Genomic DNA, 117,748 nt, shown 5'->3' with positions numbered 1-117,748 from the left:
TTTCTCTCTCTCTTTCTCTCTCTCTCTTTCTCTCTCTCTTCTCTCTCTCTCTCTTCTCTCTCTCTCTCTCTCTCTCTCTCTCTGTCACATTTAGAGAAAAGCCTGTTTGGTTCTCTCTGCTTGCAAAATCACATGACCTTCTTAGAATAGCAAACGCATTCAGGCAATTCTTATACTGGGCGCAGAATTTAACATTTATGAATCTTCACCAGCCTTTGGTGCTTAAATGGTTACCGCTCAGTAAGGTTCTTGTCGGTTTTCAGAGAGATTTGTTGCTCGCTGGACACCCACAAACTATTCCTTCGAATTACCCATATCAGCGTCTTGCCGAAGAAACTGGCCCCCACCATGGTTTTCCAGATGATAACCTCTTCCTTTCAGGTCACCACAGAGTTCCTTTTCTCTTTCCCTAATCTCAGGTGAAACATCATACAGCCAGCCCTCTCTTCCTCTCTTGTATGGACTTTGAACTGGCTGAAGTACGAATTCACAACCCATCTCTCTCTCTCTCTCTCTCTCTCTCTCTCTCTCTTCTTTGGTTCTCTCTGCTTGCAAAATCACATCACCGTCTTAGAATAGCAAACTGCATTCAGACAGACTCCAGCACCAGACCCAATCTTCAGAGTCCATTCATCTTTTGCTTTCCAAAACAATTATCCATTACTCCACAGCATGTCAAATTAACACCTACTTGTGAAGTCTCTATTGGCATCCTTCAAAGTTTTTGCAAAGGCACCCAGAGCCTGGACTGTCTGGCTTGAGCCAAGCTCTTGCATTTTAAATGAGATCTGTTTTGAAGTCTTTGTATCTGTGTGTGACTGAAATAAAAACCCCACAATCTATCTTCTCCCAAAAACACATCTATAGACAATATAAAATATAACAATCTGTTATATAACAAAAGTAATACTTGTGTAGTACACAAAAGTGCTGGAGAAACTCAGCAGGTCATGCAGCATCTATGGGAAGTAAAAGGTAGCCAATGTTTTGGGACTGACCCCCTTCCTCAAGGTATGATCAAACAAAGCAGACAGGACTGAAGAAAAAGGTGGGGGGAAGGGGTAAAAGGAGGGAGGAAGAGGTGAGGAGGGGAGTACAGGCTTACCAGGTAGGAGGCCATAAGTCAATATGGGTGAGAGGGTAGAAGAGAAAAAAAAGCTGAGAAATGATGGGGTAGCTCCTTGAATGGAGAACGGAGGAACTGGGGAGCTGGAGGGAAGGAGACAGGGAGATAGAAAAAGAGCGATACTCAGGAGGGGTTTAGTGGAAACTGAAGAAGTTGATATGTGTAAGACACAAGTCTGCAGATAGTGTGGTAGAAGTACACTGCTGGAGAAACTCAGCAGGTGGAACAGTGTCCTTTGTATAGCAAAATAGATAACAAACATTTCAGGCTTCAGCCCTTCATTAAGGTATGGAAAAAAGTTGACAGGCACCCGAAGAAAATGCGGGGAGGGGTAGGAGGAGGAGTACAGTCCCAAAGGTAGGAGGTAATAGGTAGTTACCAAGAAGGGATGGCACACCAGCAAGCAGGGGGAGGAGGGATGGCTCTGTGAATAGAGAGGGATGTTATGCTATCTAGTAAGACAGTGCTCAGATGGAATATTAGATGTTCCTCAAATTTGGTCTTGCAGTGCATGAGGCCACGGATAGACAAATTGGTATGTGGAATTTAAATGGCCACTGGGATATCCTTGCTATTGCAGCAGACAGAGTAAAGGTGCTCAACAAAATGATCTCCAGTCTCATTCTAAAACAGGAGCACCGGATGAAGTAAGATGACCCCTGTAGATTGACAAGTGGTGTTGCTTCACTTCGAAGGACTGTTTAGGTCTCAGAATGGTCATGAGAGTGGAGGTGTGGGTGCAAGTATAGCATTTTTTGCAGTCACAGGGGAAGGACTGGGGGCAAGTAGTCAGCATGGTTTTGTGAAGGAAAGTTGTGCCTCACGAGTCTAATTGAGTTTTTTGAGGAGGTAAAAGAAATTGATGAGGGTAGGGTGGTAGATGTGATCTACATGGATTTTAGCAAGGCATTTGACAAGTCCCCAACAAGTCCGATAACACTCCACTTCCTGGATTTCTGTCTCCATCTCGGTATGCAAGCTTTCCACTGACAAATACTACAACTACCTTGACTACACTTCCTCACAAGGATTCCATCCCCTCTCAATTTCTCTGTCCCTGCCACATTTGTTCCCAAGATGAGGTCTTCCAGCCCAGATCTTCCTAAATGTCTGCCATCTTTCACAAACGTGGCTTCCCCTCCACCACTATCAACTCACCCCTCACCCGCATCTCCTTCATTTCCCGGTCATCTGCCATGGCCCCCTCTGCCCCCCGACACAACAAACATAGAATCCCCCTCATCCTCACCTACCACCCAACTAGCCTCCGCATTCATTATCCGCTGGAATTTCCAGCACTTACTATAGGATCCCACCACCTATCCTCCCAGCACCTTCCCCTGTGGCCGCAGGAGATGCAAGACTTGCGCCCACACTTCCTCCCTCACCTTGTTCCAGGCCCCAAATAGGCCCTTCAAGTGAAGCAACACCTCACCTGTATATCCACAGGACTGATTTACTACATCCAGTAGCATTCTCTACATCGGAGAGACTGGTCGCAGATTGGGAGATCGCTTCGCTGAGCACCTCCTCTCCGTTTCCAACCACAGCGACTTCCCATTATCCAACCATTTCAATTCTAAGTCCCACTCCCAGACTTGCATGTCTTCCTTGGCCTTTTGCACCATCCTACCCTGATCACCCGCAGATTGGAGAAACAGGACCTTATCTTCCGTCTGGGTACTCTCCAGCCAAATGCCATGACAATGATTTCTCTGCCTTGTAAAACTTGCTCGCATTTTATTTCTCCTCCCCTTTTCCTGTCTTTCCACTTCTCCCCTCCCCCCTCCCCCTCATTGCTGCTGTCCCCTCCCTCCCCTATTATCTCTGCCTTTGCCACCCTCCCTTCCCCCCCTACCCTTTACTTTGGATGCCTGCCAGCATGCTCTCATACCTTGATGAAGGGCTCAAGCCCAAAAGGTTGGTTCTGTATTTCTATCTTTGGACACTGTTTGACCAGCTGAGTTTCTCCAGCATTCGGTGTTTTTTTACGACAACTAAAGTGTCTACAGATTGTCATGATCTACTATTGAGTCTAACTAAGAGTTGGGATGTTATGTTGAAGTTATTTAAGACATTGGCGAGGGCAAATTTAGAATATTGCGTGCAGTTCTGGTCACCTAACTACAAGAAGGAATGCAGAGAAGATTTACTAGGATGCTGCCGGGTCTTCAGGAGTTGAGTTACAGGGAAAGATTAAACTGGTTAGGACTTCTTTCCTTGGAGAGAAGAATGAGGGGAGATTTGATAGAGGTTTGCAAGATTATGAGAGGTATAGACAGAGTGGATGCACGTAGGAATTTTCCACTTAGATTGGGGAGATAAATACGGGAGGTCATAGTTTTAAGATGAAAGGGGAAAATTCACTCAGTGAGTGGTGGGAGTGTGGAATGAGCTGCCATCTGATGTGGCGAATGCAGGCTCGATTATGAGTTTTAAGAATAAATTAAATAGATACGTGGATGGGAGAGCTCTGGAGGGTTATGGAATGGGAGCAGGTCAATGGGACTAGTGAAATAATGGTTGGCACAGAATGGAAGGGCCAAATAGCCTGTTTTCTGTGCTGTAGTTGCATGGTTCCATAAACTCCAAAGGCTGTTAATGAGCTTGACTTTATCAGACTTGCTGAAATCTGAGTGAACACTTTCCAAAGTAATTGACTTTTCCTTTGATTCCAGCACCCCACATTATCGCTCTCAAGGACAAATGAATGTCAAACAATAAGCATCATTGCACAATTAATAGTTCAAAGATACTGATTAAAATGTAACAAATTGCAAGTAATAAAAATAAAAATGAGTTACAGATTTCAAGATGATCTTTATGTCATGTTTAATAGTAACTTACTAAAATGAGCTAGACTATGTAGCGTGGTGCACCTTTGAGGGAGGCCATTGACATGGCAAGGGAAAGGAAAGGAAAGAGGAAACAAAGAAATGAGTGAGGGAATGGGACTAATGCTCTGAGCTGGCATAAACCCAATGGGTGGAATGGTCTCTTATTGCAATAATACGAAAAAAGAGAACATAAGAACTAGAAGCAGGCAGTTCCACCCATCGAACCTACTCCACTATTTGATTAGGTAGTGACTGATCTGGCCATGGACCCAGCTCCACCTATTTGTTTATCTCCTATAATTCCTCTACTTCCCAAAAATCTCTGAGTTTTAAGTATATTCGATGAGGTGGCATTCTCTGCAGAGAATTCCACAATTTCCATAAACAAGGTCTTTATTCAAATCCTATCTCCCGGCTCTCAGAAAAATGTGGGGAGCTTTGATAGTATTTTAATTTGAGGGGTATAGACAGTGTAAATGTAGATAGGTGAAATACAAACCAGAGGACATGGGTTAAAGGTGAAAGGGAAAAAGTTTAGGGGGAATGTGTAGTGTGAATAAAAGCTCTCACGACTGGAGAGAGAACAAACGCTTTTATTAGCTTATAACTAAGGGTAGGGTCTCACAGTAGTCTTCAGAAGGGTACTGGGTTTAGGCGGGAAACCATGGTTATAAGTGAGCATTTGGGAGTGGGGCCAGCCATCAGCCATCAGCAGTGAATCCTGGTTCACTGCAGAATGTGAGGGGTAACTTCTTCACACAGAGAGTGGTGGGAGTGTGGAATGAGCTTCCAGCTGAAGTAGTGAACGTGGGCTCAATTTTAACATTTAAGATGAATTTGGACAGGTACATGGATGGGAGAGGTATGGAGGGCTATGGACTGGGTGCAGGTCAGTGGGACGAGGCAAAAAAAAGTGTTCAGCATGGACAAGAAGGGCCAAAGAGTCCTGTTTCTATGCTGTCATGTTCTATGGCCTGTAGACTTGGGTGTTCCGGCATATCACTTGCTTCTTCAAGTAACCTTTGATTGACGTGTCCTCTTGTAATTATTCAATATTGCTCATTGTTGGAGGAGTCATACCAAACAAAGGATCTCGCTGTCCATTCAACTTCATGTGAAAGATTTCTGGACACTTGCTTGAAGAACAGTGGCAGACATTTGCTTCTGATCTCCTCAACCGAAAGCCCAGCAGAAACTAGATGAGTTGGTCACTTTTCTGATTGTGGGGTCTTGCCACACAACAGTCACATTTGCCTAGAAGCTAGTCAATGACCCTCTGAGACTTCCCAAAGCAGCCCAATACTGGATGGCAGCTGCTTCCCAATGGACAGAAATTCCCTGATTAATAGCAATCACTGCATTTCATAACATTCTTATTTAATGTGCTTTGATATGTTTTAATTTCAAAGGGTTTATATTAACCTCAGCTTGGCAATTGCTTCATAAATCTTCCAAATAATTGATGCTCCAGGAGACAGTAAGAAGCTGAAGGAAAGAATCAGGATGTTGTGGGATGTTGATTTTCGATTACTGTTACTTCTGTATCTAATTCGGGAGATATCTGTACTCCACCAATTGTGAACTCATTCCACCAGAGCTGGCTGTCAAGGCCCTAAAATCTGGAGTACTCTTCCTTGATCACTCCACGTCACCACTTCCCCTCTCCTTTGGTTGCTTTTCTCTGATGAAAGACCCAACAGGATGCTTCACTATGTCGTCAATAGCACTATTGTAGGTGAGTCGTGGACCAGACAAAGGAGATGATTGAGGACTTAAGGAGGACCAGCATCAACCACCCTAAACAACATATTAATAGATCGGTAGTGGAAAGATTAGAGAGCACTAAGTTCCTTGGAGTCCACTTAAGTAGTGAGCTATCCTGGGCACACAACTTCTCCTCACTTGTCAGGAAGACACAACAGTGACTGCATTTCCTGAGAAGACCAATGCGGGCAAGGCTACCGTCTACAATCCTGTTAACTTTCTACTGGAACTCTATTGAGAGCTGCCTCACTGGCTGCATCACGGTAAATGTAAACCATTGGATCAGAGATCAATCCACAGGACCATAAGAGCGGCAGAGTGGATCACTGGGCTCTCCCTCCCCCCTATCGATGTGATCTACTGGGATCACTGTCTGGAGGGCTTATAAAATCATTAAGGACCCCTACCACCCCAGACAAAGTCATCTTACAGCTACTCCCATCAGGAAGAGATACAGAAATATCACAGCCAGAACCACCAGGATGAGAAACAGCTTCTTCCCTCGGCCAGTGAGACTGCTGAACTCATGAACTGCCCATACAATCCTTCTGAGACTCTACTGTTTGTTTAACAGTTTTATATATACTGTATATAAATCGATTGTAAATATGTGTGTTACGCCTACATATGTGTTTGTATGTTTTTACACCGAGGTCCAAAGAACGAGTTTCATCCAGTTGTACTTATACAATAGAAGGATAATAAACTTTAACGAGGAAGGTCATTCTTGATATTGAGGGAGTACAGTAAAGGTTCACCAGAATGATTGCTGGAGTGACAAATGAATAAAGGTTAAACAGATGAGAGTTATACTCATTGGAATTTAGAAGGATGATAGATCTCATCGAGACATTCAAAACTCTGGCAGGACTACAAAGGTTAGATGCAGGAAGAATGTTCCCAATATTGGGGAAGTCCAGAACAAGGGATCACGGATTAAAGATCAGGGGGAAGGAATTTAGGACTGAGATTTACACAGAGAGTTGCGCAACTAGCAGTCACAGAAAGATGTTGAGTCCAGTTCATGTTCAAAAGGGAATTGGAAAAAAAAAAGGGAATTGGATGTGGCTCTTGTTAAGGGGCTAAGGAAATTTGGAGAGAAGCAGGAATAGGGGACTAAGGACTCATGAACAGTCACAATCATATTGAATGGTGGTGCAAGCTCCCATTATTGTCTTTAAAAAAAAGTCACCTTTCCTTCCACCCAACTCCATTGCTGTTGTTATACAAATTATGCTCAAGATCATGTTTAAACTGTTCAAACCAAATCTTGGGTAGAACACTGGATTCGGTTCCAGCACATTAGAGCAAGAGTGCCGCAGCTTTGGAGAAGCTACAGAGGAGATTGGCAAAGGGGTTGCAAGATTGGAGGATTCTATGCACAAGAAAAGTTGGTCGGCTGGTTGCAATTATTTTCTCTGGAACAGAGACCAAGAAGGTTTGTAAAATTATGAGGTATGCAGATGGGGTGTACGGTAAACACTTGTTTCACTCATCAGAGGAAATTAGGGGAAATCGACCAGGTTCTAGATAGAAGGACCAGAGAATAGAGAAATATTTTACACAATGAGAAAGGGTGCTAGAGCTGGATATTCCTTCTGAAAACTGTGTGGATGAATATTTGAGAGTAAGGATGTGAACTTAGGTTGGAACCTTCTTTTGGGACCACATGGCTCTAGAAGGGGCCTCAGATGCTGATCATATCAGAGGTTTTGATCTAGTGCTTGGGCTGCCAATGGCTTGAACAGGAGTCTGTGCGGCTGCAGAGTCTGCGGGAGGGCTGGAGCTGAATCCACAGACGCTCAGTGTCTCTGAAGGGACCCTCTTTTGCTTCTCTTTCTTCTATTATTAGGGGCACCGGGTCATGCTCATGGTGACTCTTTGTTTGCCTTATGGCAGGCAACAGTTGAAGCACAACTATATGCAGGTATGCACCACTTAGCGTCTGTTTGGGCCACATCTGACTGCATGTACATCTGTGGTCCCATAATTATTCAGTTACCACAAGTAAGTCCGCAGCAATTTAGAAAAAGAGAGAACTCGCTCCAGGAAATTGTATACTGTATACCCACACTGATCCCACAGCCCTGTGTCAGTCCCAACACTGACCCCACTGTCCTGCTCTCTCCCCACAGTCCCATGTCGGTCTCCACACTGATCCCACTGTCTCAATCTCTCTCCACACCCTCGTGTCGGTCCCCAGACTGATCCCTACTTACAAATAAAAAGTTTACAGGTACTCTACAGTATCCCATATAGCTTTGCTAAGTATATAATAGGGTGTTCGCACAAAGTCCACATCGCATAAAGCCCAATTTCACAGAGCGTATCATGGACATTAAGTGGTGCATTCCCTGTATTATGTGACAATAAAAGGAACTTTTGAATGGTCAGAATTGTCTTATTTTTTGTGGTAAAGTTCTCAGATTCCTTAAGGTTAATGCTGCTGCCAAATATTTTCAAAGTTGTTACTTTTCATGCCCTCCAGTGGATGCCATGTGCATATCTGAATGCCACATGGCTACTGTGTAAGTCAAATTTTGGGGACCAATTTTTAGGATAAAATTTAGAGGGTTGACTATTATACCCGTATTACCTTTGACCATGGTAAGTATCTGCATCATTTGAGGTGTCGGGTGCTCGGATGGGTGGGTGGCCAGGCTCGAGGTGAGAGTCCATGGTCGGGGCATCAGGAGCTCCAGTAGGCAGGCGTACGAGACAAGGATCCGCGGTCAGAGCATTGGGTGCCCCGGTGGCCAGGTGGTGGGGGCCAAAAATGTGGGGGGTGGGGGGTCCGACTTTTACACACGATATATGGAAAATACCAGATTTCTGGACAACTATTAAACGTGTATATAGGGTCATTCAATCAATAACCTGGTTTGGGGAAAAGGCTCACCTGAAGAAAAGAGCTAAATCATGCATTAATCATCGCCATGGTTATCCCTCGAGGTCAAGGATGATGGGCTTCATTCCTATAGGGTCTCGAGTGGCTTATGAGTCCAATCATGGAAAGTGGCCCACTGAGCGAAGATGCCTGTGCATGTATTTGTTTAATGTGTATGTGATGTTGGACTCCAAGAAGCACGCAATTCTTCACAAATCAACCAACTGGGCATGGAAACCATGACGATTGGAGCAGAATGATTTGTTGCAGCCTTCGCAGCCGTTGAGTTCAGAGTAACTTTGTCCACCTGTTCCAGCGTTGAGGTCTTGATTGGATTGTTCTTTGTCAGGGACCTCATCCCCGACCTTACCGCCATAGGTAGCATAGCTCCAGGCGGCATCACTCTCAGGATCTCAGGACCACACACGTTTCTCCACCACGACTAGGTGACCATCCATGGAGAAGTGCATTAATAGATATCAGTTAACAAATATATTAGAAAACTGCTTTTCATGTTCATTTAATTTTGGGTGAGAGAACCTTCCATTTTTCAGTGACCTTTGCAGCATGGTTATATAGGTTACTAAAGATCGTGGGAGATTTTTAATGATTGTTTGGAACTCCATTCTTAGTTGTGGGTTCAAGTTTCACATAATTAATCTAGGAGGGCCCCCAATGTCTGTACACAAGATTCCATGACATTATTTTGAAGAGGATCAGAGGTATCTCTTTTTATTCTTGGGCAACATCCTTAAAATATTATCTGGTCATTTATCTCATTGCTTATTGTAGGCAGAATTAGCTGACTCTTTTCAAATCATCTTTCAAAAGTACTTTACAGGTTGTAAAGTGCAATAAGATATCCTGAGGTTCTTACTTCCTAAATATAAATTAGGAGACAGATGAAATAATTATTACTTGGTAAAGTTTTTTCAATTGTTTTTTCTAGTATTTATAAATCCCCGACTCGCACACTGACATGTTTTCTTCAAGATGGTAACTCCTACTGGGAAGTAATGCGGTAGGTACTAGGTTGCTTGAATTCCGGATACCAGGGTCTAGAGCCTTTCTTGTCCGACAATCTGGAAAACTTTGACTCTAAGCAGTGGCCTAGGACAAAGGCAATTCGGCTAGAGGAACACCATTACTTTTAGATTCCCCTACAAATTGCACTATACCCCAACTCGGAAAAATATTACCTGTCCCTTCATTTTGAATGAGTCTAAATGCAGCATCTCCTTGCCCATTAGGACTATGGAAACAGTTCCACTTGGAAGATTAAAGCCGTTCAAGAAAATCTCTCACCATCATCCTCTCCAGGGGAGTATTTGCATTTGGATATTATTGCTGGCCTTCTCTGTAACACTGAGATCCCAGAAAATGAATGTAAAAATCTAAAAGCTGCAAATACCGTAAATTTGGAATGAAACTAGAAAATGGTGAATGAGGCAACATCTGCAGAAGGAGAAATTGTTCACATTTTGGAAAAATGACGGAGCATTTCCATGCATTGCTTTTGTTATAAATATAGAGAATTCTGGCTGGATTTAATGTTTGCTTGCTTCCCTTCCACATTGCAACCTTGTACAGCTGCACAGATTTTCTTTTGTAGCATGGAGGGTCTGGGGAAGTGAGAGAATGATGGCGTCTATGAACGTTGAATCTGAGGTTTACTAATTGGCACAGCTGGTATGACACTGCCTTCCAAGACCCTATTCTCTTTGTTCAGCCACTCCCACAATAAATAAAGTGCTCGCCACAGTTACTATTTTTTGCCCTATTTTCTCCTGTGACGTTAACTATTTGCTCTTTTTTACCCCGGGCCTAATTTTTTAAAATGATATGGATGAGACTGTTCTGTACAAATGCACCAAAGTTCTTTCTTACTGCAGCCATGCAGGTACTAATATATACATTAGTATATATTAAATTATCACAATATTCCAAGACAGAAAAGCACATAATACAGGTTCAATCTTGGTCACCAGGAAATGTGTACTGAGTCCACAGTTAGTGCACCGCTGTTACAGCACCAGTGATCGGGCCCAGGGTTCGAATCCTGCCCTGTCTATAAGGAGCTGGCACGTTTTTCCTGAGTCTGCGTGGGTTTCCTCCAGTTTCCTCCCACCCTTGTTGGTTAATTGGGTGTAATTGGCCAGCATGGGCTTGTGGGCCGGAAGAGACTGTTACCGTGTTGTATGTCTACATTTAAAATGAAAATTTTTAAATGTAAATGAAAGAAATTGAAATTTAAATGGCAGTGGGCGATGAAGGTTGCGGGTACGTCAGAGATCCGAAGATCAATGAGAGTTTATTGTCACGTACCTAAGTACAATATACAGATGAAATTCTTACTTGCTGAGCCAAACAGGTACGAAAGACAACAACTACAATATTAAAAATTTAAATGACCACAATTGACAGAAAAAAGGTTTATTAAATATCAAAGGACAGATCAATAAATATTCATAGTTTTACTTAGAGCAAGCCTAAATAAATATTAACAGTAATTTAAATGTAGGTTCTTCTTTGCCGATTCCAAGATCTCTGGAGATAGCGTGAGATGAAAGCATCAGACAGTCTTGGAATTCCAAAAGTGACATTTTAAAGCCTGTTTTTGAAGTTCAACAGGCTTCTATGTATCATCAGAAAACAAAAATTACCCAAGAATTTCTGAAGCCATTTCTTTCTTTGGCTTTGCTTCGCGGACGAAGATTTATGGAGGGGGTAAAAAGTCCACGTCAGCTGCAGGCTCGTTTGTGGCTGACAAGTCCGATGCGGGACAGGCAGACACGATTGCAGCGGTTGCAAGGGAAAATTGGTTGGTTGGGGTTGGGTGTTGGGTTTTTCCTCCTTTGCCTTTTGTCAGTGAGGTGGGCTCTGCGGTCTTCTTCAAAGGAGGCTGCTGCCCGCCAAACTGTGAGGCGCCAAGATGCACAGTTTGAGGCGTTATCAGCCCACTGGCGGTGGTCAATGTGGCAGGCACCAAGAGATTTCTTTAGGCAGTCCTTGTACCTTTTCTTTGGTGCACCTCTGTCACGATGGCCAGTGGAGAGCTCGCCATATAATATGATCTTGGGAAGGCGATGGTCCTCCATTCTGGAGACGTGACCCATCCAGCGCAGCTGGATCTTCAGCAGCGTGGACTCGATGCTGTCGACCTCTGCCATCTCGAGTACCTCGACGTTAGGGGTGTAAGCGCTCCAATGGATGTTGAGGATGGAGCGGAGACAACGCTGGTGGAAGCGTTCTAGGAGCCGTAGGTGGTGCCAGTAGAGGACCCATGATTCGGAGCCGAACAGGAGTGTGGGTATGACAACGGCTCTGTATACGCTTATCTTTGTGAGGTTTTTCAGTTGGTTGTTTTTCCACACTCTTTTGTGTAGTCTTCCAAAGGCGCTATTTGCCTTGGCGAGTCTGTTGTCTATCTCATTGTCGATCCTTGCATCTGATGAAATGGTGCAGCCGAGATAGGTAAACTGGTTGACCGTTTTGAGTTTTGTGTGCCCGATGGAGATGTGGGGGGGCTGGTAGTCATGGTGGGGAGCTGGCTGATGGAGGACCTCAGTTTTCTTCAGGCTGACTTCCAGGCCAAACATTTTGGCAGTTTCCGCAAAGCAGGACGTCAAGCGCTGAAGAGCTGGCTCTGAATGGGCAACTAAAGCGGCATCATCTGCAAAGAGTAGTTCACGGACTACTCTTTGAGTAGAACTACTCTTTGAAGCCATTAGCTGACAAAGAATTGACTGTATGGACTTACAAAGGCTTGAATTAAAAATATTTATGTTTTCAAAGCCTCCTTTGGCCTCGCATCTCACCAAATACGTAATGTCCTCAGTGCAACAACACTTTGAGGTCTCCAATTTTGGACTGTGACTTACCTGCAATGCCATTGACAGCGGAATCTTCAGGTTCTGAGGTCCAAAACTCTTGATTCCCTTCCCCCCTTTTAAAACAAAAACCACCTTGAAAATGCTCCTGGAAACCAAAGATTGATAAAGCTCGTGAGTATCACCTTGGGAGGTTTTACCGTGCACTATATAAATGCATTGCTGTTGCCTTTATAATGAAATGATAATGAACAGAAATGCTGGAACCACATGACTACCATTTGTTAATTGAGCTTGTATGTATATTCAACAATTAAAGTACATTTTATTTTTGTCAGTTTAAGGGTAGTTTGTAAATTAACACTTTTTCTTCTCTGAAACACCAAGTCTTCCTGGAGTTATTTTTAGCGCAGGGCGCCCTTCAGGACTGAAGCCAAACAGGCCTTGACCCAAAATATGTACAATATATACAATCATATTTTCAAGTAAATTTCACAGGATAGTTATCAGGAAGATTCTGATCTGTGTCTGTTTATTAACTAGTGGGACAGCGCAGGGCTGTCATGGACCTGCTTCCTCATGGGACCCAGGTGCAATTACTGAGGCAAAGGTGCTGGAAGCACCTTTTAAATTGCTGGGGAATCTACCCATTAAATCGCCAACCCGGCAATTTAAGGGGGATCCCACCCCCTCAATGACATGTCACGCATTCACTGGATGTACCACCGGATGTTCAGATGCTGGCTGCCCGGCGATGCAAGCACGCAAGCACTGACATCACTGGAATAAGCAGGTCAGCCATTTTTTATTTCAAATCACCTGTGGACACAACCTAGGTAAGTTTAACTGGGTTCCCTGACTACCTCTTAGGTAGGTCAGGGACCCGGTTGGAGTCCGATGGGGTTGATCTGGTCAGACCCTTTCTAACTGCCGCCTAACTGGGGTGCTAACTGGGCAAATTGCCCGCTTAACTCCATTTTACGTGGTAGTTTGAAAGAACCTTATGTTTTGGGTACAACCCTGGCCTCTGTGGGAAGTTTGAGATGTTATCTGTGTTGCTGCATTGGCCTCCACTGGATTCTTAAGTGTCCCATATCTCAAAGGTGTGTAGATTGTTAATTGACCATGAGATTGAGAAACTTGTCCCTGTTGTGGGGCTGAGTAGTACAATTTGGAATGTATGTGGAGAGTCTATAACGAGATTATTGTAAATTGATGCTCAGTACCAACGCAGTGGACTATAGAGCCCACTTCCCTGCTGTTTGACCATAACTAGTTTCCTCCACCCCCCCCCCCCCCCCCCACCAGCCAATTTAATTGATACTGATCTAATAAGTGCTGGTAGAAATGTCTTCCAGGCTGAGATCAGCATTGACCAAGAACTGAACTTTAATCTTGCTCTGATGGGCTCAGTTCTATATTAGGCAGTGACTTAGGAATTGATTAAATGAGTAATTAATGTTGACTTATAAGCTACATCTGAACAAGTACTGAGGTCACCATTGATAACAGCTAAATTTCAACTCTTTGTGCAACATTATTATTTCATAATACAGGTTAAAATTAAATACCTGTATACAATCAGGGCCAGAGCTACCATTAAGCCAATGAGGCAGCCGCCTCGCCTAGAGCGCAAATCCCAGGTAGATACTGTTGAAAAGAGATTCCAACAGCTCTGGCCCCTCTGTGATGTGGTTCTGACTGATGCCCTATAAAAACGTGCATTAGTCTGGTAAGGCAGAGCGAGGAAGTGGTATACACATGCTGAACGTCACATCAGGTATTGCACCCCCTGCTCAGCACCGCCCCACCCCTTCCTCCACTGCTCAGCTCGGCAGTATCCCTGCACCCTCCCGCTTCGCCCAGCCTAGGGTGCAATAACAGTCTGGCTTTCTAACTATTCATGGAATCATTGCAGTGTGTTAAGAGACAATTCTCAGTAAAGTCATTTGTCCTGAAATCCCTTCTGGATTTATTTGAAGGATTCTCTATAAATTCAATTGCACGAGGCAACAAAGATTTTGCTTCCTGAACATCTTTGAGCGTATTTTATGGATTTTGGGCTGCCGATCATAAAAATCACCTTAAAACGTTCCTATCACGTAGAATTTTTAAGATATAATCTATATTTGTGATTTCCTGTCATATTTTTAATATGCATCAAGCGTTCAAAACCATGAAATGGAACATCATCGAAAATTCATTTTCTACATTTGCACTTCATCCCTGCTGATCTCCATGCAGTTAGCGATGAACATGGTGAAATGTTTCACCAGAACATTGTGGCTGTGGAAAAACAGTATTAGGGTAACTGGAATCTATCATTGCTGGCCGACTTTGTTGGACGCTGACACAAGAGGCATCGGATGCTGAGTACAAACAAAAATTAGCGGCGAAACATTTTTAGGTTCAGTATCATTGTGCAATTAAACATTCTGAATGCAATAAAAGTTAATGTTTCTCCAACTTCCTGCATGATACAGAAAATACGATATTATCTTTGTGTTCAGCTTGAAGTTGTCTATCATAATCCCAATAGCCCCCTTTATGCTGAATTGCCCTTTGGGTCAAGATTCCAATAATTACAGAACAGCTGAGCTACAATTTTACTTTTACTGGGCGATCTGTTTTAGAGTCCCTGAAATAGAGGAGGATAGAATCAGGTAAAGGAGTTGGACTACTGATTGCAAAGTGTGTATGTGAAGATCTTGATCGAAAGGGAGACCTATCACCCTGATGTTAAAACTTATTAACTGTTATGGAATACAAATGAAAAATGGTCACTTGTAGATGGGCTGAAAGTACTCAAGCAGGGGTAACACCCATCGGGAAGAAAGTTGGTTAACCCATCCCTCCATACATGAGAGGGTCTATTTAAGAACTAGATCCTTCTCGTTCATCTGAAAGCAAAGGAAAATCCTGCTTTATTGTTTCATCCGAAAGACAATAGGACAATAGTGCAGTTCCCTTTGTGCTAAATTTAAACATTATCTTCGACTATGTGTCATTTCTCTGGTATGAGACTGGAACATCCAACCATTTAGCCATTGCACAATGTTTGGATCAAATAACATCTTGGATTCCATCAGAAGAACTGGAACCACATTCCAAAAAGTGGTTAATGTGTTAAAATTCCTATTGAATTGTATGGGTGTTTACTGTTGTGAAAATAATCTTTACACAATTAAGTTTTTTCTATAAGCCTTTGGTCCTCTAAATCTGTAGTGTGGATTGTGGAGGGTCATGTGATCTCTCCATCTGGAGCCTGGTCAGAATGTGGACTGTGGGAGAGCCATGTGACCGTTCCAGCTGGACAGAAGTCACCTCATCTGCCCATCAAAGGTTAGATCTACCCACTTCTGAGGCTGATGCATGATTGGCCTCAGCAGCTGACATGCAATTTGTCCCTCACAGATCACATGGACAGATTTTGCATTGAGTAAGCCGCACATCGAGTTTCACCGTTCCTGCTGCGACCTGGAGACCATCACTGAACTCCAGGCTGCAGGCAACGGGCAGCTCCGGTGGCAGACTGCAATGGGCCCGTCCTGGATCCTGAGCTGTGAGTATTTGTAGCAGTGATTTATTTACAACTGTTGTGGAGTTATTTGTGTATTAGTCCAGGTTAGTCCATGTGAATGTGTGCTTTTTTTCTGAATTAGCCTGTGAGTAAATTAAAGACCACTTGGTCCAGCCTTGCTTCTCTTTGAACTGGTCTAACCCATTCTCAACAGAAGAAACTCATTGATACGATTTTTAAATTTCAGGTAATTCATCCCCTCTCTCTTCATCCACATGCCTTCTGCTCTTCCTACCACTCCCCCACCCCCCACTTTTTGTCTCCCTTACCCAATTTCAACCCCCTTCGCTTTGGTTGCATTTCACCCATCTGGTTCATCAATGACACGAATCCCACCCCCCCCCCCCCCACCACACTTCTTTACCATGGTTCGGTACTATCCTCACTCCTGATGAAGAGTTGGCTCAAAATGTCAACCATTCTTTTTCTCTCACTGCTGATGCTCGAGCTACTGAGTTCCTCCACCAGATTACGTTTGTCCAGAGACTTCAGAATCCTAAAGGCAGCAACTGTTTTAAGCCCCAACCTTGTCGTTCTTGTATGCACATGCCCAATTTCTATAACTGCCATTCAAGATCCAGTTCCTCCATTATAGCAGTCAATCTGGTTACTATGTACTGCCTGCTTTCAAAAGTATAACATGCTCCACAGGCCAGATCCATGCATCATATTTCATGTCAATTACACTCAAGAACAATTTTTTCCCCCAAAAGGATTGCTTCCTGAAAAAAAAATTGGGAATGATAGGCAGCTTCAAGCTGAACAAAAAAGATCATTTCAAATTTGCTGCATCACGTAGGAAGTTGGAGATCCATTAAATTAACTTTTATTGAATTTAACTCGTTTAATTGCATAATGATGCTGACACATTGCGTTAGTTCAACTGACAAAAATATTTTGCTGCCGATTTTCGTTTGTTCTCAGCATCTGATGCCTCTCCAACAGTAGATAGATTGCAGTCGCCCTGATACTTCTTTTTCATGGTCGCAATGTCCAGGTGAATCCTTTCACCGTGTACGTCACTGACTGCACCAAGATCAGCAAGGAAAACGTCCAAGGGCAAATGCAGAAAATGAATTTTCAACGACAAGTTGCCCTTCATTGCTTTGTATGCTTGAGGTAGACACAAAATATGACAGGAAATCACAATAGGTTATATAGGATCTAGAAAAGGTACATGACAGGAAAAATGAAAGATGATTTTTGTGTTAAACAGCCCAAAATCCATAAAATACACCGAAAGTGTTCAGGAACATAGAAAACCTCAGCACAGTACAGGCCCTTGGGCTGTGCCGAACATATATTCTTTAAAAAAATACTAAACTCTCCCTACCCCTGTCACCCTCCATTCTTCTTGCATCCATGTGTCTAAGAGTCTCTTAAATGCCCCTAATTTTTCAGCCTCCATCATCAACCATAGGCAAAGTATTCCAGACACCCAAACGATCTGCATAAAAAAATGTACCCCTGATATCTCCCCAAAACTTCCCTCCCTTTTCTTTGAACATATGTTCTCTGGTGTTTGCTATTTCTACCCTGGTTAAAAAGCACAGGCTATCCACCTTATCTATGCCTCTCATAATTTTGTAGATGTCTATATTGTCTCCTCTCATCCTTCTACAATCAAAAAAAAAGTCCCAGCTTTGCTAACCTTGCCTCATAAGAATTATTTTCCAATCCAGGAAACATCTTGGCAAATCTCCTCTGCACCCTCTCTATAGCTTCCACATCCTTCCTATAATGAGGTGACCAGAACTGAACACAATACTTTAAATGTGCTCTCACCAGAGATTTGTAGAATTGCAACATGACCTCTTGACTCTTGAACTCAATCACCCTATTAATGAAGCCCAGCATTCAATTGGCCTTCTTAATTAATCTATCAACCTGTGCGGCGATCTTGAGAGATGTATGGATTTGGACCTCAAGGTCCCTCTGTTCATCCACACTCTTAACTATTAACCCTGTACTCAGCCTTCTGGTTTGTCTTTCCAAATTGCATCACCTTACACTTATCTGGATTAAACTCCATCTGCCATTTTTCCACCCAACTCTGCACCGTCTACATACTTTTGTAACCTACAACAACCTTCAGCTCCATCCACAACTCCTCCAACCTTCATCTCACCCGCAAACGTTCTGACCCTTCCTTCCACCTCTTCATCTAGGTCATTTATAAAAATCACAAGGAACATGAGTCCCAGAATTAATCACTGACCTCCAAGCAGAATACTTTCCTTCTACTACTACTCTCTGCTTTCTACATTTAATCCATTTTTTTTTATCCACATGGCCAAGGTTCCATGCCCCATGACTTTCTGAGCATCTCTCTCACAGGGACCTTGTCAAATGTAGTCAACATCTACTGCCTTATCTTTATCAATTTCTTTTGTTACCTGCTCAAAAAAAAACTCAATTAAGCCTTGAGGCCCTTCACAATGTTATTTATATCGTGGAAAGATCAGATTTTTTGGCTCCATATTTGACCTTTCACACTTTACATCCCTGTAAATTCCATCTACAAACTGCTCATCCATATGTAAGGCTAATAATGGAATGCTTTCTTCAAAGGGATGTTTGATGTGGTAAATATTGTCGGGTTTTGAATTTATTGGCAAAGAACGGTTACGAGGATTTAAAAGATTTCTGCATTCCTTGCCTACACAGGCTGATTCATCCGGTTTCACAGGCACATACTCATCCTGTCAACACGACCCATCTTGAATCAGATCTTAAAACAAGGGGAAGATGGGAATGAGTAGGTCAATAAAAATATATTTCCAATTCCTAATTTAGGCTCGGCAGAAATAGTGTTGACTGTGGTTCAGTTAACAGTACTCTTCCCTCTGAACCAGAAAACTTCCAAGTCCATGTCCCACTTCATTGCACTACAAAAATACCCTGTGGTGCCCTGTTGAAGGTAGTTTAAACAGTGGTTTTCAAACTGCACCCCTCCTTAGACCCACATTCCACTTTAAGCAATCCCTTTCCCATAAGTTCTCTGTGATTAGTAAAGGATTGCTTAAGGTAATATGTGAGTGGAAAGAAAAAGGTTTGAAAATCACTAATCGCATCTAATTGACTTGTCATTTGCACATTTCGTAATTCCAAAGGAAATGGACCAATGACAATTTTTATCAACCAAAATATTTCAGTAACAATTAGGTCTAGAGCAGTGGTCCTCAACTTTCCCTTCCTACTCACATGCCACCTTTAGCAATCCCTTACTAATCACAGAGCATCGATGGTATAGGGATTACTTAAAATGGTATGTGGGTGGAGAGAAAAAGTTTGAAAACCACTGTTTTAATTGTACCTAATTAACTCGTTATGTGCACGGTTTCACAACTCCAAAGGACATGGGCCAATGACAATTTTTCTCATGCAAAATATTTCATTAACAATTGGGACTAGAGCAGTGATTCTCAACCATCCCTTCCCACTCACATCACCATGAATGGCTTGGATTGGCAAATAAGGATTTAGGAAGGGGACTGTCCATGTTTGCTGCAGGCTTGCTGGTGGCTGACGAGGCCAATGTGGGACAGTCATGCCCTGCTGCAGCGGCTAAAGGGGAACTATGTTCTGAGTTTGGTGCTGCTGTGTCATGGTTCTTCCTCCATCTTCTTTTGTCCTCAAGGCCAGTCCTGCATGCGTTCTTGAAGGAGGAGAGAGACTGGTGAATGGTGAGTTGCCAGGCCATGTGATCAAAGGCTAGAGCAGACACCTGGCAATGGTCAATGTGACAGGCACCAAGGGATTTCTTCAGAGAATCCTTGAAATTTTTTGGACCTCCTCTGTCACGGTGGCCAATGGAGAGTTCGCCATACAGCACAATCTTGGGCAGATGATCATCCATCCTACGTGCCCTTCCCAGTGTAGCTATGTCTTCATCAGTATGGTCTCGATGCTGGTAACCTCCATCAATATTGGCAAAGAAGTCACTCCAATAGATGTTGAGGATGGTGAGGAGCCAGCGTTGGTGGAAGTGCTCAAGGAGTTGTAGGTGGTGACGGTAGGAAACCCACGACTCGGAGCCGTACAGGAGGGTGGTCAGTACAACAGCTCTGTACACACTGATCCTTGTGTCTTTTTTTCAGATGCTTGTTGTTCCATACTCTTCCCGAATGGGCTGTTTCCCTTTTCCAGTCTGTTGTCAATCTCTTTATCAATGTTGGTATCTGATGAGATGGTGCACCCCAGGTAACTGAACTGGTGGACTGTCTTCAGTTCAGTCTCGCCGATGGTAATGTGGGGAGGGTGGTACTCTGCCTGAGGGGCGGGCTGATGGAGAACTTCTGCCTTCTTCCAGTCTTAAGAGCTCACCAGCCTTCACAAAGCAGGATGTTATATGCTGCAAGGTTGTCTCTGTATGGGCAACAAGGGCACCATTGTTGGTGAAGAGTAGCTCTCGAATTAGTTACTCCAATGTCTTGGTGTGGGACTGTAGTTGCCTCAGGTTTGAACAGGCTACGATTGGCGACATATAGGATGTAGACACTATCCCCCTCATCAAGATATTCTGTGGCCTTTTGGAGAGTCAGCGCGAGGACACAACCTTGCTTTACACCATTGTCTATTGAGAAGGGCTCTGGGAGGTCGTCAATGTGTCTGACTTGGCCACGCTGATGTTCCTATGGCTGGATGATCATGCTAATGAACTTTGGGGGGCCAAAGTTCATTCATTCCATAATTTGCCACAAACATTTCCTGCTCACAGTGTTGAACACTTTAGTAAGGTCGACAAACGCCATGTACAGTCCCTTGTTCTGTTCCCTACACTTCTCTTGGAGCTGCCTGAGAACAAATACCATGTCTGTGGTGTTTGCTGTTGGCTCTGAAGCCACACTGACTCTCTGGGAGGTTTTCTTCAGCAATGATGGGCACCAGTCTGTTCAGGAGTACTCTCGCAAGGGTTTTTCCTGCAACGGAGAGCAGTTGGACTTAGAAAACTCCTTACATTGTTCTTGTACTGGGCGATGATGACTGCATCACGGAGGTCCTGTGGTAGTTTGCCTTGTTACCACCAGCAGACAAAGAACTCGTGGAGTTTGTAGTGTAAAGCTGGTCCCCCGTGCTTCCAAACCTCTGGTGGGGTTCCATTGACTCCTGTTGCCGTACCACTTTTCAGCTGCTCTATGGCTTTGACAGTCTCTTCTCGGGTTGGAATCTTGTCCAGTTCTATTTTCTCTGGCTGTTGTGGAATGTCACTGAAGAGAGTCTGGGAATGTTCCGACCAACGGTTCAGGATAGATGTCTAGTATGTGAGGAGTCCCTAGCCGTCTGTGCTGTAGAAGGAACTGTGTACCTGGTGCAAAGGGTCGTACACTGCCCTCAGGGCTTCATAAAACACTAGTAGTCACTGGTGTCTGCACAAAGTGAAGTTCTCTGTAAGGATGGTCCACCACGCGTTCTGAATCTCTCAAAATGTGCGCTGGAGATGCTGCATAGAAGGCAGAAGGCTGCTTTCTTACCAAGACGGTTGGGCAAGGTGCGCCTGGTGGGCGGATCTCTTCTTTGCCAGCAATTCTTGGATCTCCTGGTTGTTTTCATCAAACCAGTCTTTGTGGAAAATTCTAGGTCTTCTTCAGAGGACTGCAGGATGGTCGTTTTTAGGTGTTCCCAAAGCACTTCTGGAGAGGGGTCTGTGGAGAAATCTGGATCCTCCAGCCTCAACTGAAGATTCACCTGGAAGTCAGCTGGAGATTGTCACCTTGGAACTTCTTCCTGGGAGCACTTCCTCTTTTTGGTGACTTCAATGCCAGAGTAAGTGAAGATCTAGAAGCTTGGAAAGGAGTACTTGGCAAACATGGTTTTGGAGGTTGCAACAACGAGTGCCTTCTGTTAAGTTTTGCATGGCGCGGCAATTCACCATCACCATCATTTTTCAGCAGAAGGACAATCTGAAGACAACCTGGATGCATCTTGGTCCATTGGCACCTCCTTGGTGCACCAGAGAGACCTTTGGGACGTCTTACTCACCAGAGTGATGCCCATAGCAGAGTGTCATAATGGACTATTGACTTATCTGGTGCAAGCTCCCAGTTAAGCCATTCCTTACTAATCAGTCCATTTATGGAGTAGGGATGGCTTAAGGTGGAATGTGAGTTTAGGGGGATAGTTTGAAAACCACTGGTTTAAAGCAACCTTATTTTGAATATGGCCTCTATGGGACTCTGCGCAGTTTATGGGCCCCCTTCCTTGTGTTTTTTTAAATTTTTTTATTTTTCACACCATAAACCACATTAACCATGATACATACTTTTTCCTTTTCAAATATATACAGTGCCATTTTCTCCCCCCCCCCCTCCTCCCATCCCACCCTCCCTACCTCCCCCCTCCGGCCCCCTTCCTTGTTGAAGCAGTCAAGTTTTATTAGTTTCTTTCCAAACTTCTCTCCTTCCGAGTACATAGACAATAGTTTATGATTTCCGTCCATGCCCCCACACTTAAGCGGGCTGCGGGCCATTGAGAATGGCTGGTTTATAAAGATTGCAAGCACCATTTCGAAAAGCAGGAGCATTGGAAAATAATGATTCTTCAATCAACTTCATGAGAACACAGCCAAATTAGTCGTCATCACACCACTGAACATGCCTGTAGTGTGCAAGTATTTGCTTCATTATCTGTACAGCTGTTTAGGATGTTGTGCAAAGAGCAACAGAAATGTAGTTTTTTTAGATAATACAGGATTAGGTTGTTTAATCCAAGGGTCCATAATGTGACCTTTATTTACATACTGTATCTATTAGCTTTCACCTGTTTAATCTGCCTCCTCCTTTATCCCCCTCAAATATTTCTCCATGTTAAATCTGATAGTTACATGGTTAATACTGCTGAACTTGCTTTATAATTCCAGATTTCATTAATTTGCTGAATTTCATTCCCTTTTCTTTCATTAGAAATAAGTTCTTTCCCCAACCAGCCAGGCACAATCTGGACTCCCATTTCTCTCAGTTCAGGTTCGGTGGTTTGCTGCTTCCAGTTAAGCAAGAGCCTTTATTAGAGGCCGTGAGTTGGGCTCTGTGGTGCAGTGTCTTTCTAGGAAATTGGAAGCACTAATGATGTTGAATGATTTTTGTGTATGAATTATTAGTGAAGACATCTCATTTCAAACCACACTATCGATGCTGGAAGCAAAATGCAATTAATTAAATTAACCTGGAATTGAAAAGCTGTTAATAATAATATTCACCATACAGATTCCTAATGCCTTTAGAGAAGGAAATCTGCTGCCCTCATCTGGTCTGTCCTTCATACTCTCGAGTCACAGCAACATGGATTTTGAAACGCCACACAAGCAATGAGTCCCACAGGTGGGTCGTAAATGCTGGGCCACAAGATTAAAAGAAAGTAATTCTACCACTTCTATGAGACTTCCTGGGCAATTCTAGACTTTGGGAGCAGAGCATACTCCAGGATTTTCATTTATATTGACCTTTAATATTGATCCATCCCTTGGATAAATATATGGAACTGAACTGAGCACGTCATATTTACAGACTCACTGTCGTCACAGATGCAAACAGAGAAACTAGTTTAATTCATTAGCGAAATGGTCAAGTCAACAACCTTGTTGCTAGGTTGCTATCTGATTTGGAGCAGTAGGACTTGCCCAGTACCCGAATGAAAGGAAGCAGCTGCCAGACTTTAATCATTCATTATGTCCTGTTTGTCCAAATGCTCATGTAAAACATCTGCGAGTGTTTATACACTGCTAAGTAAATATTGGTAGGACAGGAAAAAAAAACTCGCTTGTATACAGAACCTTTCACAACCAAAGATGTCCAGAGTGTGATTTACATCCAGTGAGGTACTTTTTGAAATAAATGTCTGTTATTGTAAGAAGCCGCAGCCAATTTCTTAAGTGCAAGTTTTTACAAGCATCAGCGTAACAGCATTCAGGTGGTCTCTTTTAGTGATGTTAGTTCAGGGATAAATACTGGCAGTGCATGGAGAATTTAACTGCTCAACATTTCATACAAAGCACAGAAACTCATGGTAGTGTAGCACCCTTGACCACTGACTTGCATCAGAAGTGCTGTCCTGGATTAAGCGTTCAAGTCCGATGCAGTGTTGCTTCAACTTTTTATATCCTGACTCAGAGGGGATAATGCTACACTGAACCACAGCCGATAACGAACAGCTAAATGGCGCAAAAAAAATCCTTTACTCGAGGACCAATTCATTAGTGAACTAACTCTGCTTGACTGTACGTGCTGTGAAGGAAAGGTGACGACCTTGCTAAAGTTCGTTGACACAAGGAATTAAATTTAATTTTTAAACTTAATTTAGACGTACAGCACAGTAACAGGCCCTTCTGGCCCACGAGTCCGTGCCGCCCAAATACCCCAATCAACTTACAACCCCTATATATTTTGAAGGGTGAGAGGAAACTGGAGCCTCGAGAGGAAACCCAGGCAGACACAGAGAGAATATACAAACTTACAGACAGCGCTGGATTCAAAACCACATTGCCGGTGCTGTAACAGCCTTGCACTAACTGCTACGCTAACTGTGCTGCCCCTTTCAAAGGACGTAGATCACTTTGGGATCTTCCGAGGTTAAAAACAGAAAATGCCAATAGTTATCGTGCCAGACAGCATCTGGTGGAAACAGTTAACTACAAACACCTTCCTTAGAAAGAGGCAAGAGCCTATAATTACAAAACCTCTGCTTGCTATGGGTGCAGCTTCCCCCTCTAGAAATATGGATGTACTCTCTCAGTATATTAAGAGGTACAAAAGTGCAGTGGCTACATCAATGGTCTAGTAATCATAATGCCTAGATTAATAATCTTAAATCTTAACAAGTCCAACTGATAGAACCAAAGAACAATTACAATACAGAAATAGGCCCATTTGGCCCTTCTAGTCTGTGCTGAACCTTTTTTTTTGCCTAGTCCCACTGACCTGTACCCAGTCTATAGCCCTCCATACTTCTCCCATTATGTCCCTGTCCAAATTCTTCAATGTTAAAATTGAGCCAGCATTTACCACTGATACTGAAAATCAATCCTATTTGATATTCTTTTCGCTTCAGATTTCCTACATCTGCCGTACTTTATTTTGGGATGTCTTGAGGTTCTGAAAGATTTTTCTTTACAATTCTGGCACGCGTTATAATCAGTTGGTTGATGGAGCAAAGATGAGATGATGGCCACGAAGACTGACATGAGAATCTTTGAGAAGTGGGTTGCAGCAGGGAATTCAAGGTGCTGGGAGAGAAGGTTTACCAGAGAGGCATGCTGTTAATTCTGGCACTTCCTCCTGGTGAATGTAAACCGATAATATTACTGTTAATCTTTAAACCAAAATAGATAAGATAGCTTGAACTCATTCCTATGAGTGGACCAAAAAGCTGAAAATCAACAGGCCTTAATTTTGTTTGTACTCACTTGGTTTGGTCACAATAACCCCTGATGCCATTAAATATTTAGGATGCACTGCTGCCTGTGGCTTGTTGACTGCTGGTCCCTCAGGACTCGTTAATTGAATTGGTGTGAGAGTCAGCTTGAGTTGCATGGTCCATGATGACATAACAGCCTGGGTGAGAGTAATAAGGTTCTGTGGTGCGGGATAAGTGGAGCGCAAGTTAGTTGGAGCAACTGTGAAAAGAAATTATGAAGCATCCAAGGTTCTACTATTGTTTGAGGAATGAATCCTAATGTAGGATAGCTGGAAGTAATTTACATTTTGTGTAGAAAAGGCAGACGATATACTGAAGGACCATCACATCCCAGACACACTCTTGTCTCCCTCCTCCTATCTGAAAGATGGCTCGAGAGTGAAAGCACACACCGAGAGCCTTAAAGACAGTTTCTTCCCTACAGCCACCAGACACCTGAATGAACCCCACATCAGTTAAAGCATGTTGACCTTGCTTTGTACAAATTCATACTTTTTTTCATTGTTACTCCCCCTTCTCCCTCTTGCAGCTGTATGACCTGTTAGGCTGCTCGAGGATAAAACCTTACTGTACTGGGTATAATGTGACAAATAAACATAAACCTAGACTTCACAGCTAATCAAGTGTGGAAACACAGCTGGCAAATTGAATACAGCAAGTAATGAGATAATAATAACATCTGAAAACTGTAACCCAGAAAGTTTGCAGAAATTTCTTTCACCTTTTTGAATAATTCACCTGGATTGTTTACATCCTCAAACCCCAACGTTATGAAGTGCCTGTGATGGTTGGGCCCTTTCAAGTTCACCTGAAAGTTGGTATGGCAGGCAATGCAGCTTTCCCTCAGAGATATATTTAAGAAACCTCACAGATCATCTCTTCTGCTATTATCAGACTTTTAAATGGTCCTCTCATTGGTAAAAGATGATGCCCTTGCACTGTTTCATACTTTTCTCTATACCCTGGACTGCCTTTGTTAGACTATTCCCTGGACTTTGACGTCCTATAACACCACTCCCCACGCTTTTGTTATATTTTATTGCACCACACCGTAAAGTGTGAGTTTGTTTGTCTGGATAGCATGCAAATCTATCGTGTGCCTCGGTACAGATGACAAATGAACAATTCAATTCAGCTTGGACCTACACCTTCTCATTCTGAAATGAGAATACTGGCACTAAGTCAAGGAGATTGTAAAGATAAAATGGGGCAAAACAATGACAGAATATGTACTTAAAGAGCAAGAGTTTGATATTAATACACTGAATGAAGGAGGCCAATGAAGGAAATGGTAATAGTTAGGATACAAGCATCAGGTTACACTGGTCAATGAAGATTGTACTTCCTGAATATTTTTGGATGAATTTGGGCTGCTAACCACGAAAATCATCTTAAAATTATGTACCATTTTAAAAAAATATAACCTTTTTTTTGTGATTTCCTGTCATAGTTTAAGTCTACTTCAAGCAGTGAAAACCATGAAGTGTAACATGTAATTGAAATTTCATTTTCTGCATTCACACTTGGGACGTCTTCCCGGCTGATCTTGGTGCCATTAGTGATGAAGACGGTGAAAGGTTTCACCAGGACATTGGAACCATGGAAAACCGGTGTCAGGGCAAATGGAATCCATCAATGCCGGCCGATTATTGTGGGACACTGACATGAGAGGCATCAGATGCTGAGTACAAACAAAAATCAGCGGAAAGACATTCTTAGGTCGGTTAATCAAATGTAATGTTTTCAAACTTTTTTTTCCACTCTCATACCACCTTAAGCAATCCTTATGCCATAGGTGATCTGTAAGGGATTGCTTAAAGTGGGATGTGAGTGGGAAGGGAAGGTTGAGAACCATTGCTGTAGATCCAATTGTTACTGAAATATTTTGCTTAAGAAAAATTGTCATTGGCCCATTTCCTTTGGAGTACTGAAATCCTGCACATAACGAATCCATTCGGTAGATTAAAACAGTGGTTTTTCAAACTTTTCTTTCCACTCACATACCACTTTAAGTAATCCCTTACTTAATCACAGAACTCCTACAGCATCATTATGTGATTAAACATGCTGAATTCAATAAAATGTAATTTAATATTTCTCCAACTTCCTATGTGATGCAGCAAATCTGAAATTATCTGAAGTTGTCTATCATAAGATCCATATTTTTTTCAGGAAGTAAACCTTTTGGAAAAAAAATGTTGTCTCGTGTTATTAAGCCTGGATCTCTGCTAGGAAATCCAGAGAAGACCTGGAGGAACTGATGGATAAAGCCTCATGCATATAAATGACAAGGATAGATGTACTGGAAACCTAATTTCATGGGCAATGGTTTAGTTCATCAAATTGTGGTTGCAGTTGGCAGCATGTTTTTCAAATAATACATCATAAATTTAGCTGCGACTGGGACATGTTCAGTACAGACCCTGCACTATCACAGCACACCCTTCAGTGCTCTTTATATCTTGCCATTTCAAGTTATGCCAGCACATAATAATATGGGGTCACTTTTCTTTTCAGTCCGTTGTATTGGGAAGGGTTGTGGTTGTCACGTGACAGCATTGCCCCCTTACCTAGTTGGAGGACATATCAGCTGCCAATCAAAGTTTGGTTCCGCCCCACCCATTAGTGCATACTTTTCCTTCACCCAAGCAAATTACCTGGACTGGACTCTCCAGCCTGCCTGTACTTGGCCTTGGGCCATTGGCTATTGTAATTGGATTGACCTTCCTGGCACTGAGTCATTATCTCTGCTAATGACCTGGGCTGGATGCTCCAACACTATAAAGGTGCTATGTGTTCTTTGTTCTCCCTCTTTGCCAGCTTGGGACCACTCTGCTTCACTCCAGGCCCAGAAAAGTAGAAAGGCGCTGGAGAAACTTGGTAAGATGTGCACTGTTAAAAGGGTTGGGAGCATTTAATTAGTCTCCCTTGTAGCATAGAGTCAAGGGGTGGTGGGGCATCAGTGATTTTTCTTTGATCATTGAATGTACAAATTCATTGTATGTGTGTGTGTGTATTTTGTTCCCACACTATTTTTCCCCCATTTGTCATTAATTGTACGCGTGTTTCAGTGCCACTTTACTTTCCCACTGCCGCTGTAAACTGCACGTGTGTGTTACCATTTCCCAAACTTGCCTTCTGTAAAAAAAATCCTTCCCTACCAAAAATGTGAGTCCACAGTCCTTGCCTTTGAGACCTACCAAACCTGTTTCCTCACTCACAATAATTGCCGCTGTGAGCCGGGTCTCAGAGGTCTTGGATGGACACAGGCGTGGGGAAATGTTCTGGAACAGGGGCAAAAATAGCCAGTCCAGGCACCGAGGATAGGACTCCTGGGTGAGAGGGAGGGATTTGAGTGCTTGGCCAGTATGCTGGCAGACCACGGTCTAAGCAGTTGGACCCACATGGTTAGAAATTGCCCCCTCCTTAAGAAGACAGGGTACCCCAAAGCCAAAGGGAGTCAAAGGGGTGCCTTTTGGCTGTTTGCGTCCCTTCTGAGACACCAGGTCGGGATTACTAACCAAATCCAGTATTTTGCAATCAGAAGGACAGGGAGTTAGAAGAGAGTCTTTGAAATAGACCCTTGTGGTATGGTCTGTTCTTTATGAAAAACTGTTTACATCCCTCAATTTGTATATTCAAACCATATCTTATGCTATAGATTTAAAGACTGTGTGAATGAATCAGAAGATCAGGCCTAATGCTTGACCACACAGTGCTTAGGTGTGGAATTGCTGCTTCTGTGTGGATGCCGCATCTCCCATTGGGAGTCACTCGATCCGGGTGACAGGCAAAGGGATAGGATAAGGTTGGGTAAACCATGACTGTCACATTTGTACACGAAGAGGGGCCAGACTGTGCTCGTGGAACTGCCTCCCAGTAAATAGTCAATGCTCCCCAACAATAGTACCTTGCAAAACATTCTAATATCCAGAGACCTCCTCACTGCTCCATATCTCATTCTGAAATACCCCACTTAGTCCACCATCTCCAATCTTTTCTTTGCAGGATTTGGATACTGAGGGTTTTCGATAACCCCTTCCCCAAATTTCAATTCTAGGAAGCGCCTGTGATTGTTGGGTGCATACGCAGTCATCCCAGCAAACTGCATGGGTACCAGTGGTTTCAGGAAATGCTCAGGGAACTCAACATCCTGCTTGTGATCCAGCCAGGTGTTTTTAGTCATTATTCCTTCCGTGGCATAGAAGGGCCACAAGTCGACATGCAAGTGGTTGCTTTCACTGTACTGTACTCTGTAGAATTCCCCTTCCACCGCCTTTTCCCAGACGTAACCGTTCTCATCGACAACCGAGCCCGCATCCAGACTCCTCAACAACTCACATTTCTCCACGTCTTCCAAGTAAATTCCAAGATCCACATCGTAGTCCCAAGGAATGATGTCCTGTTGACGGACTGCTCCCAGTAGTGTGCCACCCTCCAACCAGTAGCGGACACCTGATGATTCCAAGATCTTTATGACGTATTTGGCAGTCTCGCGCAAGGCTTTGAGGCAGCAAGGTGGAGTCCATTTGTTCTGATACAGATACTCAGGTGTGTCATCATGCACAGTGCCGAAGCATCGAGGAGTGTCTTTGTTGCATCCGTACCACTGCTCTTTCCCATCTGCCTGGACCACACGTTTTATGCCAAAGTCTTTGAAGAGGTGGGCCAACCTTGCTTTCACTTGGTTGTCGGCCTTCCATTGGTTGTGGGCTGACATGTACAGGGAGCGGTGATACGAGGAGAAAACAACATTTTCTGCTGTCTTCACCTTCCAGCCATGTAACGAAGACTGAATGAAGAGGGAGGTCAGGAGTGGTCTCAGCATAGGCTGAGAGAGGTTGAACAAGTCTTCGGTCCGAAGAAGAACCACAGTGTCTCCGCCGATGGCATCACAAATCCGACCAGCAGAGAGGCTGTAAACTGCACTCCATTCCTTCAGGTTAACCCGCAAGTTCAGACACTGAAACATTCCATAAGGCTGAACAGGGGCTGCGACTATTCGAACTTTATCTTTGTTGACCTCAAATTCCTGAATGAGGCGGTTAACTTGCTGAGCGGAGTCCATCTGCACCCCATCTGGCACCAGAAGGGTGTACTCCGTTTTGATGTAGAATTCAGGTCTAGTGGCATACTGTGGCTGAACAGGAGATGCTTTCAACAGGACCACCTGAATATTCTGCTTACTGGGAAGGTCTAATGGTGGGTAGGGTAGTTTGTCAGCCACCACCACAATGGGTTGATCTGGCCTTTCCTTCATGAAGGACTGCACAACGCCTATTACCCAGTTCTCAAAGTCTTCAAACTCCCGTATCAACACAGTGACGCCAGTGGCTTGTGAAACTGACAGCCCCTGAGAGGCTGTTTTTCCAGGCTCTTTGTGCTTGAGCAGTTGCTGTTGGGTTCTGGAGACATAGTAAAGAACCACCAGGTTAATCAGTATTGCCCCAGTCAGCAGCACCTGGCATAAACTAATCCGCATTGGGCTTGCTGTGATTTTGGAAGTGTTTTTCTTAAATAGCAGCTTTTCTTAAATACTTTGCTGTTGTCTTTTGACCTCATAACAATGAACAGCTATATTAGGATTCTGATTCTTGGCCATATTAGTAACCAATTCTTCACCAGTCTATTGTCTTGATGGATCTAAAGACAAAAGGAAACTTTTATGAAGAACATGGAATAAATCTCTGTGGCTTGATGAAGACCCCCAGAAAGGGTGTGTACAAGTTTTCTAGTCTCCCTCTTGCTGCATCTTTCATTCCTTTGCAGGCATTGGGTCTCCTGAAATTTCTACCACTATTTCTCTGAGCATGTCACTCCTGATCCTGCTCTCTGCTTCTGTACAAAGAAAAGGGCAGGGGACATTGAACTATTGTCCTGCTGTTGCTTTCCTGTAATTTCAAACTGTGGAGCCTCACTCCTTCCTTAAACCCCTCCTTCAACTGCTGGAGGAGCAATACAGACTTACGACTGCAATTCAGACCGAGGGGATCGGTCGTATCTCGGAATGGACGTATGTCGGCATTGCGTACTTACCTTTTTGGGGTCTATAGGCTGGGATGGTCATCTTGACTCCTCTGTGCATGCACGAGTCTTTGGTTGGCATATGCGCGGTGGATTGACATATTGAAGTTCGGTTGGCACATGCACGAGAGTTAAGTGCCCTAATAATATTGAGTTTGCACCCTTAACTCTCGCACATGCGCCAACCGAGCTCCAATACGTGAACCGCGCATGCACCAACCGAAGACTCGTGCATGCGCAATGGAATCAAGATGGCCGCACCAAGTCTATGGACCCTGACTAACAAGGTAAATATGCATTTTTTGGCTCTTACATGCCTTGTATCCCTGTTATAGTTTGTCAAATGCAACATAAACCTGAAAATTTTATATATTTTCTTTAAATTTTTAAACAAATTTTCGGTCATATGTGCGGTTGGATGTAAGTTGCATAGGTCGCAAGTCAATGTTCCACCGAGGCACACTCTAATCGGATGGCATTGACATCGGCTTCTCCGGTTTCTGCTAGCCCTTACCCATCCCTCTGTTTCCTTCCTCCAGCTCTCCATCCCATCCCTCTCCATTCACACAGAGCCATATCCCCCCAGTTTGCTGGTCTGCCCTCCATCCCTTACCTACCTATTACTCCTGCCTGTGGGACTGTGCTCCTCCTCCTGTTGTTCCCCCCCTCCCCATTTTGTTCAGGCGCCTGCCCACATTTTGCTCATACCTTGATGAAGGGCTCAAGCCCAAAATGTTCTTTAAGCATTTTTATCTTTGCTGTATAGAGTTCACTGTGTGACCGGCCGAGTTTCTCCAGCCTTGTCCTTTGACTTCAATCGCAGCGTCTGCAGTTTCGTATTTTACTCCTCGCAAATTACTGCAAATTCGCGTGGATTTCTGTTATAGGGCATATCTTCTGAGAGCTGTCATCAATTTTATTTGTACCAAGATGTGATAAGATCCTCTATTTATTAAAGGCTGTGGATTCCAACGATTGTTTGAGAGCGAGAGTTAGAAATTCACTACTTTGAAGCAAAAATCCAGGTTGTTACTCTTGACCCAACAATGGCTGAATCACCTTTGAGTACTGACTGAGGAAAAGGTATTTCCCAGTCCACTGGGGAACTATTAAAGTCTGATTAGGTCCAGTCCCTCCTCTCAGGTGCTCATTAGGAGGAATAGGAAAGTTCTTTCTTTTTAAGACATGCAACATAGTTACAGGCCCTTTTGGCCCATGAGCCCATGCCACCTAATTACACCCAATTCGCCTAAAAACCCCAGGACATTTTGAAGGGAACTAGAGCCCCTGGTGAAAACCCAAGCAGACACGGGGAGAACGGACAAACTCCTTACAGACAGCGCAGGTTTGAACCCAGGTCCCAATCGCTGGCACTATAAGTGTTACACTAACCCCTAAACTAGCTGTGTCACCCAAACATCCTGACATCTAGGTGAATATTTATCCCTTCAAGACACACAAAAATATTCTGATGACTTATTTCATCAACATTTGTAGGTTGTTTCGTTCATGAATACAATTTTGCTGGAATTTAGAAGAATGAAAGGGGATTTTATAGGAACATTTAAAATTCTGAAAGTCATAGATAAGATCAAGCTAGGTAAGTCGTTTCTATTAGAGTGGGAAACTAGGGGACATAGCCTTAAGATCCAGGGTAGGACAGAGATGAAGTGGAACTGCTTTTCCAAAAGTGGTGAATCTATGGAATTTGCAGCCCATTAAAGCAGTGGAGGTGACCTCAGTAAATATACTTAAGACAAAGTTGGATAGATTTTTTACATAGTACGGGAATTAAGGAATATGGGGAAAGGGCAGGTAGGTGGAGATGAGCCGATCATCAGATCAGCCATGATCACATAGAATGGCAGAGCAGGCTCAATGGGCCGAATGGCCGACTCCAGTTCCTATTTCTTATGTTCCCTATAAGTACTGTTCTGTGTGTAGATTCTCGTTATTGAAACCATCATGTAAAGAATGAGATTAGACAATTTCAACAGTAGAAATGCCAAGCTGTTAACTGACACAAAATAACAAGGACTTAGACAAAAGTAAAATGTCTTGGCAAATAATATGGTCAGATGAAAACTGTTTCACTGTCTATAACCAAGCACCAAAGGAAGGAGTATGTATGAATGTAGCACCTGTCACAGCCCCAGGGCATTATGAAGTGTAGCTGTTACAGTAGAAAAACCAGGCAGTCAATAACAATGGACATCAAAGATTTTGCTTCCTGAATACTTTTGGGTGTATTTATGGATTTGGGCTTCTGATCACGAAAATTACCATAAAAGTTTCCTATCACGTAGCATTTTTAAAATGTAATCTATTTCCTGTCATATTTTAAGTCGACCTCAAGCCCACAAAACCAGGAAGTTCAGTGTGCCATTGAAAATATTTTTTGCATTCTCACTTTGACGTCTTCCCTGCCGATCTTGGTGCCGTCAGTGCCAACCACGGTGAAAGGTTTCACCAGGACATTGCGACCATGGAAAAGCAGTATCAGGGCCACTGGAATCCATCAGTGCCGGCCGACTATTGTTGGACATTGACATGAGAGGCATCAGATGCTGAGTACAAACCAAAATCACCAGCAAAACATTTTTAGGTCGGTTAAACCAATGCAACGTGTCAGCGTCATTATGCTAAATTCAATAAAAGTTAATTTAATGTTTCTCCAACTTTCTCTCTGATACAGAAAATATGAAATCATCTCTGTGTTCAGCTTAAAGTTGTCTATCAAAATCCCTAATTTGTTTTTCAGGAAGCAAAACGATTGAAAAAAAATTGTTGTCCAGTGTGACGTCACTGCAATCTGCAGTTACGTAAAATGACATAATCCTTTTTTTAAATGTTGATAGAGAGCACTCCCTTTTTATGGTATCATGAAACTTTCCCCTGCACCTGAGGTAGATGGGTTTATGTCGCAGTCAAAATACAGAAGCCAAATCATCAGAATGGATTTCAACTAGCTGCCTGTCTGGGGGACCAGGTTGTGGAGTGTTGCGGGAATACTCGTTTTGACTCAAATGTTTGTTTGCCAATTCTCAGCCATGACTAAGAACAACACTTTCAGGTTACCTTCTGCAATACTCATTTTTAAGATAATATTTTTTATTATGTCGAAGTTACCCAAAAATATTGTATTAGATTGTGCCCTCTCTGTATCTTCCTTCATCTTCTCAATTTTCTGAGATTCAAATATGATTCTTTTGTATATCATAATTTCCATTACTCCACCATTGGTGGTTATGACTTCAGTTGGCAAGGCCCAGTGTTCTTGGATTTCTCAGTAAATTTTTTCATCTCTTAACCCTACTTAAAACACAAACTTTGTCATTTGTCTTAATGTGACTTAGGGTTAATTTTGTCCCATGAAGTGTCCAGGGACGTTTTATGAAATTAAAGATTCAAGACGAATACATGTTCTATTGTGAGAGAGCAACATGAGATCAGACTGGTGTCTTATTGAAACATGATAGTGTAGTGGCCCGCGAACCGAGTCGTGACCCGGCTCACAAAATGGCCGGCGAACGCGGCGATAACAAGGGTCCTGCGGGGACCAACGATCATCATCCCGCGTGACCTACCGCACAGCAGGAACACAGGCCAGTCAGAGGCCGGCACTGCATTGATGTCACTCCTGTCGTCAGAGGCAGGAAGTGACTATAAACAGACTTATTTTTTTGTTTGGTCAGCTCTTCGACCTTGACCGACTGTGTGTGTGTGTGTGTGTGTGTGTGTGTGTGTGTGTGTGTGTGTGTGTGTGTGTGTGTGTGTGTGTGTGAAACTGTTCTACAGTAAAGGATGGTTAAAAAAAAACCTCTATTGCTGATGCAGAGATTGCTATTTCAAGTGCAAGGTGGATAATATTTAATTGGCGAGAAATATTGACAGAGAAAACTTGGGTACATGGCTACATATCTCTCTAAACAGTGGAATAGACACGAGGTTAAATTGGCTAGTTCCTTATGAAGTGATGTTAAGGGTGAGGCTCACTGAGGGATAAACGCTTGCCAGGACACTTGTTGAACGGCAGCAGAACAGTGACATGATTTCATGACATCTGTGAGCAGTAAATAATTGATGGAATGGAACACTGATTGAGAAAGAAGAGAGCAGAGTTACATTTTCTCATCCAAGTTTTTTTTAACGATTTCTTTCCACACATGTTCTGCAAACCGAAAGTAGCATCCAGTGGCACAAGAATACCTTCATTTCTCTCTGCCATCAGATTTCTGAATGGACAATGGACTGCAGACACGACCTGGGTTCTCTTATTTTTTCACCATTTTTAAAAAGAAAATGAATTTATTGCAATATTTGCCCTGTAACGCTGCCACAAAATGATGAATTTCATGACATGTTCATGTCAATAAATTCTGATTCCTAAAAAAAAATCCTAAACGCTTCATTGTTGGAAATCTTTTCCGACCAATCTGCTGAACAACTGACTTGGAGACGTCTGCTCTCTGGTACCCTACTGAAGTCCCCATTCAAGGAGCTTTGGCAGAATATTCAACCATTCATTTACCTGTACACGTCTCAAAATGAGCAAAGAAGTAATGCTCAGGATTGCGTGCCCTGAATTTAGTTCAGGGATTGTAGCATTCTGACAATTGCCCTGTTTTAGCACAGACAGAATCGAGACTGAGAGGACACCTTGAGGTTGTTTTTTGAAGAAACAATCGAGAAAGCAGTTTACCTGAAATTATGGAGAGACTGTTCTTTTGTTAGTTTAAATGTTTCTGTCTTAACATCTGTTCAGGATGTGAAGCTTTGTTGGTGATTTCTGTGTATTATGGGATATACACAAATGACCATGAAACCTGGATTGATTAAAGAGAAACTAATTAATTTCTACACCGAGTCATACTATGCCATTTACTACACACAATGAGAAGAAGGAATTGAGACTAGTTTACACATAATCATGCTCAGTCACAGGAAGAATCTGAAATCTCTACACTGACCACGCCAGAGGTCAGGTGTGAACCTCAACCAATGGAATTGTGAGCTCAATGAGCTACATACACAACTATTACAATAGCAACTCCACGACTACAATATACAAAATGTGGCAACCGATTTTTGCATCCATACATTCATTTTTGCAATTTGACCATCAAATATCATTTAGGACATCAGGAGAATTCTTTTTGTCTTTGAAATAGTACTCGCCAATTCTTTTCCATTCAGTGGTGAGGTCTCTTCCACTAAATAGCACCTCTAACACTGCAGCAGTCCCTTGGTGATACGTTTGTCATCAAATCTGCAATATTTGCGCAAAATCACTAAGGACTCCTTTCACTCCACATACAGCATCTTTCAGCTGTTCCTGTCAGGAAAGAGACACAGGAATATTAGAGCCAGCACCAACTTCTTCCTACGGGCAGTGAGAACGCTGAATACCCAAAGAAACTGCTCACATTGACCCTCCGAGACTCTCCTATTAATGAAACAATATTTATTTATACATAGGAATAGGTGTCCTGCGTGTGTATTGTTTGTATATGTGTTAAGTCTAGTTGTGTATCTGCGTGTTCTGCACGGAGGACTGGAGAATACTGTTTCATTGGGTTGTATTTCTTATGCACTTATGATCTTATGCACTGCCAGAATGAGAACACCTGCAAATTTGAGGAACAACATCTCATCGTCTGTATGGCGTTAACTTCAACTTCTCCAGTTTCCGTTAAACCATCACCCATCTTCTTCCCCCTGTTGCCTTTCTTACAGCTCTCTCCCTCTTCTATTTTCCCAGTCTCCTTTCAGAGCCAAAAATCAGTTCTCACCTCTCCTCTTATCATGTCCAATTAATATCTTCTGTTGGACTGGACTCCTGCCCAGGCCAGGATTCAGTCTCTTTATTCTTACAGCTTCCTGCTCTTTGGTTATTCCTTGAAGAAGGGCTCAGGCCTGAAATGCCGGTAATATAGCTTTACTTCCTTTGGAGGCTGCGAGACCGGCTGTGTTCCTCCAGCATTTTTGTGTGCGTTTTAATGAACTGAATTTGACTTCAAGTCAACTTTATTGTCATGTGATTGCAGAAAACACAACCCAATGAAACAGCCCTCAGTGCAAAGCACACAGACACACAACTAGACGTAACAATACATCTACAGGACAAGTATTTCATCTCTACAAATAAATAAAGTTTCATAAATATGAGAGCCTTGAATGGTTATGTGCGACCAGTTCCTTTGGCCGTTCAGTGTTCTACGTGCCCGCGGGAAGAAGCTGCTCCTCAGCTTGGCTGGCGGTTATCCTCCTGTAACTCCTCTTCCAACAGGGGATCAGCTGAAAGATGAGGTGGGCAGATTGGAAGATTTTTTTCCCCCCTCCCCTCCCCGACATTGACTCCTGCTGTTCACGTCGATGGGAGGGAATCACCAGTGTCCTTGCGGTCCCACGGACTGACCTCCGATCCATTTCTCCGTGTGAACGTTCCTGTGATGTGCATGTAGCCCTTCGGTTTTTTTTTCTCTCTGTCACCTCAATCCACTGGTCTTAATGCCACTCGTGTTCTGTCCCATTAACCCTTATTTTTCCCCTGTCCCCTCAGTCCACTGGTCTGGATGCCACTTGTGTTCCGTCCCTTTAACCCTTATTTTCCCCCTGTCCCCTCAGTCCACTGGTCTCGATGCCACTTGTGTTCCGTCCCTTTAACCCTTATTTTCCCCCTGTCACCTCAGTCCACTGGTCTGGATGCCACTTGTGTTCCATCCCTTTAACCCTTATTTTCCCCCTGTCCCCTCAGTCCACTGGTCTTGATGCCACTTGTGTTCCATCCCTTTAACCCTTATTTTCCCCCTGTCACCTCAGTCCACTGGTCTGGATGCCACTTGTGTTCCATCCCTTTAACCCTTATTTTCCCCCTGTCCCCTCAGTCCACTGGTCTTGATGCCACTTGTGTTCCATCCCTTTAACCCTTATTTTCCCCCTGTCCCCTCAGTCCACTGGTCTGGATGCCACTTGTGTTCCGTCCCTTTAACCCTTATTTTCCCCCTGTCACCTCAGTCCACTGGTCTTGATGCCACTTGTGTTCCATCCCTTTAACCCTTATTTTCCCCCTATCCCCTCAGTCCACTGGTCTTGATGCCACTTGTGTTCCATCCCTTTAACCCTTATTTTCCCCCTGTCCCCTCAGTCCACTGGTCTTGATGCCATACCTGTTTGACTGCAGCGAGTGAAGTGCCTCCATTCCTTGGTCCTAATGCCTGTAACAATAAGCAACCAACCTGATGGCTGTTGCCCAATTATTTGCTCCTCTTTAAAACCTTTTTTCCTGCAGGCAGCGCCCCTCCCCCCCCCCCCCACCCCACACCCAGGCCCTCTCTTGCTTGGAGGGCCCACTCTTCAGCAGGCGGCCTGCCCCTTTCGCCACTGCGCATGCGCGGGCGCATGCGCCGCCGCCGCCGCCGCCGCGGCCTCCTCTCTGGCAGGAGGCGGCGGTGGGGGGGGCGGCAGCAGAATGGAGGGGCAGGCCGCCGCCATGGCTCCGGCTCTGGAGAAAATCGCCGCGGACCACCCCGGCGAGCCCGACGCCTACACCGTGCCGGGGATCCTGCACTTCATCCAGCACGAGTGGGCGCGCTTCGAGATGGAGAAGGCGCGCTGGGAGGCGGAAAAAGCCGAGCTGCAAGTAAGGGCGCGGGGAACCCGGGCGGGCGGGAGACTGAAGGGAAACGGCTCCCCGTCCCTGCTCCTTGACTCCAGTCCGGGTCGAGTGCCGAGGTCAAGCCAGTGGGGGGGGGGGGGGACCGAGTGGAGGCGGAAGGAGGGCGGCTGCTGCCTTCGTTTACCGTCTATTGTTGCGGAGGCGGGGGAGGGGATGGAGCGCCGCCATCTTGAAATTCAAGATGGCGGCCCCTGGTTGGTGGTGTCACCAGCCAAGAGACCCCAGGCAAGATAATAATTGAAATGAACACTATTGCTCACCCCCATCTACTAAATTATAATTAATGCACTTTGCATTGTGGGTTCTTGTAATTCAAAAAAAAGTCTGTCCAAGTTTGCATCCTGGACCTGCTGGAGGTAACTCTCTCCAAGTGTCAAGATTTCATGCTCCAAGTGGTTTGGGCCAAATGTGTGTGTGGATTGTTTTTTCTTTTGGTTGCAGCTTGGTAAATGACACTGGGGCTTGTTGCGTCTGGCCCCGTTTAGATTTGGTGATGTGGCTTCTTTGTTGGGTCGCTGCAAGGACTGGAGAGCGGCCAGGTTCTCCGTCCCGTCCCCCCCCCCCCCCCCACCACCAAATGGCAGCCGTGTGACTTGGTGGGTGGGTGAGTCCGGTATGCTTTCAGTCGCCAAAAAAGGGGGAGCTGTTGATGGGCAGCATCGTTTAATGAATTTCCGTCGCTGTCAAATTAATTGGGATAAATGACTAATGAATTGTTGTTTGGCCATGCAGATGAAAGGTTTGAGCAGGAGCGGGCAACCTGTTGTTGCCAAGGCGTATTTCCTCAATTAATTTTACTTTTTTCTTTAAACACATTCGGTGTTTCAGGTTCTCCACTGTTTTTGCATTTTTAGCTCTGAAACATGACCTGCAGCTATTCTAGCAATTCTGTCATTTGATGTATTCTATCAGGTGACAACTGTTCTTAGAAAGCCCAGATCCATTTTTAAACTGGGACACAGACCTAAATTTGGGACCGTCAGTGGCTAAGACATTTTATTCCCTTTTGGTTGAAGTCACCTTGACATAAATCAAGCAACAGTGTTGCAATAATTAATTAGATTTCCAAAGGAAAAGGATGGGCAGTGACAGATTCATCGCTGAAAATTAATATGTGGTTGGCAGGATAAAGTAAGTTGTCCTGATGCAGCAAGACCGAACAGTGAGTGAAGTTATGCAACAACCCATTTACTAAATGGTCATGTGCTGATTGATGAAATGGGAGTTGGTCTGCTCCTGTCAGCCAATATTTCACAATTTTTCGTGGGAGGGGAAGCGAGAAAGGCGAGTGACCTACCGTCAGTTCCTTTGTCAAGGTTACCGTGTAATTATTGATGAAAACAGGATGTTTGTTTAGTTTTCACCCTTCCACTCCTGACCTCCCACCGCCAATAGGTTGAATGTGATATTGTGACTGCACTGCAGCAGTGTAAATGAAAGTTTGTGACCCCAAATTGCACTTGAATAGCAAAAAAAAGGAATATTTCTTCAATCTTTAAACTCCACATTTGGGATGTGTGAAAAATGGACTTTGGATCAACAAATAGAGTTGAACTTGTGCTTGATTATCCTTTGAACTTTGGTATTTGACCATAATAATCTATCAGTAGTTGCCTTAAATTGGTAGTAAGTCCTTTCAGATATTTTAATGTCAGGACCAAAATTTGTCGTCATGAAATTCGTTGTTTTGTGGTAGCGTCACAGTCCAAACATTTATATAAACCACCTTACAAAATACATTAAAATGGTGTAAGAAAAAGTCAAAGTGAGGCAGTTTCAGTGGTTCATTGTTCATTCAGGAATCTGATGGTAGAGGGAAAGACGCTGTCATGGTGCTACTGAGTGCTCACCTTCAGTCTCCTGTACCTTTTTCCCTGATGGTAGCAGAATGAAGAGGCCTGGCTTGGGTGGTGGGGGTCCTTGAGGATAGAGGCTACTTTCTTAAGACACTACCTCTTGTAGATGTCCCTGATGGATGTAGAATTTTGTTGAATATGTGACCAGTAGAACGGAAGATGATGCAATGTATTTAGACTTTCAAAATGCTTTTGATAAGATCCTGCACCAAGGAGTAGTGCACAAAATTAAAGAGCATGGGACAGAAGGTATAGTATTGACTTAATTAAAAAAAAAAATTGGTTGGCAGACAGGAAGCAGAGCAAATGGACCTTTTTTTCCATATTCGCGGGCAGTTACTAATTGGGTATCACAAGATTCTGTGCTGAGACCCCAGCTATTTATAGCTATTGATGCTGTTGATGAAAGAATTGCATGAAACCTCTAAATTTGCAGATGACATGATGCTGGTTAACAGAGGTCATTTCCAAGTGGCTGTAACGTGACTTTGATTGATTAGGAGGGCAAATGTGTGGCAGATGTAGTCTTCTTCTTCTTTGGCTTGGCTTTGCGGACGAAGATTTATGGAGGGGTAATGTCCACGTCAGCTGCAGGCTCGTTTGTGGCTGACAAGTCTGATGCGGGACAGGCAGACACGGTTGCAGCGGTTGCAAGGGAAAATTGGTTGGTTGGGGTTGGGTGTTGGGTTTTTCCTCCTTTGTCTTTTGACAGTGAGGTGGGCTCTGCGGTCTTCTTCAAAGGAGGTTGCTGCCCGCCGAACTGTGAGGTGCCAAGATGCACGGTTTGAGGCGATATCAGTTCACAGGCGGTGGTCAATGAGGCAGGCACCAAGAGCTTTCTTTAGGCAGTCCTTGTACCTCTTCTTTGGTGCACCTCTGTCTCGGTGGCCAGTGGAGAGCTCGCCTTATAACACGATCTTGGGAAGGCGATGGTCCTCCATTCTGGAGACGTGACCTACCCAGCGCAGTTGTAGTATAATGTAGATAAATGTGATATTATTTACTTTGGCAATAATAGGAAGGGAGATTATTATCTGAATCGAGAAAAATTAGGAAAAGGGGAGGTTTCACAAGACCTGGGTAGCATGGTATATCAGCATTGAATGTTGAAATATTGGTACAACAGGCAGTGGAGAAGGCAAAATGCATGTTGGCCATGATTTCAAGAAGTTTTGAATGTCGAAGCCGGGAGATCTAGCTGCAGTTGTTTTGGTCCTTAGAGAGGCCACATTGACTATTTTGGCCTCCAAAGCTGACAAATGACGTCCTTGTTTTTGAGGAAATACACCAAGGATTCACTAGACTGATCCGTGGGATGGCAGGATTGATGCTTGGAAAAAGATTGGATAGACTAGGATTTTATTTATTGGAATTCATACAAATGAGAGGATGAGTCAGGTTAGATCCAGTACTGTAAAAATGTTCCTGATATTGGAAAGTCCAGAATAAGGGATCACAGTCTAAAAATAAGGGTGATGAGAGAGCTTCTTCACTCCGAGTGAACTTGTGGAACTTTCAAGCACAGAAAGTTGTTGAGGCCTGTTTATTGGCTATATTCAAAACTGAGTTGGATGAGGGCCTTATGGCTAAAGGGATCAAGGGGTATGAAGAGGGTAATTAGGTCACAGTATTGCATTACATGTGTTGTCACTTCAGATCGACAACATCACCTTGTTGTCCATCAATGTTGTACCTCAAGATTGCGTACTTTACATCAAGCTGCAAGAGAAGGAAAATGATGAAATAAGCAATTGACCCAAACAAAAGTGGGAAAAAGATTTAAACATAAAGATAAAAAATGAAACATGGGAAAAGTTATGCTCTGGAACTATGAAGAATATAATAAACTGAAGGTTACGCATGAAACAGTATATTTGGTTACACAGGTTATATATCATGCCCCAAAAGTTTTTAAAAAAAAAATGGAATCCAACATTATCAGATGGATGTTTTTGCTGCAAGAAGGAAACGGGAACAACAGTACATGCAATTTGGGCATGTGAGAAAGTGAAAAAGTTTTGGGAAGATCTAAATCAGGTATTAAATAAAATCACATAAAGCAACCTAACAAAAAATCCAGAGATCTTTCTTCTAAGTAATATAGGAAGTGAAGAATTAGGCCTCAAACTGGATAAAGCACAAAAAAGATTTATTATGATAGCCTTAACTGTCGCAAAAAAATGTATAACGTCAACATGGAAATCGGAAGCGAGCCTGAGAGTACAGCAATGGTACATGGAAATGAATAAATGTATTCCATTGGAAAAACTAACATATAATTAAAAAAAAGTCACATTATTTGAACAAATTTGGGAGCCCAACACAAAACATAACACAGAGGGCTTGCCTCAGACCTCCACCCCTTAAAACAATGATAAGACATGTAAAAGTAGATGACACATTTTTCTTGTTTATTCTCATTGTGTGATGACATTGTGTAATGGTTTTATTGTATATGTTGAGCGTTTAATGGGTTTGGAGGGGGGAGGGAAGGTAGGGGGGGGAAAAGGGGAGAAAATGCCACTGTGTATATTTAAGAGGGAAATGTTTTATGTATTGTGATTGATATGGTTCACAGTGTGAAAAATAAAAAAAGATTGCGTACTTGGACTCCCTACTCTATTTCCTATACAATCAGTTTGGCTCCAATGCTATCTAAATTCATTCAAATTGTTGACCGAATAATGGGAAGTGATTAGTCAGAATACAGGATGGAGATGATGTGCTGCATTGTTTAAAACAACATAAGGGAATCTTTATAAAATTAATGTCTTTCTGAAATAGTCTCTTTGCTTGCTTGGACATTTTTCCCCATGGTGTGCCACCACTTGTGTTCAGAAGTCTAGACTGGTTTGAGTTAATGATCCCTTACTGTGTGAATTCTGGCCAACAATAATGGATGCCAGTTCTCCACTTGCAAATGAGAAGGCCCTAACATATGTTGTGGAATTTTGCACCTTTTTGCATGACAGATGGATGCTAATGGCATCATTTTAATTTTGTGACAATTACTGAGGTAAATTGACTGTGAAGGTACATTGCTTCTTGTATGCTAGTGGCAAGTCTAGAGGGAAATCATTTTTAAATAAACTGGAAGTATACAGTCTGCAATGGAACAACTGGGTGAGAATAGATTTGCCACATTAGGGGGGATTTAAATGTTGATTTGTATCTTTTGGAAAGTGTGAATGTTCAAATTGATTTGGCTTCAGTTAGGTGTTCTGCACAATTAAATATGCTGTTGATAGAAGCTGTTCAATGAATAAAGATTTTGCACCTTTCATAATTTTAGAGTGTCCTTCTAGAAATCCAATTGTTCTTTGAATTTAAGATGCCAGTTTCACAAGCGCCAGTTGATGTAAAAATGTTGGTCAGCGTACTTTGTATCGTGCCCGTGACCTGTTATCCCAATGCACAATAGGAGGATGGAGAAGAGGGTACCAGGGTCTGATGGGTCCTTCAGTATATTAGCTGCCTTTCCTAGGCAATGGAGATGTAGAAGAGCCAATTGAGGGGAGGGAAGTTTCATTATGTTCTGAGCTGCATTCACTCCTTAACTTTCGATCTTGAGCTGAACAGCTCCCAATCCGCACCCTGAATGCAGCAAGGATGCTTTCAATGGTGCACCTGTAGAAGCTAGTGAGGGACAAGGTGAAGATGCTGAACTTCCTTAAGTCTTCTAAGTTAGTCCAGGCATTAAATGCACATCTGACAATGGTCAGTGCTATAAGTAGTAGGGCAGCCAAATTGTGTTCAAATTGAAAATGACTTTGGAAATTTAAACTTACAAAATCAGGCAATGGTCTAACAACCATGGCAAAAAAAAAGTTTATATCTGAAAAGAGACTGGGTTGCTTGCTAGAAAAATATTGTGTGAAAATAGCATCAGGAGTTAATTAGCCCTGTAATTAAATAATGATTTTATTTTTATCAGTACCCATAGAATAGCAATAGAAAATCCCATGTGCTTGAGATATATAAAGTAACTAGGAGATATTGTGATCTACAGGGTTCTTTCTTGACCCTGGAATAAACTGAAATAAATGTTCGATAACTATCAGGGAGTTACGGAAATGCAAGTTGTTTACGGATCATGTTTAGCCTAAGAGTGTATATTAATCTGACTATTTTAAGAAATTGGCAGTAGTCTGATATTTCTGACATTTTGATTGGAGAAGTAGCATTTAAATCATCCAGTATAATCACTGGAAGTAATATTTTGCAACAAGGTGCAAATCTGTGTGCAGCATTTGAATTCAGAGGGCTCTAATAGGAAACATTACACATTTGAATTGTCAGTCCTGAAATAAAATAGCCCATTTTAAATGTGAATTGATAGCTCCCACGACAAAACAGGATCCTTGTCATGGTTTGCACAATGTAATTTAATAATACACTTTTAAATTAGTTTTTCCATATTATCGGTCATTTTAAGAATTGCTCAAGCTCATCTACTTTACTATTTAGTGACCAATTCCTGTGGAATACTCCAGTAGTAGTGTTGATGGGGAGGTCATAGCCCCCTCAGAATAGTTATTAAAATTTGAATGTCAAGGCCTTTCAGTTTATTATGCTGTTGAGTAATTCTCATAGGTCAAGTTGAAATTGTAGGATTTTGCTAATCCATCAGTGCATTTTACTGAAATTCAAGTGGCACCATTAAAGATTGATCCAAAGCCAGTGTTAAGGCTGTCAAAACTATTATCAAAACAGCTTCAGAATTGAAGTTTCTATCTAATTTAATTAGCATAAATAATGGAAGGTTTTTTTTAAACACAATCAAGAAACGGAGTTAAATGACAAAGGATATTTTGTTCTTGAATGAATCTGTTGATGGCAGAGATATTCCGTCTTTTGGTAAGTGTTCATTGGAAAAATACAAAATGCTGCTGAGCTGTTATATATCTATTATTTAAAATGATCTACACTGTTCAAATTTGATTCAAATAATACCTGCATTTGAGCCTCCTCAAGGGGTATATATTTATTTCTGGCCATCTGTGGCTTTTTAAAAAAAATCTTCCAGGAATTGTAAACTCCCTATTAATTATACTTTTTCATTATTTCACTTTCACTATCTAATTTTTGACGTAATAATTTCATAAATGTATGTTTGGTTATTTCTGAAGATGTGCAAAAATTGTAAGCTATGCTACCGCAATGGCTAGTTGAAATCCAAAAATTCTAAAATAACACAGCAGTCCAGTTGAAGTAAAAGGCAAATGGCTCGAAGCTTCACAATATAGAAGTGTTTATTACTGCGTGCTTCGCCATTACTTCAGTCATGATCATCTTTTGTTAATGCAGGCACGTGTAGCCTTTCTCCAAGGAGAGAGGAAAGGTCAGGAGAATCTCAAGAAGGATCTGGTGCGGAGAATTAAGATGCTTGAATATGCCTTGAAGCAAGAAAGGCAAGTGCTGTGATCTTCCCACCCCCTTGTTTCCCCCACTCCTCCATGTTGCCCATATGCCAAGAACCTGAACTGAGGAATGAATGCTTGCTTTATTCTTTCTTCTATGTTGCAGAAGGATTTTGATATTAATGCCTTCACTCTTCAACCTTTTAAAGACCTTCCCTTCCTTGCTTCCAGTCCCCAATTAATTTTTTTGCATCTTGCAACGTTTATTTCTGCTGAAAAATGCCAAATTTCATGATAATAAACTCTGATTCCGACTTTTCCCAGTTCTGAGTAAAACTGATTGGTGACAGGCTACTCTGTTCTTTTTCCACACAGTGGACTGCTAAGCATTTCCTGTTTTTAAAAAAATTTCTGGCTTCTCCTAACTCTTTCTCCAAAAACTAAGTTCAGTTCATGAGGAAAATGTTTATAAATAACTTCATCTGGACTTTAGAAATCCAGTCGGGAGAGGAGAGAACTCGCATTGCCTAACCAAAGGAAAAGTTCAAGATCCTTAATTAGCTAATTTAGAATTTGGCCAGTATTCTGGTTAATTATTAGTTCTGCTTATATATAAAAAAAATACCAGCGTGATAGTGAGTAACTGAAATTACATTTTCACTTTTATGCTTCCAGTCGTATTGAGCCTTTTACTTCTCTTCAGAAGAACAGACATTTGAAAGTGATACAAGGCTCTCGAGTATTTTCAAGATTCCTTTATTGACATCATTATTACATTTCTTTTTTTTGGTCCTATAATGGCACACAGGCACCACCAGTAAAAGAGACCCCTTAGAGACGTTAAATAGTCCCTTTTACACAGCCATTAAAAGGCAGGAATTAACTGCCTTGCCTACCTGTATAAACACAACAAAGATGGGATTGGGGGGGTGGGGGCGGTTTCCTTTTCAACCCATGTCTGTTATTAACCAAGTTAGGTAGTATCAGAGCCAATGCATTTCACAATGGCTTCTCTCCAAAAGGAATACTGGGCTTGCTGGTTATATGGTTATATTCAGTGGGACTAGGAGGGTGGGGATTTGCTACGGCATGGACTAGTAGGGCTGAACTGGCCTGTTCTGTGCTGTAAGTGGTTATATGGTTATATAGAACAGTCAAAGACCTGCAACTTACCAGCGGGAGATTCAAACTTGAACCTGTAGCAACAAGGCTGCATATGTTATGCATCTCACAGGACACGGATGCTGTAATGCTATAGGTCCTGCCTCCTTTTGCTCCAGATGCCAGCTTGCTTCTGTAAAAGGTCACACTGACCCAGCATTTTTTAGTTCAGTGTGAACAAACTGAGCTGCCTTTAAAGATGGGTCGGTCACATGCCAATCAAGTGGACTTTCTGTGTAAAAAGGTCTCAGTGTCTCTGGATCCCACTACCTCCTCCAATGCATCCTACTCTCCTATCTGTTCCTGCAGTTGAGGCCTCCCGAGTTGCATTTGATCCCTCATTCTGAACCTCCCGTGTGATTAAGGAGCTGTCGGTGCTGAGGCTGTTCAGGAGCCTTGCCCCAAAAACTCTTTCATTTGTATTTAATATTTTATCAGTCAATGACTTCATAAAGTATGGGTCCTTTTATGGTGAAAGTTTATTTCCAATATAATTTTTGAAAAATCCTGGCATAGTTTGTCATGAAGCAGTAAGATTTGTAGAAATATATCGCAGACTGAATGCTTCATAAATGATTCACTTGTTCATTTTGCATTGGAATATTTTTGTTTCAATTTTTTTCAGGACAAAGTACCACAAGCTGAAGTATGGAACTGAACCAGTTCAAGGTGACACAAAGATAGATACGCCTGATTCGGGTACTTGAGAAATTTTCCATGTGTTTATTAAAATCTAATTAAATCAGGCACGCTGCCAGCACCCATTTACATTACAGATAAACCCCCTACTTACAGTGTCCTGACATAATATTTCAAAGTTGCAATGGTTCTGTCTCATGTTTTTTGGGCGAAATCACGCATTATTTTGCCCGATTTCAAATTACGCTGAATCCCGGAATGGAACCCCATTTGCAAGTAGGAGTCTACCTGAATTTCATTTTCTTCGCCCAATTCCAACCAACCCTCTCTTTCACCACTACCACCCCCTCCCCCCCCCAACAAAAAAAAGATTTGACCATTCACCTAAATGTAATTTGCAGTGACCAAATTAACAAACTAATCTGCCTAGAAAGAATCCCACATTGTCGCTGGGGGGGGATGTGCGAGCTCGAAGCAGACAACGTCAAAAATCAGCAATGAAATTGGGTCACTGGAGCAGTGAGGCAGCAACTTTACTAACTGCACCACTGTGCCACCCACTGGGGCCGATTGGCCAAAGTGGCACCTTTTATTAGAAACAATCTGATTCTGCTCATGGTGTGCCCCTCCATAATTACTCAATGGTTTTGATTCTCTTGTTTGTAATGACAATGGGCTCAGAACAAAACATGAACAAAATAAAACTCTCGCTTACTTGTTGACAAATCAGTACTACCTCACCTTGGCCGAACCACTAAAAAGAGAAAAAAGACAGAATCTGACTAGAATATTCAGTGTCTTCAAGCAAGGGTGGCTCCACAGAAATGGCAATGATGGAGTTGGACCATGTTGTGGAATCTTTGTCTGAATCTGGACCAGGTACCCCTTTTTCTGCTGCAAGTCGTCCAAGGTACTTTATCGATACCTGATTTAGTACTGGCACACGTGTTCTCAATCTTTCTCAACTTGTAAAGTGCTTGATTTGTGTCCCAGGGACTGGTGGTAGTCACTGTTATCAGGGTGTAACGGACAGATAAATCTTCTACACACAGGTTGGTGAAGAAGTAGTTTTATCCCTTGTGTTTGGTTTGCTGCTTATCTACTGCAGGCCCAGAATGGCAAACAATTCCCACAGGTTTGTCTGTCTCCATCATTGCCAGTTGTGTGGAGCCACTCTTCCTTCCAAGCACTGAATATTTCAGACAGAGTAGACTCTGTGGCTTTTAGCTTTTCAGTCCTTCTCCCGACATGGAGAACTGCTGAGTTGTCAGTAAGTAATCAAGAGAGGTTTTTAAAAAATAATTTGCTTGTGTTCTGATGTCATGAAACTTTGTGGTGTCGGAAGTCACTGAGCACTCTGGGTTCCTCTCTATCCACATCTCTGATGTCTCTGTTCTGCTTGCCCAGGATGGACCCAAGGATTCTACTTTAGGCATCAATTGCTCAATGTTTGTGAAGGAGTGATGAGAAGATTGGGCTATGATTCAGTAAATTTGCTATACTGAAATTTGACGCAGAGCTTGATGCCAATTGTTTATCTAGTTTTGTCCTTATTTTGATTTAAAAGTAGGGGATGTGATATTACTGATTGGCTTGCTAAATGGTACTTCAGGTTTCACTGAATTTAAATAACACTTTTGCCACTGTTCCACTTCAGTTTGTCAAACTGTGGGGCTAGCATTGACTGTCTGATTACACTGGATAACAGTTTTTTTTCAAAGGGTTTGCTTCCTGAAAAACAATGGTGGGGGGGGGGGGGGGGGGGTTTGATAGACAACTTCAAGCCGAACACAAAGATAATTTCAGATTTTCTATATCGCGTGGGAAGTTGGAGAAACATTCAATAAACTTTTATTGAATTTAGCTTGTTTAATCGCATAATAATGCTGGCACATTGTGTTAGTTTATGGTTAGACACAACAGCAAACAAGTCCTATTCCAGAGATTACTGTAGGGAAAACGATGCTGATGCGACTGTGGACTGTTGATCAAGGGATTGTAATGACTGATGACACCAACCTTTCTGTCAGATGTGATTCCAGCCTTTGGAAGATTTTTCAACTAATTTCTCCCTGCTGGATCAAACTGCTCACAAAATTCTGATGAAATCCACTGAATTATTTTTTTTAAACCCTCTTTTTATAATTGAAATGGAAGAGGTCAAAATAATTTGATAAATCATCCATTTCGTAAGACTAGGTCGAGACCTCCCTGAAGATCTTCAGTATCCAACAGGCAAGCCGAGAATCGTACAATAATAAATATCAAAATCAAAAGTATTAAATCCATGCTGTTAACTATTAAGTCTCTGACTTTCTAGTCCTGCAACTATAATCACTGTTCTACCCATGTGCCATATTTTTGCATTTAAATCTGAATCTATGTATCTGTTGACGGTAATTGCAGATTATTGGTGGAGTATTTTCCTGTGGAGGCCCTTGTAGCTGACTGCATTGGCCAGTACTAAGATTGCTGACCATGTTTCCCTCAGTAGCTTCCCTGACCTGAGGTACTAATGCCAATCATAACATTTGGGTGTAAAACACAGAAATGTTGGAGGAACTCAGCAGGTCTCGCAGCTTCCATCAGAGGTAAAGATATGTAACTGATATTTCAGGCCTGAGCCCTTCTTGAAGTAGGGATCAGGGCTGAAATGTCTTTACCTCCTATGGAGGCTGCGAGACCTGCTGTGATCCTTCAGCATTTTTGTTTTTTCTACATTCACACCGTCTGCAAACTTTCATGTTTCATTACATTGAGTGTGGTCAGTTAATTCTAGTCAGACTAAGTTGAATGGGAGTCCTTCTGCTGTTTGTAGCAAAGCTTCATTCATGCCATGTCTGTACCTGCAGAGATCATGGATTTAGACACATGCTAGGTACATTTTATGAAAAGTATAATTTTTAAAAAAATTCAAATGTGATTTATTAATATGTCAAATTGGATTTAGTAAACATTTGTGTTTAATATCATTGATTAAGCACTTTGGAATTTGAAATTGCACAATTCTAGGCTTGCCTGTTTGAGGTACTAGATTTGGAGAGAGTTATCCAAATGCTATTCTCTGCTCTAATTGGATTTTTAAAATATATAAACTTAGAACTAGATTAGGCACTTGGTCTCTTAAGCCTGCTCTGCCATTCAATTAGACAATGTCTAATATAATTGTGACCGTGGCTCTATATTTCCTTCTACTCGTGCTAGCTTTTCATCCCTTTGCTTACTACTTTACAAAATATGGCGCAACTCTGGCTCCACTGCCCTTTGAGGAAGGTCATTCCAAATATTCACAAACTTCTGAGTGTGGGGGGGGGGGGGGGGCGGCGGGGAATCATCTTTCCTCTGATGGGTGACCCCTTATTATTAAACAGTGACCTCAGTTTTGAATCGCTCCACCAATGGAATTCTTCCATCGCAAGTAGATCAACCTCATGTACTTTTCAATCAACTTCCCTCTCGTTCTGCTAAACTTTAGCAAAGACGTGCCAAGCTGATCCAGCCTTTCCTCCTAAGACAACCACCTAAACCCTCCTGAGCTGCTATTGAGTAAGGGCATATACTGTGCATGGTACTCCAGATGTAGTTTCAATAATTTCCTGTATAACTGAAGCATAACCTCCCTTTGTGTTTAATTCCTAACACTGAGCTTTCCATTTCTTAAACTTTACTAGAATTTTGCAGCTATATGTTTTTGTTGAGAAATGTATTCAAGTTACTTCATAAAGAAATGAGAGGCCATAACCAATTTTATGCCAGGTTGTTAACTGCTATGGGGGGGGGAATAGATTTAACCAGAATCCCATTAAATAGTTTAATCAAAAGCGTGTTGCTAGAAGAATGTTCTTCATTTAGAATGAAGCATTTAAGTGCAACACTATTGCGGTGCCAGCCACCTGGGTTCTAATCTGCAAGGATTCCTCCGGGTGCTGTGGTTTCCTCTCGCCCTTCAAAAATGACCAGGTTGCCGGTTAATCGGGCTATTTGGGCAGCATGGGTACATGGCCCGAAGACCCTGTTACCGTGCTGAATGTCTTAATTAAATTCAAAAGAAGAAAATTCCAGTGGCTGAACTTGCACTGTAGCATGCTGTCATCAATCCATCATTGATGAGGCCAAATTTGGAGTACTGTGTACAGTTTTGGTCACCAAATTATAGGAAAGATATAAACAAAATAGAGAGAGTGCAGAGAAGGTTCACGAGAATGTTGACAGGATTTCAGGGTCTGAGTTCCAGGGAAAGGTTGTGCAAACTGGGGCTTTTTTCTCTGGAGCGTAGAAGATTGAGAGGGGACTTGATCGAGGTGTTTAAGATTTTAAAAGGGACAGACAGAGTAAATGTGGATAGGCTTTTTCAATTAAGAAAGGGGGAGATTCAAACTAGAGGACATGGTTTAAGATTGAAGGGAGAAAATTATAAGGGGAACATGAGGGGAAATTTCTTTACGCAGAGGGTGGTGGGGATGTGGAATGAGCTTCCGGCAGACGTGGTCGAGGCGGGATGATTGGTTACATTTAAGGAAAGACTGGATCGTTACATGGATAGGAGGGGACTAGAGGAGTATGGACCGGGTGCTGGTCAGTGGGACTAGGAGGGTGGGGATTTGCTGCGGCATGGACTAGTAGGGCCGAACTGGCCTGTTCTGTGCTGTAAGTGGTTATGTGGTTATAATCCCAGGATATGTCCCCACTAATTCATCTAACCTGCAGCCTCAATGATTTTTCTCCTGTTTATAATGTCTGGGCCGAAGCTGTTTACTGTCCTTTTCAGAACTGTTCAATTGTATTGCAATTCTGTTAATAAAGCTACGAATGGCAGACCTACTGCTTGACACAAATTGAAAGTCAGTAGCCGTAGAATTATAATTCTGTTAAATAATCTAATAATGAGCAAATGGTGTTCATTACACACAGAAATGTTGGAGGAGGCTCAGCCAGTCTGTTGGGAGGTAAAAATATATTAATGATGTTTTGGGCATGAGCCCTGCTATGATGCTGTGAGACCGGCCGGTTCCTCCAGCATTTTTGTTTGTTTTTACTACAATCACAGCATCTGCAGACTTTCGTTTTTCAATCAGATTGTGTTCATTATTGTCCATACCAGCCCTGCACCATAATCCTGAAAAATGTAACATGCACTCACACGTGCTGCTAATAGCCACCACATTGGTACTAGCTCACGAACATTTAAGCAAGAAAAGTCCCAGCTATCCGCCTTTAATTCTTACCAAAAATCCTCCGTAACCCAGTTATCTTGAGAAATAACTGTTGATCATACTTTAGCCCAGAACAAAATTGTAGCAGTGGGCTACAAGATCCTAAATTGAATTGCTCCATAACAATTCCAAATTTATCCAGGTAAGATGTGAAAAATGTCATTATTCCACCATCTTTTAATTTCTTTTGGTTTTTGAGAACATAATAATATCAAATACATAGATACCTATGATATAAAGTTCAGGTAAAAGTAAATTAAAATTACAGAGAGTAAACAACAGTAAGCTAGATACATATGATCCATGTTGTCGATTTTTAAAAAGAGATAAAGACTAATAATGTAATTTCTAACCCCAACCAATTATCTTGAGTAATTACATTCCAAGCCAGTTAACTACTAATCTCAATACTAATAGTTCAGAAATGAAGAAAACAAGTAAAGATTTTTAATAAAGCACAAATAATTGATCTATATATTTTGAAAAAAATTGAAAAAATAACACCAAAGAGCTTTTTTTTGTTTTTACTTGTTTTAGTGTTGAGAACCTAATTTTCTCTAGAGAGGATAGATAATAGGTGCAGGAGTAGGCCATTCCTTTGAGCCAGCCCTGCCTTCCCCCCACCCCCACCCCCACCCACACATCTCCCTTGACTCCGTTATCTTTAAGAGGTCTATCTAACTCTTTCTTGAAATCATCTAGAGAATTGGTTTCCACTGCCTTCGGAGGCGGAGCAACTCTGGTTGAAAAAAATTCTTCTTCCACTCAGTTCCAAATGGCCTTGTTCTTAACTGTGGCCTGCTGATTCCGGGCTTCCACAACATCGGGAACCTGTTTCAACTTGTATGTTTTAATCGGGTCCCCTCTCCTCCTTCTAAATTTCAGTGTATACAAGCCCAGTCACTCCAATCTTTCAACATATGACAGTGGTACCATCCTGGGAATTAACCTTGTAAACCTACATTTCACTCTCAATAGCAAGAATGTCCTTCCTCAAACATGGGAGACCAAAACTGCACACAATACTCCAGGTGTGGTCTCACCAGGACCCTCCACGACTGCAGAAGCACCTTTTTGCTCCTTTACTCAACTCCCTGTGTTATGGCCAACATGCCATGAGCTTTCTTCACTGCCTGTTGTACCTGCATGCTTACTTTCCCTTTTCCCGACAACACCATTCTGATAACCAGCTGCCTTCCTGTCCTTGCCACCAAAGTGGATATTCTCACATTTATCCACACTAGACTGCATCTGCCATGCATCTGCCCACTCACCCAACCTGTCCAAGTCACTCGGCATTCTCATATCACACTGCCACCCAGCTTTGTGTCATCTGCAAATGTTACTTTTAATCCCTTCCGCTAAATCATTAATGTATATTGTAAATCGCTGCGGTCCAAGCACTGAGCCTTGCGGTACCCCACTAGTCACTGCCAGCCATTCTGAAAGGGACCTGTTAATCTCTACTTTTTGTTTCCTGTCTGACAACCAATTTTCTATCCTGCCCCAATATCATGTGCTCCAATTGTGCCCACTAATCTCCTACGTGGGACTTTTATCATTTTCTGAAAGTCCAGGTGCACTACGTGTACTGGCTCTCTCTTGAGGGATGCCATCAAATCCAATAACCATTGTGTATGTGTGGGAGGGACAGTATCTTTCCACTGCAGCAAAATGAGCCTCCTCGCAATCGGAAGCAAAAGCAACTGGATTGGATTGAGTCAAAATTAAGTTCATTGGTCCACTCATTCCAAAAATAGCAATAAAAGGGCTTAGAGAGAGATTTCTTCTTTCCATTAGTTACAAAGAGTGGGACATAGCCAGAACATAAAGTCTCTTTCTCTTTGGCTTGGCTTCGCGTTCGAAGATTTATGGAGGGGGTAAAATGTTTACGTCAGCTGCAGGCTCGTTTGTGGCTGACAAGTCCGATGCGGGACAGGCAGACACGGTTGCAGGGGAAAATTGGTTGGTTGGGGAGAAAACTAGCTGGTGTGAATTTGCACTGATTTTTGACAAGGCATTTCTAGGCTACTCCAAGCCCAGAACGTAACTGGTTTACGTTGGTCAGTTCTATGGTGAAGTTGACGTTCAAAGTTATTTTTAGTCTTCTTGAAACTGAAAATTTTATTATGTCATTTTATTATTTTGTTAGCATTATTCTGCTTGATATGGTTTTCTTTCCCCCAATACCAGTGATTGATTAGTTTGCTTCTCAGAAAAATTATTTTAGCAACAAGTTTAAAATATATAGTGTAATAAGTAAGCTTGATATTTCTGAGACTGCTTTGGGATGTTTCTCAACTTTCAATCAGGTTTTTTGTGTGTTTTCAGTTATAAATAATGGCCCAGATATATCAACACTAGAACAAAATAGTCCATCGTCATGGAAAGAAGGGCGCTTGCTTCTGAGACAGTAAGTCCCTAACTATCCTTTTATAATACATAGAAATAGAAAATCCCTTTTGCAGGAGATGTGACATAGCGCTAAGATATCCAGACTTTATCTGAAAGGGCCTGCTACCTCTCCCAGTCTTGTGCACAAAGTCCACAAAACTCATTAGATATAGTTTTGTTAACACTTGCATGAATTTTACAGCCTGGGGTACTGGGGAAGGATGTTTTAAATTTTATCATCTAATGAGTGTAATAATGTTAAATTTGACCTACTTAGGGGCTTCTGGTGTATGCAAATTAATAGAAATCTAAATTTGAATATTCTATGGCCTTTCAGTCTCCGTGACATACACTAAAAGGACTCCCAAAGACATTGTGGGATCCTCCTGGTTTTGAAGACTAGTGTTCTCACAGCATGAATGCAAATTTACCTACTAATCCCTTAATGGTGGATATAATTTTTGCACCTACAGTGGTGTCTTTCTCTGCTGCAATGTATGCACAATTCAAGAAGGAAAAATATAATATGCTTGTACAGTTCCTACCTGTCATTGTGTGTTAGATAAATATACCCTTGCCGGCACAGTGCCTCTTTGCTGTTTTGGCACATGAGCTATCAACACACACCATCTAATTTGAGCCAGGAATGTTCAATATAGTTGGTGGGGACGTTCTCTGAAAAATTCCATTTTGAAGATCATATGAAATGTTACGTATGTGTTTAACATTACACAAGAACAGCTGCTAGACAACTGACTTGGTGACACGCTAGTTATTATCCTTAAGTACTTTGTGGTGTAACGAGATTATTCCCCCATTCCCCCCTCTCTCCAGCCATTAATGCCCTCCATTTTCCATTTCCTTTGTTAATATTCATCCCGAGCCTTCCAAGTGTTTCTCATCCCCTTCAGTCTGGGGCAGAAGGTTGATTTAAAAATAGCAAATGCGTTTCTTCAGCTTGTTGTTTTGGCAGGGGATGGACTCAAAATGGGTTAAATCTAAAATGTTGAAAATGTTGCGTTATTTCTGTAGTACTCAGGAATTAAGCATTTAGGTCTACGATAATAAATGGAACAAATGCAAACTGTTCAAGAGAGTAACTCATGAGCAGGAATGGAGGGGAGAATTTATAGAATTATAGGCTCACTTTGTCATGTAATTCCAAATAACTTATTTTGAAGCCTTGTGACCTTTCACCAACTGAATATAATTTGTCAAATGTGTGAGTGCTTTATAATTGAGTCAGGTTTATAGTTAGAGTACATACATGACATCCCATACAACAATGAGATTCTTCCTGCTGCTGAGGCAGAATTGGCACTTTTTGGTTTTCCAGAAATGACTCAATTTGCACAAAAATCCAGGCAGCATCCTGCTAAATCTCCTCTGCACCCTCTCCATAGCTTCCACATCCTCCCTGTAATGAGGTGACGAGAACAGAACACCATACTCTGTGTGGTCTCACCAACGATTTTAGAGCAATTATAATGTTTATTGTCATATACATTGTATAATGTACATGCAGCAAAATTCTTACACATATTGTGCAATGCAGAGAGAGTTAAAAAATCAATAAAATGCAAGAGTCCTTAAATGAGTCCTTAATTGAGCTTGGAGATGGTGAGATGGTGGAGGGGTAGCAGCTGTTCCTGAACCTGCTGGTAAGTGTGGCGCCTATATCTCTTACCTGATGGTACCACTTCCAAGCATTCTCCCTGCAACCACCCTGTGAGATCCTCACAGACACTTGCCCTTTTTTTCCCCACCCTTGACCTCTTTCACTCTCTAAATTCCATCAAAATACAAAGCTAGCCTGCCCAGATTTTAGTCCAGTAACCCATCTCTCTCCTGCTTACCTGGATGAGCATCATTTCTTAAAAAGGAATATTCACGGCTAAAGAAAGAGGGTGCAACCGTATTATACAACAAAGTACTCAAGGATAATATCCAGGGAGTCCCCAAGCAGCTGCTTTTGTACATAAATTTCACATGATCTACAAAGGAGAATTTTTCCAGAGAATATCACCACCAACTGCACAAAGCATTCCTGTGCTTCAGATAGGTCTCACAAATGCCCCGTAGAACTGATTCATAGTACATAGAACACTGCAGCCCAGTACAGGCTCTTCGGCCCTCGATGTTGTGTCAACACATACATTCTTTTTTAAAAAAAGTACTATACCCTCCTATCCTTTTAACCCTCTATTTTTCTTCTGTCCCTGTGCCTAAGAGTCCCTTAAATGCCCCTAATGTTTCAGCCTCAACCTCCATTCCTGGCAGGGCATTCCAGGCACCCACAACTCTTGGTTGTTTTTTTTTAAAAACCAAAACCTCCCTTCCCTTTATACATGTGTCCTCTGCTATTTGTTATTTGTGCCCTGGGCAAAAGGTGCTGGCTGTCCACCTTATCGATGCTTCTCATAATCTTGTAAACCTCTATTAAGCCTCCTCTCATCCTTCCTCACTCCAAAGAGAAAAGTCCCAGCTCATAAGACTAGCCTCACAAAAATCCAGGCAGCATCCTGCTAAATCTCCTCTGCACCCTCTCCATAGCTTCCACATCCTTCCTGTAATGAGGTGACGAGAACAGAACACCATACTCTGTGTGGTCTCACCAACGATTTTAGAGCAATGATAATGTTTATTGTCATATACATTGTATAATGTACATGCAGCAAAATTCTTACACATGCTGCAGCTGTGAATGTGTTAACTTTACATAATTAATTACCTTGTGTTTTTTGCAAATGATGTCCAGTGGCATTTTTGATGGGGGGAAATCTTAGAGCACCGTATTATAATATAATCAGTTAATCTGACTGGCCTGAAATTTTCTTCTTTCTGTCTCCCTTTTTGAATGCAAGAGTTGTTTGATAATTCCATTCGGCCAATTATTTATTTTGCCTCGTTCTGGAATTTTCTCCCTTCTCTGAACTTCCCCTCTACGTACCTTTCCTACCCTGCAGAATCATTCTGCTTTGCTCCCTCTACACTTTTACGTATCCCAGAATTCATCTCGACTGGTTTCATTTAACTTCCCTGACTCTCCATTTCCTATGAAACATGTTGGACTGCTTACTGCTTTAAAGATTCTGCAGAGGTGTTGGACAATTATCCACCTACATAAAGGATAGAATAAGATGTGCAAGGCTTTCCATAAAATTTGTGCATTGTTGCAACTCTCAACTTTGTGCTGTGTTTTTAGATATTTACAGGAGGTGGGTTATACAGATACCATCTTGGATGTGCGGACAAAGAGGGTTCGATCCATGTTGGGCCATTCTGGCCCTGAGCATAATGGAGCAGCAGAGTCCAACAGCTTGGGACAGATTCTAAATGGTGGTGACTCTCCATTAGTTAAACAGATAGAAGAACAGATTAAGCGGTATGTGGCTGAATCCAAATGAATATTGTTTTGTTGAGCACCTTTGCTGTCTGCTGCTATAACAGGGACCTCCCGGTGGCTAACCATTTTAATTCTACACACCATCCCTGCACCGACATGTCTTTCAATGGCTTTGTGCACTGCCAAACTGATGCTATCTGCAAATTGGAGGAACAACCCCTAATATTCTGCCTGGGCACTCTCTAACCATTGACCATTTTCTGTTTAAACCCCTCCCCCTCTTACCCTATCCCTCTCCCTCCAGGGCCCCACTCTTTCCCTCCACTCAGGGAGCTATGCCCTCCTCCAACTACTCAGTCTCTTCTACCCTCCCACTTGTATCCACCTGTGACCTCTCACCTGTTAACGTACTCTTCCCCCTGCCCCTTCCTACTTCTTCTCTGCCCACCTTTTATTTTAGATGGCTGCCTGCTTTTTGCTCATACCTTGATGAAGGGCTCAGGTTTCCCTTTACTTCCTTTAGATGCTGCCTGATTTGCTGAGTTTCTCCAGCACTTTATTGCTCTCCAATCAGAGCATCTGCAGACTTTCCTGTTTAACCCTTATTTACGTTCAGTTAAGTTTCTGGTCAATATTGATCCCGAGAATAATGATTGATCACCGAAGAGTAGGTCATTAGATTGTTGCTGTAGTAATGTAAATGTAACTTGCCACATCAGTGCATACCTTTGTACTGAGGTAGGTATAATCTACCTATATGCCACATGTTATGCAGAGGTAGCTGTTGGAGAAAAGAGTTGGGGTGTGAATTAAAATCAATGAAGAAAAATTAATTATATTGCAAATTTAGCTTGAGAGAAACTGGACTTGGAATTTAAAGATGAACAGTTCTTATTTTTTAGACCAACGGTAATCTTCCAGTAATTTGTTGATCTTCTAATATGTCTTTCGTTAATTAATTGCTGGCATCTAACAGCATGAACAGGCAAGGTTAAATTTAATTAGAATTACTAGAAGGCCATATTGGGTGATGAGGTAGAGTTGACTGTATTTTGAGGAAGGAATGTGTTGTTTTAAACAAATGGTTAATAATCTGTCGGAATGGAGCCAAGCATTGATTTTATCATCGCATTGTGCGTAATTTGTTCTTTTGCGCACAACATTGCAAAGAAATCAATATGACAGTCACTCAATGACTGATTGAACAAAGCTACACAGGTCAGGAGGTACCACATTTAATCTGATGATTGCGTTGTTTTTTATCAACCATAAAAGCAGGAGGAGACTGAAATTAATCTGATCTCATGTGAAATTCGACAGCCTTTATTGTCATTGTGCTGGTGCATTCTGATGGTCCACAAATAAATATAAAAACCACAACACAGTAAAACAATGCAATATTCAATGTTTGGCGGTATTCAGTTCATGTATGGCTCTGGGGTTTAAAAAAAAACTTTTAAAATCTGTCTGTGATTTAATGGACCTAAAATGTCTATCGGCGGGCAACAGTTCAAGCCGATGATGGCAAGGGTCCTTCAGGATTTTGGCTGCTCTACTGAGGCAGCGAGATCTTTATAAATCCTCCAAGGAGGGCAGTGTGCAGCTGAGAATCTTCTGGGCCAGACTGATGACCCTCTGAAGGTCCCTTTTGTCTGTGGCCAACCAGCTGGCAAAGCACGTTGGAACGCAGTTAGCCAGCACATTCTCGATGGAGCAGCGATAAAAGGACACCAGCAATTTGATTTTTCCCCCCCCCCCCCTTGAGAATCCTCAGGGCATGGAGTCATTGCTGTGCCTACTTAACTATTGGTAGTCCAAGAGAGATCTTCAGCAAAGTGCAAACCCAGAAACACTGAAAGCAGTGATCCTTTTCACACAGTCCCCATTGATTGTATAATGGGTCTGGAACTTGTTCCTCCTGAAGTCTATCACAAGTTCTTTTGTTTTTGAGGAGTTCAAGACGAGATTGTTCTCTGAACACTACGCTGTCGGTCTTTGGACTTCATCCCTGTAGGCAGTATTGTTTCCTCCTGAAATGAGTTGTGTCGTCTGCAAGCTTGATGATGGTGTTGGTAGAATACATGGAGGCACACTCATGGGTATAAAGAGATAGAGGATGGGACTCCATACACACCCTTGTGGGGAGCTGGTACAGAATAAAAGGGTAGAGGAGAGATGAGTGCCAATTTTAAATCTGGGGGCGAGTTTGTTTAAAAAAAAGTCTTTAATCCAAAGACGAATAGAGTTGGGAAAACCCTAATTTAGCAAATTTTGTAACTAGACTGCCCGGGATGACTGTATTAAAGGCAGAACCGGTCCATAAAAAGCATCCTCACCTAGCGCTCCTTGTGTTCAAGGTGGATTAGTGCAGGGTGAAGAGCAGTGGCCATGGCATCTGCTATTGACTGGTTTGCCCTGTAAGCAAACTGATATGGATCAAAGGTGGGTTGGAGACTGGCTTTTATATTTTGCAAGACCATCCTCTTGAAGCCCTTCATGACTGGTGTAACGGTAGTTGTCGAGGCCACTGATGACATTCTTGTTCGGCAGTGGGATGATAGTGGCAGGTTTCAGACAAGGTGGGATGATGGATTCAGACAGATCTTTGTAAAGACCTCGGAGAGCTGGTATGCACATTCCTTCAACACCCTAAAGATCTCGCTGCCTCAGTAGAGCAGCCAAAATCCTGAAGGACCCTTGCCATCATCGGTTTGAACTGTTGCCCGCCGATAGACATTTTAGGTCCATTAAATCACAGACAGATTAAAAAAAAAAATTTTTAAACCCCAGCGGCTTTCCTTGGATTTACCACCTTGAGCACCCGTCTCCATTGATAATGAAGAAACAGTCCTCATTTCTAATATATCTGTATATAGATTTAAAACGTGTATAAAACAGTTTGTCCTGGAATTCCCTCTAAATATTGTTCTGTCTTTCATGCTTTTAGACTCTCCTCAGGTTTATATAAAAACTTGCTTATGGTGGCCTCCTAACACTTTGCAAACAATGCAATTACTTTTATTTGAAGTGTTTGAAGGGCGGGACAGTTAGCGCAGGGGTGACCAACCTTTTACATTCCATGTCAGTTTTTTTACAAACTAGTTCCGATGCATGTAAAGGTATGCACTGCTTCACATCCATTTGGGCAATCCGATATAATTTAAAGAATAAGGATGACACTTTTCTAAAGATCTGGCAGCCCTACCTGGATGACATAGGGATCCAAACACAGTAACAGAAAGGAATATAAATGCTGATATTATACATACCCAAAACTGATTTTCCCCAAATGTATTTTATATATTTAAAGGTTCTGTAAGTGCTGACAATGTGTGGATCTAAATGTATGGGAGGAGGGAGGGAATGTTTAGTTTTTGTGGTTGTTTGTAAGAAAAGTTTAATATATTGAAGATTTTATGTATATTTTTTTTAAATAAATTATTTTTTTTTTAAAAGCTTAACCGGCACCAAATTAATTCCTCTATTTCCTTTTAAATTTGATTTGGGTTGAGCTAAATTTGATTATATAATTTAAATTTTGTTTCATGGGTGAATTGCATTAGGATAATTGGACAGTACAGATTTAAATCCACATTCTGTTTTGCCTGCCATGGGATGGAGATGATCTAGCAATTACATATGCTCTTACTCATTCTCAATTAGCCAATCAACAAGACCAAGGAGGAGACTGACATGCAGGGGAACTAAAGAGCCTTACGATAACTGTAGACATACAGGCCATCAAAGCTCATGCCTCTAGCATGCAATTTCCCAACTTGTACATAGTGGTGCAAAAACAGCTATTGTCCAGGCACTGGACGCACCTTCCAGTTCTTATTAGCGCTGTCTCTGCAAATGCCCATTCTCTCGCACTTTATCTCCAGGTTGAAACAATGCTAGTTGATCCAAGTGTTCTGTATCATTGTTTGTACATGACCTACTTTGCACCCTGACTCAATAAATACCCTTTTATTCCCTTCTCCCTTGTGTGTACCTTGAGCATTTATAAATGGGCCAAAGCTTCCTGCGTCAACAGCCTGTCAAAGCAAATTCGCGTTCTCCATCTCAAAAACAATTAGTTACTTGTTTGTCTAATTAAAAGAAATGTAGAAAATTTATTTAAACATTATTTGCTACTTCTGCCTAGTTACAACCATTTTACACCCCATATGTGTATTACTCAATATATTTGACGTCCTAATGTTGATTTCAATATCTAGATGATAATTGCCGATTAGAAATATGGGGGCACAGAAGAACTCTTTTCACTTAATTCTGTTCATTGTAAGGTGCCATAGGTTTAAAGTAAGATGGAACAAACCGTCAGAGGAAGTGTATGACTGGATTTATGAAAGCTTATAACATTGTGACATTTAAAAAAAAATAGATTAAATACAACATGAGAAAATCTCTGTGTTTATACACCACACAGTTGGTTAACAACTCATCAATAATAGAATTGTGAATTGAGCCTTCTATCTCTGGGCTAATAAATGAAAAATAAGGTAAAGCAGCTTCTGGAATCTGAAGCAGGAAACAATCTGCAGGTGGAAATCTGCAGGTTGAGCAGTCAGTGAAAGAAAAAGAATTGTCCATGTTTTATGTCAAAACCCTTCATGAAGACTTTTTGATCGTGTAGTTCGATCAGAAGGGAGAAAGGTCTTGATGGAGGGTTCTGACTTGAAAATTTTGACAATTCTTTTATTTGCACTGATGCTGTTCAACCTACGGCCGAGTTCCTCCAGCAGATTGTTTTTGCTTTTTGGGGAGGGCGGGGTTACTTTGGTTCAGTATTGTTCTTTTCCCCCTTGCAGTAATGCAGGCAACGAGTCTCGAGACGGGCTAAGAAAGTCGATGCTGGAGAAGATGCCTTTCTTACGGAACGTAGATGGCGGTAGTGACGAAGATGATGACGAATTGGACAGCATTCCTTCAGAACTCTCTGTCACACAGAGACTAAGCAAGAAGCAAAGGGTAGGTGTTGATTCTTTTAACTTTTTTTTGGTGAACATTTATAGAACTCCATGTGCGTACACGTGGTTTGTGAGCATTGGGTTCAGAACTAAGGGAAATTAATCCTGTTTTAAGTTCTTCCGATCAGTTCCCTGTCTTTGGCCACGATGTGGGAACATTGACCACACCTTGCTGGTCCTCTCCTCTCCCTTTCTGAATGCTGCTAAGTTGACAGTTTGTCCAACATTCATTATTAAGGCCATAAATATTTATATTGACTAAATATCGGGAATCTTTTAATTCCCATCATAAATTCAAATCCCTGTGTATGACTCCCTTGTTCTTTCTGGTAATGGCCTGAAACTGAGCTGAAATGTTCACATCACAATTGGCTTCCTTGATTCCAAAATTAGTTTCTGATCACATCCATGACTGTTTATTGCCAAGTCTCTAACCACACTTTAGTTCTTCGTCTTAGCCAATATTATAATTTTTTTTTGTGTGATTCCCATGTCGCTGCCTATTTAATATATTTATTTTTTTGTTCACAAGCTATAAGTAAACCTGTTAAATCTGAAAACTTGCCTCAAAGATAATTTTGGGAAATGTTCCAAATAAATCTACCCAAATCTTAATCCTTGCTAGTTAGTTGATTGAATATGAACTAATGTAGAACTAATATTATTTGGCTATTTTCTTGAAGGATATTGAGTAAATAAAGTATGTGTTTAAAATGGACACAATGCAGCTGATTTCTTTTTAGACTTCTAAATGCTGGAGAAAAAAAAAATTGCAGGAAAAAAAATAGAACCACAGAACATAACAGCAAAGCCTATCTACATTAACTCCCCTTCCAATAATGGTTCACTGGCCTATAATTTCCAGGGTTACTTTTAGTAACAATGGAACAACGTGAGTGACCCTCCAATCCTCTGGCACCACATCCGTGGCTGAGGACATTTTAAATATTTCTGCCAGAGGTACCTGCAATTTCTACACTAGCCTCCCTCAAGGTCCGCCCATCTTTGGATACTTGGTTTCTTCGATACTGGAATTAGGAGACTTTGATCCTGCTGTGTGTGGTTGCTATCTTCCATATGCTTGTCACATTTCGGAGTAACAGACCTCCCTAGAATAGAGTAGGGTATTCCTTTTCAACTCTGGAAAGGAATGGAAAAGAAGATTGTAAACTCCACCATGTGCTTCACAGAAAATGGTAATATACTGTGTAATTGTAAAAGAAATTGAAAAACATAACATGAAATAAACCTTTTATGTGGGGTATTGTAGAGATGGACAGCAGGAGACATCAAGGATGAATGGAATAGATAAGAATATTTTCTGATATGGATATGGTGATCTCATTAATAGTGGAAATTGATCACAATGTCACAGGCTATAATCAATTGGATAGAAAACCACCCATGGAAATAATTTTGCAAAATAGTTGATCAATGCTTGGCTTGATTTCATACTTGAGTTGCAAATTGATTTTACTCGTGACACGTTCGTAATTACAGATAGGCTCTGAGATGACAGCTGTTGATTCGGGCATGGATTGTGAGACGGTAGATGCTCTGAGTGAATTTCACTTCTTGGACACTGATGAGGATGAAGAAAGGGCTGAGGATTCCAGGAGCTCAGGAAATGTGAAAGAACCAGGTCAGTTACCTTATGGATCGTGTGTCTTGAAATGTTATTTGAACATTCTGCCTCAAAGAGAAATAACCCTTTAGACTGGCCATTTTTAACCTTGCATAATATGTACTCCAGACTGGGTCCATGCAAACCAGCTGGTATTTGGGTATAAAACCAGTCCTGGAAAACTGGAACATGGAGTATAAGTGCTTATTGGTAGTCCCTGAAAACAGGGACATGGAGTATAAGTGCTTATTGGTACTTCTGGGAAAAAAAGGGAAAACAAGTCCAAAGGGTTAAAACACAGAATCTTTCTTCACGTTGCATTATATACAAAAATAAAGTATCTGGCTCTACTATTAGCAAGCTGGAAACTTGGATGCAATCTTGTGTCTCTTTTGGGTTAGTGATTGAAGTCACTGATATTGAGGGAACAAGGAGTTGGGGCGGCCCATAGTCAGTAATTGGTGAATAGGGGAGAGTGGATATGTAGGTAGCTTGAGATGAACGAATTAAGAGAGAGGTGAAGTGGAGCATAAACTGAGCTATTGATTGATTTTTTTTTAAAAATGATCATCATTGAACTTCAGGCCACGGTTCACTTGTGACTTATTTATTCATTATAAATGTAAAATATTTGGTAAATTATGTTTTCTGCTGATGGTGTAACTCTCTGCATAATTGATCCACAGGAAGTCATAATTCCAACCTTCAGGATGTACTACCTGATTTCACAGATATTGATGGCTTGCCTTCCATTCCATCTGGGGTAATTGGCCAACCCAAGCCAAAAGAAGGTACTGGCGCTTTTTTTAATCCTCCAAACAAAAGTGTATAGAGTTCTCAAAATGTTTGAAAAGTATGGTGTCACAGAGGTTCTATTCATGACTGGTACTCAGATCCTGAGATTGAATTCATGGTTCTTGTGGAGAACATCTTTTAAATACTGTTAGCTTCTCAGTGTATATTTTTTAATTCTGATTGAAGGTAGGCTAATGGTTGAATTGCTTGACTGGGAGCTAGAGTTCAGGATCATTGATCTAGAGCAGGGGTGTCAAACTCAAATTCACGGAGGGCCAAAATTAAAAACTTGGACTAAGTCGAGGGCCGAACTAAATATTTCTTGAAAATTTTCAACAACATCTGCATGTTTTCTCTTCTTTCAACATATGTAATGTTAAACTTTTTCTTATTAAAATAAATGTTTAATAATAGTTTTCGTTAAACTCTTTTTCCAGAAGAAGCATTAACAAATGAGAAATAAAATATTCAATAAATAATATTTCTCTATAGCCTTTAAGCACCTTTTAAATGTATTTTTTTTTCACAAGCCAACAAGTCAAAAAATAACAACTTGCTTCAATGAAAATCCAATCTTTCAACTATGAACAGTCCAAAGTTAACCAAAGAAAATATGAATCCAAGCTTAGCTTGCTCCACTGTGATTTACTCTGATGCACCTGGGTCTAAACCAGATACTTGGCATCTCTTCTTAGATGCAAGTTCATCAAACTCTGGGGTCAGAGTCTGCCTCCCACCTGTCTTGAAAGGTCCTGTTTTCTGTCTTTCGTTTGGCCATTTCTCGTAAGGGGTTTATTACGTGAGTTAGGCGACAGGTCGCAGATGCGAATGAAAGTAAACAGAGGAGGTGGGGGCGATTAGCGGGCTGACGCCAATGCATTTGCAAAGCATTCTGGGATTTGTGCATGCGCTATACAGGCCAGCTCTAATACATATTTGATATGATCTTGCGGGCCAAATATAATTATATCACGGGCCAAATTTGGCCTGCGGGCCTGAGTTTGACATGTGTGATCTAGAGGAATGAATTTGAATACGGTCTGAGGTAATTTAAATTCAAGCAGTTAATCTGGAATTAAAAACAATTTGTTTTGGTAACCGTGATTATGAAATCACTGGATTATTGGGAAACCCTTTCTGCTTTTCAGTGCATCCTTTAGGAAGAGGAGTCTTCTGCCTTTGCTTGTCCTGCCCCAATGTGACTTCATACCCACCTCCAGCTGATTCTTAAATCTCCTTGGATCAGAAGCAATTGAAGGATGACTAATAAATGTGGCAACAGTCATTCATGAACAACTAATCAATAAAAAGCTTCTGAGCATTTTCCTAGCTTTCAGTGTCATGACCAAACAATCATTTTAGCTCTCACTAACTTTGTAAACTACATCAGTAAACTATGGGAGAGTAGTAAAGCCCTGCCGGTACTGAGTATCTAATCTAGTCAGGGAGTCGCTCGTTTAATTTCATTTCATGCAGCTCATTACTGTGGATAAAAGTGTCTGGTGAATGTTTATCTTAATTTGTGCTCCTAATGAATCCACACCACAAGCCTGTGAAATCGCACACAGTAGGGCAGTCTTGTCTGAGAGTCCAAAGGCAGTGAATTCAAATTCCATTCCAGAGTTCTGAACACAAAAATAAAGTACTGAAGGATGCTAGACAATTGGAATTCAAGGTTCAGGATTCCTTTGTTGCCATGTAATAATAACAGTGGAATTACACAAAATTTGCCTTCGTCTGCTTTAAGGCAGATCGATTCGCCAAGAGCAGAAATTGCCAGGCTCCTCTTAGAGTCACAGAAAGAGGAGCAAAAGAGAGTCCCCGAGTGCCCATGGATTCACCGCCTCCGCAGCTGAACAAGAGTCCAGCCAAAACCAGCGGCAACCCGAGCTCCGGACCCGAACCTCTGAGACAATCAGGAAACCTTCGGTGCCCCTGGCACCCTCCCGCATCCCAGGCCCAATACATGGTACCCCTCCAGCCAGTCTCCAGCAGTTTGTAGTTCGGAAGGTGTGAATCCTTCAACCGCAGGTCATCAGTAACACGCATGGGTTCCTGTGTGTTCTTCAGCTGCAGAGCATATCGCCCGCCGAGGTCACTGTCCCGTTAAGGTTGTCTCCTCTGGGTTTTTCTGCCCTGTGCCAGTCCTCTGCTTCCCCAGAGTCTGCAATCCCTCATGCCTACTGATGATCATAGGTGTTGCCATCTTGGGCCTAGACCCCATGGTCACAGAATTTTAATGTTGGCTCCACTAACAGAACATTTAAAACCTGTACAGAGCTGACGGCAGTCAGACTGGGCGGTTGGATCCCACGGGAGCGCTGCGTCTCAGCTCTCCGTGGGTCCGCAACAGCAGCAGGGCCCCCATTTGTCTTCCTTTAGATGAGACGTCAACTTGATAACTTGGGAATCATCTTTTGCTTCTGATACCAACTCCAACCTGTAGGTAACAATGAAGTGAAACACAAAAGTCTGCAGATGCTGTGATTGTCGTAAAAACACAGACGTGTTGGAAGAACTCAGCAGGTCTTACAGTGTCGATGGGAGGCTGTAACCGACTTTTTAAGCCTGAGCTCTTTTTCAAGGTAATGTTATAGGCTCAGCCCCGAAACATTGGTTACTTATCTTTGCCTCGTATGGGCATGCAAGACCTGAGTTTCTCTAGCTCTTCTGTTTTTACTTTGTAACAATGTAGTGGACTGAGCTCTCAAACTAAAACAAACCTATTACTGCTTCATTACATCACCACATGATTACCCACCTGATTGACTAGAATAGCCTGAGTGTCTTCAGAATAAGTACTTCATATGGTCTCTGTATAACCCGAGTGCCCTGCAAGCAAAGCAGGTTGATTGAAACACTGGAGTCTGAACAAATACTTGATGAGGTGGACTTATGGCACACATCAAAGGATAATACCGGACAACCGCTCACCACATTAAATGTGAGCATCTAAATTTATGTGATATCTGTTTTATCAGGCAGATATTAAAGCTCCAATAAGCACGGTTTCCAAAATAATTAAGTAACAGAATTATCTCTGGTCCTCTGGCCATTATTTATTTTCTCATTATCATCATTTTTATTGGAAGTTCAGTGTCCAAATTGGCTATTCTACCATCACAACGCTGACTATATTTTTAAAAGCAGTTATTTAATTGCAAAGCTCCTAAAAGGAATATTCTTTCTACCTACATCATGTAGAGATGATACCTGCCTCTAATTTAGTTTTAAACTACTTAATGCAGCCAGATAGAAGAAATAATAAAATTTTGTGGGGAGTTGTATACCTCTTAAGCGGACATTGCGCTGAGATAAGCAGGACCAAGATAACTTTGTTGTGGGTTACTAATGATGATCACTCTTTATGACACTTGTGCCTCGTTATTTTCCCCCAGCTGCTCCTCTAGCGTTTCCCCCACATGCGAACAAACCATTTATACTTGGAACAGATGCTGTTGGAGATGGAGAGATGAGCTTGGGTGAGCTGGCGGGCCTGACTGTCACAAATGACAATGACGTACGTACTATTCGGAAACTCAAGTTCCACTAACTTCACTCGCACTGTAAAGAGAAATACAATTTTTAATTTGTGATCTTGTTGAAATCGAAATCAGCGAAGCGTTGGCTGCAATCAGATTGAGTATTTAAGATAGTCCATGTGCGAACCTCGTGCCCTGCAATCAAGGCGGGTGTTGTAAGGGTTCGTGTGGATCCCGCAGTTTAAGAACAGTCCAAAGTCAGGGTACAAAATACACGTTTATTTTGGGGATACAAAGGGGGCAACAGGGTCAAAATGCGAAATAAACCTATGCACAATATGCAAGGGGTAAATATGCACTTCGGAGAACCAGGGAGAAACTGACAGAAACCGGGGAAATTACTTGGGGTGAGTCTCGACATTGATTGACATGCCGTGTGTCCTCTGAATAGGTGCGCGGGAGCCACCATCTCTCCTTTACAGCAGATTTGTTAAAACACTGAACAAATACTTGAGGTGGAATTATGGCACACTTCAAGGGATGGTCCTGGACCACAACTCATAACATTAAATGTGGACATCTAAATTTATGTGAAAGAATTATGAATACTTGGATGAGATGGACTTAAGACATGAGAGAGCTGATCCTAAGAGAGCGCTTTTAATCAGGCCATTTATTTATTTATTTGTTTGTTGCCTGTCTGAAAGGCACTGACTCCTTTAGATGAGTTCCACGATGTAAGCAACCCTGATTCATCAAGCAGCTGTTCAGCTAAAGTGGATTATGGACCAACTATTAGACCATAGAGGACATCTTCCATTTGCTTGTCTTGTTCATATAGTGACTGGGACTGTGAATCACGGCTTTTTTCTTCTTCACACCTCTATTCCAGGGCTAGTGGATGCAATTGCAGTTTCCCAGATGACATAATTTGTAACCTTGGGAACAGACTGCTTTGTTATAATGGAAATTAAATGTTATCTGCCATTCAAGACTCTCCCTGTAAGATTTATTTAATTGTTTAGAAATACTCTGAGAAGTCACTGGTGTCATTTCTCTCACTTGGTTTCAGATGTCTGACAGTAAGGATGCCTTCAGGAGGACCTGGAATCCTAAATATACACTGAGAAGTCATTTTGATGGGATCCGTGCACTGGCATTTCATCCAGAGGAGCCAGTACTTGTTACTGCATCAGAGGACCGTACATTGAAGTTGTGGAACTTGCAGAAAACTGTCCCTGCCAAAAAGTAAATGTTACTGATACAACTATTTGGAAAAAATATTTCTATATTAATAGAGCAAAGAGGGAAAACTGGTCTGTATTTAGTCTTGAAGCAGTGACCTGCATGTTCAGATCAACCCAGATGGATCATGAGTTTATTTAGTTTTAACCTAAATCTTTGTGACCAAATGCTCACAAGTGAACTAACAATTTGTTTTTGTTCAAAGATTGCTTTTAACCCCCATTTAAGTACTCTAGTGTTTGAGTACACTTTCTTTGTAGCACCTCAGAATGTCTGGGTATGTTAAAGGTGTTCTATTGATTGTACATTTTTGTCAGAGGGAATCTGGTATGCAGTGCTTGAAGAAAAAAATAGTTGGGAAGAGGGCTATTGTTATAACGCCAGAAAGAGCTTCCCTCTGCAACTAACCCGAGGATGCTTGTTGCAGTCACTAGATAGTCCCTCCAGTTGCAAAGTTTTCTACATTGTTCTTGATGACGTTAAGTCTTGAATGACACTTGGGAACTAAATATTTCAACTTTGTGATAAGCTGGATGGGACTTTAGGTTTTTTTTAATGTTTCTTTTATACTTTGGGAAACCGACAACGGTGTTTCCATTTGCCGGGGGCCCTGATGAAGCCCCTTGTGCTGGGTGGGATTCAGCTGGAAAATGACACATTCTGACCCCCCCCCCCCCCGGCGCATCCCCCAAAAAACTTCAGCTTCCAGCTGGTTCTTTGGATATTCACAAAAAGTGACTAGGAATGACCAAGGAAATTATTTTTGTCTTTTTAAAAAAATAATCTGAGTAGAATATTATGTGGGGGATAAATGGTCTCCATGTTTGTTTTACTTTTAGGAGTACCGCATTGGACGTGGAACCCATTTATACGTTCAGAGGTCATGTGTGAGTATGATTGGTCTGTTCTTCCGTCAGACTTTTTTTAAAAAAAACAAACAATATAATTCGAAGTTTCCTAGTTTTAGATTTTTTTTCTTTGCCACGATATTATTTGTGTCTGCTCTTGATGAATTGACACTCTCATGGGTTACTTTTGTAGATTAGATCCCTGATTTAATCCAGGTTATGTGCCAAATTAAACTTGTTACATCTAAAAGGTACTCTCTGTTCATAGCCTGCTCTCTGTTCTCCTTCCCTTTCCCTTTGTCCTCTTTCCTCCAGCTTCCACCCCTTCCCTCCCTTTGCCCTCCCCCTTTTGCTGCTGTGCCCCTCCCTCCCTTATCCACCTATTACCTCCTATCTTTGGGACCAGGCTCCTATTCCCCCCCCCCCCCCCCAAAAAAACATTCTGTTTGGGCATCTGCCCACATTTTATCCATATCTTGATGAAGGGCTCAAGCCCAAAATGTTGGTTCTGGATTTTTATTTTTGCTATATAAAATACAGTTTGACCAGCTGAATTTCTCCAGCGTTGTAGTTTTACATCTGAGTATTGTTATCCACTATGCCTCAATACAAAAATGTCCAGAGTGTACCAGAGACCCGTTACTGTAATCCAGCATGGGTCAGAAAGAAATTACTCCATGTGTTTTATATTTATATCATATTTTCTGTTCATTTTACACTGTAGATTGTTGATCATTTTAACTCCTGCTATTACAGAGACCCAGTGTTAGCGATAGCTGTTAGTTCTAAAGGAGATCAATGCTTCAGTGGAGGGCTTGATGGCACAATTTGCTGCTGGAATATTCCAAATTTGAACACTGACCCATATGACACCTACGGTAGGTACAATATAGCAAACTGATAACTATTGCATAATAAATGTGTATCAGTGAAACTACTGTATAATGATGAAAGATAGTAATTCATATCAACGGTATTGATCATAAACCAAAATTTTACCTGAATAATGTGCAAATGTTAATGGTATTAGGGTGGTGAATTAAGATAATTGGCTCATGTCAGTTTTATCTAAGCTCTGCTCTTTTGGTCATATAATTCAGAACATCTTTTGACCTCACTGCCCTGGCAATGAGAAAGTTTAGGGTGTAACATCTACCATACTGCGGATAGTCAGATTTATGGTCCGAGTACATGCATTTACTTTAGAGCCTTGTCCTGTTCATATTTCAAATGTTCAGATTTATTGTCAGAATGCATACATGACTTCACATACAACCCTGAGGTGCTTTTTGTTGGTCATGCAAAACATACTGTACACAAGTGAATAAATAAAGAAATACAGAGAGGAATGAGACTTCGAAGTGCAAAAGTAAAAGAGTCCCTGATTTAGTTTGTGGCTGGAGTCTGATGATGGAGGGGGAGCAGCTATTCCTGAATCCGATGGTGCGAGTCTTGTGGCACCGAGACCTCTTTCCTGATGGTAGCAATGTGAACTGAGTGTGTGCTGGGTGGTGCGGATCCTCGATGATCGCTGTTGCTCTCCAAAGGCAGCGTCCCCTGCAGATGTTCTCGATGGGTTTTGCCTGTGATGTCCTGGCCTGTGACCGCTACCTTTTTCAGGCCTTTCCACTCAGGCTGTTGGTGTCCCCATAAAGTCAGTTTATTCTCAAAAATGAGAGGAAATAGAAATAAAGTATTGGACCAAAACCAGGGGAATATTATGAGAAAAATGCAGTAAAGCAAAGTTAGAAATAATTTAGATCTTCTCTGGTGTTTGTCACCAGGCTTGTATATTGAATTCATTTTCTGAGCATTTCTTCCCTATCTTCTAATGTGCTCAGTTACCCATTTCTGTTTATTTTCTTAACTATTGTGGGAAGAGAGGCATTGCCTAAGATCTTTGAGTGCTCCTTGACCACAGGAGAGGTGCTGGAGTATTGGAGAAAAGCAAATGTCTTCTTGTTTTTTTCTTAAAAAAGGGTAACATAGAATTCTGAGGATTAGAGCCTCGTGAGTCTTGCGTCAGTACAAACCATTGGAGAGGATTCTTAAGGATATGAGCATTTGGAGAAGTCCAGTCTACTCAAGGATAGTCAGCATGGCTTTGTGAAGGGAAGGTTATGCCTCATGAGCCTAAATGGGCTTTTTGAGGAGGTAACAAAAGAAATTGATGAAGCTAGGGTGGTAGATGTGGTCTAGATGGATTTTACCGAGGCATTTGACAACGTGCCCCGTGAGAAACTTGTTCAGAAAGTCATGATGCGTGGAATCCATGGATGAATTAAAAATCTGCTTGCATGTAGAAAGCAAAGAATGGTAGTGGGTGAAAAGTATTTTGCCTGGAGGTCAGAAACTAGTAGAGTTCTGCAGGGATCTGTTCTGGGACTCCTCCTCTGTGATTTTTTTTAAAAAATTTAAATAAATGACCTAGATGAAGAGGTAGGAGGATGGGTCAGTACGTTGGCAGATGATACGAAGATTGGAGGAGTTGTGGATGGTGCTGAAGGTTGTTGTAAGTTGCAAAAGGATATAGACGAGATGTAGAGAGGGGCGGAAAGCTGGCAGATGAAGTTCAATCCGGTTAAGTGTGAGGTAATGCATTTTGGAAGATCAAACCAGAAGGTGGAGTACAGGGTTAATGGTCGGATACTTTACAGTATGGAGGAAGAGAGGGACTTTGGGATCCAAATCCATACATCTCTCAAGGTTGCTGCGCAGGTTTATATAGGATAGTTAAAGAAGACCTATGGGATGCTGGGTTTCATTTATGACCAAGAGGTCATGTTGCAACTCTATCTCTCTGGCGTGACCACATAGTATGTGTTCAGTTCTAGTTACCTCATTAAAGGAAGGACGAGGAAGCTGTGGAGAGGGTCTAGAGATTTACCAGGATGTTGCATGGATTGGAAAATGAGTCTTGTGAGGCAAGGTTAGCAGAGCAGACTTTGGAGTGAAGAAGGATGAGAGGAGACTTAATAGAGATCAGCAAGATTCTGAGAGGCATAAATAAGGTAGACAGCCAGTGCCATTTTCCCAGGGCAGGAATAGCAAACACCAGGGGACATCCCTACAAAGTGAAGGGAGGAAACTTTAGCGGAGACATCAGGGTATTTTTTTTTTAATTTTATGGAGCTGTGGGTTCCTGGGAATGCATTGCCAGGAGTGGCAGTGGAGGCTGAAACATTGGGGGCATTTAAGAGACTTAGACAGGCATGTGCAAAATAGAGGGTTATGAGGTAGTATTTTGGTAGCAATTTATAGGTCGGCACAGCATTAAGGACATTACTGGGGCTGTAATTACTTTAGTCCATTTGATGAAGCAGCTCCCGTAGAACTATTGAGTGCATAGATGCTGAATTCAGCTCCACTGAACGAATCACGAGGTATTTCCAAGTCAGAACATGGTGTGTCTGGATGGTGAGGAATCCTGCATATAGTGGTGTTTTCCTGCTGGGTGATAGTGGTTTTAGTGGGTGGTGTCAGAGTAGCCGAGACGTGCATCTTGTGTGTATTTTTGGTAATGATCCATACACTGTAGCCAGTGTCGGGACTGAGTGTTTAGATTGCTGATTGAGGTAGGTGCCAGTCAAGTGGGGGCCTGACTCATACTGGATATGTGGAATTCTTTTGTGTGTGGTTGGAGCTACACTTGATCAGGCCATGGACAATAATTTATTATGCTCCTAATGCTGTGAATCCTTTGGGATGTCGGGCAGTGAGTCGATTGCTGCAGAGTACGCTGCCTTTTGAACTGCTTTTGTATTCGTGGTACCTGTCGACTTCAGTTGACTTGATGGCTCCGTGTTAATGCTATTGAATGCCAGGATAGGTGGTTAGGCTCTCCTTTTTTGAGATAGTTCGTATTATGTGGCACAAAAATTACTTCCACGTGATAAAAACAAAATGTAATATTGCATGAAACTTCCCTTAGTCTACTGTAACGTAGACTGAGAGTTGCCATCAGCAGAAATTGTCCGGCCGCTTACAGTCAGTGAAAGAGAAGCAAAAGAGAGTCTTCCCCCCCCCCCCCACCCCACCAGAGTCACTGAGTGTTGATGGATTCACCTCCACCGCTCCCGTAGTCACACAGCCTTCGGTCCAGCAACCCGAGCTCCAGATCTGAACCTCGGACAAGATCAGGAAGCCTCCAGCACCCTCTTGCATCTCTGTTCCGATACCTGGAACCCCTTCAGCCAATCTCCAGCAGTCCGTAGCCTGGTGCGAGTCTCTTGATGGCAGTCGCCAGCAGCCCACACCCTGCGTGGGTTCCTCGCCTTGAGTCACCGACGGCCTTTCAGTCCCTGTTCGGTTGTTCTGTGATGAAGCTCACCTTTTGACAGATTGAACCTGTTTTCTTTACAGATGACAGCATTCTGTCCCGAACATTAAATGGTCATACAGATACGATATGGGGGCTTGCATTTAGTACCCTGAAGAATCGTCTGATTTCGTGTTCAGCGGATGGAACAGTCAGGTTGTGGGATGCGTCAGTGAATCCAGCATGTGTTAGTACATACAACAGAGAAAAGGGTGAGTGAAAGAAGGAATTGTGGGCAAACACCAGCATCTCTTCCATTGATTGCGAAGTGGGGTGTGGGGGAGCAATTAGGTGGGATGATGGCGGAAAGAAAGGTTTGAAAACCACTGTTTTGATCGTCCCTCATGGACTCGTTATGTGCAGGGTTTCAGAACTCCAAAGGAAATGGGCCAATGACCATTTTTCTCAAGCAAAATATTTCAGTAACAATTGGATCGAGAGCAGTGAATCTCAACCTTCCCATCCCACTCACATCCCACCTTAAGCGATCCCTTACTCATCACAGAGCACCGATTGGCCTTAAAGTGGGATGTGAGTGGAAAGAAAAAAGGCTGAGAGCCACTGAGCTAGAATGTTCATTTTTCAATCTTTATTCCCTTCGTTCATAATGCTGTGCCATTCTTTATTGGAAGGTGGCCCTTTTGGGTTGAGCAATCTTCTGATAACTTGCCAAATTTGTTATTCTTGTAGCCTTGGCAGGGCACAATGATGCTCATGGGAGAGCAGCCACTTCTGTGTTTACATGGTCCTCCCTGTGTCTGTGTGGTCATAATCTAGATCACACATGTCAAACTCTGGCCCGCGGGCCAAATTTGGCCCGCGATATAATTATATTTGGCCCGCAAGATCATATTAAATATATATTAGAGTTGGCCCGCTGGCCGCCGCGCCAGTATAGCACGTGCACAGTAGCAGGCGCTACCATAGTAGTTTTTAGCACTTCCACAGCAGGCACAGCAGTCACCGATATAGTTAACGGGAACGTTAATTAGATAGTCACAGCGCCGCCTAGCTACAACGGACCCGCCGCCTAGCTCCATGTGGCTGGACGTGGTGGGTCACCTCCGCGTCTCCTTGAGCTTCATCTGTGGGCGGGTGCTGCTGGGCATCGGACTTTCCGCTGGGGTGGAGGTCGCGGACGAGTTACACCGCTCTCCCGGTGAGATGGCGAGATCAGCGGGGACTCCTTGGGTTATTGGCAGGCGGAGGAGGGAGAGGGGGCAGGGAGGGGGGGATGCCGCTCGGGTTTGCTGGCTGGGCTGGGGAGGGCTCCCTGCAGACCTCCGCTCCCTGGCATGCTTCTCGGCAACGTGCGACCCTTGGCTTAAAGGCTAGAGAGAAATATTATTTATTGAATATTTTATTTCTTATTTGTTAATGCTTCTTATGGAAAGAGTTTAACCAAAACTATTATTAAACATTTATTTTAATAAGAAAAAGTTTAACATTACATATGTTGAGAGAAAACATGCAGATGTTGTTGAAAGTTTTCAATAAATATTTAGTTCGGCCCTCGACTTAGTCCAAGTTTTTAATTTTGGCCCTCGATGAATTTGAGTTTGACGCCCCTGCTCTAGATGATCAGGTTTCCTTCCACATCCCAAAAATGTGCAGGTTAATTTACCTCTGCAAATTGCCCCAAAGTGTCAGGATGGGAAGGAGAATCTGGGGTAGAAGGGGATGTCAGTAGGAATATTAGGTGAGAATAAAATGGGTTAAATTAGGAATAGTGTTTAAAAAAAACAGGTGCTTGATCTTTGGAATATGCTCAGTAATATGAGGGCCCTGTTTCCGTGATTTATCTTCTTGTCTTTGCAGACAGCAATGTAATCTGCCACCTCTCCCCATTCTTAACCCATGGGTTAACACAAGTGCAACAGCACCCCAGTTCAGTTTTGCTCACCTTAATAGCACTGTCTTTTAAGTGGCTTAAAGACTCACTTCGCCACTTGCGATTCTAGAATTCTGGACGGCAGGGTAAATATAAGCTTTCCAGTTAGCACAACGTCTGTACAGTGCCTGGAACCTGGGTTCGAATCCAGCGCTGTCTGTGAAGAGTTTGTGCATTATTCCTGTGTCTGCGTGAATTTTCTCCTGGTGCTCCGGTTTCCTCCCACCTTTCAAAGACGTATGGGGACTGGTAGGTTAAAACCCCCGGTATCCAGCACCTACGGCGATTGGTAGATGCCGGATAAGTGAATTTGCCAGTTGTTGAGATTGCGTCAACTAACCACTAAGTGGTGCCAATGTAACCATTTGTAATTTTTGCTCATTTATTTTCTGAGATTATCTTTTTGTCAGTTGCTTGAATTTGGGATTTTTAAAAAACAATTATAATTTCTGCCATTTGCTAAATGAATAGGATTTTTCTTTATTTTGTTTTAAAATTCAGAATTTATTTAATTTTCCAGAAAATGGGATTCCGACCTCCGTGGCCTTCTTGAGTGAACCTGCACATGCTGTGACCTCTTTCACTAGTGGGGATGTGGTCATCTATGATTTGGAAACATTGCAGCCAGTGATCACGCTGGAATCTAAAACGTCAGACAATGGTAAGTTGACTGGAAGCGTGAAGAAATGGGAATCCTACAAGGAGGTGCTGCCCTTACTATAAGTGGAGGTTGCCCTCTTACCTTAAAGTTGCTTTTTGCATTTATTTTTGTACAGATGCCTAACCTTTTATCCGGGACCATCAGGACTGGACACCTGCCTTTGTTCGGAATCTTCTGAATTTCGGAATAATTTTAAAATGGCAGTCCATTTGGGCGGGGGGGGGTGGGGTGCTGGTGTTTGGAGTCCCGAATAAAGAGTTAGGCACCTGTAGTACTTTTTCTCCTTTGTAGGCAGGTTTGTAAAGCATGTCCACCTAAAAAATGTTAGGTAATTCGGTCCATCAAGCCTGCTCTGCCTTTCAATGAGATCACAGCTGATCTGATCTGATGATAGGCTCATCTCCACCTACCTGCCTTTTTCCCATATCCCTAATTTCCCCATCTATGTAAAAATCTATCCAACCTTGTCTTAAATAGATTTACTGAGGTCGTCTCCACTGCTTCAATGGGCAACAAATTCCATAAATTAATTTTGGTGACATACAAGGGAGAAGCGGCTGCATTTTGAGGAGAGAATGGTGATCTTTTGACCTCCAGTCTCTCTTAAATTATAAACTGCATTGTAGCAGCTACTATGGTAGAGCTACTAAAGAAATACAAACACCCGCCAGAGAGGTCAACTCAAGACTGCTTTATTCAGGGTTTACAGGCTTCTTTTATATACTGTGTGTCCCGGGCTCCACAGGACAAGGTGGGATGTCACTATGAGATTGCTGCGATCCACGGGACCGGCACATTTAAATTTAGCCTTGTGAGTGTTCCACGCCTTTCGGCAGGAGACGCAACAGCTCAACGTGCCATTCCTCGGCACTCGGTATCCCTCGCGTGTGGTCCATTCGGTGATTAGGCAGATGTCCGCATTAGGGTTCCACACGCCCGCAGAACTGTGCCGGCGACAGTTTGCATCACCGCGTTGTGCGCCCGCTCGGGCCGCTACATCAGATGCAGCGCCCGTATTATGGTTCTGCACACCCACAGAACTGCACCGGCAACAGTTCATGTGGCCGTGCTGTGTTGGCCCACTACAACATAATATTTATTCCCATTTCTCAAAAGTGAACGCAATTTTCATAAGAAAACTTCAAATTTAAAAATAAATCTAGTCTGAGGTGCAACTCATTGTTTAAAATTTGGAATGCAAAATGTTGTTATTTGCTTGTTAATTTAGTGTTGATGGACAAGACAGTGGTGCAGTTTTAAGAATTGCACATTCCAGGAACCCAGATTCAATCTTGATCTTCAGTGCTGTCTGTGTGGAGTTTATTTGGACAATTCTTTGACAGAATCTGCCACACGCTCCATGTTCATCCAATATTTGAAAGATGTGCTTGTGGTAATTTGTTATTGTAAATTACACGTTAGTGTAGGTTAGGGGAAAAATAATCAAAGTGGAATTGATTTAGCATGGCCTCTGGATCTTGATAAGAATTAAATAAGAAAATGTTTGGATAAATTTTTTTCCCTCTTTTTTTATAGCTGCTAATCAGATTAACAGGATTGTCGCTCATCCCAAACTGCCAATCACCATCACTGCACATGACGACAGATGTATTCGCTTCTTTGACAATAAGACGGGTAAAAAAAAAAATACTCGCGTTGGTTCTTAAAGGGTTTAATGAGATAAAATTGTTCAGTATGGTACAGTTGTCGTCCTTAATCAGACACTTGCTGTTGGGAAGAAGACGTGATCTTATTGAAGCCCTCAAGATTCTGAAAGGGATGGATAGATTCCAGATTGGTCTAAGAACAAGAGTCCCTTAACTTTTTAGATGATCAACCTCCTTCATGGAATATGATCCCTCATTGACCCCCAAGGCATGGAATCCCAACGGGGCTGGGGTGAGGTGGGTGGCACTACTAAAGGTGCAAAGAACACACATCTTTCTTCTATGCTCTGTCCATCCTCCCGTTTGCTCAACTTATTCAAAGGCTGAAGCCAAATTCAACATGGGAGCCATCACGAGTCACTCTCGTGAGAGGTTGGCCACCACTGCCATTGGCCTTATTTTTCATTGATCCGCTCCTACTTTCCACTGCAAAAGTTCAATCTACCTCTTTCCCCCCCCCCCCCCCCCAACCATTATCAACCCCCTTGGATAGACCCATCATCCCTCAGGTGTCAATATTGACCAACTTGGAGACCCCTGGTCGAGAGAAAATGGAATCAGGATATAGTCTTGTGGACTGTGAGAAAAAGAAATTGCTTTCCCTGTATTGTAAATCATGAAATGTTCTACCTCAAAAGGTTGTGGAGCTTCATCATTGAATCTTTTGAAAACTAAGGCTGATAGATCTTAGCATGTAAAGAGAATCTGGAGGTCCTAGGCATTGTGTTGAAAAACGTTTGAGGCACTGAATTGGCTATAATCTTATTGACCGATAGAACAAGGTCAACGGCATGTTTACCTTCCACCTCTTACACTTATTGAAATGGGTAGAAAGATTGGAATGAGATGTACATTAACAACAAGTGTCTGTGGGGAAATGCATTAATTGCAAAATTTTAAAACTATACGAATGAGGTGATTGACCCCACAGAAGCTGAATATTGTCCAACTCGAGCAAATAAAGATGTGTAGGAGGAGCATTTGATTTGTACTTCATTAGAAACTTATAGCTTTCCTTTCCTCCTAGTCATAGCATCCAACTTTTGAAGGTTTTGATCGTGTGGGATTCAATATTGAAGTGCTTATGTCATTTTGATTGCCCAGTGCTTGCCTTGACATGATTTGTAACCTTAACTTGTACGCACCTGATTGCTATTCCAATTATTAATGGTTTGCATCAATGAATTGAGTTGATTCTCTTGGGAAATCAGGGAAGGATGAAGAAAAACCTAACAAACATTGGTGAGACCCTGAGCGTAATATAGATTTAGGAATAGTGTGACAAGGACATTGGGAAGTGAGCTGAATAGAGCGTCCTCTTTCTCGTCTGTGATATTCTTTAATCTACCTTTTTAGGAAAACTGACCCATTCAATGGTTGCACACTTGGATGCAGTCACCTCTCTCGCAGTAGATCCCAATGGAGTTTTCCTGATGTCTGGAAGTAAGTACCACCCAAAGGACATTTAATTTTTTTTTCCCCCAATAACTATCAGCCTCTTGAACCTTCGAAAACTATAAATTTTAACTTTAAATTTTTAATATTTAAATGTAGACATTCAGCATGATAACAGACCACTTCGGCCAATGAGTCCGTGCTACCCAATTAACCTACAACCCTGGTACATTGTGAGTGGTGAGAGGAAACCAGAGCTCCCCCCAGGGAAAACCCAAACAGACACAGGGAGAACGTGCAAACTCCTTACAGTCAGCGTGGGATTCGAACCGGTCCAAATCGTTGGTGCCGTAATGGTGTTGCGCTAACTGCTATGTGCCAATTGTACCTCCTGTGCCAACCTATTGCAACCATAAACTACTCCAGAACCACTCAAAGATAATAAATTTTAAAAAATTTAGATGTACAGCACTGTAGCGGCCAATCCGGCTCGGAGTCTGCGCTGCCCAAGTTGCACCCCATTAACCTACACCCTGGTACATTTTTGAAAGGTGGGAGGAAACTGGAGCCCCCGTAGAAAACCCACTCAGACATGGGGAGAACGTACAAACTCCTTACAGACATTCATTAGCGTTGTACTAACCGCTACTCCAACTGAACTACCCCATCTGTATGCTCTCTTGAAACATTTTTTGCAATATTACACAAAATTTGTTTAAGGCAGACCGATTTGCCATTGGCAGAAATTGCTGAAAGCACCTCTTACAGCCAGAGAAAGAGAAGCTAAAGACTCCCCTCAAAGACGCTGTGTCCATGGATTTGCCTCCAGCACATCAACTTACACCTGTTTTAAGAATAAACAGTTTGAAAGACAAAAATGCTAAACTGTATTTACACTGAACAAACTTCACTTCCATGAATATATAAACCTTAAAGCATTTTACTATACTTTCAGTCATATTAACCATATAACCATTAACGGAGCGGAAACAGGCCACGTTGGCCTTTCGAGTCCGCACCGGTTCACTGATTTTGTGCGCCCTCTTCAGGCATTGGTCCCGGTAGATCTTCATTCAATAACGTTCTTTGGAAACATTTAACCGTCGCTGCATATTTTCCTCCATTTTCTTTTGCCAGTTGCTTGAGGCTGCCGGTTCAATTCCAGATACCAGGGGTTTATTTGGGGGCCGGAGGTGGGGGGAGTTTTGCTTGAAATTCAAGATTAGCAAAATTTTAAAAATCATGTTGGTTTAAATTGATTCCTTCACTGCCTTAAGTAAGAGGAGTTGTGCTAAAGGCAAGGATACAGGAATTATCTCTGGCATTAAACAACTGTTGGCATCAAAGAATTGTGCCACGCTGCCTTTCAGATATATCAGCTGTTGCATGTGTGCTCTCTATATTTTTCAAAAGTAGTTTTCAGTATTTTCCCATTATAAGCTACCTATAAGACAGTGGTTCCCCCCCCCCCCCCTCCCAAGTTGGTGTTTCTTAAATGTTAGTTAAGTAAATTTCCTGGTAGAGTGTATTTAGAATTTATGATCAAAATTTATTGTCAGAATAAAAGGATGAACAGGAACGGAGGTTTCTTCAGCCATAGGGTGGTGAATCTGTGGAAGTTGCTGCAACACACAGCTGTGGAGACCAGATCATTGGGTAGATTTAATGCTGAGGTATATAGGTTTTTGATTAGTAAGATTGTCAAAGGTCACGGGGAGAAGACAGTAGAATGGGTTGAAAAGAAGAATACACCAGCTATGATTTGAATGGTGGGGCAAACTTGGTGGGCTGAATCTGCTCCTGTCTCTTAATGGTCTTATGTGTCACGAGATTTGTCGCTTTACAACCCTGTGCAAAATTGCTTGAAATTACATTTTTTTAAATAATTAAATTGAGTACAAAAGAAGAGGCAAAGTGAGGTAGTGTATGGTTCATTGTCCATTCAGAAATTTGATGGCAGAGAAAAAGCACAGCATAAATAATTTTAATAGTTCATTTTATGTCATCGGTACGGGAGAAGAATGAAATAAACCAAAACGACTGCTTCAGAGGGAAGGAGGGGGCCCATAAACAGAGCAGAGTCCTGGGGTGGGGGGAGCCAATAAAAAAAAATTACAAATGGCTGCTCTAGAGGGTGTAAACAGTCATTTACCATTTTGCTGTTCTGTGGGACCTTGCCGTGTGAAAATTGGCTGAAATATCGATGGCATTTTATTGGCTGTGAAGAACTTTGGAGCGTCGTGAACAATGATGGACGTTCTGCAATTGCTTGAAGAGGGTGTCGCTGCTGTAAAATTTGCAGGTTTAAATTTCCCCATCTACTTGATTGCATAGGTCATGACTGCTCGATACGTCTTTGGAACCTAGACAATAAGACTTGTGTTCAGGAAATTACAGCACACCGGAAGAAATATGATGAAGCAATCCACGATGTCACCTTCCACCCAAGCAAAGCCTACATCGCTAGCGCGGGAGCAGACGCCCTCGCTAAAGTGTTTGTATGACACAGCAAAAACCTCCTGGTCTCATTCCTCTGAGCAGGTGAGCTTCCGCCTGTGAATGGAAAAGAACTTTGTAAAGTAATGATTGATTCATTCTGTTTGAGGGGTGGTTGGGGAAGTAGTGGCCCAATGCATTTGAGCAAACTACTAAAAGGTTTAACTAGCAAGGAATCTATATTTGAGACTGAAACTACACATTATCTGATCTCCCCTGACATGATACAAGCAATATCCAAGTTTCCTGCAACTCTGCTTTTTTTTTCTGTAGATGAAGTTCAAGTTTCTCAACTGATTGCACAAGTAAAACCCAACGAAACAACGTTCTCCGGTCCTCAGTGTAAATTATGCAGACATAACCCACATACAGACAAATAATGTGTGCACAGGACGAATACACATTTCAAAATAAATATTGTTTCATTAATAGGGGAGTCTCGGTGGGTCAGTGTGAGCAGTTCCTTTGGGCATTCAGCGTTCTCACTGCCCGTGGGAAGAAGCTGGTACTGGCTCTAATATTCCTGTGTCTCTTTCCTGACAGGAACAGCTGAAAGATGCTGTGTGCAAGGTGGAAGGGGTCCTCTTTGATTTTACTCGCCCTCTTCAGACAACTATCCTAGTAAATCACATCGATGGGAAGTGAGGGAGACTCCAGTGATTCTCTCTGCTGCTCTAATAGTCCTGTCGATTGACCTCCAATCCATTTCTCTGCAGCAACCATATCACACTGGGATAGGGTCAGGAATTTCAAGCTGAAATGATTTAACGCACCTGCCACTGTATCCCATGTAAGGTTCAGGCAAGGATGCATTCGCCCTGTTGGCAATTGCTTTGCACTTTTACATGACACAACTGGATTGTCCTGGTCACACATATTTACAGCACACGAGGAGGTTGTTTTGTCCACGTTCATGCTAGCAATTGGGTTAATATGACCTCTAAAGTCTTGGTCTGCTACTTTGTTCCTATACCTAAGTCTATAAAACTGCAGAGGCTCTAAGTTCACAGTTCTTTGGATGGAAGGACCCTCTCTACTTCTCTTTAGTAATGCTTCGAATTGCTTATATCTTTTGCCCTCTATTTTACCCTTTGGAGGGGAAAAGGTACTTTCCTGTCAAAAGTGTCAATGCAGTATTTGCTGAAAATGCTTCGATTCGACTTTGGCAAAGTAACAAAGCTACAACAGTAGAAGTGGCCATTTCCCATTAACACTTTGCCCTGCCACAAAAGGTGGAACCGTTTTTTTTTTAAAAAATGATGATTGTGATTTTAAAAAAATCCCAGTACACAATTTGAATAATATACAAAAGTACTGGAGAGATTCAGCAGGTCACACAGGATCCATAGAAGGCATTTGACAGTTCATTTGACCAGAAATGTTGAAAATCAGGCAGCCACCATATAAGAAGATGGGGAGAAGGGGGGAAGGAGCACAGGCAAAGGTGATGAGCGGATGCAGATGGGAGGGGGAAGAAGGGAAAGCTGGGGGAAGAAGGCTGAGAGACAACTCCAACAGATTTAAGGGGCTGGGAAGCTGGAGGGAGGTCTCTCTTCTACATCTCTTATAGATTAGGAAATCCTGGGTGTCCTTGCACACGTTCACTGAAAGCAAATGGAGGGAAGAAAGTTTAGGGGAGACATCCTGGGTAAGTTTTTCACACAGATGTGGGTGCCTGGAGTGCCTTGTCAGGGGCGGTGGTGGTGGAGGCTGAAACATTAGGGGCATTTAAGAGACTCTTAGGCAGGCACATGGATGAAAGAAAAATAGAGAGTTATAGGGTGGGAAGAGTTTCATTTTTTTTTGTGAGAATATATAGGTCGGCTCTACATCGGCCGAAGGGCCTGTACTGTGCTGTAGCGTTCCATGTTCTGTCAGAGACCTCTTAACCCTCTGCCCTCTTCCCCTGTCTCCTCTTTGATATCACTTTATTCGGGTGTCTGCCTGAACTTCAGCACCCTGAAGGGCTCCAATCTGAAATGACGACTGTCGTTTGCTTTCTGTGCATGACCTGCTGAGTTTCTCCGCTAGACCCCAGATTCTGCGGATTTCTTGTTTACACTGTTTGAATAGCCCGCTTCTGCCACCTGGTGGCTGAAAGTAAAATAAGTGTTTTGTGATTTACAGTAAAATCCCTGATATCCGTCCGGCACTTATAGCGGTTGGTAGATGCCGGATAAGTGAACTTTCCAGATGCTTGAGATTGCATGTTGCGTGATTGGAAAGATACGGCACTTTTAAACATCCATATATTTTTTTACCTATTTATTTTCTGCGGTTTTTTTTTTTTTTGCTGGTTGCTTGAATTCTGGATAACAAGGGTTTTACTGTATAAAAATACAACTTGTAAAGTAATATGTAATAGGAATCCGGTTACTCTTTCCCTTTTAATTTACATCTTGTTCCTTTCACAGACTGGTTTCTGCTCATCTACAAGGGTTGATCCCACATTCCTCTTAGAATGGTTGCCTTGAATTGGTGAATGAAGATGATTTGCCTCCAGCCTTGAAATTAACGGTCCTGGGTTCATGGTCCTGCGTTGTGCCCCCATCCACATTTTTCTCAACATTGCTCAGGGTTTGCATTTTGAACCTTTTCTGAGCGTGTGTTTACTGACCTTTCTGCAGAACATATTAAAGTTTTAAACTTTTAGAAAGCAAAATGGTAAATTTTGTATGGGTACCCAATAGTGGGCTGTGTGAATTGAGTAGAAAATGTAGCAGAGGTCTGGGTCAAACCATAAAAAGGTGCAAGAACAAGTTTTGCGCTTTGCTAAATTATTTTTTTAACGGTTGGACTACTTTTTTTTAATGCAGCCTGATACCTCAATGGTTATTTTCTTTTCCCAGATACTTAGGAAGTACCAATATATCATAGACAAGGAGAATGCAGGAGAGCAACTTTATTTTCTCTGCCTTCTCCACAAACTCTGGGAATTATGTGAGGGAAAAACCAGGAGAGGACAAAGGTTGGGCATACGAGAATACAACTGTAATAACACACAGCTTGGGTGGCTTGTGACCACCTCTCCCCTCATCTGAGGATCACTTAGTCCGACGGTGTTGAATGTACTCTGTTAACACAATGGGGTAGATTTTGCAAATCAGTGTACCTTCTTGTCTGACTTAGGCAATTTAATTTGGAGTGTTTCTGATTTGCCATTTTCATATAATTTTGCTAACAATTGCTTTGAAGACTGAAAGCTTGGAATTTGAGTAATATGTTACTCAGACCTTTTGACATCCAGCCTACTGCTCTTTCTGGCGTTGTCCCTGATGTGTGAATGTCTCTTGTGGTGAGATCTGTCAAAAGCAACTTAACCTTTACTCATTTTTTAAAAAATCAGCTTATTGGCTTATTGACTACTGTGCATTGGTTAATTGAGTTTAAGTTAGCAAACCCAGCAAGGGCCAGAGATTAAACTTGTGACCATGCTGGCCCAGATGCACAGCAGAATGAATTCAGTGAATCTTTTCTTAATTAGCATGGGGAAATTTCCTTTGTGGAGCCATCACTGAAGTTATGCTAATAGGAAAATACTGTATATGCTGGTGTATTGGACGATCCTCAAAACTTAAAAATTTCACCTTAAAATCAGGGTCCAAAATCTGTATGCTGACTTCAAAGTCTCAACAACGCTGCCATCTTCCCACTGGCTCCGATGCAACCTCGCACATGCCCCGTTAGTTATCAGCGAAGTCTCAGCGCTTCTCCGCGGGGTTCATCCGCTCATCCGGCTTCCTTCAGGTCTATAGAGGCTTTAACAGCCTGTTACGTCATATAGGACAACCCCAGATTTTTCACCTAAAATGTAGGTTTTTAGCGATACCTTTTGTGTAAGGTACTTTTTTCAGCCCCCCCCCCCCAAAAAAAAATCTGGCCCTTATTGTTGACCAGTGGATGCAGTTAGAATCAAATCACAATATTTTAATAAATTATCATGTAAAGGTTTTAATTTTATTTGCATATTTTAAAATAAACCTCTGTCATCTCCTGTTACAAGCTGTTTAAAGTTTGTCCAGAGCAGACAACAGTCGGACCAGCGGAGGAGCGCTGAGACAGGGTATGCACAAGATTGTGTTGGAGCCAGCGGGAAGAAGGCAAGGTGCAGATTTTTAGATCTGGTGTATAGGACGATCCGAATTTTTTTTTATATAAGATGTAAGTTTTTAAGTTTAGAGGATTGTCCTATACACTGGCATATACGGTACCCACCATAAAGGAAGCCGAGCCACAATTCATACTGTTTAATTGCAATAATTTCTCTCATGAAATCAAACCTCCACCTTTGAGCCAGTAGAACAAGGAGGCAGTAGATTAGATCAGGCTGCATTTGCTTAATTTGCTGGTAAAAGGAGCCCTGTCATCCCCTGGTAGAAGAAGGAATCAGTAGATGTCAGGTGAGAGCAGAATTGAGTTTGACATGTTGTCCCATGTTCAATTAGTCTTCTGCCATCACCACCGAGGCTTGCAGATGGAAAGTAACCATTTGCTAAGGGTGATACAATGTGCTATATTCTGAAGAGTAAGGAAATAGTGGCTTACGAGCCTGTTAATTTTGGCAACACCTCAGAAAATGGCGACCTCCTTAGGATGCACATCACCGTGGCAAAAATGCTGAAGTATTTAAAAGTTAAATTTGCAGTGGAGGTTGCCCAGAATTCCAGCAAGGACATTATGAACCCTCCAAATGGTATTAATGTGGCATCTGCCAGTATTCAGTTGGGAGATGGGGAACATTTTTTTTTATAATTTAATTGCCTTTAATCAATTTTTGAGTGGGATTATTGATTTTTTTTTTCATCTTGAAAGAAATTCTAACCCAGTCTTTATCCCATGTAATTTTCATTTCAGTGGAGAAAATGTAACATAATTACTGAAATCTTTATTGAAGCAAGGAAATGCCTTCAGCTCGTGCACTTCAGATTCTGTCTCCCTTCATCCAAACTCAGCTCACAATTTTACTGTTCCCAAAATTATGCAGCCTTGCATTAAGAATGGGGCATGATGCACGCGGGTGGGTCGGCCGAGCAAGGACAGTTGCGCTAGCCCGTTGTAGTGACTGGTGGTCTAGGAATTTACTTTAGAGGCTGTGTTTAAGGAAGGTAGGCCTCAAGAGGGAGTAGTAGAACCTGACCTGGATTCTGTATTTACTATTCTGGAAGGAATTGCTCATCAGAAGGAAAATATGTCAGTACAGATGTCTACACAGTTCAATCAAGAATGGGGCATGATAAATTATAAGAAACAGTCAGACGACTGTTCCCACTTGTACATTTGCATCTATCGATCAGTATATTTTCATCTTAAACTGCCCATTTTGCCACTGATGTACCTCACTTTCTATATTAATCTTGCATTCTGAATAGAAACAGAGACAAAAGTTTCTCTGACCAACTTGGTCAACAATTGTTGAGTCTCTCGGAAGAGCTTCGGAGTGGAGTGGGGGGGCAGGGGTAGTTCCCAAATGCTCTTTTTTTTTGCAGGGACCACATTTAGATCCTTCCAAGGATTCGGTACCATTCGCTCCTTTTCCACTTCCCTGACAAACAACCAAACCAATTTAACAAGTTCCAACTTTATTTCTTTTAATTGATGTAAAGTATTGAAATGCCCATAGACTTAAAAATCAGATCTTGCCACTGCATCTGAGGAATTTAAATTCAGTTCACTAATTCTGGAATTTTAAAATAAATTGTAGCAGGGACTATGGCCCTAAAAGCTACTGGATTCGAGCAATTGCACATTTGACTTGCTAAAATTCTTCAAAGGAAATGATTGCTCCCAACAGTCCTTTCAAATTAACTAGCCAAGTGATTCAGGTGTACTAAACTGTAATCATGTTATAAGAAGATGGTTGACCATCACCTCTTGGTCTTGCCATCAGCTCCTTTCTTCCTAGACCCAAAGAATACTCATGTATCAGGCAAGCGAGGAAGTCGAGCAGTTTTGATAATATCTAATTTTCGTTCTTTTGCTGGTCCCTGAGACATTGTACAGAAATTGTGCTTCTCCCGATCCCCTGACTGGCGGTCAGGAACAAAGGTGCTCCTACAGGATAGGATCAATTTCAGTGCTTTTCCACAGCGAAATAGCTTGCCAGCACTCACTATGCAGGCTTACACTCAGGTGATGGCTGCAAATGGAACTCTGACCTTAACATGGGCATGCCTTCAGAGAGGAGGAAAAGGGGAAGAAAATACTATGGATTGCACTGGGTAAACAATGGCAACCTCCCATCGTCATACTTTTTAAATCACATAGTTAATTAACAAGGTGGTCAGTACTCAGTCAACAAGGAGAATAAGTAATTTCTGCATCCACAATAACAATTCATTACTAGTCAGTGTTTCTGAAATTAAACTGTTATAACTAAATAGCGAATACTATCAATAAAATTCAGGGGTCAGTAATACCCATGAGGCGCCCTCTCACGTTTTAATTGCTTCTGGCTTTCTCAGGCTTAGTTGGTTGTAGATTGTTTGATATCCGTTTGGTATTATTACTTTGTTAGTAGGGTTTAATACTTTGGACTTCCTCAGAATCTCAGTTTGTCGCCAAACTGTATAGGCTAGGAATGTCCTTTTTCTTAGCAGATCACAGGTGGCTTTCCCGTTGATACCATTTGCAGGTGCTGGAAGAGTCATTTGTGCAAAGGCCTCAAAATAACGCCAGTGGCATTGCACGATTGCAGGCTACAAGGTGAATTGGGTGAAGCAGATCAAAGTGGGCAGGTATTACTGGAATCCCGCCAGAAGCATTTTTAGTATATTTGCTCCCTCTCCTGGCTCAGTGGGGAATTGAAATGTTGTTGGGCTCAGTCCTTTGGCCGCATGACTCGCTTTTATTTTCAGTATGGCTGATTCCAACTGGGGAAAGCACTTGTGTAAACTTTAGGGGACGGTGTGATCAGTCTTGCTATGATGCAACCCCTTGACTTCTCTGAAAATCAAATGGCCAGTCAGGTCTTGACTGCAAAGATGTTGAATGTTATCTATTCACCAAGACAGGATTGCAATATTCAAGGAGGGAGTATTGAGGGAAGTATTATATTATATTGCAAGCTAAGCAAAATTAGCAACTGTAGCCTTCCAGTTATTTCTATAAATGTGAACAAACACCTCAAGGTGATATTATCCTTTTGTTTATTTCAAGACTAACATTCCCTTCATGTGGAATTTAACAAAGTATAATCGAGCCATGTAGCGACCTAGGAAGCAAAAAAAGACATAACAAATACAGTTCAAAAACTGATGATTTTAAATATGTTTCAATTCATTTATATTGTAAAAAGTGTACTATTCTAATACATTCAGTGCTAAATACTGTACAACAGGAATGTCCAAGTTTTTGGGCTTGATGGTATATTTGGGTGATTCCTTGGGGCTGGAGAATTTCTTTTTGCTTTTTACCTTCACCTGCTGTTGCTACTACCTGCTTGATTTAGGATTTGTCAGTAAGTCCAACAGTTCCAACCACCAACTTTACCAAACCTACAGAAATCCAAGCAACATGGCAAAACTAAATTGCCTCCTGGACCTTAGTTTGGACACTCCTACTGTACAGGGCATACTTTTTGAGTCGCAGGCTTTCAGCTTAAAATCTGTGTACCACATCTAAATTCCTGTTGACAATATGCCTGGAAGTCCCACTGTCGTTCCATTTTTTTGTTTTGCTTATTGTAGTTGAGCACACCAGCTCAGTCTGTGCACAGAGAAGTGAATGTTGAAGCAATGTTAAGAATGGACCCTATCTAAATGTGTATTTGGAAGGAATGCAGTTGGGAAATTTATTTTTCATTTCCCAACATTGGCCCTTTCCTGCAAAACCTGGTTGATAATGTTGCAAGCAGTCAGGATCACCTAACTTCACAATCAATGGTGACAGGACTGATTTTATTTGCAAGCAGGTAATTTTAGATACCCTAGGGATTTTGGTATACTAGACTTTTAAATTTTTGGAGTTAAGAATTCCATTTTTTTTAAATCCTAATTGTTTACTATTACTTGGCAGTCTTATTACCAGTTCTTTCTTTGGCATTGACCTGGGGTGGTTTCATGTGTTTTAACAAAACAATCATCTATGAAATATTAATAGTAAAGAAGGGGGAACCGGTCAGTAATTTTTTTCCCCCCAAAATTCCTTTCTCATCGTAAAAGCACACAATTTGGGTGACAGCCTCTCAAAGTTCAAATTCACCTTATAATGGAAAACTGAGGACAATCTAAATATCAACATTCTTGATTGTCATTCTTTATGAATGGGCCCTTTTATGGAACCATGATTTGTTTTTGTAGATTACGTTGGTTCCATTCTGAGCATCGTGGCAGGAGCCTCATTATTTTATAAAGGTGCAATCTTTCGGAATTGCCCTTTCTCAAATTTCCCTTGTAAAGCAGGTGGCCTGTGGTAGAGAAATGATAACTAACACTTTGTGGAAAAGTACTCTCTCCGTTTACTGCTTTCCCGAAATGTCAACGATGGACTCTTGTATGCTGCCATCTGTTTGGCCGAAGCATAAATGAAATTTGCAGTGTACATTTTTGGTTGGTATTCGGGACCATGATCCCTTCAGGGCTTCTGAACATGTATTGGGTAAAATTAAATGTTCTGTGATTATTTAAGTGGTGGCCAGCATGGATGTGGTGGAAAGAATTTTGTCCAGTGATTGATATTGGTTGCATGCAGTCCAAAGTGCTCTTGTCAGACTAGTTGCAAATCACTCATTGTTCCTGAGTGCCATAGGTTCTGGCCAGGTTAAAGAGGGCTAGTGAGAGATCTCGTCCAATTCTCATTCTGTAAGAAATTACAAGAATGGTTGATAGATTCTTCCCTCCTCATTTCCAAAATCAGATTGGTTTTGGGATAGCATTATGGTCTAATTTTGAGAGTCGATCATGGTTCAGATAAATGTAGTTATCAAATAGCACCCCACAAAAAGTTTTAATTCCTGTAACATTTTTGAAAGTTTTAATTCCAGCCATACTAAAATTGGGAGTAAAGTTCAATTATTTTGTAGCAGTGTTCTTGTTTAGCAGTGTTTAACAAACTGCATTTCAACTTTTGGCTTTTCACCCTATTCGTCCATACGATTTCACCCAACCCCCTCCCCCAGCCAAAAATGGAGAGATCAGTCTCCATCCACAGTTGACCAAATGCAAAATCATTTTGGAAAAATAACTTGTTTTTTAAAAAGAATTATTCAAACAAAATCAATGCAAAACTTTAGAAATTGCATGACTGGGGTCTTGTTTTGCACAGTGGGACAGGGTTTAACTCTCCTCTGGCCAGCCAGTGGGATTTTTTCCTTTTTTTAAAAAAAAAACTTTTTCTTCCTCGACAACTTTATTGTAAATGATGTAAAATTTTAAATGTGATATTTTGTACATCTCACTGTATCTCAAATAGTTGTGTATTTATCAAAGACTACTGTAACTCTTTTATGGCACTTGTTTTTTTTATGTATATTTATTTTACTTTTGTCTTCTCATTAATCAGTGATGTTCTGTATGTGGAAAGGTCTGAAAGTAAAGTGTTTTCTACAGATTCTGCGATGGTATTGCAACTTTCATTTTGGCTGAACCAGAATACTAATTATGCCATAGTCAATCCTGTGTAAAAGTCAACCCTCCCCACTCCCCATCTCCTTTTTGTCCCAAAAATCATTTTTTTCCCCATGACCCTTGTAAAATTTGCTGCCCCCCCCCTACACCCAACCTTATTTTTGGCCCCGACCGCTGACCCATCCGAGCTCCCAGCACCCTGGCCGCAGACTCTCTCCTCTGCCTTGACCGCCCATCCGAGCTCCTGACGCCCCAGCTACAGACTCTCTCCTAGGACCCAGCCGCCGGCCCAACTGACACCCAGACCGCGGACTTACCACCTGGCCCCAGCCATCCGAGCTCACGACGTCTTGATGCGGTCAAAAGTGCAACCTGTGTATTTTTTTTTAAATCAATCCCCCACCCCCAAAATTTGACCTGAAAAATTGGTCCAAAAAACTAATATTAAATAGTATACGTGGTATTTGTACTGCTAAGAACATAAATAATGCAGGAGTAGGCTCTCCCTGACTTCATGCACTCTTTCCTCAGCTCCCAGCTACACTTTAATCCCAGCTTCCATCACCACTCCCAATAAATATAATTATTTTGACCAAAAATCATAAAAGCAAACTTGCATAAGATTTGTTAATGTGATTAGAGATTGACAGGCTTGCCTTTTTAATGCAGAAAGTTCCTGCTAATTATACCCCAGGTTGGCGGCCTTTGGCCAGAGAATTTAATTCTGTGCATTGTTGCCAAGAAAGTGTATTTGATTGCATCGTTCACCCAGACGCCGCAGTACGATACCAAGTCCTTCGGATAAAATGTGAAGCCTCACTTTCTTTAGGAACGCACAAAGTTCTTGGGCCACAATTGGCGGAGGACCACGGGTGTTTTCTCTTTCAACCCCCCCCATATTTGCCTAATCGACATTCATCCCTCAGACACTGCAATGATGTAAAGGAACAGTTCATTGATTTGGATCCAAAAGAAGTTTAAATGATTTAATTTTTAAACACACAATACAGTAACAGGCCATTTCAACCCACGAGCCCATGCCGCCCAATTTACCCCCAATTAATCGACAGTGGGAGGAAACCGGAGCCCCCAGAGAAAACTCTCCACTTGTCTGCGTGAATGTTCAAACTCCTTACAGCGTGGGAATCAAACCCCTGGCCAGTCCCGATCGCTGGTGCTGGACAGCATTGCGCTCACCGTTACACCAACCGTGCCACCCAGGAGAGAGAACAGAAATCTGAGAGACCTGGAACTGAACAAGATTACAGAGGTAAGGAGAATGTTTTGAGGTGAGTTTAAAAAATCAAGGACTTCAGTGGGTAAAGAATGAGACAAGTTTCTCTTGAAGATGATAAATATTCCATTGAGATTTATAGATCATCTGGTGAATCCCTGCATCCACACCTAGTTAGCTCGGCTATTTCAATATTTGATTGATTGACACCACTTGCATCCTGTGCATGAGTCATCTTCAAAGCTCTCGTTGCCCCTAACTCAATTCATGCCTCCCTATTCACCACTTCCCACTGAACAACATTTGGTCCTTGGACCGGTAACTCCCTATTCTAAACTCCCCATCTGTTTATAGAGGGGGGAATATATTGGAGCCTCACGATTTTTGATGCGTCTCTCAGAACTCTGCTCTCCAACAATTCTGGCCTCTCGAATCCTCAATTTCCATCATTTTGCAATTGACAGTCACAATCCCCAGTTTCTTTTTATACCCACATTTAAGGTGCTACGTACAAGTGTGAACTGTGTCCATTAAATTATGTGATCAAACTGCACTTCAGAATTGACAAGAAAACCTGTACTTCAGCGGCATGTAATCTAAAGCCACTTTCAGGCGGCCAGAATACCCCAATGTAAAGCTGCCTTCAAATACCCGAATGCGGCTGTTGGGAAGCCACCTAAAAGCGGAGAACCCTGACCCAGGGAGTACTTACCCCACCCTTCCTCGGGTAGGTGTATTCTCTGCTTCCGAGCGCTCCCCCCAGGCACCTGAAAGCGGGCAGGACCACGGCCTCAGCTGACTGGAGCCGGCGTTTGCTCCGCGGTGCTTCTCCCCGCTGCGGACCTTTCGGATGCCAGAGCAGCGCCTTCAGCGCTGCCACTGGAATGTTACTTCGCGCACACCCGCAGCCGGCTCCGGAGCCGCATTCTCCCAGCTATTCCACCTGAAAGAAACTTAAGCTGCTCTGAGAACAAAACAAGTTGCACTCCAAGCAATGCCTTTAAGGGTTTCCTGCATAAACAGTCAATTTTTAAAAAAAAACTGTGACTTTTCTATCGCCACTCCTCAGCAGCTGGATGAGAATGAGCTCAGAGAATATGTTGGACTGGCGGCAGTGCTACAGGGAGCAGTAGACAGCGCTCCCCCCGCGGGGTCCAGCCATCCGGTCAGAATGCTGCCAGCTCTGTCCAGCATTAAATGACCTGTTAAAGGCACCGACGGTGGTTTCTTTTGAATTAAAACTTTCCAATGCTCCTACTCTGTGAATGAGATTAGTCCTACCTCACAGGACCACATAGCGCAGCCTTCTCATATGTTGGTGGGTGTGGGGTTCTGTTATCCTTTTCTGGTGGCTTGCAACAGTCCTCTGCTTCCCCAGAGTCGAACCCTACAAGGCGAATTGAGGGATCTGGGCTCACAATGGTGGAGCTGGTCACTTTTTAAACACCGCCCAGTAGCAACAGCAAATTACTTGTAACAGTATTTAAACAACAACAAACAACAAAGCACAAAATAATGTTTAATTCTCACCCCAAAAAAGCAACCTGAACAAGAATGAGCTAAATCCAAAACTCTAAATTCTACTCGGTTTTCCCAAAATTCCAAATTTTTTTTTTCCACCCGTCACATCAGTTTGGCTCCAAAAGCATTTTGGATAACTGAGGATTTCTAAGGAAGCAGCCTACCATCAAAAGAATGCAGTAAAATCCTTGGTATCGGGAATTCAAGCAACTGGAAAACCACAAGTAACCGGCAAAGAAAAAAAATCAAGGAAATACATCAAATTTGAATGAATAAGATTAAATTGAAAATTGAAGTTTAAAATTGTCCATGTTCTCCAAAGCAACGCGTACCCTCTTGGTGAAGATGGGAGGAATGTTCTGCCAGCGGAACAGCATTTGAATAAAGTTGTGTTTAAATAAAATGGTACTGGGATGAAGAGCCAGCCGATGGCACTCGCTGCTAGAGCCACTCTCCCAAAGTGTCTCCTTATCCCTGCCTATCCAGAGTCTATCTATTAGTGTGAGGCTTTATCTGGAAACTTGGTGAGGGGGAGGGGGGGGGGTTAGTTATGATGGCAGCAAGGCCAGCGCAATGCTTCAGCGCCGGTGATTGGGATTTGAATATAAAGTTAAATTTTGTAAGTTACGGAAATGACCTGATTAAAGTAACATTACATAATTAAGGACTGCAATAAGGATTTTTTTCAAGTTACATTTTGCACTGTTGTCTTTTAAATGTTTGTTCTTAATGCAGGTGTATCAGTTGGGCATTGTAAGAGTGTATCTCAGCCATCCGGAAAATTCTCACATCCGGCATCTGCAATCCCCATAATTCCAGACACTGGGGATTTTGCACGTAGGTTGAGTACTTGGTTTTCCTGTGGTCGTTTCATCCTGACAATCTTTGTGTCTTGCTCTGCTATGCATTTTAGCCCAAAACCTTTACAGGGCCAACCATCGGGACCGGGGTTCGAATTCTGCCCTCTCTGTAGTGAGTTTGTGCGTTGTCCCTGTTGGTCTGCATGGGTTTTTCCCCGGGGCCTCCCGGTTCCCTCCCACCGTTCAAAGCGTACCGAGGGTGTTGGATCCTGGATGATCGCTGCTGCCCTCTGACGGCAATGTTCCATGGGGATGTTCTCGACGGTGGGGAAAGTTTTTTTGCTTGTGAAGTCCTGGGCTGACTTCACTGCCTTTTGCAGGATTTTTCACTCGGGGAGAGAGGATGGTATTGGTACCCCCGTACCAGGCCGTGATGCAGCCGGTCAGCACGCCTGCTGCAGAAGTTTGGCAGGGTTTACGATGTCACGCTGAACCTCTGCAAACTCCAGAGGAAGTAGAGGCGCTGACGTGCTTTCTTCCCAGTGGCATCCACGTGATGGGTCGAGGACAGTTCCATGGAGATGGTGTCCCCCAGGCATTTAATGTTACTCACCCTCCACCACTAGTGTTCTCTCCAGGGAAACTAGGAGAGGACGATAAATGTTGGCCTGACCAGCAACACTCGCATCCCAAAAATGACCACATGAATACATTTATTTAATTAACTTCATTGTTTAACTGAATTTGCACCAATAGCAAACAATCAGATGGCATTATCATCAGCTTCTCCAGTTTCTGCTAGCCCACTTTTCGATCTCTCTTCCCTCCTTTTCCCTTTTTCTTCTTCCCTCTATCTCCCCGCCCTCTTCTCTCTCCATTCACAGAGCCTCCCCTCCCTCCCTTCCTTTGAGATACAACCACTACACTGCACCACTCCTACCAGCCGACTGCAGGGGGCGACCTGGCCCCAACTGCCGGCTGTCAATCACCGGCCCGTATAAAGATTCGAGCCGGCCCCTTTGGGGGACAGTCCGACACATATGGAGCCAGTAAAGGACATGGAACCAGCTAAGATACTAATACTGGTGTACAGTCTGGGGACTTTGAGTCAGAAATACTCGCATGGCAGCGCTCCCACCCTTATCCTCTTTCCTGTGGGACTGTGCTCCTCTCCCTGGCCCGCCCCCCCACCATTTCATTTGGGCACCTGCCTACTTTATTTTCACACTATGATGAAGGGCTCAAGCTCAAAATGCTGGTTAAGTAGCATTATCTTTGCTGTATAAAGGACTGTTTGACTTGCTGAGTTTCTCCAGCGTTGTGTACTGCAGACTTTTGTGTTTTACTACAATAGAAAACCTTGATACGTGGCCCATTTCTGGCCTCAGCTCCTACTCACGTACTTTGGATGTAGAACCGCAACATCTAGAATTAACAGCTGTTCAGTCACCTGGCTTACATTTAAACCGAATTCTCTTGCTGGGCTGAATGACCTTGGATTTATTGCTTTATGCATCACTGAGAACTAAATCTAGAAACGGTAAATCTAGAAAGACCTAAAATCCGGACTGCTCGGGGATTGGGTCGGTCCGGATTCTTGGGCAGTACATTTAAAATTCAAGTCTAAGGAGAGTAGAGAAGAGATGAACTGCGACATTTTGATAGTTTTATTAACAAAACATTTTTTTCATGTGAAATACAAAGTACAAAAAAATTACATATTTATCTGTTCATTTCCACGACTTCTGTGCATCTATCAGCCATGCATGCATGTATGCACAGACACAAAAGCCAGCTGAATTTAAAATGTTTGAGAGTTTTCAAGAGGCCCGGATTCCCGAGAGGCCCGGATTCCCGAGAGGCCCGGATTCCCGAGAGGCCCGGATTCCCGAGAGGCCCGGATTCCCGAGAGGCCCGGATTCCCGAGAGGCCTGGATTTCTGGCATCTGGATTTTTGGACTTCTACTGTATCATTTATCCATCTTGCAGACAGCGCAAGCCAACAATGGGATGTGTATAATTTAAAAAAATTTTAGCCAGCCTGCAGATGTATCTTGTGGTCTTTGGAATCCATCTTTTGTTCTGTTGAACGTATTGTTGCAGAAAACTCCCTGTCCAGTAGGAGATGCTGTCCCCCATTATAAAGCTGAGAATTCTGACAATTGATTAAATCCTATATCCTTTTTACACAGTGATCCCATTTAATTGGCGGGTGAATGACCCTGGTTTAAAGCCAGGACGGGTCGTTCACACTGAAACCAAGAAAAGGTCAGTGCGCCCTTTTACACAGGGACCCTGCATCCCAGGTCAAAAGGAGGCGGGACCTGCAGTGTCCCGGGAAGGTGGGTAAGCCTTTTACACGGGAGCCGATGCGACATGCATCGTCTGTGATACTACCTACCTTGGTGGGTAAGTACCAGGATGAAAATCACCCCTCATTCCGCGTTTGTTGCATTCACACAGGTAAGTGAAGCAGTTAAAAGGCAGGTAATTCCCGTCGTTTAAGGGCAGTGTAAAAGGCTTCTTTCGTCAAAGGCTCTGAGTCCCACTGGAAGAAACCTTCGCGTGCGAGTGTGGGCCATTTGACCAGTCTATGGGCTTGATTTGAACCCCCACATGAACAACATGAGCTCAATGGCCTGTAAGGGCCTTCTACGGCGCTGAATCATTATTTTTCTTTTAAAAATGAAAAATCGCCCCCTTGTTTGTCTTAAAGAAATAGTATGAGCGTGCGCATTCCGAGTGAGCTTTGGCTGCTAATTCTGTGCAGCAAAGCTTGGTCACCAGTCATTGTAGATCCGCTACCGTTGGACCGAGACCTTAGCCCGTCAGGATTGAGAAGCAGATTGTGTGCAATGACTGCTCCACCTTTGAAGAATTCATTCAGAGATGTAATCCACAGCTCAAGTGTAACCAGGATATCAGTAATCTCAAGGGATTGCAAAATGAAAAACAAGATTCAATTTACTGTCGTATAATTAAAAACAGTGCAATATCACACAAAATTTGTCTTCGCCTACTGTAAGGTAGACCGATTCGCCATTGGCAGAAATTGCCCAATGCACCTCAGAGAAGGGGAAGCAAAAGTGCCCTCAGAGTCATCGTGAGTCCATGGTTTCGCCTCCAGCGCTCCTGCCGCACAAGAGTCCAGTCCAAACCATCAGCTGCCTGAGCTCCAGATCCGAGCCTCCGACACAATCAGCACACTCTTGCATCCCAGTTCTGATCCCTGGTGCCCCCTTCAGCCAGTCTTGCACCAGTCTCCAGCAGTCCTCGACCAATAGCCCGTATGGCTTCCTCACCTCTAGTCGCCAACAGCCCGCTCGCCGCCTGTGTGTTCACTGATCCACCACCGTAGTCCCCATCATGTGAGCCATCTCTGCTTCTCCTACTCCCAACAGGGAATGGTCTCCTCCTTTTCAGGTGCCCTGCACCAGTCTTCCGAGTCCGTAACCCCTCGTGGCTGTTGCCGATCATAGACACCACTATCTTGGTATTCAGGTCTATTCTGGCAAACCTGTTACCTCTGAACCGTGGGTCGGTGTTCCTCCCCCTGCCCCTCCCCACCTTTTTAATTCAGGCACCTGCCTACATTTGCTTATACCTTGACGAAGGGCTCAAGCCTGAAACGTTGGGTATGTAACTTTTCCAATATCTTTATATAAAGTACGCTGTTTGACATGAGCATTTCTACCGTTCTGCGTTTTAATGTGAAATGTCTTGCAGTTTTAATTTGCTTTACTGGTCCGTCAAGACGATATGATTTACTTTTCTGTGACGGATTCCACAAAGCTCTGCCAAATCCAGCTTTGCAATCATCTCTGTTGTTGGCCTTGGGGATATGATTACACCCAAATACAAGGAACTATTATTGCCCTTTTATAAAATGGTGGTTATTGATTCCTGGGAACTGAACTAATTCTTAGCTGGAGAAGAATTCTCAATTGTGCCCGACAAAATGGGATGCAGGTTGAATTTTCTGGTTTCCCTGGTAGTTCTGTTTTTGTCTGATCTTTTTTTTCTTGCTTTTATTTTAAAGAAACAATTGCATCAAACTCTAAACTTTCACAGTTGCAACTAAATTAAGTCCAAATATCAAGGTTGTCCAACGTCGGCCAAAGTTTTACACTGAGAACTATCCAAATCTGTGCTGACCAAATTGCCAATGTATTCCCCAGATATCTTCAACATCTCACTCTGGCTGAGTGCGGTACCCACCTGTTTCAAACGGGCATCAATCGTACCGGTGCCCAAGAAGAGTGTGGCAACTGATCTAAATGACCAGTGGTGCTCACATCAATGGTGACTAAGTGTTTTGAAAGGCTGGTGTTCTGTCTGTGCGGTGACAGGGATCCATTCCAATTCACCTACTGTAGCAATAGATCTACAGCAGATGCCATCTCACTGGCTCTACACAAAGCCCTAGAACCCCTGGACAGCAAAGATGCGTACATCAGGAGGCTCATTATTGACTATAGTTTGGCATTCAACACCATCATCTTCTCAAAAATTGATCAGTAAACTTCAAGACCAGGGACTCAACCCCCCAGTGTGTAATTGGATCCTGAATTTTCTCACATCCAGACCACAATCAGCGATCAATAAGAACACCTCCTCCACAATCTCCATCAGTACCGGAGCACCACAGGGCTGTGCTCTTAGTCCCCCCCACCACCCCCCCGGCTCTGCTCACTTTACACCTGTGACTGTGTGGCTCGGTACGAGAGCAACACCATCTACAAGTTTGCTGGCGATGTCACGGTAGTGGGTTGTATAAAATGGGGTGATGAGCCAGCGTACAGGAGGGGGATTGAAAACTTGGCCAAATGGTGCACCAACAACAACATCGCACTCCATTTCACCAAAACCAAGGAGTTGATTACTGATTTCGGGAAGGGAAAACCAGTGATGTATGGTCCAGTGATCATTTGGCATTCAGAGCTGGAGAGGGAGAGCAAATTTAAGTTATTGGAAGTCACTATATCGCAGGATCTTTCCTGGACCCAACCCACCAATGCAGGACATCGGAAACTGTGGGAAGTTTCTACAGATGTGTGCTGACCGTCTGGTATGGGGACTTCAATGCCCCTGAGCGTAAAGACCTGCAAAAAGTAGTGGACGCAGCCCAAGACATCAAAGGGAAAACCCTCCCCACCATCGTTGGAGAGCAGCAGCGATCATCAAGGACCCACACCACCCAGTACACGCTCTGTTCTCTCGGCTGCCACCGAGAAAGAGGTGTAGGGGCCACAAGACTCACACCCACCAGGTTTAGGAACAGCTGCTACCCCTACACCCTTACACTCCTCAACGACAAACTCAATCGGGGACTCGTTTAAGGACTCTTTATTGGATTTTTTTTCTCTGTATTGCAATCAGTTTGTTTCCATGTCTTGTTTACATGTGTATGTATTGCGATGAACTGCTGCAGCATTGAGCAGATACAAAACTCGAGAAAGACTGCACAACAGGCTTTATTCAGTTAAAAGGCTCTGCTACAGTGGGAGCTGTACTCGTCTCTCAGGAGGGGCCGGCTCAGGATTCTATCCCGGGCGGTTGATTGAAAGCCAGACTGGTGGAGTTGGGTCTATTAAGGTCGGCTGATTGACAGCCGGCCAGGTGTGGTCTGTCCTCCGGTGGTCTTCCTGCAGGTACAGAGATCGCCCCCTGCAGTCGGCTAGTGGTGTATCACCACACGTATCTTCTTGATATAGTTTTTTTTTGGCACGACCAATAAGTGGTAATTCTGCCTTGCCCACGGGAAAAAGAATCTCAGGGTTATATGTGAGTGATGTCAATAAATCAGAACTTTCAACTTTAACTACATTACACCCAATACTTATTGGAAATGCAGCTGAGAACAACCATAAGGGCCTCCTTCCTTGACTTTCTGTCGTTTTGTCCCTCCATCACTCCCCAAAACGTGAACTTCCCCAAAACGTGAACTTTTGAATGTGGAGTGGGTAGCCTGTTCTTCAGCTGTGGACTCAGACCCATGAATCAGCAAGGCAGGCAGACTGCCGTTGGCGATGAGGCTCTCGCTCAACCTCCACGTGTGAGCGAGCACTCATTTTCCGACGAGAGGCAGCACAGGGTGGGTCCCCTTCCATATTGGCCTGGATCGAAAATTGGTTGTCTGACAGGAGGCAGAGAGTCGGGATAAGTGGGAGTTTTTCAGGTTGGCAGAGAGTGGTAAGTGGGGTGCCGCAGGGGTCGGTGTTAGGCCCACAACTGTTCATCATCTACATTGAGGACATGGAGGAGGGGACAAAATGTGGTGTCGCCAAGTTTGCGGATGACACCAAATTGAGTGGAAGAGCAAATTGTAATGAGGATGTGGAGAGTCTGCCGAGGGATAGAGTTAAACTGGATGAGTGGGCAAAGGTCTGGCAGATGGAGTACAATGTTAGTAAGTGTGAGGTGATCCACTTTGGCAAGAAAAATAAAAGAGCTGAATATTATTTAAAGGGTGAAAAACGACAGCATGCTGTTGTGCAGAGGGACTTGGGAGGGCTTGTGCATGAATCGCAAAAGGTTAGGTTGCAGGTGGAGCAGGTTATTAAGAAGGCAAATGGAATGTTGGCCTTCATCGCTAGAGGAATTGAATTCAGGAGTAGGGAGGTCATGTTGCAACTCTATAAGATACTGGTGAGACCGCACCTGGAGTACTGTGTCCAGTTCTGGTCTCCATATTTGAGGAAGGATACACTGGCTTTGGAGACGGTCCAGAGGAGGTTTACTAGGTTGATCCCTGGGATGAAGGGGTTGACTTGTGATGAAAGATTAAATCATCTAGGATTGTATTCGCTCGAGTTCAGAAGAATGAGAGGAGATCTTATAGAAACATATAGGATTATGAAGGGTATGGATAGGATAGATGTAGGAAGGTTTTTTGAGCTGGCCGGGGAAACTAAAACGAGAGGACACAGTCTGAAGATTTGGGGGAGTAGATTTAGGACAGAGATGAGGAAAAATAGTTTTTCCCAGAGAGTAGTGAATGTTTGGAATTCTCTAACCAGGGAAGTGGTTGAGGCTGCCTCATTAAACATATTTAAAATTCGGTTAGATAAATTTTTACATGATAGAGGAATTAGGGGAGATGGGGAGAAGGCAGGTAGGTGGAGTTAGGTCATAAATTAGATCAGCCATGATCGTATTGAATGGCGGAGCAGGCTCGATGGGCCATTTTTGGCCTACTCCTGTTCCTACTTCCTATGTTCACTCCTCCGCCTTCTCGCGGTTACAACACCAGCCACTGGGCTTCAAATCTGACGCTGTCCATAAGGAGTTTGTGCGCGCTCCCTGAGTCTGCGTGGGTTTTCCCCCACGTACTGGGGGGGGGGGTGTTGGAGGTTATTTGGGTGGCACAGGCACGTGGGCAAGAACGTAACAGGCCCTGTTATGGCACTGTTCATCTGAATTTTTAAAAAAATTATATATTTTCATAACAACTTGGGTTCTTGCACCTCGTCAGTGCCAATGGGGTAGTAATCCAACAGCTGCAGCAAACCAACAGTTTGCGAGCAGGGGATTGAACCCGAAACCTGTGCCATCTCATTTTGAATATCCGGGGGAAGTGCCTGCAGTATAACTCACATTTCCTGCCTTGCCTGCAACTCACACCCTCGTCGACTTGCATCTCTTTTAAGCAACTGACTGCTTGCGATCATGTGGCTTTGGAAGAAGAATGTTTTCACCGTTCTCACATGAAAGCATGGGGTTTGTTAGAAAATAAACATGCAGAGTTTATCACAGTTAAACACGAAAGCCTGTGGATGCTGTGACTGTAGTTCAATACACAAAAGTGCTGGAGAAACTCAGCAGGTCATGCAGCCTAAGTCTCAACGTGGACAAGGCGAAGGAGATGATCGTGGACTTCAGGAGGACCAGGAATGACCACCCTTCACTTTCACTACCCATCTTGGTTAGTGTAGTGCTGTGGTTCTCAACCTTTTTTAATAACCATTTTAAATAACCCCTCTGCCATCGGTGCTCTGTGATTAGTAAAGGATGGCTTAAGGTGGGATGTGAGTAGGAAGGGAAGGTTGAGAACCACTGCTCTAGACCCAATTGTTACTGAAATATTTTGCTTGAGAAAAATGATCATTGGCCCATTTCCTTTGGAGTTATGAAACCGTGCACATAACGAGTCCATGAGGGACGATTAAAACAATGGTTTTCAACCTTTTACGTTCCACCCACAATCACAGAGCATCTATGGCATAGGGATTACTTAAAGTGGAATGTGAGTGGAAAGAAAAAAGGTGAGAACTACTGGCATAGCGGTTAACGCAATGCCATTACAGCGCCAGTGATCGGGGCTGGTGTTCGAATCCAATGTTGTCCATAAGGAGTTTGTATGTTCTCCCCCACGTCTGCATGGGTTTTCTCCCACCCTTCAAAACTACGGGGGCTGTAGATCAATTGGGTGTCATTGGACAATGCGGCTTGTGGGCTCTTAATGTGCTGTATGTCTAAATTTTTTAAAAAATTAAACTGTCATCGAGAGAATGGAGATCATCAAGTTCCTTGGCGTTCACTTAATTAGTGACCTATCATGGTTACACATCTCTCTCTTGTCAAGGTGCAACAGCGACTGCACTTCCTTATGAAGACAAAAGTGGGCAAGGCAAACGGTCACGGTTGTGTCAATCCTTCTACTGAAGCTCTCTCAGGACCGTCCTGGCCGACTGCATCACAGTGCGGGTACGGTTGCTGCAGAGAAATGGATCGGAGGTCAATCCACAGGACCATAAGAGAGCAGAGATGACTAAAGTCTTCCTCCCCCACCGTCGTCACGATCTACAGAGATGGTGGTCTGAAGAGGGTGTGCAAAATCACTGAGAACCCCTTCCATCTGCACACGGCATCTTTCAGCCGCTCCCGTCGGGGAAAGAGATCCAGGAGCATCAGAGCCAGCTCCACCAGGCTGAGGAACGCCTTCTCCCCCACGGGCAGCGAGAACGCTGAACGAGCAAAGGAACGGCTCATCCGAGACTCTCATTTGTGCAAAACAATATTTATTTATTGGCATATATGAATCCGTGTCCTGCGTATGTATTGTTTGACTGTGTGTTTTGCACCGAGGACCGGAGAACGCTGTTTCGTCGTGTTGTACTTGACTTGAGTTGACTATAAACTCATGAGGGACATCTATAACCTAAGTGGCTTTCTCCCCCCAGGATTTAGAACTGGCAGCTCAAGCAGACACTGACTTGGAGTAGGAAATATCTGGTCATGATGAATTGAAATGCCAAGGGACGACATTGCCAACAGTCTTTGGTGCAAGCAGCTTGTTCAGAACCGAAGTTGGCTTTTGCAAATCAAAAAAATCGCTGAAGGAGGTAAATCAGAAGTCGAAACAGAAAAATCAGCAGGGTCACAGGCGACGTCTGTTAAAGGAGTGAAACACAAAAGTCTGCAGCTGCTGTGATTATAGTAAAATGACAGAGGTACTGGAGGAGCTCGGCCGGCCTCGCTGCGTCCATAGGAGGTAAAGATATCGAACTGATGTTTTGGGCCTGAAGCCTTCTTCAATGTATAAGCAGGCAGGCTTTTGATTTCAAGAATGGGGAGAGAAAGGGAGAAGAATGGGACCGGGAGGAGTCCAGACCATCAGGTATTAATTAGATATGATAAGGTGATAATTCATCCTGACTCTGTGAAAGAGGGAAAAGGGAAGAGAGAGAGAGAGAGACAAAACTAGAGGAAAGATGGCTGGGGGGAAGAAGAAGGATGGGATTCTAACGGAAACCGGAGGTCTGTGTTAATGCCATCTGTTTGGAGGGTGCCCAGCCGGAAGATGAGGTGTTGTTCCTCCATTTTGCAGGTCGTCCTAGTCTGGCCGTGCATGAGACCGTGGACAGAAATGTCCAACAGGGGAATGGGATGGGGAATTGAAATAGGTGGCCGCTGGGAGAGCCACGCTATTGCGGCGGACAGAGTCGAGGTGCTCAAGAAAGCAACATTTCCCGATTGGAGACCCTCCACAATCCCACTCAACGTGTGGACCAATGCCAGAGGAGGCACAATAGTTTGTATCTACGTTGAAATTCTTGTTCCTTTTGAGATGTTCATTACTTTGAGCTGGCTGATACCATCGTCCTTCAATATTTTGGGTTAAGATGCGATGTTGAGACATTATAAAGCTCTGGTGAGACCTCACTTGGAATATTGTGAGCAGTTTTGGGCTCATTTAAGAAAGGATGTGTTGACATTGGAGAAGGTTCGGGGAGGTTCACAGGGATGGTTTTGGGAATGAAAGGGTTATCGCGTGAAGAGCGTTTGAAAGCTCTTGGTCTGCACATTGAAATTTAGGAGAATGGCGGGGGGGGGGGGGATTCTCATTGAAATACTTTGAATGTTGAAAGGCGTGGACAAAGGTTTCCCACTGTGGGAGAGAGTCTCAGACAAGAGGGCACAGCTTCTGGATAGAAGGGCAACAGAGATGCAGGGGAATTTCTTCAGCATGAGGGCGGTAAATCTGTAAAATTTGTTGCCACAGGCGGTTGAGGAGGCCGGGCCATTGGGCCTATTTGAGGCAGAGATTGATAGGTTCTTGTTTAGCCCAGGGTTTCAAAGGTTATGGGGAGAAGGCCGGGCAGTGGGACTGAGTGGGAAAGTGGATCAGCTCATGATTAAATGGCGGGGCAGACTCGATGGGCTGCTGTCTTATGGTCTTTGGATTAAAGAGTCAAAACCCAAAATAGGCCCTTTCCTAAATTTCCAGTTCTACAAGATGGTAGGAAAATAGAGGAAAAAAACCACATCCCCTGCTCATGGTAATTGGCTGCTTGTGGACTACATTTTCCTACCACCGCTCTTCTGTTCTAAATAGCCAACACTTCCCTCATATTACATTGTGTTATTTCGTTGGAAGTTACAGCCAAGGGGCGTGTTCCTGCCAGGAAGGGTGTTCAATACAGTCAAACATAACAGGAAGGGATGTGTTTGATTATTTCTTCCAAATAGGAGTTGTAAATGATAACAGGCAGAGTGATCGCACAAAGTATGTGAATGGTAAAGGGCTACATTCACACAACATACATGTTACAGACAAAAAAAAAGTCTGCTGCTTAGGAGTAAAGGAATCTTAATTTGATTTGGACTTCATTATGCTAACAGGCCCTTTCGGCCCACGAGCAATTACACCCTATTGACCCACAACCTCCCCCCACATCCCCCCCGCCCACCACCCAGTGCGTTTCGAAAGGTGGGAGGAAACTCACGCGGACACAGGGAGAACGTACAAACTCCTGACAGACAGATGACAATAAACTATTACAACTCCTACGTAAGTTGTTTACAATCTGAATAAATCTTCATCCACTATTGGTAATATTTCACTTTTATCCCAATTTACTTTATAACCCGAAATTACCCCATATCGTTCCAACAGATTTTGTAACAGTTCTAAAGAACTTTTAGGATGAGACAGGTATATCAACATGTCATCTGCAAACGGATTAATTTTATACTCTTGTCCACCAATTGTATTTCCCTTAATATTAATTTCTTGCCTAATTGCTTGAGCCAGAGGTTCTATAACTAATGCAAATAAGGCTGGTAACAGCGGACAGCCCTGTCTGGTTGATCTGAACAAATTAAATACTGGGGAAATCTGCCCATTTGTCACCACCCGAGCGATGGTCTGTGATCAAATCTGCAAGGGGACTGGGGCTTTCTTCTTAAGGTTTCTTTCTGTCATGTTATTAAAAATATAAGGCAAATAAAGAGTTGCCTTGACATTGCCCAGCGCCCCTATCAACAGGAGAAAGGGAAGCAAAGGGTCACTGGGTGTCTGTGGATTCACCTCCCGCAGACTCATGTTCAATCCATCGGCACCCCGAGCTCCAGACCCCAACCTCCCACGTCGTCAGGAAGCCTTCGGCACCCGAGGCCTGTTCGAGAACCCTTCCTGCCCTCAACACCCTCTTGAACCCTGGTTCCCGTGAGCCAGCCCATGCGGGTGTCCCCCCGCCGCTGCTCCCCCCCCAACCCGACCGCAAGTCCCACACAGACTGTGTGGGCCCCTCGGCCTCCAAGCACCTCGCTGGTCCGCCTCCTCTGCTTCTCATTCTCAGCAGGGGAGGGGGGTGTGGGGTGTTCTCTCTGTTTCTGGTGCCCTGCGCTGGTCCCGGAGCCTGAACGCCCTCATGGTATGCCGCTAAGTACAGGCACCGCCATCTTGGGCACAGACCTCGCGGTTGGAGGATTTTACTTAAAATCTTTATAAGTTTGGCAATTTTGTTGTGTTCTTTGATTTTTGACATCTATGTTGTATATTCTCTGTATATGTTTTGTTTATAAAATTCAATAAAAATATTATTAAAAGAAAACACCATCGGCTCTTTTAACAATATGGAGCCACCAGTATTAGTCCTCCTACACAACTTGACTACTGAAATACTACTCCCCAAGCCCACTTATCTGTCTACCTGCTCTATGAGATAACTTGCCTGGGTAGCACGCACAACAAAGCATGTAGTTTGGAACATGTGACAATAAAATTACCGGATTGAGTTAAATTCAATTTGATTAGAGGTGCACACATTCAAAGTTCAGATTTATTGCCAGAGCTCAAACCTGATTTGGACAGGGACATGGATGGGAGGGGTAATGGAGGCCTATGGTCTGGATGCAGGTCCAGTGGGACGGCAGAAGAATAGTTTAGAAGGGCCTGTAATGTCGTACGGTTCTAATGACATCACATACAACCCTGAGATTCTTTTTTCTGCGGGCCAGGTAGAAATTTCGCCTGCCGATAACTGCGTGTTGTACTCAAGATAAGAATACGTGTACAAGATTCGCCAAAGGATTGTGGTGCTCAGTGCACAATATCGACAGGGAAAGGTGAGATCACAGCAGGATTATGAAAACAACGGGTAACATCGCTGGTAGACGATGGAAATCAATAAGCGTACAGATGACAGAGAACTTGGTGCAAGTTTAGGGTGCCCTCAAATTTACAGAGAGTGATATCTTTAGGAAAAAAAAATCACTTAAAGTCTAAGAAATCAAATTGAGAGTTTTTTTGTAAAATTTGGGAGCCATTTACGGATTTTGTGAACAAAAGTCCATCATCCACATCCTCCACCATACCCACTCCTCTCAGCTAATAATTACAAGAAATAGTCAATAAACGACAGCGGTGGGGGTGGGGGTGGGGGTGGGTGTCAGGAATCAGTGACGGCAGCAGGGGAGCGGGGACCTCGGGCACCCGGGGAGGAGGAGATCTCAGCCTGCTGGGCAGGATCGGCAATGGATGGGAGCCTAGATTTGCCATTTCCTGCAGCCTTCTGCACTCCTGTGCACTCACGATTTCTTTATTGTCATGTAATAGTATGGAGCCTGTAATAATTCACGCAATTGCCTTCCGTAAGGCCGACAGAGTCCCCATTACTGTCGACAGTTAGAGAGAAAAAGAGAGTCCCTTCAGAGTCACTGAGTGTCCGTGGATTCGCCTCCAGTCGCTCCCGCAGCCTCTGCAGCCGCTCAGACTCCTGATCAAACCATCGGCCACCCGAATTCCAGATCCAAACACGATCAGTGCCCTTCTTGCCCTCAATGCTCTCTTGAATCCTGGCTCCAATACCTGGTTTGCAGAGCCATTTCCAAACCAGACCAGTTTGATGGGAGTATTCAACAACAGATTTCTTAAATTCCTTTCTATATTCCAAGATCCAGGGTCAACTGAGGTGATACAACGCACTGGCAAACTTAAAAAAGAAAATGCAGGTGTTAAACTAAAGCAGGTGGTTAAACTGGTGATGTGAAAATTGAGTCATAACAAATTGGGACTTTGTTTCAGTAGTATAAAAGGAAGTGCGAACTCGAGGTACTTTTGATCACAGAAGCAGTTTCCGCACCTGGTACAAAATCTTATGGTTGACAGACTCCAACAACCTCTCGCAGACCCAGTCACATTTTATATTCCCTTCCCTCAGCCCCTTGCTGATATATTTAACTTCTTGGTCAATTCATAGCATTTTAGAGGTTCCATCGCAGTAAAGCATCTTGGAGACCCATGACAAGGCTGTGGGATGAGACTCTGGCTTCACCAGGATGGTGCGGACCGCACCGGGTGACACCGAAAACGAATCACGTGGTTTGGTCTGCATACGCTACAAGGTCAGCGATGCCGCTGCCAAACCCCACCCCCCCAGTCAGTGCTGCCGCCACACAGCCTGGTCAGAGCCGCCAAACCCCCTCCCTCACCCCCGGTCAGCGCAGCCGCCACCCCAGAGAGGGGTGTGTGACAGATTATATTGTATTTTATGTATGTTTTAAAGGAGATAAATTGTGGGAGGTTCTTTTTTCGTTCAGGTCACATACAAGCACTTCAAAACAGATCTCATTTAAAATACTGGAGCTCTGCACAAGCCAATCAGGCCCTTTGCAAAAGCTTTGGGGAGGGCCCATAGAGACTTAACAAATGGATTGTTGTTTTGGAAAGCAACAGATGAAAGAACTCGGAAAATTAGGTCCGGAGCCGCAGGCTGTCTGAGTGCAGTTTGCTGTTCTAAGAGGGTCATGTGGTTTTGCAACCAGAGGGATTTTCTCTGAGAGAGAGAGATCAGTTCTACAGTTTTACAGTTTGGCAGCAGCAACTGGGACTGGAACAGGACAAGCTGGCAAGCTTATGTCAAACCCCATTTGGAAGACGGGTTGTGAGTGCTTAGTTCAGCCTGGTCAAAGCCCTTGTGATTCATGCAAGAGGAGAGGACTGGCTGTATAATGTTTCACTTGAAATAAGGAAAACTAAAAGGAACTCTGTGGTGACCTGAAAGAAAGAGGTTATCATCTGGAGAATCCTGATGGGGCAAGTTTCTTCGGCAAGACACTGTCATGGCTGATTAGAAGGAATGTTTGTGTCCAGTGAACAACAAATCTCTCTCTGAAAACTGACAAGAACCTTCCTGAGCGGTAACCATTTACCTTTCAAGCACCAAAGTCTGGTGAAATTCATAAACGTTAAATTCTGTGCACAGTATAAGAATTGTCTGCAACTTAGAGGAATGAGAAGTGAGATTGGACTGTGAATTAAAGAACTTTTCTAAACTTACACACACATTACATACACGTGCGCTTCGAATTAGAAGGAGGTTAAGTTAGGTGAGTTAGAGTTTGATTCTGTTTTCATGTTTAAAGATAATTAAAAGCAACTTTTGTTAAAGTAACTCTTTGTCTTGGTGAATTTCTGCTGATGCTGGGTTTTGGGGTCCTCTGGGCTCATAACAGGTGACATCAACCCCAGTGAGATCACTGGGACAAGAGAATCACTTGCAGGTTCTTGAAAGAGAAGTGAAGGTGGAAGAGAGGGGTAGCCATGGGACTGCTGCCCTAGGGACCAGTACAGAATCAATGGGCTGAATCACCTCTGACTCCATGGAAACAAAGCAATGCTTCTATGAACCAACTTATGCAACATCTTAATTTATAACCAAAACACGTGGTTATAGAATTATGAGAGCCAGTTGGAATAGGATTCTTTCTCCCAGGATAGAAATACCAGAAACTAGAGGGCATAGCATTAATGTGAGAGAAGCAAAGTTTGAAGGAGGCAAGCGTTTTTTACACAGAGAATGTGTGGCCGGGGGAACTGGTGAAAGCAGATACAGTGGTGACTTAGTCATGCCGACTCAACGACGTCCCACCCACTTTACTCCCAGCCACTTTCCTACGTTTTCCCCATATCCCAGTGGTTTTCACACTTTTTCTTCCCACTCACACACCACCTAACGCAATCCCTAAGCCATAGGTGCTCTGTGATTAGTAAGGGATTACTTCAGGTGATATGAGAGAGGGAAGGTTGAGAACCACAATTGTTAATGAAATATTTGGCGTGAGAAAAATTGTCCCATTTCCTTTGGAGTTCTGAAACCGTGCACGTAACGAGTCAATGAGGGATGATTAAAAAAAAGTGGTTCTCAACCTTTTTCTTTCCACTCACAAACCATTTTAGGCCATCGGTGCTCTGTGATTAGTAAGGGGATTGCTTAAGGTGGGACGTGAGTGGGAAGATAAGGTTGAGAATCACTGCTCTGGACCCAATTATGACTGAAATATTTTGCTTGATCAAAATTGTCTTTGGCCCATTTCCTTTGGAGCTCTGAAACCGTGAACATAACGAGTCCATTGGGTACGATTAAGCAACCCCTTACTAATCATAGAGCACTGATGGCATAGAGAATACTTCAGGTGGCATGTGAGTGGAGAGCAAAAGTTTGAAAATCTCTGCTCGGCCTCTATCTGGCTAAATGTTTCTTAAACATTTAAATAGCACCTGTTCCAGCTACCTCCTCCACACACCCACCAACCTATGTGGAAAAAAGGTTTCTTGCTGTGTGCATGAGAAATCTAACATTCCATCCCCTGGATTCCTTCAGTATCAGAATCACACAGCTGGGCACAGTACAATTTGGGTATTGCTGCTGTGAATTTGAAGATCTGCTGTATATTCCAGGAATTCTGGCCATTTAGGGCATTGCCTTATGGATAAACTGCAAAGTGCAAATAACTTTAACTCTGTTTACATCTGTTTCTCTTTCCACAGATGTTGCCAGCATTTTTTTTTTTTTTTTTTTTTTTTTTTTACAGACTTTTTAAATTTGGGCTGTTCCTCTGGATGTTTCGTCTCACCATTTTTATTTCTGACGTGCCAGGAGGCCATTTGGCCCACTGATCATAAATCAGTGTTCTTCCCCCCCTCCCCAGCGATCGGGCTCTTGCAGGACATGGATATTCTGCACTGGCTGGAGGTCGGGATTGAACCCACGACCCCCAGTGCCCACCCTTGCTGCAAACTCAATGAACGGATCTCTTGTACCCGCCAACACTCGACCCGACTAGCAGTTACTGCCATCACACCGATCTCCAAAATGTGGGATTATTTTATTCATGTCCTCCAAAAATTAGGCTTTATATTGAGGTCAAAAGAGGCCATTTTGGCCCATTGGGTTCATTCTAGCTTCTAGGAAGGAATCCCATTCATTCTATTCCTCCTTTGCTTACTTCCCTACCCCTCCAGCAACTTATTCTCAACTCCCTTTTGCCATTAACCTGCCAAAAGGGAGGTATGGAGCATGGAAACAGGCCCTTCGGCCCAACTCATCCCTGCTAAGGTCCATCTGAGTTAGCCTCATATCCAAATCCAACCGCAGGCAAATCATTGAGGACCCCTACCACCCTGCACGCGGCATCTTTCAGCTATTCACGTCGGCAATGCGATACAGGAGGTTCAGAGACAGCGGGCTGAGAAACAGCTTCTTCCCATGGGCAGCGAGATTTCTGAACGACAGATAAACTGCTCACACTCACCCTCCGAGACTCCACTATTTACTTAACAAATATTTATTTATTTTTAGATATGTATGTATCGTTTGTCTGTATGTACAGGTATTTGGTGTTGCATGCTTTGCACTGGTGACCAGAGAGCTTATGCAATCGGATAATAAACTTGAACTCCAACACGTCCCTGTCAACTTGCAAAGGAGTCATTTCCTGAAAGCCATCAGTCTAACAGTGAATCTTGGGGGGGGCACAGGGGAATGGGCAAACTTCACACAGACAGCAGTCATGGAACTGTAAAGCAGAAGCTTTGTGCCAACAATTTCTTTCTTCCCTTCAACTCCCCACCCTGTTCCCTCGCTGACATGTCTGCCTAGGGTCTCACGCGCTACCAGACTGAGACCACCTGTAAACCGGAGGAACACCTCATCTTCTGACTGGGGACCCTCCAACTGGATGGCATTAACATCGACTTCTCTGGTTTCCATTAAACCACCCCCCCCCACCCTCAACTTCATCCCTCTGTCACTTTTCCTCTCGTTCTCCCTCTCTCCTTTTCCCCTTCTCCTTTCACGGAGCCAAAATCAATTCTTATCTTTCCTCTCATCACCCACTTAACACTTTTTGTGGGCCTGGACTCCTCCCCCCCCCCACCCCATCTCTAGCCTTTAATTAAGATGCTTGCCTGCTCTTTGCTTAGACCTTGAAGAAGGGCTCAGGCCCAAAGCGTCAGGAGTATATCTATACCTTTGATGGACGGGGCGAGTCCGGCCGAGTTCCTCCGCCAGTTCCCTGTTCTTACTACAACCACGTCAACACAGGAGAATTGTTTCCTGTTTCACCCTGAACAATTTCTCATCCCAGATGATGTAGATGTTTTTATTTCAGTTTTTCTGAACCCTCCCTCTCCTCCCTTAAACTTACACTCCATGTCAACTCTCTTGTTTTGAACATACCCCTTACTTGTGTTATTTCATCTACCTATTTGTGTCGACCACAGATGCAGCCTTCTCTCATTACCGACATGCTGGAGAAACTCAGCGAGTCCTGCAGCATCCACAGGAGGAAAAAGGCAGTGAGCCCTTTGTTAGAAGTCTAGAGAAACAGGAACCACGTAACAACTACAGAAACAGGCCATATCGGCCCTTCTAGTCCGCACCGATTTAAGTGAAACTCCACTAGTCCCACCTACCCGCTCCCTGCCTATAACCCTCCAACCCCCTGAATAATTCTATTAACCCTCTTCCCGAGTCTCCTCTCCCTCCCCTCCTCCAGCTCCCCACCCTTCCCTTCCTCCTTCTATTCAGCCCTCTGCTCTCTCTCAGCTTCTATCTACCTCCCTGTCTCGATCCACCACCTCATCCTTGTACCCCTCCTCCCCATCCCCTTTCTCCCTCCTTCCTCTCCCCTGCCCCCAACCTCTTCATTTTAGGTGTCTACCTGCTGTTGATGACGAAGGGCCCGAAGCATCGATTGCCTTTAATTCCTTAAGGATGCTGCATGACCTGGTGATTTTCGACAGCACCTTCATGCATTGCACCTGACCCCAGCATCTGGAGAATTTCTTGTTTGATGCCTTCTCTCATCACTTCCTTGTTCCACTCCACCCAACCTATTGCAGCAAAACAAGAACGAAGCCAGTCAGACAAGTTAAATGCAGGAAGAATGCTCCTGATGTTGGAGAAGTCCAGGACAAAGGCCAGAGTCTGAGGATAAGGGATAAGCCATCTCGAGCGAAGATGCGGAGAAACTTCTTCACTCAGAGAGTTGTAAACTTGGGGCACTCCTGCCATAGAAAGTTGTTCAGGCCAGTTCATTTGATACTGAGGCAGGGGTGGATATGGCTGATGCTATAGAGATGAAATAGGACATTGAAATAGTAGCATAATCATGTAGTTAGAAACCCTCCTGAAGTTGGTATATCATTCTAAATTTGCAAATGTGCTTTTTGAGTAATTGAGGAACTAGCAGTAGCTCTCAACCATTTTTTCCCACTCACATCCCACCTTAAGCAATCCCTTACTAATCACAGAGCACCGATGGCAAAGGGAATACTACAATTATAACTGAAATATTTTGCTTGAGAAAAATTGTCACTGGCCCATTTCCTTTGGAGTTATGAAACCAGGCACATAACGAGTCAATGAAGTACGATTAGAACAGTGGTTTTCAACCTTTTTCTTTCCACCCACATACCACCTTAAGCAATCCCTTACTAATCACAGAGCACCGATGGCAAAGGGAATACTACAATTATAACTGAAATATTTTGCTTGAGAAAAATTGTCACTGGCCCATTTCCTTTGGAGTTATGAAACCAGGCACATAATGAGTCAATGAAGTACGATTAGAACAGTGGTTTTCAAACCTTTTTCTTTCCACCCACATACCACCTTAAGCAATCCCTTACTAATCACTTGCATAGGGAATACTTAAAGTGGTTATGTGAGTGGAAAGAAAAAGGTTGAGAACCACTGAGTCAGGAGTTAGGGGAACAAAATCTGTGTGGAGTCCAAAATCAGTCACTTCTAAGAAACCGATATTTCTGCACGTCCTTTGGCATTGTTAGGATAGAGAGTCAGAATTTTTCCCAGGGTAAAAGCGTGACACATCAAAGGACATTCATTTAAGGTAAGGAGGAACATGTTTAAGGGAGATGTGTAGGGTAAATATTTTACCAGGCGAATGCTAGGTGCCTTTAACAGGCTGCTTTGTATTGGTTGAAGCAGATACTAAAGGATATTTCCTGACACCTAGACCTCTTTCCTGATGGCAGAAGTGTTCTGGGTAATTTGAATCCTTGATGATTGCTGCTGCTCTCTGACGGCAACTTTCCATGTAGA

General features: G+C 42.9%; 2 protein-coding genes and 1 long non-coding RNA gene across 7 annotated transcripts; 1 reads left to right on the top strand and 2 right to left on the bottom strand.

Moving 5' to 3' along the window:
• Positions 1–23,548: 23,548 nt before the first annotated feature.
• Positions 23,549–39,306, bottom strand: fkrp (fukutin related protein). Of its 3 annotated transcripts, XM_069908513.1 has the most exons (4): positions 38,626–39,193; positions 36,159–36,282; positions 32,165–32,314; positions 23,549–31,075 (listed from the first exon to the last, which is right to left on the bottom strand). In XM_069908513.1, exon 4 carries the CDS (start codon positions 30,912–30,914, stop codon positions 29,409–29,411), a length of 1,506 nt encoding a protein of 501 aa, XP_069764614.1. In that variant the 5' UTR covers positions 30,915–31,075; positions 32,165–32,314; positions 36,159–36,282; positions 38,626–39,193; the 3' UTR covers positions 23,549–29,408. The 3 variants fall into 3 exon arrangements, with proteins under 3 accessions (XP_069764614.1, XP_069764616.1, XP_069764613.1); XM_069908515.1 differs by lacking the exons at positions 32,165–32,314; positions 38,626–39,193 and adding an exon at positions 39,259–39,306; XM_069908512.1 differs by lacking the exon at positions 32,165–32,314.
• Positions 38,843–94,047, top strand: LOC138748391 (striatin-3-like). Of its 3 annotated transcripts, XM_069908509.1 has the most exons (18): positions 38,843–39,098; positions 46,298–46,401; positions 48,137–48,210; positions 55,695–55,776; positions 58,963–59,142; positions 63,918–64,077; positions 65,577–65,718; positions 66,387–66,491; positions 69,894–70,015; positions 71,050–71,225; positions 72,062–72,109; positions 72,827–72,948; positions 76,433–76,600; positions 78,800–78,940; positions 80,477–80,575; positions 81,964–82,050; positions 84,337–84,543; positions 86,913–94,047. In XM_069908509.1, the coding sequence occupies exons 1-17, from the start codon at positions 38,928–38,930 to the stop codon at positions 84,504–84,506; spliced, it is 2,151 nt and encodes a 716-aa protein (XP_069764610.1). In that variant the 5' UTR covers positions 38,843–38,927; the 3' UTR covers positions 84,507–84,543; positions 86,913–94,047. The 3 variants fall into 3 exon arrangements, with proteins under 3 accessions (XP_069764610.1, XP_069764609.1, XP_069764608.1); XM_069908508.1 differs by lacking the exons at positions 84,337–84,543; positions 86,913–94,047 and adding an exon at positions 82,162–83,185 and having other exon boundaries at positions 48,137–48,180; XM_069908507.1 differs by lacking the exons at positions 84,337–84,543; positions 86,913–94,047 and adding an exon at positions 82,162–83,183.
• A 9,019-nt stretch (positions 94,048–103,066) lies between these two features.
• LOC138748395 (uncharacterized) lies at positions 103,067–115,742 on the bottom strand. The gene is made up of 2 exons (XR_011347993.1): positions 115,653–115,742; positions 103,067–111,334 (listed from the first exon to the last, which is right to left on the bottom strand). It is a non-coding gene; the product is annotated as an uncharacterized lncRNA (long non-coding RNA).
• Positions 115,743–117,748: the final 2,006 nt, after the last annotated feature.

This window comes from Narcine bancroftii, chromosome 13 (genome assembly GCF_036971445.1).
Source record: "Narcine bancroftii isolate sNarBan1 chromosome 13, sNarBan1.hap1, whole genome shotgun sequence".
NCBI lineage: Eukaryota > Metazoa > Chordata > Chondrichthyes > Torpediniformes > Narcinidae > Narcine > Narcine bancroftii.
This window is presented reverse-complemented; position numbering and strand designations above follow the sequence as displayed.

Bases quoted from the DNA above. Each gene is read 5' to 3' on its own strand.
- fkrp (XM_069908515.1), bottom strand. From the start codon at position 30,914: ATGCGGATTAGTTTATGCCAGGTGCTGCTGACTGGGGCAATACTGATT.
- LOC138748391 (XM_069908507.1), top strand. From the start codon at position 38,928: ATGGAGGGGCAGGCCGCCGCCATGGCTCCGGCTCTGGAGAAAATCGCC. The intron at 39,099-46,297 runs GTAAGGGCGCGG...TTGTTAATGCAG, and splicing joins CGGAAAAAGCCGAGCTGCAA to GCACGTGTAGCCTTTCTCCA. The intron at 82,051-82,161 runs GTAAGTACCACC...ATTTAAATGTAG, and splicing joins AGTTTTCCTGATGTCTGGAA to ACATTCAGCATGATAACAGA.